Source organism: Heptranchias perlo, chromosome 4 (genome assembly GCF_035084215.1).
Source record: "Heptranchias perlo isolate sHepPer1 chromosome 4, sHepPer1.hap1, whole genome shotgun sequence".
Lineage (NCBI taxonomy): Eukaryota > Metazoa > Chordata > Chondrichthyes > Hexanchiformes > Hexanchidae > Heptranchias > Heptranchias perlo.
The window spans coordinates 73,390,183-73,534,361 of NC_090328.1; the positions used below are offsets into that span (position 1 = coordinate 73,390,183).

The 144,179-nt window shown below is 41.4% G+C and overlaps 1 protein-coding gene across 5 annotated transcripts; it reads right to left on the bottom strand.

The window, feature by feature from the left end:
* Positions 1-15,817: 15,817 nt before the first annotated feature.
* On the bottom strand, positions 15,818-117,981 carry LOC137321021 (transducin-like enhancer protein 1). 5 transcript variants are annotated; one of them, XM_067983131.1, is made up of 20 exons: positions 117,508-117,981; positions 116,927-117,027; positions 116,293-116,356; positions 116,074-116,118; positions 80,787-80,849; positions 79,605-79,679; positions 67,935-68,139; positions 64,294-64,310; positions 44,813-44,932; positions 43,862-43,915; positions 41,653-41,805; positions 39,622-39,754; positions 39,097-39,281; positions 28,165-28,241; positions 27,168-27,417; positions 25,241-25,488; positions 24,195-24,342; positions 22,105-22,255; positions 17,868-17,944; positions 15,818-16,417 (listed from the first exon to the last, which is right to left on the bottom strand). In XM_067983131.1, the coding sequence occupies exons 1-20, from the start codon at positions 117,529-117,531 to the stop codon at positions 16,310-16,312; spliced, it is 2,298 nt and encodes a 765-aa protein (XP_067839232.1). In that variant the 5' UTR covers positions 117,532-117,981; the 3' UTR covers positions 15,818-16,309. The 5 variants fall into 5 exon arrangements, with proteins under 5 accessions (XP_067839232.1, XP_067839231.1, XP_067839234.1 ...); XM_067983130.1 differs by having other exon boundaries at positions 79,575-79,679; XM_067983133.1 differs by lacking the exon at positions 79,605-79,679.
* Between the last annotated feature and the right edge of the window lie 26,198 nt (positions 117,982-144,179).

The window sequence follows — 144,179 nt, forward strand, 5'->3', positions numbered from 1 at the left end:
CTGCACTAGCAGCAGATTGGTCCTGCCAGTTCAGCACTGGAAATGGGAAAGCTATCCTTGTTTCTCTATGAACTATGAATAATGAAGGGACGATTTCAGCACCTGAGACCATTAAAGATCAGTTATGCAATAGTGAATGCTTTAACTTATCTCCCAAGATAGAATACTGCAAATACCTGTGTACAGCATCTTAAATTACCATTGGCAGAAGGTTAAGACATCCTTGTAAAGATAGTATAAAACATTCAAATCTGTCATCTCAGTGAGTGAGAATGGGACATGCGTTTGCTAATGTTTTTTTAATGAATGTGACATCAAACACTAATAATGCTAAGGATCATAAACTAACGACTGTACAGAAGTAAAACTATTGACTTCAGCTAAAAGAATGCATGAAATCCAAAGATGCTGGGATTAAAAATCCACAGCTTATCCTGCACACTCTTGCCATAATTCTGTAGAGAGTCTAGTGGAGGGGCTGCAAATTAGGTCAGGACTTGGATACACTAGGTCCCGGCCTTCCCCGGAAGTTTCTCGTAGGCCTCGTTTGGGGTGGAACCTCTGTCCTCCTCTTAAAAGGATCAAAAGGATATTGGGGTAGATTTTTAACTTGCTGCCCGGGCGTAAAACTGACATTGCGGCTCAAGCTTCTGTAACAAAAATAGCCCAGAATCAATGAAAATAGAAATCGGGCCATTTTATAATGGCAGCCGATCGACAACGCCAATTTTACGCCCAGGTAACAAGTTGAAAATCTAGCCCATTGTGTCCAGTTTTGGGTTTCCTACTTTAGGAAGGATGTCACGGAGATGGAGAGCGCACAGTAGCGATTCACTAGGATGATTCTAGGTCTGAGAGACCTTGGTTATGAGGAGAGACTAGAGAAACTGGGGCTCTTTTCATTAGCACAAAGAAGGTTAAGAAGAAATCTGACAGAGGGCTTTGAAATTATGAGGGATTTTGATTGGGTAAATAGGGGAAAATCTATTTCCAATAATCAGTGAGTCAATAACTAAAGAACGGGGAGAGAAATTCAACCCCTGCCGGTTTCCAGCACAAAATGGGTGGCACGATCCAAATGCATCAGCTTAGTGCATCTCTTCTGCACCCTCTCCATTGATATTGTCCCCAAATAGGATGCCCGAAACAATATTTAACTGTGTAGAAACCAGTCATTTGCATAGGTTTAGCATTATCTCTCTGCTTTTTTTACTCTATATCCCTCTATGAAACCTAGGATCCCGTAAGTTTTTTTTAACAGCCATATCACTTGCCTTTATCAACCCATCCTCCCAATTTCAACAATTTGTGTATCTGAACCCCTGTCACTTTGTTTTTCAACACCAATTTTTTTTCTCCTTATTCTTCCTTCCGGAAAGTCCTTGGCACCGCTCCGCCAACAGAAGCGGATGCCAGTGACCTTCGTTCCTGACCCCGATGGAGTATCTGGCATCAGGGAGGGGTCACCTAATTAGCATGGAAGTGGTGGGCACCTGTGTCATTATTTGTGTATCTTGGACGCCTGCCAGCAGAGGATGGTGGGAAAAATGGCACCGACAAGCCACTCACTGATCTGTCAACACCACCAGTAACCAGGAGCAAGGAACTGCATAAGTGTGGCTGAGAAATGACTTTCTCTCCAATTTTACCTACTCACTAAGGTGATGGGCGAGTTTGTATCTCAAGTGATGGTAAACGTGAAAATGAGAAGGAAAAACTACAGCAGTGGCTTCTTCCAGCAGCAGCTTGTCCTTCCTTATATTAGCTAATAAGAAAATCAGCCTATATTTAGTTGCCATATTCTGTGTGTCCTGACTAAAATATTGTGTTTCCATCAAATAAATAGAAATAACCACACCTGCTGCTCCAAGTGAGATTCCAATGACAGTGTGAGGTGATTAAATGAATCATACCAATTTCACAAGAATCGGGGACTGTCAATCAGCTTTGTTGGTTTTACTTAAACGAATAGTACTTGTCACTCAGACCTCATAAGTTGCCCAGGGGTATGCAGCCTGCAATCCCTCAATGTACCTTCAATTGTAATAATAGGAAAGACAGACAACATAAGGATTAATAAAGGGAATACCACTGAATTTAAAATGGGGCTCCTATTTTTAACATAATTAATACTGAATAGTAGGCACTGAAGATGTGAAGGTGCTTTCAGGCCTCAAATCCTTTAGGGCTATAACCATGTAATGGGCCAAGAAGAACCTTCAGGAATGACTATTGTGTAATCTGTGCCTCAGAGACACTGTTCTGTTATTTGTGTTAGACATTCTGTGACTTTTACTTGTCAAAACATTTGATAATGGTTTTATTGAAACTTTGAGCTTGATTACACAACTCTCTGTTCATTGATTTTTTTTTCAGGTTTTTATTTATTCAAACTTGCTAAATGGTCCTGTTTGACAAGACGTGTGCATAGACCCAATTTTTCTTCCCTTTTCTCCTGGAAGTAGTTATTCAAGTTGGGATTTGTCGTGCGGACTAAGGCGGCCTACTGGACCCTTCCCCGGGTAGTTTCTCTTCATGTGTAAGCCGCAATAGTGAGCATCAGGAGGTTGTTCCATCACAGGGGCAGTATCACCATCAAACCCAATCCTGGCAGGTAATTGAGACTCGAAGGGAGTCAAAAGAGACACAAACAAGTCCATCAATTGTTTAAATGAGGCCAATGTGTAATTTACCCTGCTGTTTCATTCTTATAACCAGAAATTCACTCAATGAGGAAATGTTCATTTTTTTGATTGTTGATGGATCACTAAGGAAACTGGCAGAAACTCCAGTTCTCATAGATTTTTGACTGTTTGCTCTCATTGAAAACATCTCAAACCTTTACAAATTTGTAAATTATTCATCTTTTGTACTTTAGAGTGCGATTTTGTGTTAGAGCTTGGTGCTTTCTTTTTCTCTAATTACTTCCTTTCAATTCTCATTTCCTCCTCTCCTGAAGGAGTTGGCTAATGGTCAGCTGTATGGGCACCAGCTACCCTCAAGATACTTACTCAAGTGCGAAATTTGACAATGAGTGTCAGCAGAGGTGTGTCACAACCAGGTCCCTACCCAACATCCATAATGCATATATATCCAGCTGGGGTGACTGGATAGCAATCAGAAGGAGATTCTCTCCTCCTTAAATGGAGGTACTGAGGCCATTTGTAGCGCACCTACTGATCAGCTAACTAAAGCTAGATTGGGCATCAGCTTCTCTCTCAATAAATTAACTGAGTCATCATGGTAGCCGTTTTCCTATTTCCTACATTAAATTTTTTTAAGCAATTTGTTTTCCTTCTCTGTCTCAATTTTCTAACCTCCTCCTTCCCTGAAGGCATTGGCTCTTTACTGGAATACTGTTCTACAGTGCCCTCTAGTTCTTCACTCAGGGGACCATACATCATTTGTGAGACATTACAGTAAGTGTTGGCAGCCTATTCTTATACTCATCTGACATCCTCACATATAAATTTTACAGAAGTCACTCTGTCCAGCCCATGGATATGGGCATAGGCAGACAAGTGCCATGGTGTGCAGTTTAATTCTACAGGGGCTACATAAGGGATGCCCCTCGCGTGTTACACACTTCAACGTAATGCAGCTGCCTCCCCTACTCAAGTTCCAACTTCGGGCTGCTTCTTCCATCCTAAGTCCAGATGTTGTGCTTCTCCTTGTCTGCCCATGTCCTATTGTGGTGCTGCCTATTCTCCTGCCCTGGGTCACAATGTCACAATAGGTCATCTCCTGTTCTGATGTTCCTCACTGGTCTCTGGTCCCCAGTCCCCATATTGTGATGTTTCTCACTGGTCTCTGGTCCCCATATTGTGATGTTTCTCACTGGTCCCTGGTCCCCATATTGTGATGTTCCTCACTGGTCTCTGGTCCCCATATTGTGATGTTTCTCACTGGTCTCTGGTCCCCATATTGTGATGTTTCTCACTGGTCTCTGGTCCCCATATTGTGATGTTTCTCATTGGTCTCTGGTCCCCATATTGTGATGTTTCTCACTGGTCTCTGGTCCCCATATTGTGATGTTTCTCACTGGTCTCTGGTCCCCATATTGTGATGTTCCTCACTGGTCTCTGGTCCCCATATTGTGATGTTCCTTTCCCATCCTAATCAAAATAAACTATTTGGATTAATTAAAAAAAAGCAATTACAGAAATGGATGGAATGCATGATAAATTGAAGAAGAGTCAAACGGGTAGACAGAGAAGTCAAGAGAAAGCTTAAGTCAAGAAATTAGATTAGAAAAATTGAAACAAAACTCAACAACTTTTTACTCTCAACTTACTTTTAACTTTAAATTAAGTTTTTCACCCTGAAGGTGATAGAATTGAGTGCTCATTTTTCTGTTACTTTTGCTTGGTCTTTCTCCTTGTCTTTTAAAAAACACCATGATAAAGTCTATGGAATAAATTCTGCCTATGTAAAAAAAAGTTCCTGCAGTGCTAAACTTTGCTCAACAAATGTTAGGGTCAAAATCGCACAACTTGGCAGTTCTAAAGGTTGGCATAGCCCAGCAGGACACTGACTTTACCACAGTTTACAAGCATGCTAACGGGTTATGCAAGGTGAGTGATGGGAGAATAACAGCCCATCTGTGTACAACATTTATTTTTCTACTTATACCCCTGCCCAGGGATACTGGGATCATCAGTGGCCCTCCTACTGCCACCCTATTTGATGTCAGCTAGCTTAAAGTGCTTCTACACAATTGATTTTAATGGCTAGAAAACCAGGAGTGTTACGTATACGGTGTGCTGACCTATACACCCACTTCTCTGATCTGTGCTCCCGTTGAGGGACGCTTTGCCAGGAGTTGAGTCTTGCAATTTTGGGGCTTTCTGAAATTGACTGCACTCCATAATATAAAGAAGCCAAGCTCCCTAATCCCAAACATGTGGGTATGGGATTCTGCTGTCGGGATAAGTGAGCTGGTTTTAATTATATGAATGCAGGGAGCTGGTCCTGGGTCTTAACTCGTTATGGGGTTCCATATAATAGCAGAGTTCAGCACCCCCATGAAAATAGCTCCTTAATTTGAATTTGCAAGCAGGAGATCATACTGTCCTAAAACTGAACGTGGTGACAAGCACAAATAAATCACCTTGAGAACAAACCAGGAATTAAATCTGCAACCTTCTCATTTGCTTGACTCAGCTGCATACCGATTTTACCAGTTGAGCCATCGGGGCAGCTTTATTTCTAAAGTGATTCCCACAAAATGTTAAGAGACAATTTAAACATCTAACATTAATGAGAGAAAACAATTTGTGGAGATTGGCACACTAGATCGGTTCACTGTGCTGAGTTAATTCAATGCAATTCATTTTGTCTTGAATAGGCATCTCTGGAATATGGCTTGAAGGATTATAGGGGCTGACAGTAAGAGGAAACTGAATTAACATCGGTTGACACAGTCATGAACCCAGGGTGCAGGCACTGTGTAATTTCTAATTGTGTGTGTTAATTCAGCTCCTTTACACTGTCTGACTTATTAACTCCAAGTCATTATCCCAGAGGTCATACATTTCTCCATCCTCTGTTTTTATTATAACTGTTAATCAACTTGAGCTCATCCAAAACTCTGCTGCCCGTTTCCTAACCCGCACCAAGTCCCGTTCTCCCATCACCCCTGTGCTCGCTGACCTACATTCGCTGCCAATCTGGGAACGCTTCGATTTTAAAATTCTTATCCTTGTTTTCAAATCCCTCCATGGCCTCGCCCCTCCCTATCTCTGTAACTTCCTCCAGCCCTACAACCCTTGGAGACCTCTGCACTCCTTCAATTCTTGCCACTTGTGTATCCCTGATTTTGATCGCTCCACCATTGGCGGCGACGCCTTCTGCTGCCTAGGTCTTAAGCTCTGGAATTCCCTCCCTAAATCGTTCCGCCTCTCTACCTCTCTCTCCTCCTTTAAGGCACTCCTTAAAACTTACCTCTTCACCTGTCCTAATATCCACTTATGGGGCTCAGTGTCAAATTTTATTTGATAATGCTCCTGTAAAGCGCCTTGGGATGTTTTACTACATTAAAGGTGCTATATAAATGCAAGTTGTTGTTGTTGTTTATCAGCTCGGGTGCATTATCAGACATTTTGGGGGTGATTTTAAACCCCAAGAACGGGTGGGTTGGGGGCAGGTGGGAGTTGAAAATAATTGTTTTTTGGGTCGCGACCGTAACCCAACTTTATTTCCGGGTTTAACATCGGCAGGTAAAAGTACAGGCTTCCCACTGGGAATGCAAAGTCCGAAAATTCTGCAGTTGCGACCCAAAAAAACAACTATTTTCAACTCCCACTCACCCCCAGCCCCCTTTGTGTCTAATATGGTGTGCAGCATATATGGATTGCCCTGGAGTCTCTGTGAATGGAAGATTAATCTCCTTGACACTGCTGCAAGTAATCCAGGAGAAAAAACATACGGGCATTCAAAAATTTATGTTTTTTTTCATTTTCTTTGAAGACATATGTTTATTAGTTATAAAAATATTGGAGCTGGGACAAAAGACTGTTCGACTGGGCGGTGATGATAGTTCCATGAACACGTCCAACCAGAATTGGCAAACCTAATCAACTAGCTGTCATAGCCTCAGTGTATCATTATAATTGTCTTTCATTGCCCACAGTGTTACAGTGTTGATGTCTGGGCTTGTTTTGGCTTATCTTTGTGTATCTTTTCAGTTGAGTAATTTGATGGTGTGTATGGTGATTGGGGCTGTGTGCTGTGGCGGTAATGGTTTTCGGGGGTAGGGGGGGCAGCGGGAGGGAAGAGTTTGTTGATGCGTCAGCCATTCTGGCAGTACATCCAAAAGTGAAGATCAGATTTTGGAGATATCTTTTTCTGAATTGAGTCTTAATCAGCATGTGATATTTCCCCAGATAGGGGTATCTTCCATAGTAATTCTACCCATATTGGTTGGGTGGGTGGGGTGGAAGGTGTGCCTGCCACAAACGCTCAAAACAAGTGGACCACAAGTACACAAAAAGGAGAAAAAAAAACATTATAAGGGTAACTATACCATAACTCAGTTGGCAGCACTCTCACTTAAGTCAGAAGGTTGTGGGTTCTAGTCCCACTATAGAGACATAATCCAGGCTGACACTCCAGTTCAGTACTGAAGGACACTGCACTGTCGGAGGTGCCATCTTTCAGATGAGACGTTAAATAGAGGCCCTGTCTGCCCTCTCAGAGATCCCACAACACTATTTGAAGAAGAGCAGGGAAGTTCTCCTGGCCAAAATTTATCCCTCAGCCAACACCTAAAAAAGATTATCTGGTCATTTATTTCATTGCTGTTTGTGGGACCTTACTGCCGCGTTTCCTAATTTACAATAGTGACTACACTTCAAAAGTACTTCATTGGCTGTAAAGGCTTGGGGACGTCCTGAGGCTGTGAAAGGCGCTATATAAATGCAGGTCTTTCTTATATGAGGAGACTCAGTTGATGAAACCTTGCACATATTATCTATTTTCTCTGTTCTGTAGTTACTCGGTTAAAAAGTTACTTATTTGTTGTACTCCTATCTGTCATGTAATGAGGTTCACTAAAAGCTATTTGTTTTCACATTATGCTTCATGAATAGAAAACAAAAGCAGTTCAAGAATCAGCTTCACATATGCCAAACGGGTTCAAATTGCCAGTGGCTTAAAGAAAAGTACAGACTGTAAATAAAGTTCTCACTTGCCAAACATAAAACCTTCATAAATAGCAACATAAACTAAACAGTATAAGGCCAAGAATGAGCTGCCCATACATGTACTTACACTGCAATTATAGCAACCATCATCAGTACAAACAGGTTCCCGCAGCAATCAAATCTAATTACTCGCCCAATCTTAGTTTTTCAAGTGCATTACAGGAAATATATTTGCATGTGAAAGAAGCTTGGTACCAGCAGATAAATTCCACAGTGTACTTAAAATGTGTAAGGATAGAGAAGAGCATTAGTCACGGTACACTGGAGTACTATTTACTATCTGGCTATAAGCCATAGAGAATATTTATAAAGAGTTACACTGAGCCTGTTATACAAATCTCTAAATTGCCATCAGATCATGCATCTTTCACTTTCAACAGATGTCTATTGTCTGAAGGCGGTCCAAAAAAAAAAGACAGCTTTCACCTGCCATGGAGGGCATAGCCACACAAAAGAGTGCACACACTTTGGACTAAATCCACAATATCTATATGAGCCAAGGACATTCCTTTTAATAGCCCAATAGAGGCTCATAACTCACAACCCAACCAAATGCTCAGTCATTCTCATAACCTTCATCAGCACAACCTATTTTTAATAAAGACTAATGATGATTAAAGGAATTGAGGGAAAAAACAAATTTCTTCAATTATATTAAAGGGATTGAAGGCAAGAATCAGATTTCTCTAATTGTACCTGTGAAATTAAAATGCCTTAACTCTCTTCTAACACTACATGTAATTTTTGGATGGTTTTGGTTCTGTGAGAACTGTTTGTGCAATAAAGGGCTAGGTTTTCTCTTTCAAGGCACTTTTATATTGATAGTCTACCATTGGCAACATGCTCTTATGATGTCCAAGACCTGACATCATTCAGGGTCCCAGGAGGTTCAAATAGCATGGACTACATCCTATTGACACTCTAATAGGCCCAAACAGGAACTAGCAACACAATATTAAATGTTAAAAAAGTGTTTGGGGATCATCACCTAGAAATTCAATGTCGCCGCCCACCATCTTGGTGTAAGCAAAAAAAAAGGTGAACAGGCCTTAGACCTAAAACATGCGTTGGGCTCTTTGCATATGCAAATAATGGGCCTAATGTCTGTTTGAGTCCCCCTGAGCAAAATTGGGTTTCCCTGAACACAGCCTGCGCCGGACCGGCCATTCAGGAAAACCAGGTCTAAATGCAGCCTTAGCAGCGATCCATAAAGGGACCGTTGCAGACCACCACCAAAAAGGTAAGTCCCAACAGTCATCTGAACCCCCCCCGTCCCTATTCGCACCCTTCCCAATCACCCGATCGACACTCTCCTGGTTTAGGCCCCCTGCCCCGATTGCCCTCCCTTCCCATTTAACGACCTACATGAGCGACACCGCTGGCCCAAAATTCAAAGCCTCTTCATCTACGAACTGCCGGTGGATAGCCAGCAGACACCCTCATTTAAATAAGGCCCAATATCGGGTACGTCTTGGGCCTACCCGTTCAGGTGCAGGGATTGTTCAGGCGAACAAATTTCTAGACCCATAAAGTCTTCACCTGAGCACCATTACCCCAGCATCAGTATAAAATTGCCTTAAACACCTTGGGATCAATTTTGACTGTCATCGTCTGGCATAAAGGGACGGTAACAGTCTCAAAATGGGATCGGTAGCCTCACTTCCCCGTTAACACCGGCAATGGGGTCAGCTCCATTTTAAAAGCCATGTACTTGTTAGGTGTCCAACGCACCTGCCTGTTTCAAGCAAAAGGGGTCCGTTTTTAATATAGAAATCAGGGTCGTATAACGTAAATTGGACCCCGATTGCTATTTTAGGTTGGAACTGGTTGGAGCCTGCACAATCCGACCAGTTCCATGGAGCAATGGGACCGAAGAGACCCACCAAAAGTAAGTGTTAAATTATTTTTGTGACTGTGGAGAAGCAGTGCTCTTCCGGGGTCCACAAAAATAATCTGGGCCGTTGCTGCCCCGGGATCCTTGGACTCCCCGATCGCACCACTAACCCCACAACTTACCTTGCTGAGGCATCAGTCCGATGACCTGCACTGAGGCGCCTATTTGGTGCCGCACAGCTCGTCTGCCAGATTTAAATGAGGCCTGGGCCTCAAAATCGCACTTCGCCGGTTGGTCGCCCAAAATTCAAATAGACCTCTTTGTATACAGCTCCTCAGACAACTGTTTTGTAGCAAATATTACCTTTTCTAACCAGACACTAATTGACTAAATGGTTTGCACTGGACTCATTTCTTTTGAGTCAAGTCTTCTATATTTTTTAAATGAAGAAATTCGCAGAAATTCTAGTTCGGCAGGTGCAGCAAGGCAGAACTTTCGCCCAACTGTCCTGTGGCAATGACCTCATGCCACATCCCGGGGAAAGGGTCATTTGCATAATAGGGGCAGGCGTCCACTCCATGGGGGCACCTCAATTCCAGAGCAGACAGGTCTGGCCTAAGTTGATAAAATGAAAAACTGCCCTCATCCAAATTACATCAATTCTCCACCAGAAACGGCTGGAATTTTAAAAACTGCAGTTTTCGATACTGACCAGCAGCAGCTATTATGTTTAAATGAGTATCACAGCACATGAGCTTCTTCACTTAAAGGAAACCAGCTGGACCAAAACCTTCACCAGCACTGTTTTTATAACCAATGCTGCCCTACCTCCAAAACAATCTCACAATCAAGATTAAATGACACTATTAGTTTAAGTCATCCATTCCTTCCCCACCACTACATAGAGCAACGTTTTAAATAAGTGGTCTTAAGGTAGTTAAATTCCAGATAGTTTGCAACAAAAATATACTTCCCTATATCTAACGAATGTGACAAGACCATTTTTACAAATATTTCACTGTTTCACATTTAATCTTTCATGCAGATGACACTAATTTTGCACTTAAATGTTGAGTAAAGTCTCCTATGATATTAAGAGTCAAACACCCTAGAATTAAGAAAAATACAGAGGATAAATTGATTTACTGAAATTGCACTTGACTTTCAATTAACTACTGAGATGTGAAACTTTTCAGGAACAATTTATTGAGGTAGTAAGTTTGCAGATTGTAGACTTGTGAACACAATCAGAAGTATTTGAGATATAATTAAAAAATTAAGTGTGGAAGTTCAGCTTGATTGTGCTTTGTTCTCAGCATCCACTGGAGACTTCTTTTCCATGGAAATATAATGTTATTACTCTTTCATGTTCCTCCATTGGCTTAGGACCAACAGTATTGTTTGGTCTGCTTCTGAGCCACATAGACTGAAAGTTCCCAAGTTCAATCCGTGGGTCTGTGCTGAGTTAGTTGATCTCAGACAGAGCGGCAGCTAGGGATGCCACGGTTGATGTCGGCACTCCTGGTTCAGCAGTTAAAATAGAGATCAGCCAAGGGTCCCACTCCTCATCATTGCCCAGCACCTCTTGCTGCGAGGTCCACATGAGTGCAAAGGATTGGGTTTTGGCTGTAATGCTCTCTACCTCCTTTTACCCACAAAAAAACACAACCTGCAGCTGTCTGTACATCAACTAAGGAATCAAGATCCTGTGGGATGCTCCTTCCCTCATCTTCAAGCCTCCCCTCTCTGTATTTTAAGGTCCTTCAGCGATACTTGTAGCTGCTATTTTCTGTTTAGATCTAGAGATTGGCTTGGTTAGTTCCGCACATTTGCTTCTTTGGGATGGACTTCACAAATATATTTATTTCCATACTATAATGTGTACTGCCTTAAAAACCTGGTTTAAAATAAGATCACATTTTTTTTATTCGTTCATGGAATGTGGGCGTCACTGGCAAAGCCAGCATTTATTGCCCATCCCTAATTGCCCTTGAGAAGGTGGTGATGAGCCACCTTCTGGAACCGCTGCAGTCCGTGTGATGAAGGTTCTCCCACAGTGCTGTTAGAAAGCGAGTTCCAGGATTTTAACCCAGCGACGATGAAGGAACGGCGATATATTTCCAAGTTGGGGTGGTGTGTGACTTGGAGGGGAACGTGCAGGAGTTGTTGTTCCCATGTGCTTGCTGCCCTTGTCCTTCTAGGTGGTAGAGTTCATGGGTTTGGGAGGTGCTGTCGAAGAAGCCTTGGCGAGTTGCTGCAGTGCATCCCGTAGATAGTACATACTGCAGCCACGGTGCGCCGGTGGTGAAGGGAGTGAATGTTTAGGGTGGTGGATGGGGTGCCAATCAAGCGGGCTGTTTGGTTCTAGGGGACATGTCAGGCATTTATCCATTACAATAAGGCGCCTTCGGCCTGGAAGATAGACTTGCTCCAAAGACTACAACATTCACTGCTTGGTACCTGCCACCTAAAGAAATGGCCATTAGCAATCAGCAGCTTCTTAAATACAAAACATCCAACCACGGGAAAACTAGAAATCGATAGACTCCTGTACATATTTTTCTTGCAAGTTTCTCCTTGCAGTTTCTGGGACTGACATCTCTTTGTGGAGCGCACATCTCAATTCTGAAAGCACAGTCCCAGAATTCTTTACAACTTATTGTTGCGTGCCTGATCACACAATGCATCATTCAATCAATGATCACAAAAATCTTCTGAGCCACCCGATTGACAGAGAAGTGGAGTCGCATCATCTTTCTGTTGCTGGATATTACACTCAAAAGTCTCCAAACTTGAAAAAAAAAATCTATTTTATGTGCAGAGTCTGTTCTTGATTGAGAATTACCATGACACAGGGTTATGCTAAACCTGGTTAGAATCATAGAATGGTTACAGTACAGAAGGTGGCCATTCGGCCCATTGAGTCCATGCCGGTTCTTTGTAAGAGCAATCCAGTTAGTCCCAGTCCCCTGCTCTTTCCCTGTAGCCCTGCAAATTTTTTCCCTTCAAGTAATTATCCAATTCCTTTTCGAAAGCCAAGATTTCCTGTCACTTAGCCAATTTTGTACCCATGCTGCCACTGCCCCTGCCCCTTTTATTCCATGGGCTTCAATTTTGCTGACAAGCCTATTATGTGGCACTTTATCAAACGCCTTTTGAATGTCCATATACACATCAACAACCGCATTGCCCTTACCAATCCTCTCTTACCTCCTCGAAAATCTCAATCAAGTTAATTAAACACGATTTGCCTTTAACAAATCTGTGCTGGCTTTCCTTTATTAATCCACATTTGTTCAAGTAACTATTAATTTTGTCCTGGATTATCGTTTCCAGAAGCTTCCCCACCACTGAGGTTAAACTGACTGGCCTGTAGTTAGCGGATTTATCCTTACACCCTTCTTTGAACAAGGGTGTAACATTTGCAATTCTCCAGTCCTCTGGCACCACCCCCATATCTAAGGAGGATTGGAAGATTATGGCCAGTACCTCTGTAATTTCCACCCTTACTTCTCTCAGCAACCTAGGATGCATCCCATCCGGACCAGGTGACTTATCTACTTTAAGTACAGCCAGCCATTCTAGTACTTCATCTATCAATTTTTAGCCCATCCAGTATTTCAACTACTCTCTCTTTTACTGGGACTTTGGGAGCATCTTTTTCCTCGGTAAAGACAGATGCAAAGTACTTATTTAGTACCTGGTTGATTTCTTTAGACTTCAGGTTGAAGTAATGCTGAAGCAGGCTTTGAAGGCATTTATTCAGTATAAATCCAAAACAAACGAGTTGAGGTTACTCCAAACTGGTTATCTGTACACAGGAACATGGGAACAGGAGTAGGCCATTTAGTCCCTCGAGCCTGTTCCACTATTCAATGAGATTGTGGCTGATCTGTGACCTAACTCCATATATCCAACTTAGTCCCATATCCCTTAAGACCTTTGCTTAACAAAAATCTATCAATCTCAGATTTAAAATTAACAATTGAGCTAGCATCAACTGTCCTTTGTAATGAACAAAAAGAAAAACACAAATGCTGGAAACCTGAAACAAAAGCAGAAAATATTGTAAATATATGGTAGGTCCTCAGCAGTATAAAAAACAGATTAACATTTTGAGTATAACTGCCTGACAGAAGTAAAAAATAAGTGCGAGCATGTTAGTAGGGCTGGGGAAAAAAGGGGAGGGGGAAGAAACAACAGATGCTCCAATCATAGAGGATGTTAAAAGTATTGAATGCTTTGTAAACTTGGTTCAGTGGTAGCACTCTTGCCTCCAAGTCAGAAGGTTGTCGGGCAAGTCCCACTCCAGAGACTTAAGCACATAATCTAGCCTGACACTTCAGTGCAGTTCTGAGGGAGTGCTGCACTGTCGGAGGAGCTGTCTTTTGGATGAGACGTTAAACCGAGGCTCTGCTTACCCTCTCAGGTGGACGTAAAGATCTCTTGGTATGCTTCGAAGAAGAGCAGGGGAATTCTTCCTCGCATCTTGACCAATATTTATCCCTCGACCAACATCACTAAAACAGATTATCTGGTCGTTATTTCATTGCTGTTTGTGGAACCTTGCTGGGACGCAAATTGGCTGCCTCGTACAACAGTGACTGCACTTCAAAAGTACTTCATTGGCTGTAAAGTGCTTTGGGACATCCTGAGGCCATGAAAGGTGCTGTATAACTGCAGGTTGTTTTTCTTTCTTTATCAGAAAGTAACAACCTGTTAGATGTAGAAAAGATTATCTCAGTGAGGCAATAAAAGACATTTGAAGAGCAAACGTGTAAATAGCTAAGATGGTGAAAAGGCTTGGGAATGATCTACACAAGGAACAGGCAAAAAAAAGGGGGAAATTAGAAAAAACCCTACAGGTGCAGTTGGTCTGGAAATAAACAAATCATCGCCCACCTGCCCTCCTCCGTGCCAGGTGACCAAAGATCAGGAGCTCACGGCTAAAATGTAACCAAAAATTGAGCAGCCCCTTCAAATAATTAAATAGGGGCTGCAGTCTCTCACACTCCACATAAATATGAGACACAGTTTCATTGATGCTGCAAAAGTTGCAAGCGGTATCTGTGAGGTAACTTTAAAAAAAATGCTGATGGATTTGCTGTGTATTTAAAACATTTTCTCTTTTTGGTTATCCAGAATATTAGCAAGACCTATTCAGAAAGCCCAGAATATCAATCCCGCCACTACACCACCCATCAGAATATTTCTCCTTATATTTAAGCAGAGCAACAGTATTAAAAAGCTAATAAAAAAAGGTTTCTGGAGGACAACATTATATTTTACACAAAACTGGTCGATCATAATTTGCCATTGATCTTTATTTTTAAAAGATTGTTCCTGTGTCACTGGCTAAATACCCCAAACTCATTGTACAGTTCTCAGTATGCTAATGTTTCAAAACAATTGGGAATCTTAAGGAAGGAAGTCATTTATGATTTTAGTTAAACTCCCAACAAAGTATGTTAAGATACAAAAGGGTCAAGTTAGTTTTGAAGGCTACTAGGATACATGGGCACAGCTTCGAGCACAGATGGTTCCCAGCATACCCATTTTCAAAAGGAGCTCAGAAGCGGATGTCAAGAACCACTCAGCGATTTTGGTAAAAATCCAAGAAAGCATTATAAAAGTTACAAAATGGTGACTAATCAGTGTTGAAGGAAGCAGAGTTTATGGGCACACCATCAAGCGCAGATGGTTCTCAGCACGCCTACTTTCAAAGGGAGCCCACAGGCAAAGGATAGGAAATCAATTCTAAAATTTGGTGAAAATCCAGAAACTATTTTAAACCATTGATGTGCAAAGTTACATTAGTGCTGTAATGGCTGGACAAAAGAAAACAAACTGTATAGCAAGAATAACTATAATAATTAACTATATAGAAGTTGTTCTGCTTAAATATAAGGAGAAATATTCTGATGGGTGGTGTAGTGGCAGGATTGATATTCTGGGCTGTCTGAATAGCCTTGTTAATGTTCTGGATAACCAAAAAGAGAAAATGTTTTAAATAACTATATAGAAAAAAAATGTAGTAGGTGTTGCCCCACATTTAGGGACACAGGGATTACATATTAAGTTTTGCAAATGTAAAGCCATAAAATATATTCATTTTTGCTTGTGCCTGTTTGTAGACTAATTTCATTCCTCTTATTTCAAGCTCTGATACATAATTGAATAATTGGCGGCTGTTCTTATTTGCTTGAATCCATTCTTAGTTTGCAGCTAAAGCAACACTAATTATAAATGCTCCGTAATTTAAAAAAAGTTACAAAATCAATTTGTTTCAATACTGTCTTTACTGTATTAAACGGAATATTTACAATTTGTACAAATGTCTGAGCTCCAACAAGATACAAAAAACATTTCACAAGATGCAGTAACCAGGATCCAGTTTCACCTGGAACACCATTGCGCTACAAAGGACAGAATGTCTTTCAAAGAACAAGTGAACATCTGGTTAGGCAACTCCACAAATGCAGCAATTCAGGCAATAACAAAAATACAACGTGAGGTCAGAGAGGATTCAAATGCTCTTCTAATAATCCAGGGTTCTACAAAGCAGGGTCCTGGAATTTTCTTGGGACTACCAAAAACAGCTAATCGCGCCCAGTTCAGTGGAGTTTTCTTTTAATCCAGTCAATCATTGGTGCGATGATCAGTCTTTATGTGTAGGCATTCAGAAACACCTTTAAGACCTGAAGGCCAGGAGGATGCTGTCTTTGTTGTTTCTAAAAAACAGTTCTAAATATAACTTTCTCAGTTAAAGATTTTAGTAAATAACTTCATAGACTGATGCTTTCTTATCTCCAGAGCCAGTGACTATATATTTATCGTCCACTGAGATATCGCAGCTCAGCACTGATGATGACTCTTTAGACTGTAGAAAGAAAGAGGGGAAAAAGAACAGTTAATCTAAAATAACCAGAATTCATTTACAACTATAGCTTTCAATTTATACATCATAATTGTTTCAAAGACTAGAGGTCACTTTTCATTACATGAAGTCTGTATCTTCAGCCCATACATGCTTTCATTCCCTTCTATTTAATCTCTCCTCCACATTCCCCTTCATTCCAGGGGCAAGCAAGTGAACATGAATGACAAAAATGTAGCCTAGGCTCAAATCCACCCTCATTCTGAAGGGAGGACAGCACTGTGCATCAATACTGAGCCACTAGTTTCTGCTTGTTCTGTAAATCTAATTTTTAAATAGCTTAAAATAGTGCCATTAAATGGTCAAAAGCCAAAACATGCCTAGTTCCATCCTACATTGATAGAGCACAGAAGGAGATCAATGATGCTTTCAGTTCACCGTGCCTGTGCCAGCTCTTTGAAAGAGATATCCAATTAGTCCCACTTCCCAGCTATTTCCCCATAACTCTGCAATTTTTTTCTTTTCAATTATATATCCAATTCCCTTTTGAAAGTTACTATCGAATCTGCTTCCACTACCCTTTCAGGCAGTGCATTCCAGATTGTCCTCATCTCCCCTCTGGTTCTTTTGCTAATTATCTTAAATCTTTGTCCTTTGGTTACCGACCATCCTGCCAGTGAAAACAGTTTCTCCTTATTTACTCTGATCAAAACCCTTCATAATTTTGAACACCTCTATTAAATCTCCCTTTAACCTGCTCCATTCTAAGAAGAACAATCCCAGCTTCTGTAGTCTCTCCGCATAACTGAAGCCCCTCATCCCTGGTGCATCTCCTCTACACCTTCTCCATGGCCTTGGCATCTTTCATTCACAAATGCCAAACACCATATTGAAATGTCTTGATAAGAGTTGCAAAGTCACTTAAGTCACGTAAACGTTAAGACAATCTTTCTCTGGTGTATTGACTTCTCAAAAGGCTTTTAAGCTTCTTCATTGCTCTATAATTTTTTATTCATTCTCAGGATGTGGTGTCACTGGCAAGGCCAGCATTTATTGCCTGTCCCTAGTTATTCTTCAGAAGGTGGTGGGCCTTCATGAAATGCTGCAGTCCATTTTTTGTAGCAGTTTCGTACTTCTGAGTGGTTTGCTACGCACTTCAGAGGATAGTTAAGAGTCATCCACATTGATGTGGGATTGAAGTCATAAATAGGCCAGATTAGGTAAGGATTGCAGTTTTCCATCCCTAAAGGACATTAGTGAACCAGTTGGGCCTTTATGAAAACCTGACAGTTTCATGATCACTTATACTGGTACCAGTATAAAGTTGTCAAAGTTATCACAATTACAATTAGCAACTGCCCACCCTACTCTGGGATCTGTGCTATTTTGCTTATTTTTTTTTTGGAAATTTCAAGAAATTTAGGTTTGACTCAAAGTTTTACCATAAAATTACCTGGAATATGCTGGCTCCATAAGGCGTTCTCCATGCATTTAGAAGATTATCTTTTCCAGTGCTTACAAACCATTTACCTGAAATATATACCAAAAATCATTAAATTAACCATCCACCGTCTGGCCCATTTTTTGTGTTAATCAATAGCCTATAGTCTCTCTCCTGTATCCAACTCTTCCTCTTCTAGTCAATAAAATCAAAAGAGCTTGAAATCCCTGCATACCCATATTATGAAATGATGCCCTCAATCACATCAATGGGTTCATACAGAATCTCTTGCCATGGTATTAACAATCTGTTATGACATGTTTGTGAGCAGAGCGATGTTGCCATTTTTGCAAAACTGCTCCCTGAAGTCCAATATAGTCTTCAACACCATCCTAAACATGAGGAAGTGAGGCCACCTCCATGACACAATCTTGAAGCAATACACAGATGTCAGCTGCAGGACAGCAGCTACATTACAGGTATCTTCAAACCACTTCCATGCCACACTATTTACTATATATTGTACTCTTCTGGTAATGGAGCATTAAAACTAAAGTATAAACATGGCAAATTTTATTCACTAAATTTTGACATTTCTTCAAATTTGGAACTGTAAATTATATTGTGCTCCAAAAAGTTTAGTTTCTATGATTTGAAATACATAACGAATAAATAAGCACTTAAATACATCACAAAAATGCTGTCAGCCGAGGAGGACTGATGCTTGGTCATGTATGTCATACCACTTAAGCATGCATGGCGCTCTCTGGGTGCATTTTATACCGGTTCAGTCTCTCAGCAGTGCTTACATGGAATTTCAACCTGGAACCAGCATTAAATCAGCACCAGCGTAACTAAGGTGTGTGTGACACATTCAATGTTAGTTTTATAAGTTAATTTCGAATTCCTGCCCCTGGCCACCATCTCTTTTCTCTCTCTATTATCTCTTCCACTCCTGAAAGCAGTGACCTACAGTAGGATACAGTTCCAAAGCACTGTATCTTATCAGTGAGGAAATCAAGGAATATGGGGATAGGGCGGGAAAGTGGAGTTGAGGTAGAAGATCAGCTATGACCTTTTTGAATGGCGGAGCAGGCTCGAGGGGCCGTATGGCCTGCTCCTGCTCCTATTTCTTATGTTCTTACGTTCTATCACCAGCAGCTCTCTGGTATTCCACCCAAACGGCCATTCTTCATACATAAGCCTGGAGAGCGAGCATCAGTTGGCTTTTTAAACCATGAGTCGGGATGTGGGAAGGGAAAGAGAATCACAGCCGAACCTGATCCTATTTTCACCAAACCACACAGCTACACATTTCAAGTGGATGTCACTAAATAGCAACAAAGAACAAAGAACAGTCACACTGTCAGATTTTTCTTCTTCCTGGTCCAGGAGCATAGAGGCCAACTATAACACTTCCAATGCCAGCCTTGGTGTGATCAGCTAACAACAACTTGCATTTATATAGCGGCCTTTCACCTAGTAAAATGTCCCAAGGCACTTCAACAGAGCGATTATCAAACAAAATTTGACACCAATCCAAATAAGGAGATATTAGAATTAGCTTAGTCAAAGTGGTACATTTTAAGGAGTGTCTTAAGCGAGAAGAGAGAGATAGAGAGGTGGAGAGGTTTAGGGAGAGAATTCCAGAGGTTAGAGCCTGGGCACCTGAAGGCACGGCTGCCAATGGTGGAGTGATTCATATCAGGGACGCTCAAGAGGCCAGAATTGGAGGAGTCCAGGGATCTCGGAGGGTTATAGGGCTGGATGAGGTTACAGAGATAAGGAGGGGCGAGGCCATGGAGGGATTTGAAAACGAATAAGAATTTTAAAAATGAGGCGTTGCCGCACCGAGAACCAATGTAGGTCGGCGAGCACAAGGGTGATGGGAGAATGGGACTTGGTGTGAGTTAGGATACGGCCAGCAGAGCATTGGAATAGTCGAGAGTCTAGAGGTAACAAAGGCATGGATGAGGGTTTCAGCAGCAGATGAGCTCAGGTAGGGGCAGAGATGGGTGAGGTTATGGAGGTGGAAGTAGTTGGTCTTGGAGTTGGAGCGGATATGTCGTCGGAAGCTCAGCTCAGGGTCAAATAGGACACCAAGGTTGCGAAAGATCTGGTTCAGCCTCAGCCGGTGGCCAGGGAGAGGGATGGAGTCAGTGGCTAGCAAACAGAGTTTGTGGCGGGGACCGAAGGCAATGGTTTCGGCCTTCCCAATATTTAGTTAGAGGAAATTTCTGCTCATTAAATATTGAATGTCAGACGAGGAGTCGAGAGAGGTGGTGATGAGGTTGCGCTGGGTGTCGTTAGTGTACATTTGGAAACTGACATTGTGTTTTCGGATGTCGCCGAGGGGCAGCATGCAGATGAGAAATAGGAGAGGGCCAAGGATAGATCAGTGGGGGACTTCAGAGGTAATGATGCGGGAGCGGGAAGAGAAGCCATTGCAGGTGATTCTCTGGCTATGACTGGATAGACAGGAATGGAACCAGGCGAGGGCAGTCCCACACAGCTGGATAACGGAGGGGAGGCGTTGGAGGAGGATGGTGCGGTCAGCCGTATCAATGACTGCAGATAGAGCGAGAAGGATGAGGAGGGATAGTTTACCAGGGTCACAGTCACAGAGGATGTCACTGTGACTTTGATAAGGGCCATTTCAGTACTGTGGCAGGGGCAGAAACCTGATTGGAGGCGTTCAAACATGGAGTTGCGGGAAAGAAGGGCACGGATTTGGGAGGCGGCAATACGTTCAAGGGCTTTGGAGAAGAAAGGGAGGTTGGAGATGGGGCGATAGTTTGCAAGGACAGAGAGGTCAAGGATGGTTTTTTTTTGAGGTGGGTGAGGCTAGCAGATTTGAAGGGGTAGGGGACAGTACCTGAGGAGAGGCAACTGTTAACAATATCATCTAACATGGGGGCCAGGAAGGGAAGTTGGGTAGTCAGCAGTTTGGTGGGAATAGGGTCGAGGGAGCAGAAAGTGGGTCTCATGGTCAAGATGAGCTCAGAGAGGACATGAGGGGAGATAGGAGAGAAACTAGAGAAAGATGCAAGTTCAGGGCTAAGGCAGGAGGGAACTGTACGGGAAGTTTGGCTTGGTGGGCCAGGGGAAGGGAGGGAAGCAGTAGAGGCAGTTGAACGGATGGTCTCAATCTTAGTGTCAAAAAAGTCCATAAGCTCCTCGCACTTGTTGGAAGTGAGGGTGGAAGGGGCAGGGGAGAGGGGTTTAAGAAGATAGTTTGTTGTGGGGAAGAGAAGCCGGGGGTTATCTTTGGATTCTAGGATGATCCTGGAATAGTGAGCAGTTTTGGCAGAGGAGAGCAGGACCCCATAAGTGCTTTCTGTGGCCCAACCGGATCTGGCAATGAATGGCTAAACCAGATGTCCACCATAAACATTCAAGTCTGCGTCCCTTGGACTTGAGAGAGTGGAGATGGGGGCCGTACCAGAGGGAATGACCATGGTGAGAGAGAGTAATGGATATAATGGGGACAAAGGCATCGAAGGTGGAGGTGAGGGTGTGACCAATCAGGAATTGAGTCTGAAACCTTTCTTATCTGAATGAGTCAATACCACATCACAATATTATCTACTGAGTTTTAATATTTAAGAGAATTTTATTTTCACCAAGCATTTCAAGCACAAAATATATGCACTGTTTTGAAATTTCTTCATTAAAGGCAAACCAGCAGATCAAGTTTGGAAAAAAAAAATTCTATGTAATATTGGCCATTTATTTGAATGCAGAAGAGGGAGTACACTTAGGCTGCTTTGTATATGAAACACATATTGAGGAACTGGCCATGCTGGGATCAGGATTTTGGATTTATAAGGATATGCATGGATCAGAAATTCTTTACTTTAACTGAAAGGGATGTGACTTCTTACACGTTTATCTATAGTTAACTGTATAACATTTCAAACAGCAACTGTGGCTTAGCACATAGCTACAATTGGCCTCAAATCTGCTGGGCTAGGAGGTGGCAGGAAGAGGGGAAAATAAGATCAGCCAGGGTTCCTACTCCTAATCGACATCCAGCTGGAAGTACACATCAAAGGGAGGACAGGTGAATATGTAGTCAAATAACCTGCTGACTGTAAAGACTCATGCAAAAAAATGGCTATGTGGGTAAAGTACCAGAGGACAAACGATGCCCAAAGAACTGTATCCCAGCATGGAGTCAATGACTTTGGGAATAGGAAGAGAAGAAAATTGTGAATGAGTTAATTTAACCACAGCTGATGATTCTTACCACAGTAAGCAAATTTAAGGGACAGCACACAGCTTTCGTGGAGGTGCAGTTGATATTTGTCTGGTTTGGTTACGTGCAGCACTTCTACATTGCTGCTCTCCATCCCCACAGCCAGCCATTCCCCAGTAGGACAGTATCCAAGAGAGAAGATCTTTTAAAAAAAACATTTTAAAATGAATGTTTAATTGTGGATTGTGCTCTAAAATATTATGAAACAAATATTACAAAAGTACTAAACAGTGATAGGTACACAGTAATGGTTATAGTGCTACTACTATATTAAACCAAAGCTTTATTTGATCCTTTTAAGCAATCTATTCAATAGTTTTAGTTCAGCTTTATACACTCAGAATTAACTTGTAATCTCTGTGGTAATTTACATTTATTGGGAAACAAGGTCATCAATAGCTAGATTACCGCAATAAAATTATATTTGAAATGGAGGTTGTGATTCAGCAGTTACAGAAGAACGCATTTTATTGCTGGTTTGGAAAAAGGAATGGCTCCAAATGGACCGACAGTCTTCCAGCACCTTGCACGGGTGGTCATTCTTCATATGTGAGCCAGGACAAGGTAGGGAAATTATTTTATCATGTGCAGGTACCATAGCTGAGCACATCTTGTGCTCACCCACTATTAACACACATGCAGAAGTCGCTGAATAGTAATCAGGAATAGGAACTCTGGTTGATTTCCTCCCCCTCAATAGCCAGAAGAAACTGAGGCCACACGTAACATCTCCCTTGTGCGGCACGCCCCATTATTGCCTGAGATCTACCAATGCAGAGCATGGGACCTTCCTGCATGGCTTTGTACCACACTGCATGGTGCATTTACCACCAAAGCAGCCTCGTCATCTCTATTTATTGTTTGCCCAATTCTTCACTGTCATTCACCCCATGGAAAGCTCCTAGAATGTTTGCAGTTCTGAACAACTGCAACATTTATGTATAGAAAAAAAAACATTGTGATCGTTCATTTAAAATTGCTCTCACCCTCCTTCCCCCCACCCCACCCAGCTATGCAAGACCTGCGACTGAGGAAGAGTGGGGGGGGGGGGGGTAAGAGAGATTGCAGATCTGCTTCCAGATCTGCACTGATACCCTAAATCAGCCAAAATGAGGTATGTGCAACAGCAGCCTGGGGAGAACTTTCCAACTGACTTTTCCCCTCTCCGTTGGGGTGGCACACAACCTCTGCTTGGTGTCTCCCTGCACTAGAGACTGGGAATTTGGTGTTGGTGGGTGCAAAAGAGAGAGAAAAGAAAAAATGAGCCACCTGCTGCAAATAGATCACTCGCTGTCTAACTGTTTCGTTATAGTTATTATTTTAATCACTTTCTTCTTTCCACATTCTCTCACCATCCCCACGTTTCAGGATAGAAGTGAGATTACAGCATATAATTTTGAACCCCCACCAGCTATAGCTACAATCTAAAGAGTTAGGTTAAGAGTCTGTTCTTTTAGATTCAAGTCAATCTGCTGATGGATTGTTCAAAGACAACTACTCCCACCATATTAATATTTAGATTGCTGCAGAATTTGGTACATCAGGCAGACCTTTACATGATTTTTTTAAAATCACAAATGAACTCCAAATTTGTACTGGTAAGCTTAAAGATCATAAAAACCAAAGAGACGGTCCAACCAATGCATTTGTAATATTTTTTTCTCTCTACATATTTCATACACAAACACACACAAATGCTGATTGCAGCTCAGGTCTGTAGGAGTAAACCATTAGCCAAAGGGTTATAGAAATGATCAAGAACATCAGCTGTGTGCTTTACTTAAGAGACATGAGTTTATTTTATAGACGGAAAACTGCAGTCAATCTGTACATTAAGCGCTTGAACCTAATTTTATTTTAAGATTGAAAACATTAACTTATTTTGTGCATGTTTTATGAAGTCAGTGAAGTTTATTCTCTGGTGTAATCACCTGCTGTCACATGCTGATGACTATTAGCTGCTGATAGTAATTGGTGAGAAATTGCAGCTACTTTCTTGCAAGTGATTACTTTTAAATTATAGCCATGATTTAGTTCAAGACTTACAAAGAAATTAGTGTTAGCATTAGATCTCCAAATACCTGGGACGTGAAGTCATGCTGTTGTAGTTGCCTTCCTTCTCTGAGGTCCCAGGATCTTACAGTGTTGTCTAAACCTCCTGTCCAAAGCTTGGTGCCATCATTTGAAATGTCAATACAGCTGGCTCCATCTGTGTGACCCTGGAATTGCCTGATTAAACAAACAAAATAGAATAAAGATTTCCTGCACATGCCTTAGATAAACACAATTATATTGTTAGTTTTGGACTCCAGATCAACATGTTTCTTCAGTGTCTGGTACTGCATTTGGTTAAACAAACCACACAGGACATAACATTAGTTCATGATCTATGGATGTGCAAATATTACCCAGGTGCAACAAGCACAAAGCAAAATAGCTCTTCTCTGTAAAATGAAGCTGTAACAAGCACGTTGTTTTCCCCCTAATCAAAGTTAGTGTCACACATATTTATTGCTAAACTCTTTGCTTTGCTTACTCAAGGCTTCTCACAGAATTACATACAAGGACTAGCTCCTACTAATTGAATTCTGAGGATGACTAGTGTCTAGTGGCACTTTTAGATTATAAAAGTGGCCCCCAGGGAGCAGTGCTCAAACAAAGACATGTGCCCTCTGTGTACTGTTCTGCATTATTGCCGTTCCAAATCAAGACCAGGTACCTTTGATTCTCACAGTTAAAAGGACAGGGATTCACTCTGTGATTTTAGTGTTAACTAGAGATCTAATAGGAGTTCATGGCCCACAAAAATGTTGGTTTCTGATGCCATTAGGTCATTTATAATAAAAAAAAAGCATCTTTGAAAGTGAAAGTGTTGCATGTCTGATATTCATTTGAATAACAATATAAAACTGCCATAACACAGGCAAATCATATCCCCCAGTATTCAGCTATTTAAATTATTACTTTAAAAAATCAACTTGGATACAATCAATATATGAAAGAGGACCAAGTTTATTTTAAAATATTACTTTCTAAATGCATGTCTTTCATCACATTTTCAACAACCTTCCAATGTAACCTCCTGTACAAAACAACAGGAATCCAGTTTTCATGATTAAACTCTTACCTGACTAATGTCTGATTGTGCAGATCCCAGACAGCGATATTACCATCACTACAGCAGGAGAAACAGACCTTGGAGTCGGGGCTGATAGCCAAAGCATAGCAGGCAGGGGCAGAGGATGTCAACTCTGCCTTTATACGTGGAGTTGGGGCTGCCAGGTCCCAAATAGATAACGTGCTGGCTTCACCACCAACAATCAGGGTACATCCATCAGGTAACAGCTTGCATGATCGGATGTAATTGTCTCTGTTCTGTGGAAAAAAGTAAAGTTAGATTCTGTCCATTGTCTCTTATTTACTAAATGCTTTTTTTTGGGAAAATGTAACATAAACTCAGCAACCTAGACAAACTGCCTCTAATCAGTCTCAAGATTGAACGATCACACAGACATCAACTTTCAAAAGTGAGCATGCACCAAGTAGACCCGCTTGGCTTATAACATTCCATCATTTGGCAGATTAAATGCAGGATATACAAAAGGAGCCAGCAAATAAAAAACAATTCAGACACCAATCCCAACTGCACCAGTGTATTTTCCACACCACCCATATTTGTGGTTTGAACGAGACTGATAATTTAGTGCTGAGTTATGGCCACCATGTGGATTTGCACTGTCTCCACATGGTGACCAAGAAACAAAGACGTCATCTGAATAATGATTTTATAATGCTCCTTCAACCATATCTGCTTTATCCAATAATTCATCCACAAGTTTACCTTGGATTCCAATACATCCATAAAAAATGTCTGAATACTAGTCCAGCTCTCTATTTACAAACAGAAAAAATAATCAAGTTGTAAAAGTTAATTGGTCCCTTCAAGGAAAAGAGGGGGGTGGGGGGGTCAGGTCAGATCCCGTTAGATTTTCTTGTGATACGTTGTGGTCAGCCATGCACAGTTAAAATATATTCCTCATCTGTACAAATGGTTCCAATGACCACCGTTGAAATCTGGGCTGAAAAAACAGACTTCTGGAAATGCTAATACATGAAGCAAGTAGTCCTTGTTTGTTTTATCTTTATACCACTACCATCCGTGCCACATTACTGAGCACTGCTTTCCAACAAAGCAGATACTGAAATTCATTGATGAGTTACACAAGATTTTTAGTTGATTTTTCCCAAATAATTCTGAAGCTAAATGCAAAGGTTCAGATTTGTTGACTGTCAGCTACTCTATGAGCACAGAAAAAAAGCCACTCTTCCTTTTTAGATTAAAACTTCTAAACAATTCTTTCCCTTCATCATGGTTTCAAGTGTCACAGAGGATGCCTGAAATTTGGACTAACCCACCATTTTACAATAAATTGTCTATCCCCTAGCTTCCAACAAGACAGCATATCAAGAGTGCAAATGCAAAAAGGATTGAACAGCTTTCATTAAGTAATAAAACAGTAAAGTGACACTTTGCCACTTTGTTTTGTGTCTTATAACGTGGTGACACGTTGAAGTGCCACCATGTCAGGTTAAAGTTTTCACTGAATTTTCACCTGCAGCAAACATGAGAATCAAAGCCAAGATCCCACCCCCTGGCCTACCCTTAAGCTGAATTTGAGAAAACGTTGAAACTGTATGGAAACACCACTTGAAAAATTCTCACCAAGGCCTGCCTCTTCAATGGCTCTGTACACACAAAGATCCTTTATTATTAGGTCCCATTTCTTAAGGAATTTCAGATGCAGATATATACTGGTGTTCAACGAAACCTTTCATAAATATTCAGTTTCACTCTCCCAGCTGAATCTAGTTCACACAGCTTTGATGGGGGAAATGGGAATATTCCAAAGTTGGTGTTAAAAATCAGGAAACAGAACTCACTGCTATTTCCTTATTTGCGAATTGATGAACAGCCACCTAGAATTGTTTCATAGTTTCCTGATAAAATTCATTTCCCTCTTTTGAGATTTAAACAGTAGTTTACATTCACTTACCAAGCAGTCCAGCTGGGAGACCGGGCTCTTGCTGCCAGGCTGGCTGATATCCCAGACCTTCACACAACCCTTCCCACCAGTGTACACATGTCTAGTTGGGTTGCTGATGGTAACTGCACACACAACTTCACCATGGCTCAGTGTGTTGATCTGCCGAGCATGTCTTGGGATCCCTGGTCCAATTAGGGCATCAGGAGGAAAAGGCACAGGCTGCATTTGTCCATCCACAGTAACATGGAATGAATAGGCTCTATTTAGAAAAAGTTGAAAGAAAACAAAACTGAAGGATTTGGGGCTAACATCTGCTGAATGCTAACCACATTTCTCAATATTTTTGCTTACTATTACAAGTGACCACCTCCAATTTGCAAACCATAAATCAACAGTTCACAACACTGTTACTATTTTTTTTAATATCTAGCAATACTGTTGCCATGTTTCCATTTCTCATGTTGAAGTGACCTTCATGAAAGGGTTGAAATTTTCTGGACTCGAAAGTCCACATATCCTAAAACGCAGGAGTCAGTGCAAATCACAGAAAAGTCAGAATTCAAAACCTGATCAAATTTTTGTACAGATCTTTCCAGATAACTCCGCATCATTTTTGCACTAAAAACCTTAAACTATCCGATAATTTGAATTAAGCAATGCTCATAACACTGCAACATGGGAATTTAATGCTAAAAAATGTATTTTCAAATAATTTTGAATTAAGAGTAGACTGTATCTCATTTATGTCTAGACAATGAAAATATTGCATCAAGAGTTTTTAAATACGCATTTTTACCTTTAACCGGTTCAATTAAAATGGTTATAAATGTTCACGAAAATGAACATTAGTGATTTTGCTGTCACAAAGAAGAAAGTAAACAACTAACTTTCAATGTTAACATTCAGAAAGGAAAATCAGGCACATTTAGTAGTGTTAATACAAATTATACAGACATTACATATGTTTCTATTTGGAAGAAAAGAAGAAATTTCATTAGTTACTTACGGTTTTCCACCAGGGATGCCAGTCAAATTTGGAGGCATTCCAGGTACGCGCATGTGAGGATGAGGGTCGAACCCAACCTGTAATTAAAAACCAGTAGATAAACCAAATATAGTATGTTTGGAGCGTGGCAAAGAACCAAAAGTTCTATAAAGTGTACAAAAATTGTAATCCATTCTTGGGGCCACAGTAATTGCTGGGTTGTCTCTGGACACTTACATATTGGCATTCATTTAGTTGGATGGTGGGAGAGTAGCCACAAAAATGTGGGTCTACGATTCTGCCACTGGAATAAAGGAGTTAGTTTTAGCAATGTAAATGTGGGGAGTCACGTATCAACACTGCTCTCCCACAATCTAAAGCAAATAAATGCCAATAGGAAAAAGCTACATTACTGCAAGTTCTTTCTTTTAAGAGTATCCAAGTACCACAAAAAGGTAACATTACAACAATCATAGTATCATAAGGTTTAGAATAGCTATGGAAAAGGACATCGACCATCCTAAAATAAAAATACTCAATTGGAGGAGGGCCAATTTCAGTGGGATGAGAACAAATCTGGCCCCGGGTAAATTGGAATCAAAGATTGGCAGGCAAAACTGTAATTGAACAATGGGAGGACTTTAAGGAAGGGATGGTTCGGGTACAGTCTAGGTACATTCCCACGAGGGAGAAAGGTAGGGCAACTAAAGCCAGAGCTCCCTGGATGACAAAAGAGATAGAGAGTAAGATGAAGCAGAAAAAAGGGGCGTACAACAGATATCAGGTTGATAACACAAGTGAGAATCAGGCTGAATATATAAAGTTCAGAGGGAAAGTGAAAAAGGAAATAAGATGGGCAAAGAGAGAGTATGAAAAAAGACTGGTGGGCAACATAATAAGGAATTCAAAAGTCTTCTACAGGCATGTAAACATTAAATGGTAGTAACGATGGGGCCGATTAGGAACCAAAAAGGGAGATCCACTCATGGAGGCAGAGGGCCTGGCCGAGGTACTAAATGAGTACTTTGCATCTATCTTTACCAAGGAAGAAGATGCTGCCAAAGTCTCAGTAAAGGAAGATACAGTTGAGATACTGGATGGGTTAAAAATGGATAAAGGAGGTACTAGAAAGACTAGCTGTACTTAAAGTAGATAAGTCACCCCCACCGAATGGGATGCATCCTACATTGCTGAGGGAAGTAAGGGTGGGAACTGCAGAGGTACTGGCCATAATCTTCCCATCATCCTTAGATACGGGGATGGAACCAGAAGACTGGAGAATTGCGAATGTTACACCCTTGTGCAAAAAAGGGTGTAAGGATAAACCCAGCAACTACAGGTCAGTGAGTTAACCTCGGTGGTGGGTAAACTTTTAGAAACGATAATCCGGGACAAAATTAGCAGTCACTTGGACAAGTGTGGATTGATTAGGGAAAGCCAACACGGATTTGTTAAAGGCAAATCGTGTTTAACTAACTTGATAGAGTTTTTTGATGAGGTAACAGAGAGGGTAGACGAGGACAATGTGGTTGATGTGGTGTATATGGACTTTCAAAAGGCGTTTGATGAAGTGCCGCATAATAGGCTTGTCATCAAGATTGAAGCCAATGGAATAAAAGAGGCAGTAGCAGCATGGATACAGAATTGGCTAAGTAACAGGAAAGAGAGAGTAGTGGTGAATGGTTGTTTTTCGGACTGGAGGGAAGTGTACAATGGTGTTCCCCAGGGGTCGGTACTAGGACCACTGCTTTTCTTGATATACATTAATGACTTGGACTTGGGTGTACTGAACACAATTTCCAAATTTGCAGATGACACAAAACTTGGAAGTGGAGTGAACAGTGAGGAGGATAGTGATAGACTTCAAGAGGATATAGACAGGCTGGTGGCATGGGCGGACACGTGGCAAATGAAATTTAATGCAGAAAAATGCAAGGTGTTACATTTCGGTAAGTAGAATGAGGAGAGGCAATAAAACTAAAGCTCACAATTCTAAAAGCGTTACAGAAGCAGGGATTTCTGGGGTATATGTATACAAATCGTTGATGGTGGTAGGGCAGGTTGAGAGAGCGGTTAAAAAAGCATACAGGATCCTGGGCTTTATAAATAGAGGCATAGAGTACAAAAGCAAGGAAGTCATGATGAACCTTTATAAAGCCTTGGTTCGGCCATAGCTGGAGTATTGTGTCCAGTTCTGAGCATCGCATTTTAGGAAAGGTGTGAAGGCCTTAGAGAGAGTGCAGAAGAGATTTACTAGAATGATTCCAGGGATGAGGGACTTTAGTTACGTGGATAGACTGCAGCAGCAGGGGTTGTTCTCCTTGGAACAGAGAAGGGGTTGAGAGGAGATTTGATAGAGGTATTCAAAATCATGAAGGGTCTTGACAGAGTAGATAGAGAGAAACTGTTCCCATTGGCAGAACGGTCGAGAACCAGAGGACATAGATTTAAGGTGAATGGCAAAAGAACCAAAGGTGATATGAGGAAAAACTTTTTTATACAGTGAGTGGTTAGGATCCGGAATGCACTGTCAGAGGGGGTGGTGGAAGCAGATACAATCATGGCTTTCAAAAGGAAACTGGATAAGTACTTGAAAGGAAAAAAATTGCAGCGCTACAGGGATAGCGGGGGAGTGGGACTAGCTGGATTGCTCTTGCATAGAGCCAGCACGGACTCAATGGGCTGAATGGCCTCCTTCCATGCTGTAACCTTTCTATGATTCCTACATTACAACAGTGACTACACTTCAAAAGTACTTAATTGGCTATAAAGCATTTTGGGACGTCCTGAGGCCATGAAAGACTATATAAGTGCAAGTTCTTACTTCCTTTAGCATCAATAGCATACATTTATATAATACCTTTAACATAGAAAAACATCCCAAAGCGCGCCACAGAGGAAAACACATGCACAGCCAAAGGAGAGACTAGGAGGGGTGATCAAAAGTTTGGTCGAAGAGATGGGTTTTTAAGGAGGTTCTTAAAGGAGAAGAAGGAGGTAGGGGGGGTTTAGGGATTGAATTCCAGAGAGTGGGACCTAGACAGTTGAAGGCATAGCTGCCAATGGTGGAGTGGATGTATAAGTGGCAGAGTAAGACTGGAGGCAGTTACAGAGATAGGGAAAGGCTAGGCCATTAAAAGTATTTAAAGATGACAAGAATTTTAAATTTGAGGCCAATGTAGGCCAGCAGGGATGGGGATAATGGGTGAGTGCGACTTGGTGTGGGATAGGATATGACCAGCAGAGTTTTCGATGAGCTGATGTTTATGGTGGGGAGGATGGAAGAAGAGCATTGGAGTAATCAAGTCTAGCATTGATGAAGGCACGTATGAGGGTTTCAGTGACAGATGGGTAGCGGTAAGAGTGGAGGCAGAGCATGAGAGTTCCAGCAGCAGAGCAGTTGAGGTAGGGATGGAGGTGGGTGAGGAGATAAAGGTATTAGTAAAACTAAAGTTCATCAATTAAGGGACAATAATTTCATGGCATCTTACATTACCCCCCAAAGAATCCCTTTTGAGTACTAAATCGGCGTGTCCAATTAATAGCATTTTATCTCCTAATTTCTGGATAGCTTTGTACATTTTGCTTATTATAATTTGGCTGCATTAATAGGTCCAATGCATCAATTTCCATTTTTCCCTTTCAATGTTTCCTAAATTGGCAGTTTATACTGGGGTATGGTTTCATGGGCCAGCAGTCTTCTGGTATCTCCTCAAAGTGGCTATGTTTCATGTATGATCCCAGTGAGTTCTTGCAGGATATTTCATGAAGCCCATTCCTACTCATGTTCAGCATCCACGAACATAGGTACTTTCCTTCAACTGTCAGGAGGATATACACTGGGTAATTTCTCTCTACCTAGTGTAGGGGTAGTAAGGTCAATTGAAGCACCCTCACAGCCATCCTGGCAAAGCAACAATGCAAATGGCTTCTAGTGGGCACAAGTTGGTCTCAATGTCCCCAAGTTTGGAGGTAGGGGAGATCAAGATTGCTACTCTTAATTATGGTCCAGTGCATCCTGTTAAAAAGTGTGGGCACACAAAAATTAGGTAGAGTTAGGATCAAGCTCAGCTGTAATGCCTGCCATGTCAAATAGCTTGCCAATACACGTTACACAGGCCCCCAAAGAATGGCCATTTGGGCAAGGGGCTGAGGTGTTGCTAGCACCTGTGGAACTCTACTGCAGCATGTGCCACCATTGTCAAGAGGAGAGAAAACTGGCAGTCGGGAGAGTGACAAGAAATGTAAATACATCTCAACCAACATTCATGATTATTACCAAAAAAATGAAGTCACTGGTTTGACATCATAGCAATAGATTAAGACCTAAGTTCATTTAAGACCATATCATCCATTGTTTTAATTTAATGTTATACAGCAAGTTATCCCTTGTGAAAAAAAAGCAGCAATTAAGGACCATGGAACCAATGATCATCTCAGGAAAAAAGGATTAAATTACAAGTATGTGCATTATCTCCAGTTTTACATTTAAATAAATAACCACTCAATGAAATCCTAAGGAGCATGTTTAAATCTAGCTCATTAAAAAATAGCAGTTATAAAAGTCTTGTTGAAAGATGTCCAAAATGGAATGTAGAGGAAGGACAATGTTAGTTCGTTGTGGTCCTTGCAAGTTTCACATAATGGACCAAGAACACAAGTTGAGAATAGTACCAAAACAAAATAATGCGGATGCTAGAAATGTTAATTAAAAACATAAAATGCTGTAAACGCTCAGCAGGTCAGCAGCATCTGTGGAGACAGAAACAAAGATGACATTTCAGGTCGATGACCTTTCATCTTCCAGTTCTGATGAAAGGCCATCACCCTGAAACGTCAACTCTGTTTCTCCCTCCACAGATGCTAACTGACCTGCTGAGCGTTTCCAGTATTTACTGTTTTCATTTGAGAATATTATTATTCTCTAGCTGAATAGCCCATTTTTGTAGCAGTGCTGAAAATGTCAGTAGTCCCGACTTTGACAACAACATCCCAAGGTGAAGGAGGCACTGAGAACTATCTGAAGAGGCAACTCTCTCAATGCCTTTGGAGGCAGAAGTGTCACTGCAGCAATATAAAAAGCATATCTCTTGACTGATGAACATGACGTGGTGGGGAGGGGGGGGGGGGGGGGTGGGGGATGTTGCAAAATGTTTGAGGACCTAGGTTTGGAATTTCTCCTGAATGATGGGAGAGAATAGATTAAATTTGGTATGTTCGTATAGGAAAGGGTGACCTTTATTCAAAGTATTCCCCTAACACAGTACTATTTCCCTTTGGATCATATCTATAGAAAGAAAATAATTGGGCACTACAGCTTCAACCTGAACCATTTAGTATCAGAGTTCAGTCCAACCCAAGTCCTTATATATCAGATAGTCCACAACCTCAATCATGGCAGCATCGGAGAAGGGAAGTACTGGGGAACGGGCAGAGCTGGGGAAAGGTTGTGTGTGGGTAGAGTGGGGGTAAAGAAGAAAAGGAGTTCTCAAATTCTTTCCCCATAGCTTAAAGGATTTACATTTTAATGTTCATTTTAACATTGAGAAGATGCTCACTCTAGCACAACAATAGCTCAATAGCTACACTCCTTTGGGGTGAATATCCTCAAAGCTCCTCTCGATCCACCACCGCAACTTCAAAGGAAATCCATTATGCACATAAACAAGGTGGAGCGGGAGAAGCCTCCAGGTAATTCACTCCCCACGTTTTGAGTGCAAATTTAATCTTTGCAAGTAATATTTAATTTGCATTGAGTTTTTGTCATTTTGAAGAGGACGCATTCATGAGAAGCATTTTATTACTTTTAAATTGCTGTGTAATTCATTTCATGATCATTGTTACAATAAAAGTGCTAAAGATTTTTAATACATTTCTGTACTATCGCCAAGAAGTTTTATTTCTTTTCCTTGTAACTTTTGCGTCTGGAACTTCTTTACTAGAACTGGCAAGTGTTCCTGTTTATTACTATTAAAATGTCTAGCCAAGAAAGCCTTAGGATTAGAACATTAAATCTGCCAGATATTCATTGGGGATTTGAGGGTTTCATTTTATAGATTTTTTAAAATGGCAAAAACAATACAATTAAATCTTGAACAACATTAAGTAATTATGCAGTTTTATAAAGGAATCTGCACTTCACTTTTCCTCCTCCAATCTTTCTCATTCATCTCAAACCTTTTAATTTATATTGCAATACAGCTTTCAGCCTGTTTACACTGCCTGGCTGGAACTCCAATTTTCCTGCTCAGGATTGCGCTTGACATATACATGTAACCATACAGGCACAAAGCTCCTCTTCCCACAGTTTAAATTTAAATATTGAGAGTGTGGGCAGCAATGTCCAACATTTAAATCAACTGTAAATAGGTTTACAAAAGTGTCTAAGTGACACCCTGGTACTTTCTAAACCCAATGTGGCACCATACTGGAGTTGAACTCCAAACACTATTGAAACATTCCAAGACTCCCGCACTCTTTTACTTTCTGTAGTGAGGTTGGGACTCAATCTGAATTTATACTGCAACTTTAGCATGATACCTCTTCATAGTGATGCTAAAATTGTAGTGTAAATGCATCTTTGCATATCTAACAGCTAAGTCCATTGAAGGCCAAGGATTTCATGGCCCAGCTTTACAAATTATCGATTTTTTAAAAAATTGTTTGAATGATAGATACAAACTCAATTTTAAACTATACTGTCATTAGAAATGAGTTGTGTCTAAAGATAAATGTCAGGAAGCAAAAACAACATGCACAAATACATTAATTCCACGCTGAAAGTACACAGCAGACTAAGTAAACCAGCCTCAAGCTTTTCATGGGGGTGGATTTCATGGGTACGTGGGGCAGACCATTTTAGCAATGACATCGTGACTGGACTAAATGTCATTTTATCATTTCTAGCATTCTCATTTTACAACCACAAATTCGGCGTATATTGAAAAAGAAATAAATAATTTGGGGTCAGTCAGGGTAACAAAACAATTTCTTTCTTGGCCTAGTAAGAACTTTACAATTCCAAGAGGAGTTATTACCATGACGAATCATCTGTTATTCAGACTGTAACTATTCTGTTTTTTTGTACTAATGCAGGTCTTAAATTGAATTGACGAGAACTGGTGCTCTTTTTTTAAAAAAAAAGCCTGTGTGTTTGCTTTTATTCTCTTCTCATTCGTGTTTGTTTGTGTTTCCTTTTTCTTATTATTCTGAATTTTCTTTTGTTCTGTTAAGTCTCATTTTTCTTTCACTTCTTTATTCTTGAACATTTTCCCCATGCAATTCCAGTCCTAAAGGTTTCAATTGGACTCTATTAGCAAGAACAGCACTATAGCAGTGATACTATAGTGACAGTAATGGGTGCAGATCTATCTTAGGTGGAAATTTTTTATTGCTGGGGGAGGGCAGGAACGAGGACTGGGGAAGAAAGAACATTTGTTTCTTCCTAGCTAATTTTCTTCTCTTCCCTCCTCTCCTGAAGACATTGACCTACGCTAGAATATTGTCCCACAGGCATCAGACACCCTCATGAACTTTGTAAAGTGGCTATTATTCATCTGTGAGCTTTGACAATTAGTGCAGGCAAGTAGGCATTTCAACTGATGTAGAAGGCATCGCAGTTCAACTCAATCCTGTTCTCACCCAACACCCAAAAAATCGCATAGACCTCCTCAGGAGACTAACACGGGACGCAACCAACAGAGTACCCTTTGTCGTCCAGTACTTCCCCGGAGCGGAGAAACTACGCCATGTTCTCCGCAGCCTTCAACATGTCATCAATGAGGACAAACACCTCGCTATGGCCATCCCCACACCTCCACTACTCGCCTTTAAACAGCCACCCAACCTCAAACAGACCATCGTTCGCAGCAAACTACCTAGCTTTCAAGAGAACAGCGTCCACGACGCCACACAACCCTGCCACGGTAACCTCTGCAAGACATGCCAGATCATCGACACAGATACCACCATCACACGAGAGGACACCACCCACCAGGTGCATGGTTCATACTCCTGTGACTCGGCCAACGTTGTCTACCTCATACGTTGCAGGAAAGGATGCCCCAGAGCATGGTACATTGGCGAGACCATGCAGACGCTGCGACAACGGATGAACGGACACCGCGCAACAATCGCCAAACAGGAGGGTTCCCTCCCAGTCGGGGAACACTTCAGCAGTCATGGACATTCATCCACCGACCTTCGGGTAAGCGTACTCCAAGGCGGCCTTCGAGACACACGACAACGCAAAATCGTCGAGCAGAAATTGATAGCCAAGTTCCGCACCCATGAGGACGGCCTCAACCGGGATCTTGGGTTCATGTCACGCTACACGTTACCCCACCATCGAACAAATGTTATCTGTTTTTAATATAATGGGTCATTTGCTGGCTCTCTCTGCCTTCCGGATGTTTCTGCCTCTCTCTGTGTTTTTTTTTTCTCTGTTTTTTTTCCCTGTTTGTTTTTTTGTTGAATGTGTATTCGGGGGTTCTGCAGGTGACACCTCTCTGTCTGAACACGGTGATTGCCTTGGCAACGGGCAGTTGCAGGGGCAGTCTGTAAACACCATGTATTGTTCTATATGTATAAATGCGTAGGCTTCAAGGAGCTCTTGAAACATTTGCCTGAGGAAGGAGAAAATCTCCGAAAGCTTGTGAATTTAAAATAAAATTGCTGGACTATAACTTGGTGTTGTAAAATTGTTTACAAACATCCATATATGCAAGCTGCTAGCAGGCACTGTTAAATAGGAATCAGAAACTGGAACCCTGACCAATTTACTCCACACCCCACTTAACCCAGGGCATTGAGGCCAATTGTAGCACCATATCACTGACCTAGTGGACATCAGATGGCTCAGCAAAGACCTGTGCTAGAACAGGGATTGCTTTTGCGCCTTAGAAAAATGTTGAGATTTGGCAGGTTGTGGTACAACCTTCTGAAGATCTGAGCATCTTATTTTTACACATAAAGTTGCATTAACAATACTACTCAATACTTATTTTAATTGGTAATTCTATAAGCATTTTGGCTGCTATTTAGTCTGATCTTCAATCATATTTCAGGTACCTGATCATGGTAACATCAATAACTTTACAAATAGGGAAACAAGTTGTTCAGAATCTTAAAAACAGCACTGTGAAACAAGATAAATATGTTCATAACCACAGTACATATAGGTGCCCTACTTTCTCCTCCACCTTTCACCCTGCGTCCCAAAAAAAGCACATACACCAAATCTCCAAATTCTAGTAAGGTTTTCACTTCAAATCTGCATTTAGCAAGAATGCATGAACCAAACAGCAATTGGAAGTTTACATAGGAATAGGAATACTGCAGTGTTCAAGATAAACCCAACCTAACCACTTTCTCACCATATTCCCCAATCCCTTCTCTACACAGAAATTCATCTGATTGTCTCATAAACCATTATACAACTGACTCTCCATTAGCCTTCCCTAGTAACTTATTGCACAGATTGATTTCCCTTTGGGTGAAATAGTCCCTCTTAACATTTTTCAATTTCTGTCAGCTGACATTTGAACATATCCAAAGCCAAAGCATCTCCAGCAATGGCTTCTCTTCTGACCCGCACACGGTTACCTCTGGAGTCCCCCAGGGATTTATGCTTAGCACTCTCCACTTCTTCGTCTACATGCTGCCTCTTGGTGACATCATCCGAAGACATGGGGTCAGCATCCACATGGCCGTCGACAACATCCAGCTCTACCACTCCACCTCTGCCCCAGTGCTGTCAGACAGCTTGTCCAACATCCAGTCTCAGATGAGCTGCAGTTATCCCAGACTGAAGCTATCATCTTTGACCCTGTCACAGACTTCGTATCCCTGCCACTGATTCCAACCCCCCCATCTCTGGTTCAACCAAACTGTTCACAGCCACAGAATGCTATTCAACACTGAGCTGAGCTCCTGACCCCATGTCCCCAACATCACAAAGATTGTCTACTTCAACCTCCACATCAACATCCACCTCAGTCTATCGGTTGTTGAAACTCTCATCCATTCTTTTGTCACCTCCAGATCCAACTATTCCAATGTTCCCCACACTCTGAACTTTAGTTCACCTAAAATTATGTTGCATATATCCCATCCTGCATCATGTCAGTCTCACTCATGACTCCTGCTCTTGCTGACCTTTACTGGTTCCCAGTCCCTCAATGCCTCCAATTTAAAATTCCCATTCTCATGCTTAAATCTCTTGGTGGCCTCACCTCTCCCTATTTCTGTAACCTCCTCCAGTCCTAAACCCCCACCACTCCCCCAAGAACTCTTTGTTTCTCTGACTTTGGCCTCCTGTGCTTCTTCGCTCCTTTTGCCCACCATTGACGGTTGGGCCTTCAGCTGCCTAGGCCCTACACTCAAATTCTCTCCCTAAATCCCTCCACCTCTTAATCGATCTCTCATTCCTAAAGGCCCTCCTTAAAACCCACCTCTTTCATGAAGCTTTCGGTCATCCCTCCCCCTAATATCACCTTCTTTGACTCTGCATCCATTTTTGTCTCCTTATGCCTCTGTGAAGTGCCTTTGGATTTTTTTTTATGTTAAAGGTGAAATATAAATGCAAATTGTTATTGTTGTTTATTAATATTCATCATAATCTTAAAAACTTCACTTAGCCCACCTTGAAGTCTTCATTTTTCCAAAGAAAACATTGCCAATATCCTCAACATTTCCTCATAACTAAAGTTCACGCTACCCAGAATCATTTTTGGTGCTCACCTCTAAAACTTTTCAATGGCAAAAGTCTTCCTGCAATTTGGTGACCCAAATTGCACACAGTATTCCAAGTGGGATCTAACAACATCTTACACAGCAAGAATACAATCTATTGATTTGTAGTCTGTTCCTCTGCTATTGCGACCTAGTACCTTACTTGCCTTTTTTATTAGTGAAGAGAACTAACTTTATGGATGTGTGTAGCACGTAGCTTACCATAGGGGGTCGTGCATAGGCAACTACTGCTGCTGCTGCTGCAGCACTCATCTGAGGTGAGATATTATGCAAGCCTGGATAACCTCCTGGGCTGTTCAGATCTCCATTTATGCCAGAATGAGGTACTATCCCAAAAGGTGATGGATACGGTCCTGGTACCGCCAAGGGTGCCCTTAATCCTGAGGCTGTAAAGCAATTGTGAGAAAAGGGTACTTCATTTTAGTATTTTCATATGAATTATGCTTCAGGGACAGATCTACACTACACAGTTATTAAAATATTTATCTTTGCAGTACAGTTTGCAACTAATCACAGAAGTACAATTGCTTTTGAGAAATATAGAGCTACCAGATATGCTTAAAGTGATGACAATTTAAATTAACATAATAAATGTGTAGATTTGCAGTTTTCCCTTCTCAAATTGGTCTTTGAATACCAACATGACTACTCTAAAAATGGAAATAGTCATTCTTTCAGATGTTTTACCATTTATAAACAACGACTGATAGATTACAGATTGGTTACCTAATGGGTCCATCCCTGGAGGTTTGCAGAGGCCTGGACGCAGTCCTGAAGTAGCACTCGTGCCTGGAGTTGGCATATCGCCTCGTGGAGTTGGGGTACTGGATTTCATCACAGGAGTGCTAGCCTTTTCATGCTGCATCAAGGTTATAATTAAATCAGATATTAACATTTATTACAATAACAACTATAATATATTATTTCAATTGCCTGGCCAACATTGAACACGTATCAAAAAACACAAACTTTTTTTTTTAAAAGGCAAGAGTCCTCTTCCAGGATATCAGTAACACATTATTGCTCTCAGCATTCCTGGGCTAGAGAGGAAAACATCAGCCAGGGTTCCCAAAAGCTTTGAGCTGTAGAAGCACAATTATTCTCAGAGAGGGCAAACCAACTATAACTAGTCATTCCCACTGCAACATTCCAGCCATAAATCCACAAAAATTGTTACCTGAAGCTGCTGGTGTTCTAAGGATGGAAACACTGCTGCACTGTGGGTGAGAATTCCTGATCTCACAAAACTGCTCTCATTGTGCAGCAGCTTTCAATCTCCTATGGCAGCAATAGTAAGAAGCAAGAACAACATAGAAGGGTGGCTGGCATGGCTCTCTGAATAGGGTCACAGAAGGGAGAGAACAATGCCAAGGTGGACCGAGAAAGGGAGAGGGGTGGGGGAAATAGTGACCCCATGAACTGAGAGGGGAGGGGAAAATTAACCAACAACATTTTTAAACAACGTAAATCAGATTTGACAACAGGGTATGCCTGCACATATCCACACTAGCCTGTATGGAATAAGGGAAGGTCTCTGCGGATCCAGCCTATTACTACATGGGTGTACGTAACTGAATGGGTACTTTCCAGCTAATTTGAGATTTCAGATTAGATTGTGAATAGAATCTAGCAGGCTAGTTTATTTTGAAAACTTGAAATTGGACAAAACTTCTGGCTGTAAAATAAAACAAAACAAAATAAAATCTTGTGTAGTTGGCTCACTGCTGCAGGTTGCACTTGTGTTTTTTTTAGGCCAGGCAAACGACGATCACCTCAGCACACAGCTGCCTTCGCTCAATCAAGTTTATAGGTCGTAAAACCCTGCATTTGTGTGCAAATTATGAACCACATTTTACAATACATGTTGTCACTGTAAAACCAAAGAAGGCAACTTATGCACAGGCATCTCGGATAACAATGTTAGTGCATTCTACGGACAGCAAAATCATTTCAGAAATAAGCTCAAATACTTGAACTAATGAATAATATCAGGAGTCTTACAACACCAGGTTATAGTCCAGCAGCTTTATTTAAAATCACAAGCTTTCGGAGGCTTCCTCCTTCGTCAGGTGACTCACCTGACGAAGGAGGAAGCCTCCGAAAGCTTGTGATTTTAAATAAAGCTGCTGGACTATAACCTGGTGTTGTAAGACTCCTTACATTTGTCCACCCCAGTCCATCACCGGCATCTCCACATCATGAATAATATCAGCAGCAGAGTTAGATCTGGACTTGATGCTATGTGAAACAATTGAACTTATCTAAGCTGCTAAAAGTTTGTATTACAATTGCCAGTATATAATAAATGACTCTCTAGTTTAATTCAGAATTAACACTTCTTAAAGTATAAACAGTTATTCAACCAAATGTAGACAATTTTAATTGGGCATTAATTCATGTTGTTATTTAAAATTCTCTCCAGGGCTTGACAAAACCTAAATGTTTCATCTCAATGGGATTTACTTCAACTATTTCTAGACTCAAATATCAAGACAACAGTTTATATAATGTTTTATTCCTTGTTCTAAACAGAATAAGGTTATGTTGCCAACGTATGCAAAATCATTGAAAAATCACAACAACGAATGTGTTGCTTGGATGCCCAATCTTGTTACATGTAAGAAAAGTCGTAAAAATACTTCTGAGAGAAAAGACTTATAAGACAACATATAAGTTTGCAAAATTTCTGGAGTAAAATAACATTTGTTTTGTGCGACTTCTGGTATGATTTAGAAAGATTACACTTCTGATACTCACATGGCCTAGCTCTTTGGATTTGAGAGACGAGGAACTGCTAGAAGATGCAGTAGAAGCTGGGCTACTGGAAGCGTCCTTCTTGAGTAGGCGAGATTTATCCAAGCCATTCTCACGCGGTGAATGGGCAGGACTGCCTCGTGGAGACGATGGGTCCTGCACACACATGCAACACATTCTTTTTATTTATGCATTCATTATCATGAGGAACTGGAACGCTGTAGTCAAAATCGGTAAGCTCCTCATTTTCAGGGGGAATGAGGTCTTGGAGAGCAGCTTTAGCAACAAGCTCCCAAGCTCCTGAAACAATCTGCATCAAAAAGCTGTATGATTTTCACTGGAGATAATCTGCATTACTGCATCCGTTAACATGAAATAGGGGAGAGATGCTCACACATTGGGGTAGATTTTGACTTTGTGTTATAGTGTAAAATGGGTGATAGTAAATCTACAGCCCATTTTGCACCTTTCCCAATTTTTATTTCCATTGAAGTCAGCAGCCTGCCGATTCGCTATCACCTGTTTTACACTATGGCACAAAGTCAAACTCTACCCCGATGTCCTTTAATGTCTGGAACCTGGGCTGAAAATTAACCTGTCCAAAAGGAATTAAAGTCTCCTCTCTGCAATGGACATAAAGGGACCTTAAAGGTTTTGAGTGAAATTCATTTGAGTCTGGACAGTGGGCACCAGCAAGTTAATTTAATAGTCCTGGCATCAGAGCTGGGTATTATTCTGCCTTCACAAGCTTGCATTTTCCCCCCCCCCCAGTAGTGACAAGACATGGCTATTTTTCCCCCTATCCATGTGAGAACACTAAAGTCAACTGTAATCTCCTTCTCCACTCTCCCGCCCCCAACCAGACCCTACTGGCTAAGATCAACTAACTCGACAGAGACTATGGAGCCGATTCCTATTGGATGAAGAATCACAACGATAAACTACTTGCAATACGGCACAAATTAGGAACCCAATTCAGTGGTCTTAACGATAGCTGACAGGGGAAAGGTGAAGTGGATAAATTCACACTATTGCAGTTTAAGGAGGGAAAGGAAGAGGTGTCCTCTGTGTTGGGGTCAAAGCAGATGAGGGAAAGGATTGGATTTTGACACCAACACCTAAAATGGAAAATATTCCAATTGTTAGTACAGACCTCTTCCACACCATAGAGAGCAAAAATCACCAAACAAGATTTCAAAATAAATCGAATTGCAGTATGTCCTTGTCTCTTACTAGCTTTCAGTAAAATAAACTTGTAAAAAAATCCAATATGCAAAGAAAGGTACAGATGAGGGAGGCTGTGGAGACTGTTTAGCCCCTCTAGCTCATTCTTCCATAGAAGGCTATGGTCTCTTTCCCCCACCCACAGCATAAGGTGAAATGAGACATCGTACAATGGTTTACAGAGGACAGCTGCCTTTTAAGACGAGACAATGGGGGCTAATCATGAAGCACATTTTATAAACTGGCACAAGTTTTCACCCATGTTTTACTGTGATACATACAACAATAGAAAGGGAAGTCACTGAACAGCACAGTTTCCAGCTAAAATCAAAGCCTTTACACCAGCATGGAAAAACAAAACCAGAAAAAGATAACACACAAAAGCTAATAAAGACATCATCAGAGCTCTACCACTGGCCTGGTAGGTAAAACAAATGGTTATATAGACCAGAAGTTCCAAGGTTTGACCCCTGGTCTGTGCTGAATAATTTGCTGATCTCAGCAAGGGCACAATTGGCTTCAGTGCCTGGAGCTGAAGTGGGGGGAGGGTGGGAAATCTCAGTCAGGGTTCCTGCGCGTGTTGCTATCAAGTGCCGGAAAGTGTTTGTGTGTGGACATCAACGGAGAACAGGATCAAGCTCAGCTGCAATGCCCTCTATAGTCAAATAGCCTTCCAACATTCAAAAAGCCTGGGTACTTGGTCTGCCAGTACCCATGGAACCATAGCTCAGTATAAATCAGAAGAGGTGCCGGGGAAGAGAGAAAAAAAATGGACTTTGAAATTACACTGTGTGAAGATAAGATACAATGCTTAACACATCAGTTTTAAATTCCTTTGCCCGTTATTTTAAGGGAGATGTTAAATAACTTTTGAATTTTATATCTAGTCTCTTTTCAACACAAAAAATATTTAAACATTGCAGCAAGGTCATTAATTTTAGTAAAGTATCAAACAGCATGCAACACAAAATGGAAAAAAAGCACAAACCTCATTAGAAACATCCACCACTAAATTGTCGTCACTTTTATCCCCATCACTGTCCTTTAAAACAAGATAAATATTTTCAGATAAACTTAAAACAAAAGTGGGCCAATTGCCATCTACGTTGTTAGGAGTAATGGCTTGATCAGCCTCGCTGCTACATTATGGCATGGTGGGAATTCTTCGTTATACAAAGAGAACTGTTCACTCAAGACCATAGGCGCAGTCACTGGGCAGGAGGGAGGTTAGGTAAATAGCGTGTCACCCTCCCTCAATTTTTTGGCACCCTTCTCCTCTTCTCTCCTTCTCCCCCCTAGCCCAGTCCAAATTACAGAATTGTATCAGAGGTTCTCCCTCAAAGGTTTGTAAACATAATTGCGCCTTGTGATCTACCATGTACATGTCCAACACACACACAAAATACCAGAGTTTCAACAGAAAAACATAAATTAACAGATGAAAATTTATTTAACTCAATAAATTTCTCACTACATTTTAGCACTTATATTCCAATCCTGACCTCTTGTGCATCCCTGATTTTCTTCACTCCACCGTTGGCGGCCATACGTTCAGCTGCCAAGGCCGTAAGCTGTGGAATTCCCTCCCTAAATCTCTCTGTCTCTCTATCCTCTTTTAAGACGCTCCTTAAAACCTCTCTCTTTGACCAAGCCTTTTGTTACCTGTCCTAATATCTCACTACGTGGCTCAGTGTCAAATTTTGTTTGATAATGCTCCTGTCTTGAGACATTTTATTACGTTAAATGCGCTATATAAATGCATGTTGTTGTTGTTATTGTTGTTTTATTTAATTTTTGTTTCATTAATGCACTTTATGTAAACCATTAGCAACTATCTACCCTTGTAGATATACTCTTTTAAATAAAAAGGCTAGTTTCTGAATTACTTCACTTGAAGGCAAGCCTGCATGTTTCTGCAGCCTGCATCGCATGCACTTACATAGTGGCTCATGGAGTCCTTATCGTCAACCTTCCTCTTCTTCACATCATTAGAATAATCAGGCCCATTCCTGCGCTTATCTGTGCCTCGCAGACCATCGGGTACCAACAGGGAATTACTCTGTGAAGACACAACAGCTGCTTTCAAAAGGGAATTCTTTTCAATTTCCCTATGCAACCCCATGAAAGCTTATGATAGTGAACACAAATATATTATAAATACAGTATTTACAGAGTATTCGGTGCCCTTAGCAATCCAATGATTTGTTAAAGGTATTAAAGAAGGATTTGTTTAAAAAAATAAATGGACCTATTACCCCACCCCCACTGAATCTTCAAGACTACATTTTAAAAGTGTAACCTGCAGAGTACACTGCTGACAAAATACTCATGGGTAACAAACATTTAACATTACTCAGTAATTAAAAGATTTTACTACCTAGACTATAAAGTCTGACAGCTTGTTTACAGTAGCTTCTCGCCAAACACCAACTATTCAGGAGATATGAGCCAACATTTCTCATTTAAGGCTGCAGTTATATTGCCACTTTTCCCTTCATAATAATGCAAAAGTGGCAGTACAAGTCTGGAGTCAGATGACTAATTAAAGTGAGTGATAGACCCAGCAGTGGGGATTTCAAACCAGTCTTCCAATTCACAGGTATAAAGCACGACACTGGATTAACATACTACACCAAGACACTGGATTAACATACTACACCAAAACACTGGATTAACATGCACCACCAAGACACTGGATTAACATACTACGCCAAGACACTGGATTAACATACTACACCAAGATGTAATGATATCAGGAGTGGAAGAACCAAGTCTAAGTGGCAATATAACGCGAGTCTGTGTGACTGGTGTGCATGCAAAAACTAAGCTGATCTCAGATTGCTCTGTGCAATAACAACTGTAGCCTGAGTTTATTCCCTACAATAATAAAAACAACCTAATAGCTGCTTTTTTAATGGCCTGGTATTAATTCAAAGTCCCGCAGCCTCACATCCGTGAGCTGACTCCCTGAGTTTACATTACTAAATCCAGCTCCTTTACCCTGGCAGCAAACTCTCAGAACCATAAAGAACTAGGTTTATTATTCTGCACCAGAATAAGAGAGCCGAGTTTAGCTATATAAACATCAAGAGCAGGCTCACAGATGCCGCTGTCCTGGATCCTGAATTAAAATAAGGTTTATAACTGCATTGCCACAAGTACAGAAAAATGGTTAAGAGGATTGTTTACAGCAAGACTGACACCCAGTTTTAATCTTCATTTGTATGTATACATTTTTTGAATTAAAAAGCGCATATTCAAAGTCATTTCACACCTAAACTGCTGACCTATACGTTAAGCAATTTCAATGTTTTGGGGTCACATGGTACAACTTAACACACCCACAGTTCTCATCTACTCTCCAGTTTAAGAACATGCAACAATGAGCCATTTAAAGAACTAGATTAGCATATCTAAGGGACAATTTGTTCAGCGATGTGTTAAAGGATGTGAACAATGTAGAATAAGTTGTGTGAAAAAAACCCTAAATGCTTAGATAACTCTTGTTTTGAGAAGTTAAAACAAAAGGAGGATAATGCAGAGCCAGGTGACATTCACACGCTGTTTTCACTGCACTTACTTCCCCATTTTACAGAGGCAGTAAATAGAATAGAAATATTTCACTCTTCAGTTGAAAGGACAGGGTTCTCACCCACATGTACAATAAAGCTACTCAAGCTCTAGACTCACGAAAGGAAATAAAAGCTTTCCTTTAAAAAATAAAACTACCAAGGCAGTTTTCCAGCACAGCTAAAGATGATATAGAGTTTCAAGCACAAGAAGCAACAAGAGTGCAGAACACTTCAAGTCCCATTCTGTCAACTTCTAAAACCTTCTGCCTACTTCAGCAAATGCTCCTCCTAGGCTAATACTAAGCTGTCTTTTATTCACGGTCAGTCAAGCTAAAGAACAGCCAGAGGTTTCACGTAAATTGTACAAGACTCCAGTGAAATTTAATCCAATGTAACCTCCCGTGTAACCTTTACTACTGGTTTGCAGCCAAAAGGCACAGCCTTCTGGAATCCTGACAACACTTCATTTTATTTCCAGTGGCAGTCTTCCTTATTGTACATTTAAAACTGAACTGTGCAGCCGGTACAATATTGTTTGTGAACTTCAGCTCACCACCACCCCCACAACCCAAAACAAAAGTGCAGCTCATTTGAAGTTATAAAATGCAAATGAAAGTCCTTATATATTTTGTGGAGTATACGGAGGATAATTGACGCCTGGGAGCAATTAATCTAATTGAGAGGTTTAGACGATGTCCTGAACCGCAAGATTGAAGCTTCAGTGGTTTAGAACTGTCATCTAAATCCAATGATTAGATTTCTGCTTTGAAATCATTCCACGGCTTTTATTTTTAAAAAAAATTTCTATAGGGCGGTTTTGTTCAGTTTTTGTGTTGACAGCACCTGAATTGGTGGGCAGATGTTGACTGCCAATACGTTCACCATCACTGAAGCTTGATGACGTTTACTGAAAGATTAACAATTGTGACATTATTGCAAGTACAGTGCAGAATAATTTGCTGTTGATAACTAGCGAGTTCTAGGGCCAGTATTTATAATACTGGAGCTGAACAACAACTACTTGCATTTATATAGCACCTTTAACGTAGTAAAATGTCCCAAGGCACTTCACAGGAGAGTTATCAAACAAAATTTCACACCGAGCCACATAAGGAGGTATTAGGACAAAATGACCAAAAGCTTGGTCAAAGAGGCAGGTTTTAAGGAGCGTTTTAAAGGAGGAGAGTGGTAAAGAGGTGGAGAGATTAGGGAGGGAATTCCAGAGCTTAGGGCCACCAATGGTGGCACAATTAAAATCGGGAATGCGCAAGAGCCAAGAACTGGAGGAGCGCAGAGATCTCGGAGGGTTGTAGGGCTAGAGGAAGTTACAGAGATAGGGAAGGGAGAGGCCATGGAGGGATTTGAAAACAAGGATGAGAATTTTAAAAATCGAGGTGTTCCCGGACTGGGAGCCAATGTAGGTCAGCGAGCACAGGGGTAATGGGTGAACAGGACTTGGTGCGAGTTAGGATACGGGCAGCAGAGTTTTGGATGAGCTCAAGTTTATGGAGGGTGGAAGATGGGAGGTCAGCCAGGAGACCATTGGAATAGTCAAGTCTGGAGGTAACAAAGGCATGGACGAGGGTTTCAGCAGCAGATAAGCTGAGGCAGGGGCGGAGACGGGCGATGTTACGGAGGTAAAAGTAGGCGGTCTTGGCGATGGAGTGGATATGTGGTCGGAAGCTCATCTCAGGGTCAAATAGGATGTCAAGATTGCTAACGGTCTGGTTCAGCCTCAGACAGTGGCCAGGGGGAGGGATAGAATCAGTGGCTAGGGAATGGAGTTTGCAGCGGGGACCAAAGACAATGGCTGTGGTCTTCCCAACATTTAGCTGGAGGAAATTTTTGCTCATCCAGTACTGGATATCGGACAAGCAATGTGACAAATGAGAGACAATGGAGGGATTGAGGGAGGTGGTTGTGAGGTAGAGCCTGGTGTTGTCAGCGTACAGGTGGAATCTGACGTCGTGTTTGTGGATGATGTCGCCGAAGGGCAGCATGTAGATGAGAAATAGGAGGGGGCCAAGGATAGATCCTTGGGAGACTCCAGAGGTAACAGTGCGGGAGCAGTTAGAAGCCATTGCAGGTGATTCACTGGCTATGAGGAAACACCCCTTTGGTAAAAAACCAATAGTCTTCAATGACAGAAATCCTATAGACCATCTCAAGGGGTAATTCAGGAGGAAGTGCATGTTACAATTATCTTTACCCTACCAAATGTTTTACCCCTCCATTCCCAAGGTGTTAGTTTTTGAACCTCAAATAGTAGCAAAATAATTAGTCTGGCACAAAAATTAGAGTGAGCTTTTGATGCAGCTCACAAATTCACCTTTGAACCATTTTTGGTTATAAAAGTTTATTAAGTGCTCTGGCATTTTATAGCACATTACAGCTTAGTACTTTATGAAGGCTGGTTTAGGCCTATTTTGTTAATGTAACAACTTTGACCTTAGGATTAACAAGATTTAGAGCCCAGCTTATAAAATTCCCTGCAGTCTATCAAAATCATGCAGCTGTGGCAGGCTTTGGCTGCAACATACACTTAATCTTCAAGACCAGACATCTTCTCATTTCATGCTAGGTCAGAGTATTTTGGGGTAGGCCAGGCAATGATCCGATGGCATTAATTCCATTCGCAATGTCAAATAGGCATAACTTCAAAATCATCACAAAGCTCAGAGTCATTGAGCAAAGCACTTGATAAAAACCAGGCTGCTATATTATACTGTTAATAACCTGACCAAAGTACTCAACTTGTTTTGTGATTAAAATCCTGCAGAGGTTGTTCTAAAAGACAATGAAATTGGTGAGATTTATCTTTGAGTGTGTTAAGTGTGCGCTGACAACACCCAACTCTACCTCACCACCACCACTCTTGACCACTCCATTGCCTCTTATTTGTCAAGCTGCTTGTCCGAGGAGCAGAAATGTCCTCCAATTAAATATTGGGAATACCAAAGCCATTGTCTTCGGTCCCCACCACAAACGCCGTTCCTACACACCGACTCCAACCTAGCCATTGCCTTGAGGCTGAACCAGACTGTTTGCAACCTCAGCCTCCTATTTGACCTTGAGCTGAGCTTCGGTCCCCATATCCACTCCATCACCAAGACTGCCTACTTCCACCTCCGTAATATCGCCCATCTCCGCTCCTGCCTCAGCTCATCTGCTGCTGAAACCCTCAGCCACACCTTTGTTACCTCCAGACTCGACTGTTCCAACGCTCTCCAGGCCAGCCTCCCACCTTCCACCCTCCGTAAACTTGAGCTTATCCAAAACTATGCTGCCCGTATCCTAACTCACACCAAGTCTCGTTCACCCATCACCCCTGTGCTCATTGACCTACGTTGACTCCTGGTCCGGCAACACCTCGATTTTAATATTCTCATCTCAGCCGGCATAGGCACGATGGCCTCCAGTGCTGTATCATTCTATGATTGTGTTCAAATATCTCCATGGCCTTGCCCCTCCCTATCTCTGTAACCTCCTCCAGACCTACAAGATCTCTTTACTCCTCCAATTCTGGCCTCTTGCGCATCCTCGATTTTCATCGCTCCACCATCAACGGCCTTGCCTTAAGCTGCGAGAGCCTCGGCTCTGGAATTCCCTCCCTAAACCTCTCCGCCTCTCCTTCCTACTTTAAGTCGCTCCTTAAAACCTACTACTTTGACCAAGGTTTTGGATACCTATCCTAATATCTCCTTATGTAGTTTGGTGTCAAATGTTCTTTGTTAACGGTCCTGGGAAGTGACTTGAGACATTTTTATTACGTTAATGGTGTTCTATAAATGCAAGTTCTTGCTAACCTGCACATCTAACTTACTCTTCAAACTGCAAGCTACATTTCTGTCCCTCAGGAGTCCAAAGTGATTTTTTCATACCTGTCCAACAAGTTAAGTGTGTCAACAATTGCAAAATAACAGCTTGGAAAGATTTCGCCAAAACAAACACATAGGACATCAAAACTAATTAGTCTTGTCACAATATCTGACGCCAACCAAATTCAAAATTCTACTGAAAAGCTATCCTGCCTCACTGAATCACCTATCCTGCAGTTCAAGGCCCAAAATACAAACAGGATGTTTTATTGCTTCTCACGGCTCCAACATAAAAATTCTTTCCCCACCATCCCCGATGTTCTCCCATTCTTTCCTGAAGGCGCAGATTCATGCTCGGATACGGTTCTACAGGCACCAGCTGTCATCCAGGACTTGCCCATGTGGCATTCTTCGTATATGAGACAGAGACGTGCAACAGGCTTTACTACCATGGAGAGCATCACAACTGGACCTGATGCTTCCCTCACCTGACAAGCCACAAATGTCCACTGTCGAATACAAGTCTTATAAATTTAGCGCTTCTGTAGTTTGGGTCGCAGGAAACCAAAGTCTACATTCCAGCTTCCAGTGTTTACGCTGTTAAAACAGGTTCCCTAATCCCAATGGCAGAACTGAAGACCCGGGAAAATGTGGCGAGTCAGTGCACGGACGGCGGTCCCGACAATCCCAACTACAGAAACTGTAAATGCAAGAATGCCTTAATTGATCTGGAGTGGGAATTCTGTCTTATCTTTCTGTTCCCCTTGTCCAATGGCACCAAGGCCAACTGCAATGCCTCTATAGTTCCCCCAGCTGAGATAAACTAACTCAAAACTGACGCGGGATCGAACTGTCAACCCATTTTATATGCCCACTCACGCAATTCATATCGGTCAGCTTGTCTCAATTGGCAGCACTATTCCCTCCACCCCAAATCAGAAAGTTGTGGGTTGAAGGCCTATTTGAAACTTCAGTACATAATCTAGTCAGACACTTCAGTGCAGTAGTGAGGGTGTGGTACATTGTAAGAGTTGCTGTTCAATTGAAGCTCCATCTAATGAATCCATGACATTATTCCAAGAAAAGCAGGGAGTTCTCCTGGTGCCCTGACCAACATTCTGCTCTTAACCAACACCACTGCTACTGCAGTCCTAACTGCTCCCATTCTCTCAAGGGTTCTCCTCTTTCTCTCCTTCTCCCAAACCTATGTTACATATTACATGGGGACTGGCTGACTAAATCCCCCACGGAAAACAAAGGGAGAAATAAAATCTTGAGCATGCGCAGCTTTCCCTCTTCTCAGTTACATTAAGAAAAAACTTTGTTGCACAAGATCTCCATGCAGCAGCAACCAGCTGAAAATCACACTTTATGGTCAAACCAATATACTGTTCTCTCAAATTAATGGAGGTTTCAAACCAAGAGCTGAGATTTGCCTCCACTAACTGTGACATTTGCATTAGTTAGTTTAGAAGAGACAAATGCAGACAGAGGTGTATAAATTCAATGCCTTTTTGTAAATAAAGTGAGCTACTACAAGATTGATACAATACTTTATCAATAGGCCATACATGTGTTTATGATTTCATTATAAATAATGAACAGCAGAAATCATCCCTCTTTGTGGCATGAGTAAGATTACCAACTCTATGCTAAATGGTATAAATTAGTTCCATTTTTGTGCTGTGGGCCTATGCCCACTGGGCATTCTCAACCAACTTCCAAACTAATTTCACATAGGAACCTTAAAGCCAGCAGATAAGGAAGATTTTCATCCCATCGGTTTGGCCTCAAATGAAAGTAGTGAGTAATACCCTCTATGCCAGACAGCCCCAAGGATGAAGGATTTACTTTAAACTAAAGTGAAGTAAATTATTAAGTTACAGCTAAACTAAAACATGGAGTAAAAACCTTGCATCCTTCATCACTCAAAGCAGTGAATTTTAAAAATAATGTATCTGCTGGAGACTAGATCAATGCATAGATAATAAATAGCATCGTCAATGCTGGTCTTGATAAATAGGCTAGTTTGCTATCTATTCCAACATACAACAATCATTGCATCAGACACAACCTAACTGAATACCAAATACTAACCAAGGTATGGTTGAATGGAACATCGCCTATGTAAACCGTAACTAGATAAGAATTCCACTTTACTGTAAATTAGACAGAATGCAGAACAGATTAGAACTGGCCCACATATATTCCTCTGGTTTCCCATATTTCACGTGGCTTCAAGCAGCAATTGATTCTAGACAACGGGGGTTAAATTGGTTAACCCACGAAAACGGCTGCTGGGATGCAGGCAGCACGTAACGTTCGTGTTACGTTCTGCCTGGCGATTTCAGTGATTGCTGCGTGTAGCCAGTACTACTTGCGCTGTTGAGCTGCTGCACCCACCAGCAGGGAGCCCAGATATCGGGAGTGGCTAGTGCCACTTAAAAGCAGCCTGCATCTCTTAAAGTGGGGGGGGGCGGGTGGGTACTATGGCAGCAGGAAGTGGTGGAAGTCAATTATGAAGTGAATCTGTGTTGCAATATAGTGAGGCATGGTGATGATGGGACCTCTGGAATTTTTAATGAGTAACAACTTGGCTGCTCAAAGTTTGCGGGACTCTTATATTTTCAAAATATAAGATACGGGTCAGAACGGAGATCAAAAATCGCACACATAAAACACAGGTGCAGGTCCTGTCCTTATGTTTAAAAACTGTTGATTTATTTGAAAACATTGAATAAAGGTTGCTCACAACTATATCCCACATCCTCCAATCTGCATGCCAGACCCCACCAATCTACCGATCTGAGTTTGTACCAGGCCTGCGAGAATGCATGCACCAAAGTTCTCTGATGATGCACTATAGGCCTTGGTGCAAGAGGTGGACAGAAGGAGGGGCATCCTATATCCCCAGTGGGGGGGGGGCAAGAAGCCCTCCAGATATTTGCTCCCAAGGCAGTGGGAGGCAGTAGCGGACAAGGTCAATGCCAGCAGTATAACACCACGAGCATGGATGCAGTGCAAGAAGTTGTTCAATGCTTTGACACGAGTGGTCAGGGTGCGCGACTTCAACTGTCAAGTGGCATATCTTACCAACTGCACCACACATTACACCTACCCCCACGACACCCACCTACCAACTAACTCTTCCAATCATTTCTCAACTCTTCCAATTAGATGCTTCATCTCACCCTCACACATTACCACTGTTGCAAGCACACGCACAACTCACAGGTCACACACACTGGCAGTGATTCAACCATAGCATCCACATCACCCAAACATCTTGCAGGACACTCACCAACATGTTTCCTGCTTTCTTGCAGGAGAAGGTGGTGCATAACAGGAGGCAGCAAGTGGCAGTGGCTCCAGGGAACAAGAACCTGCTGTCCTCTCTCATGATGACATCATTCCTGTCCCACCCCTGTCACTCTGCCAGTGCCCTTGCTGTTGCCTGTCAGCCAGCCAGCCCACTCCCTGTAGAGTATTGAAACTTTATTATCGGAACATAGGGAGATAGGAACAGAAGTAGGATATTTAGCCCCTCGAGCCTGTTCCGCCATCCTATGAGATCTTGGTTGATCTGTGACCTAACTCCATAGACCTGCCATAGCCCCATATCCCTTAATACATTTAGCTGACAAAAATCTATCAATCTCAGACTTAAAGTTAACAATTGAGCTAGCATCAACTGCCGTTTGTGGATGACAATTCCAAACTTCTACCATCCTTTACGTGTAGAAGTGTTTCCTAACTTCACTCCTGCAAGTCCTGGCTCTAATTTTTAGGCAATGTCCCCTGGTCCTAGTATTCAAGTATAGGAGACCTCCAAAAACAGGTACAAATGCATCAGCAGCCAGAAGTAATAATCCAACAACTAACCTGTAATTCCTGCACGATCTCTTTAAATAGCGCTGGTGTGGGGTCTTCCGTGCCGTTTAAGACCTGTTCAGCTGTGCGAGGTTAAGACCGTGCGTTGGCTGGAGCATGGCATTCCAATGTAGCAGTGGTCCCTTTAAATCACTGTTGCACACTGTGACTTAGATCATAATATCCCTACTTTACATGCTGCCGGCGTTCGTTAGGTGCACGGGCGCAAATGCCTTTACCAACATGGCGTCCGGCGCACGTCACCCCGGAAGTGTGCTGCATGCATCTCAGGATGCCATTTTCGGGGCTTAGGAGTCTGCGTAGCGCCTGCACAATGGGCATTACGCGGCCCCAGCAACTCTACGATTCTTATTCTACTCCTCCTGTACTGTCTTGCGGCAGTGTTATCATTTAGATCCAGCATTCTCAACTGATGGCCCTTTGTTTGAAGTAAATAAATCAAATTTAGAATTGATTTAGCTTTCCACCTCTTAGCTATTCATGGCTCACAATAAAAATATAAAGTTAGCAAGATAAAAATATCAAAAATTATTCCAAGAATTCATTCTCTTGTTGAGGTGTTCCAGCTAAAGGAGTCAAAATAAATTTAATATATCACTTTTAACTTGCAATACTTTAATTTTTCCCCGCTTTGGATAATATTACTTTCTTGAAGGATAAATGATTACGGCCTCAAAATCCCTCCTCTTCAAAGCCATACTGTACTACAAAATACATTATCCCTATCCACATGTGAACCCACAACTTGAATGGCAAGGCATTACACTCCAAACCAGGCAGGTTGACTCAATATTTAATATTCCATTTACTTGAAAAGATTGCCTCAGAGATACGGAAACTGTCTGAGGAAGGGATTATGCGCGATGACTGCGACAAATGACATTGAGTCTACCATTTTGGCTCTGGCTATAGGCAGCTTCAATCCTAGCTAGATGCATACATTTACTTTAAAAATCACACTGCTGAGGAAATGCACAAATGTACAGTTGTTTTGTTCTTGCCGAAACTTATCCACAGCACAAATAGGGAAGATTAAGCAGCAATGGAACAAGGTTAGATCATGGAATTACTTCTGTAACATAAATGGGGTGTAAAATACACTGGCCTTTTTAGACTATTGTGGTCAAATATACCGAGCACTTTTTGCAGAGCATTTCACCTTGAGCTTCGGGGTAAAAGAAGAAAACAAAATCCGGGTGGGACTTAGCTGCTGGTGAAGCACCACTGACAAGAGAATTTGAAAAAAATCTATAACCTAGACCATCCCATCTGACTGTTAAATGGAGGCAAAAGGGAAAAAAATAATTAAGCCTTTCATCCACCTCTGCAATGTTGAAAAAAAAACAATCTAGGGAACAAGTGACATTGAGCTACTATGAATCACTAAGTTCATTTACCCACAAGAGCTGGTGCAGATTACTTTTATTATTCCATTATTTAGCAATGTGTCAAGATGATTTGCTGTGTAATGCAGACAGGAGACTTTTCCCCAAGCACCGATACATGCTGCATTAACAGATTCAAAACAAAACCTGAAGTTTATACACTGCAGTGCTTTAAAATAGCTCAATGTTTCCACTACTAAATTAGCCAAGCAGACCAAACACATAATTTCTCCAACTATTACTTAAAAAGCATTTTAATGCTTAACATAGCATTACTTCCTGTCATTGTGAACTATGTGGTTTGGAGCCTACATAATGGCTAATCTGGGCCTGCAAGCTGACTCTCTTGCCAACAGAATTCAAAAGAAAAACCTCAAGTGGCAAACACAAATCATCTTTTGAAAGGAATACCCAATCGTGCATCACAAGCAAGATGGCAGGCTCCCTAATGTGAATATAATGCCTATTATTCAGATATGTTTCCTCAGCTGCCACACCAATCCCCATGGGACCAATACTTTCCAGGCTGTAAGAAATAAAGGAAGCATGTCTGAAAAACAGACCTGAAGCCCATGACAACTCATTTATCCTCACTAGCCTAACCCAAGCATAATGTGGTTAATGCACGAATAAGCTCATAGTGTTGATAAATAACTTGGTGTGCTGCACATTTAAACAATTAGATAGTCATTAAGCTCCAAATAATATTATGTGATAATTCTATGCTGCACCTGGTGCAAATTATGACATTTTAATTCACCTACATACTCATTATGATACGCTTTATGCACGTGTGGCTAACTGCATCTTAATGAAAAACATAATATGGGAAAGAACAAAATATGTTCAAGCGTTAAAAGGATGTAATTTTCAAAGATGATCTTTATACACATGAGAAGAGCAATTAGGACAGTACAAAACAAGCTAAGGATTTTCACTGGTGCATCATGGCCACATCATAGCATGAAGCTGTGAACATTTGTCAGAATTTTTAGAGTAGCGTCTGTAAAATGTATTGGGCAGTTTGTTATACAGGGACAAAACTATAGAGCTCACAAACCATTGAAAACTAAAATTCCTTCACATACGCATAAAACCTAAGCTAATTTCCATTATTTTCTAAAATGGCAATGGTCTATCCACCTTGGGCAGGAAAACGATTCATGCCATCTAGAGGCACTTGGGAAAAAATTGGCTTAGGCCCATTTTCAGACGCAGAATGGTCGGCATGCTCGGAGAGTACACTTCATCACATGGGCGCAAGTAAGGCCCCAAATTGGTCCCCGTGCCTCATTTGAATGGAATAGGTGAGGTGCCAGCACTACTTGCGCTGTTGAGTGGCAGCTAACCTAATTTTGGGTGGGGGGGAAATCAGGCATACCTATCACCATTTAACGGCAGCCTTTAAAAGAGATACATTTTGGCTGCAGGCATCTAGAATTCAAAATTTCTGAAAACAGCATGCAGAAAATCTTCCCCCCAGCTTTTTAGATGCTGCCTTGGAGCTTTTAGTGGAGGAGGTTGGCAGGAAGAGGGAAGACCTGTTTCCACCCAGCAGGAGGAAGATCTCTAGGCAAGCTCTTCAGGGCAGTGTCCTAGGCCCAACTATCTTCAGCTGTTTCATCAATGACCTTCCGTCCAAGATCAGAAGTGGGGCTGTTCACTGATGATTAGTGTTCAGCTCCATTTCCAATTCCTCAGATAATGAAACAGTCCACGCACGCATGCAGCAAGACCTGGACAACATCCAGGTTTGGGTTCATAAGTGGAAAGTAACATTCGTGCCACGCAAGTGCCAGGCAATGACCATCTCCAACGAGACAGAGCTTAGCCACCTCCCTTTGACATTCAATGGCATTAACATCACCGAATCCCCTACCATCAACATCTTGGGGATCACCGTTGACCAGAAACTCAACTGGACCAGCCGTGGCTAGTAGAGGCTGAGTACTATGCAGCAAGTGGTTCACCTCCCAACGCCCGAAAGTCTCTCCACCACCTACAAGGCTCAAGTCAGGAGTGTGATGGAATACTCTCCACTTACCTGGACGGGTGCAGATGTAACACCACCCAAGAAGCTTGACATCATTCAGGACAAAGCAGTCCACTTGATTAGCACCCCATCCACTCCCTCCACCATCAATGTACCGTAGCTGCAGTGTGCACAATCTACAGGATGCACTACAGCAAGTCGACAAGGCTTCTTCGGCAGCACCTTCCAAGCCCACGACTTCCACCACCTAGAAGGACAAGGGTAGCAGGTGCATGGGAACACCATCACCTCCAAGTTCCCCTACAAGTTACACAAGATTCTGACTCAGGCACCTATCGATTTTCCTTCATTATCGCTGGGTGAGAAACCTAAAACTCCCTACCTAACAGCATTGTGGGAGTACAGTCACCACAAAAACTGCAGCTGTTCAAGAATAAAGCCCATTATCACCTTCTCAAGGTAAATTAGAGATGGGCAATAAATGCCTGCCTTGCCATCAACACCTTTATCCAGAGAATAAAACAAAACTGCCCGACATCAGTGGGCAGAGTGGATGAGCGCCAGAAGCATCACAACGAGGGCCTGGCAGCAATGCAGAAAAAAAAAGTTTTAATGACCTGACAATGCTTGCTAAGGTCACATTCCTAACACCTCTCATTATACTCAGCTTAGCCCTGCACCAGCAATCATAACCCTTCTCTCCCCCAATTCCCATCACTCTCCTCCAAATCACTGCAGTACTCCTTCTGCTGCTACAACCATCTTCACTATTACTTCCCTTACCCCCTTACACCTGTGCCATGTTTCATAGCGGTTCAAGAAGGTGGGCTCACTACCATCTTCTCAAGGGCAATTAGGGATGGGCAATAAATGTTGGCCTCGCCAGCGACACCCACATCCCATTAATGAATTAAAAAAAATACACCAGCAGCACTATTTTACTCTAACATGCACATCCCCAAAACATCTCACTAGCCTAACACTAACACAATCCCTTGTTTCTTGCAGGACAAGCCTGCATGCGATAAGAGGGAGCAGGCAAGCACAGGAGGAGGGCAAGTGTCCATCCACATCCTGTCCTCACTCGAAGGGGCACATCAGGAGCATTGCAACTGGCGAGGCTGGAAGATACATCCCGCTTTCCCATTTCGCTGAAATTGTACCCTCGCACACTATGCGTAACAAAATGCTGCTGCGTTCAGCAGCTACTCGTCTGTCTCTGCATACTCTTGCCACTAAAGGCTAACCCTTTTGCCTCTCTTTCCTTTCAGGTCCACCAGCTGAAAAGGTTCCAGGGGTAGCAGAGGACTGCCCTCTTGAAGGTGAAGCGGCACTCGACTGTAACTTTGCAAGCTCCAGCTCAGAGACCGGTACCCCGGGTACTTTAGAGGGTCAGCACTGGGAGATTCACCAAGCACAAGTGCACAGCAACTAGGGTGAGGATGACCCAGGAAACAGCTCACCAGAGGGAGAGCCCACATCATAGCCCTGCTGCAGAAGGCACAGCTGAAGACTTCCAGGGCCCAGCCTACATAAAAAGACTGATCGCTATGCACCAGGACCTTTTAAGTGCACTTGCCTGCCTTCTAGCGAGCTTGCACAGTGTCAGTGTTAGATAGCACGTAGGAGTCCAGCTCCAACTTGTGTAGTGTGGCATCAGTACCATGGAGTCAACCATGGAATGAGTGGTCTGCTCTGTGAACACTGTAGCGGAGCCCCTGGTGACAGCTCAGACAGCTTTACTAGCAGCTCAGACTGCTGCCACCTTAGCTCTGGGGTCCAGCATCTCTTCAAACTTTCAGAGCATGAAGGAGAGCATGGATAAGGGCTTCCAAACCATCACACACACCTGCACTCTTATTTTCACAGAGCAGTGGGAGTGCTGAGGCGCAGCTCCATGAGCGTGGCATTGGCTCCATCGAAAAGGAACATGCTGTCCTCTCCAGTGCTTTTGTTGGTGCCAGACATCCAACTGAGTCACACTGCCCCAGCTAACGCCAACGCACTGCAATCTGCAGCCAGACCCTCAACGGCCAGGACTCCTTGTAATGGCTAACCTCAAGTGGCCCCAGTGGAGGTACAGCAGCCTTCCACAAGGTTCATTTTTAATTCTCTATAATTGGTACAAGCATTTGTAAAATCAAGAGTGAAGTATGCTGGAGTAGTAAATTTTTTTTGGGATTGCTGTGTCTTAAGTGTTAGCAAAGTAACAGCAACACGCAGGAAGTTGTACTGTTTGAGGGCATTCAGATGGTGGTGGGTGTAAGCATTGGATGAGATGGGAAAAGGGACCACTGTTGCATTGGGGAGGAGAGAGATGCTTTAGGAGAACCTCTGTTCAATAAGTTGCTGCCTTACAGCTCAGTAGCTAGCAGCACTGCTGGGCCATGCTCTTCCTCTACATCCTCCACTTCCTTATGCCTTTCGTGATGTTCCTTCGCCAAGGGTGGCTCCAATGCTTGTGTAGTTGTGCAGCATGCATCAACCAATCACAAATCTCAAGACGCACTCTGGGCTGTATTGAAGGATGCCACAAGAGCCGTCCAGACAGCAGACACTGCTTTAAAATGACAATCTGCTCCACTAAAGCTCTGGCTCTCATTTGGCTCTCCCTGTATCACTGCTCCACGTCTGTGCCTGGGTTCCTGACAGGAGTCATGAGCCAGGAAGTAAAGGAATGCTAGCCTGGCACCTGCTGGACTGGGTGGTAGAGAAGGGGTATTGAGGTTGGCACAGGGTAAAAGTGTCATGACTGCTACTAGGAAGCCAGGCTCAGAGCTGCATGAGTCACTGCCTGTGGTCACAAATGAGCTGGACATTTAAAGCAATAGAACTTCCTGCTGTAGAACATTACTGGTTCTTTATAGGGAGCGCACAGGGCTACATAAGCACAGTCTATGTTGCCCTGGAGCTACAGCAATCCTGCAATTTGAGCAAATACCACAGCCTTTTTCTCCTGCTTGGTAACCTCGATGAGAAGGTGATGAATTCTTGGTGCTTCGCAAAGTGTGCATCGATCACCTGCCTGATTCAAGTGTCCACAGCAAAGAGTGATATTACTTATGTTCCCTGTCGCAGGCTAGAATAACCCAGAGGCATAAAAGTTTAGAGCAACTGTGACCTCAACAGCCACAGCTAGTGCTGTTGATGCCTTGGGCTGGGCTCCTATTCTCTGTGCAACAGGTGTCCAAGCTCACAACAGACTTTGTGATCACCTCCGTTCCCCACCTAGGCCTACATTTTTTTCCCTTTGCAAATCAACACATCTTCCCAACACTCAGCTCCACCACTTACACACTCCAAACCTCAGCCCCACACCTGCAGAGTTTAAAATCGGTGACTGCTACCAAAACCCACTTCCGCCAGACACACAGCTGACCTCCTCCCCCATAAGCATCAATGTGATTGATCAAGCCAATAGCAGTAGAATATAAAGCTAATTTGATTGTATGGCCTTCAGAAGACAAATGCTATCTATGATCTAAAATATTAAAAAAAGAGGGAAGGATAAGCAGCTGTAGCAGATTAATAGTACTTTTTTCAGAATCATCATCCATGGAAATTTGACAATAAATGAAGCTAGAAAATGAAAGAATGGAGTTTCAAGTCCAGTAAGCATTATTCATTTGAAGGAATGAGGCTTTGAAACAATGCACATACATTTCCATTGCTCTAATCAAGAGTAGGGGAAAATCTGGGAGTTAGAAATAAAAGAATAATCTTGCATAAAAATATAAAATCCTTGAAAGAAAAAAGGCTAATTGGTCTAACAAACCCATTCCTTTTAAACAGGTCAACTAAATGTTTCTCACCAAACCCCTGAGTTAGGTCTTTCCCCAGAAAAGCATCTAATGATTTCTTGAACCCACCTATACAGTCTGCTTCAATGACTTTTGTTGGCAATTTATACTACAATTTAAGATAATCACAAAAGAATTAAAAGGGGAGGTTACAAAAATATTGTTACACAGATGATCACAATGTGGAATTCTCTGCCACAAACTCTGGTTGAAGTGGTATCCATAAATGGTTTTAAAAGGGAACTAGACAGCAGCCCAAAAAGGAAAATGTTAAAAGGTGTGTGAAGTGAGCAGCAAAGTGGGATTAGACTGGGTCACTCGTGTGGAAGAGACAGAGATTTGGGGCATATTGTGCATTTCTGTGCTATTACATTCTATGATTCTAAATCTATTACCATTTGAGCAAAGAAGTTTTGCCCGACGACATTTCTTAACCTCAAATTGTATAAACTGCTGTCATCATATTTAAGCCCTTCAAAAAAAAACTGCTTTGTAAATTCCCTTCGTAATTTTGGAAGTTTCACTTAAGTCACTTCTAGATCTCCCTTGCGTTCAGATATGTAGCTCATCTCAACCTAGATTACAGCCTTGTAACCTGACACTATAATTTGGTTTAGTGGTGATGCTTGGGTTATTTTCTTCAGGTTTTCTATATGCCAACAGCATCAGCATAATTGCATATCCTTTGCAAAAATGTATTATACCGTATGATGTTGGCAAAGGATACAAAATCTATTGTAGAATAAACACAAGCACACTCGGTAAGCATTACCTCAAAAATAAACCAAGCAAACAATGTACCAACCCTTGATGGGCAGTATTCCCACAAGTTCTGCAGAGTACAATGTTGTTGAACTTTCTCCTGCCCACAACTTGCTGCTGTGTCAGGCACTGCAGACACATTTGCATTTCTTTGCTTTCACAGCATGATCTCTAAACAGTGGGAGAGCAAATGATAAATGAATACCTGAGATAAGTATGACAGATGTACCATTACATTCATTAAGCTCTCTAGAGGTAAACATGGACATCAAGCGCTTTGTTAAGTGTAGCCACCTAAACCTTTGTCAGGTCCAAACAGCTTGAGCTTGATGGATTGTTTTGGATTTAATTAAATTCACTAGGTAATTCTGCCCATAATAAAAAGACAGCAAATCAAATTTCAAGCTCAAGGGAGATTTGGTCACAAAAGGAAATCAAATGGTCATGGGTTTTTGTGAAAATTTGTGAATTCTTTACCAGGTTTCATGCACGACACTAAGCAGTCAATATTTCCCACATTAGGAAACAAATAAGAAAACACAGGACTGGAACAGTAGCTAGAAAGTTTAGGTCATCAGTGTGCAACAATTCCCATTTAAATGCAAGAGGTACCAAAGGTAGTGGCGTAAATGTGAATCCAGTACAAGTCACTACAATAACGAGCTTTAACTTCAATATAATGTAATGGTATGGTACGTAAAAAGATAGCAAATGTCTGTCTGGTGTGATCGTTGCATAGTTAAAACTCTTGTCATTTTTGACTCAACCAATCTCTTAACTATTTTAATCAGTAACCATAAAATGTACAACCTCGCCTGAATAGCACAAGAACATACGTGTTATGGCTCCTCTACAGCATTGCCTTTGGCAGCAGGTAAATGAGGCTGTGCTGCCACCTCCGGACCATGTTAAGGGATCAGTTTTACCAACACTTCCAGAGACCATCGTTTTTTTTGGACTGCAGGCAGACAGTCGTCAGTCTACACATACAGACAGACAATGCAGTTTTCCCATCAACAGCCTGTACAGATCTTCCCTAGTCTCAGGGGAAAAGCACTGTGGCCAGGAAGAAAGCCCAGCAAATTGTGACTTTCAAACAATTGTATGTGTCCTACATTGCAGTTGTTAGTTGTTCTGGGTTGTGGAATCTTAGCAGCCTCAAGTATTGCCGTTTCTTCTTGAAGTAGTTATGTAATATCAAAAGGGTGCTAGTAAGTTACTCAGCAAAAATAAATAGGACATACAAGCAGCATCACAAAGTTCTTTTTTATGTGACAATGGAATGGCTCTCAAATTTTGTCCTCAATTCTAAGTTTGTTGATAAAATCCCCAAGATCCAAAAATGTATATTCATGTAGATTCAATTTGATTAACCAAGTCCTGAAAGGCCAACTATAAACAAACTGACTAGAAAACAGAAGTGCATTTGAATTTGCAACTATACACAAATGTTGGAAAATGAGATTTGGTATCTTACTTTTGCCAGCAAGATAAAACTTCAGGAACTGGCACTTTAAGAAATAAAATGCTCTTGAGCACTATTTATGTGCAGACTCAACTAAAATGCAGTAGCAATTCCAGTTGGTGAAATCACACTGTTTATACAGCACCTTCACAAACTGATGGAAAAGAGACAGCCATTGCAAACAGGAGCTGAATCACCAATTTGGCCCTCATGTAACTCTAAACAACGTAGTTACTTGCAAAATTTGAATGGTTTGTAGTTGAGCTGCCAATGCATATTAAAGTTTGTTAAAAGTGGTTGAATTTATACATCTCAAAGTGTACAAACTCGACAGTACAGATATGGGAAGCATACCCAAGTTTGTATGAGGCATCACCAAGTGAATTCGCCCTCCCCTAAATGTTTTACCATAAGAAGAACTGATGGTATGTATCGGTCAGGTAACTTATTTGATGCACTGCAATAATCCAGTATAATTAAGGAAGGGAGATATAAAATGGAAAGGAAGGGAGAGCAAATATCCATACAGTTTATGTCATTTGAGATCCAGAGTAAATGGGATCCCAGTAATTTAAAAGTTATATAGAGATAGTATTAGTTATTTTATGGACAGGGAGAAATTGGCAGATGTTAATGAAATAATTTACCTGCTTTGATTTGATACACATTTTGCCTTACTACCTGCTCGTTTATAAAAAGAACATAGTGGAAGTGGGATAGTCAGAAGTACTTACTGTGCCTGGGTCCCTCTCTGTTTCCACAGTAACCACAAAATGTATAGATATGGTGGTTCAGATACAAGGGCAAAAAAAGAAACAAAGAAAAAAGAAATTAGAACGCAAGCCGACAGATGCTTTCACAACAGCTTTTATTCATTCAATTCATTGCACATTCCTAATACATTTTCTTTTAAAAGTTCCACTTGTACTTTAACATTATAGGTACAACAGTTCTTTGCATACAACCCCTGGCCTTGGAACCAATGACAGAATAAATTACTGCTGGGTTATTAAATTAAAATGGCAACAAGAGAATTATTCGGCAAGTGCAATTCTTATTCATTAAATTAAATGGATTCACAGCACATCGATTCTCAATACAAGATTTTTTTTATATAAAAAAAGAGAAAACTGTTCAATTTAACAGAGCAAAATTATTTGACATGATTACAGCTGAAAACCTAGCAACATCAAGTTTTTTTTCTCCCTATACACATTTCAAAAAGATAAACAGTATGGATGGTTTTCTGGTGATGTCATTGTCCATCAAAATCTTTCTGGTTATCAGTAGTAGTAAAAAATGCTGTGAGTATTTAAAAGATGAATATAACTGTGGTAAGAACTTGAGCAGCTCCCTTTTGCTTCTTGTTCGTGGAACAAACCATTATACATGGTTAGATGAAGAGAAGAAAATTGCACCGTGTGGCCCATTTAAGTTCAGGCCAAGTCTGTTTAAGCTCAAACCAGTTTTTCTTTTACAAAAAAAAAGTCTACAGTGTAATAAGGATTGATATACATATCCCATAACTAATGTGGACATTTAAAATCACTATGTGTATAATGTTTTACAATTAGACATTTTTTTAAAAAAGGAAAGGGAATAAACAGAGAGATAGAATCAAAGTTTGTCTTTTTGTTTGTTTTAGTTTAGATTAGCGGAGGGAAGTAATATTATATTTGGCCCAGTGCACAAATTGTGTTTTCCTACACCTTTCCAGCATATCTTCAATACATAATACATAAATGACATTCTCATGACACAAAAAAGCACCATTAGCATCACACCAACAATTCTCAATGCTGTTAACTGACTGTCTGAAGAAACAAAGAATTCAGGTAGGCAACATTTCTGATTTCTTATTGGGGGCAGGGAGAAAAAAGGATGGTGTTAGTAGTTGGCTGTGCTGAATATTCGTTACAAAAAGGACCAAATATGCTGCAAAGAATGATATGTGGTCAACAGTGACAAAATTGTTAAGAAATCCTCCTATTAGACATTTTGCACGATGCAAGTGTCTCTTTGCAATAACAATCTTGATTATCTTAAGCTAAACTACAAGTGACCTATTTAGTTCGTTCTCTTGACTACTTTGGATCTAGTCAGAATAAGAAAAATGTGACTTGATTTACACATAGCTGAGGTTTGATGAAGAAATCTAGATTTTTGTTTACAATTTCCATATATCTGGCATCGTACAGATAACAGAAAACCAAACAACTTGTGCCTGCTTGTCATTACATGTATTAAAATCATGGGATCTATCTTGTAAATCAAGTTTTGATGGGAATCATTTTCTATTAAATTTCAACTATTAAGACTATTCCCAATTAATGAATAAACCATCTGTTAATAAACACAGCAAACATAAAATTGATTACTATTGACAAAGCCATTGTGCATTATTTGAGATAGTTACTTCATCTAGATTTTTAAAAATCCCATTGATTAAATAACTGAAGTCACTGTTTGCTAAAGCTTTCTTTTTTAAAAAAAAAGACAAAATCATATTGCACTTCAAATTGCAAAGTTTACTTTTTAAAATATAGTTTTTATTGGTTCTGGAACATTTGCATAGTTATGTGGTGAAAAAAATGTACTGCGATTTACCATACTCACAGGAGCATACGTTTATGCATCATATTGAGTAAGTTGTAGACGTTTGGACACTACACATCGAGAGGAGCAAGGCAGTCTGGTAGCAGAAGGCTTTTTCGGGAAAGGAAGCCAATGGGCAAGGGACTTAATCCTGTATTAGCTTTGATGAATAGTTGTTCTTGAAGAGGTTTGGAATGTCGTCACCATTCTGTCCCTCCACTTTCCCAATAGTTTTGTTTAGGCAGGGGTGGGGGGGGGGGGGGTGGAGGAGGGGCACGTAGAAGGTGAGGGAGAGTAGCGGACCCAGACTAGTATCCCTCCACCTGCAGTAAGAATGTGCACATAACTTAGACTTTCATGCATCCTACACGGATGTTTTCTTTGCATTATGTCACATTGTTTTGCTGCTGGTAGCAAGAACTATGCTTGCCTACATGTTGCATGGGTTGCATACCTTCCATGCAACAGGCTTAGCAGTGAGTTGGGTCTGAAAGATCACAAGATTATTCTTGGTCCTTGCCATCTCCAGGACCTGTGGCCATGGGATTGGGGCAAAAGCAGGAAACTGATCAGATTGCAATGCACAGCTCCAATCAAAAACTGTAAGCATATCACTTAAGGCAAATGTTCTAAACATTACCTAACAAGACATTTGGATTAAGACACCTGAAATTACATCAAAATTTATGTTTAAGACAACAGTGTCACTGTCTCACCCGTTTTGAATTTGCAAATTTACTAGTTAGGATAGTGAGCTGGACACAGGGAGGGGGAGAAAGAGGAGTGGTTGCTAACGCCGACAAGTACGCATCAGTGCAATTGACTCCTTACCCCAATCATCCAAGCCAATACAATTAAAAATGAACCTGGTGCAACAATTAGTCATCATCAGAACAATACATTTACTGAACAAATAGTAACTGTTGCAGAAAGTGGATGATGAGTTAAAATCAATTGTCTTAAGATCTACTTATTCCTCTGGTAAATATCAATTGGACTAAAAGAGGATAGTGAGTAATTGGGCATGGGAGTAAGGAATGTTGTGTTATTCCCATCTAAATTCTCAAAAGTTGTAAACGAAAGACTTCCCCCTCCCCTTCCCAATTGAATCCATTTTAAATGTAGCAGCTCTGTTGTAATGTGATAAGGGTGATTGGTCTCCAAGTACTCCCACTCTACATCACTTCATTTGCTATGGTATCTTATTTACATGTGGACTTGGGCCTTTGTCCAGCCTTTGAGCACTTGCTACACATTAACAAATACTCAGGAGCAACTGGCAACAAAGAAATTTGAGGTCCGTCTACAGACAGTAAACATTACAAATTAATTGCCACTAACGCTGTGGAATGCAATCCCCTTGCCCCATGTATTTACATTTGCTGCATTAAAGTGGGATGGCACACATTACATTAGGATCCAAGTTCAGAGTGGGGCCCAACACATCATACTTGCCCCTCAAGCTCACTCTTAAGGAAGGATTTTACTTTACTTTAAATGCTGCAATACTGCCCACTGTAATGTAGACAGCTAGCAAAATAGTAGCACTTGTAATGTGGGTCATAATACATCACAGAAAACTATAAACAAATTCTTCAGAACATGACAGGTTCATAATTTACATCTTGAGCTAAAAGAATAAACTGATTGTTTGGGCAATTGGTTAATGATTTTTTTTGTATCTTATATTGGATTTTGAAAACTGTACAAAAAAAAAACCTAGCTGTGACAGGACCGAAATTCACAAAAAGTTTCTAATCAGGCCTGCCATGCTTCTCACCTCTGTGGTGGTCCGATTCATGGTGCTTCTTATCATCTTTCATAGAAAGGTGGGACTGTCCACCCAATGCACTTGATAGAGCCAAAAGGCCTGCACTGCTACCAAGTGAGGGGATTGATGGAGGCTGGAGTCCTGAAGGGTGAGGGGTGAGAGGCACTGGAGGTCCGTGGCCATGAGAGAGATGTTGAGCCTGAAGTTGCTGTTGCTGTCCATATTAAGACCATCAGAAGTTTGCCAGCAAAATAACAATGAGGAGAGAAGAAAACAAAAATGTAGTTATTTCAGTGAGAAGTTCCCTGTGCATAGATCAGCAACAAATGTAAAGTAAAATTGGCACTTAAAGAAAAAAAAAATTGACATAGCAATTACAAAACACTCCTGCTCTATCTCCTCGGCTATCACGGATTAACATTTCCACACAATAATGATTGTGGCAGACGTTGACCGACTTGGAGTATCTGTTAGATCCAATCACATTCTGCCAGTAGTACACAGCCACACAGATTAGATGCAATGTCTGCATGTCAAATCTTTGCCCAGAACATGCCACGTAGGGACTCAGTCTATTTTGAAATGGTATATGCTTTATTTGAATGGTTGACAATTCTGAAATTCAAAACTTCCCATTTGTTTTAAAAGCCCCTAGAGCAAGAAACAAAAAAACCTGGTCTCGGTGATTTTATTCTGATTGCAGACTTCAGTTAAAAACTCTGGATCAGAAGTGCATGTTGGTCATTTTGGTACCATTTCAATTTGGTTTCTGGGAGATCTATAAATTGGCCTCAGGCGTTTATGCTGCTAAACCAAGGCAGCATAATCAAAGTTAGTTTTATTTCCAATTTAGTAACATAAATGCTTAGAGCCAGGTTGCTGATGTTGGTCTGCAAAATAACACAGTGTCAATACAAGACTAGTTTTGGGGTGCAAATTCAGTCTGAAATTAGTTAAATTTGGGGATTCACATTTTTTTTTAAAAGAGAATAAAAGTGACTGGTTAGCTAATATGTAAACTATGAAATTGTAAGCTGCTTGTGTAGCAGTGAGCAAGGCAATATGGTCTTTTGATATGCACATTTGATCTATCAGATCAATTTTTGACTGTTTTAAACCAAAATTTGTGCTTAAAAATACTCTGTTAGGAGGGTAGTGATATTTTGACAACATCCAGCTTAGTTCTGAAGTTGATGGAATGAAAGTTAATAGGCAAGTTTAAATCAGATGATAAAAGTTTAGCAAAGAAGCCATAATTAACTAAGTTCCTTCTATGTACTGTGGGTGAAAGTGCTTTACCTGGATTTTACATCCATCATTTCACATAGTGAAGTCATAATGGCTTTAGTCATTAAGTATACAGGTAAAGAATCACAAGTTATCAAAACTCTCACTTCCAGTTTCTCTTCACTTCAATTTTTTCACATTACCTTCTTGTAAGGTGCCAGTGGCTTTCCAGTACCCTGCATCCGTCATGATCATTGGGGGAGGGAGATGGGAGGAAAGGGCATCACAACCAAACAACCCCCATCCAACATTCAGCAGGCCTAACTGGATAGCAAATTAATAATAGAAAGCCAAGCATTAGTTGCCATGACCCCAGGTTCTACCCCAGCTGACACTAGATAACTCAGCATTGATCAGGGATTGATCTTTGCTTCTGTATAACAATCACCACTTGACTATACTACCAGACAATTAATCTGCTTTTATACTATGCAAGGCCCATATTTGCACTGCCGGTTCCCAAGCACAGGTGTCACGCAGCCAACTGCAACCCAAATGAAAACCTGCCAGATTTGCCAAGACTAGTAGCCAGGAAAACCCAATTTTAAAAAAAATCTTCCTGACTGCTGGCCAGTGAATTCCAGCAGAGTTTACCTTCAGGTTGCAACTGGCTGCACAAGACCTGTGCTTTAGGAGCCAAATGACCAAAGTACAGTTCATGCTTTGTACAAAGGCAGTTTTAGATGTTGACAGCAGCAACTGGGAAGAAAGGACATTTTCATGAGAGGAAACTGAGTCAGGTATAACAAGAACAAGCAACATTTTTTTCCAAGGAAACAAGGTGGAAGTTCAATATTCAGGAATGGCTTTACTGTATCAAGCATAAGAAGCACCTTAGATAAATGAAGTTTTTTCTGGTTTGCGAAATTTAAAAATTGATTTTTAATGTTCAAGATCAAGTTAATAGACCATGCTGCCTCTATTACTGATGGAGACATTACAATTCAAAATAAATGTACTACCTTCTATATCTCCAGCTGCATAAAACAAGCTAGCTCTTCATATAAACCATAGGGGAAGGAGGGGTAGAGAAATGAAAGAGAAAAGGATAAAAAAAAAATCAAGATGACAGCAAGCAGTTCAGATCATCACAACTGGAATAAGTACATTATGTGTAGCACACAGTACAAGTATAGGATGGAACACATCACAAATGTATCGAGTTGAGATTTTCTCACATTTAAACAATGCAGCTACACAAAATACCACATATAATGCACGATAGTAATACAGCCCATTAATCTAAAGGTATTGATACAGACCACAGAACATGCTGCTAATTATTTTCCACAAGTTTTGTTATAGAAACTATATATATTGCAATAAAATTCAAAGTTGAACATATGACAATATCTAAATGATTTTAAAAACTCAGAAATGGAACTTCAAACATTACTGCACAGTGCAGATTTTCTAAAAGCTGTGATTGGCTACAAGCCAGAAAAGAAAAAACTACGCCTGTCTTGATGTCTGCACTATGGTACACCAGGCATGCTTATTAGCACTTAATTAAAAGCTGGACACCTGCCATTAGAACCATGTTCAATGCAACCGAAGTAACAAGTTTGTCCTATTACCAATTACCACTACTGTTCACTCTTCAAGTGTTGTGTCCAATTTCTTTGAAACAAGTGGTGATGCATGTACAGGCAGCTGAACAGACAGCAATTAACAACAGACTTTATAAAAATAGCTAGAATGTGGACATATAACCCCTCAGCACTAGAACTCAAGAAGCAGAACAGAACTTTACATCTCTAACGGTAAGTGTGTTAGGCTAATTTGTCTCCCCAATTGAATGGTAGATTATAACAGGATTAATTCTGTGCAACCAGCATTCAGGTTTCTGGAGGTGTGGAATTAAATAATGGTTCACACTACTCAGATTTCAAATATTCAAGATAGCTGGCAAGTTTCTATTTGAACTACCAAGCAAACAGTACAAAAATAAGGCCACTTGAACTTGCTTTCAGCAGACTGTGGTAGTAACTGATTGAATAGCCATTTTTTTCCTCCAAGCATTTGTCATGTTTATAATGTGGAAACACTTTATGAAGTGGTTTTGCAATATTAACTGAGACCATGGGTAGAAATAGCAATTCATAGCTACTTTTATATTGCACTCCATGAGGTGCTAGGGTCATCATTTCCCAATATGATGTGGAGATGCCGGTGATGGACTAGGGTTGACAATTGTGAACAATTTTACAACACCAGGTTATAGTCCAACAATTTTATTTGAAAATCACAAGCTTTCGGAGGCTTCCTCCTTCCTCAGGTGAATGCGAAAGGTTCGAGGATTTCTTGACATTCACCTGAGGAAGGAGGAAGCCTCCGAAAGCTTGTGATTTTCAAATAAAATTGTTGGACTATAACTTGGTGTTGTAAAATTGTTTACAATTTCCCAACATGTGGATCTTGCACAGCTGATGGCAACCCAAGAGTAAGTTTGATGGAATTTTTCTTAAAGTCAGCCATTGGGAAGAACAGTTTTTTAAAAAAAAGAAACTTAACATACCTAACTATCATAACATTATACACTATAGGTTTTCTGCATTGTGAATGTATTATTTTAAAATATCTATATTCCCAATGGATACAGTACAGGTATGGTAGCCTAGTGGCTATGCTACCGGACTAGCAACCCAGAGTTCGTAAATTTAAATCCCACCTTGCAAATTGTGAAATTGAATTCAATATCTCAGGTAAATTGTGGGCTAGTACAAGAAAATGACCATGAAAGCTGCTGAATTATTGTAAAAGCCAAAAAAGAGGCTCACCAATGAATGTCCTTCAGGAAAGGGAATCGGCCATGCCTATCTGGTCTAGCCTCCAATCCCACACAATGTGGTTAATTCAATGCTTTCAGGGCAACCAGGATGGGTCTTGCCCGTGTCACCCATGACCCAAGAACAAATAAAGAAAAACCAGTCAAAGCACTAACCCCACCACACAGAATGCATTATGCAAGCACCTAAGTTTCTGTTTTAGTTCTAATTATTTTGAAGCAAGAATCTGAGTGAAAACTCGCAGAGGTCATGGAGATTTTGATTGCAGGAGTCAGATGAGCAGAGATGAGCCAATTGAATCTGGCCGTCAGATTTGATCAAAGTCTCTCTTTTTGTTTTCAATTATCATGTGATTGAGCCTGCATCACTGAGCCAGCAGTAAACACACAGATTGGAAAGAAGGCAGGGAAGGGAAAAATGAGAGAAACTGGAAGCAACCTGGCACCAGCTGATGGTGGCCAGCAGGATCAGGGGACCGATGGACACATTAGGGATGCAGAGCTGAGCAGTCTGAATATAGAATATTTTTTGAACATGAAAAGTATGGATAGGTTGTTTTCCTATCATTGTAGAGAAGAGACGCAAATAACTATTTGTTATTTTGCATTTGTGTGTGTGAGCCAAGAACCATAACAGATACAAGCAAAGTTCGGCAGAAGCACATTGTGTGACTGGCCAAAAAAAACCTGCTGAGTTTGTTTTAAACTGCAAGATTTTCAAACTTTGCAAGGTCTACTGCCATCATAATGGTAGATAAGCAATGAAGAACATTTAAAGAAATAATTCATAATTCACAACAAATATACATTCCCTTGAGAAATAAAAACTCCACAGGAAAAGTGATCCAACCATCGATAACTAGAGAAGTTCAGGATAGTATTAGATTAAAAGAGGCTTACAATGTTGCCAAAAATAGTAAGCCTGAGGATTGGGAGGGTTTTAGAAATCAGCACATGATTGACAGAGAGAAAATTGAACGAGAGTAAACTAGCAAGAAATATAAAACAGATTATAAGAGCTTCTACAAGTGTGTAAAAAGGAAGAGATTAGCAAAAGTACTTGTGGGTCCCCTAAAGGCAAAGACAGGAGAAATTATAATGGGGAGTAAGGAAATGGCAGAGACCTTAAACAAATATTTTGTATCTGTCTTCACAGTAGAAGACACAAAAAACATACCAGAAATAGTGGGGAACCAAAGGTCTAATGAGTGTGAGGAACCGAAAGTAATTAAGATTAGTAAAGAAAAATTACTGGAGAAATTAATGGGACTAAAAGCCAACAAATCCCCTGGACCTGATGGCCTTCATCCTAGGGTTTTAAAAGAGGTGGCTACAGAGATAGTGGATGCATTGGTTTTGATCTTCCAGAATTTCCTGGATTCTAGAACGGTCCCAATGGATTGGGAGGTAGCAAATGTAACCCCGCTATTCAAGAAAGGAGGGAGAGAAAACAGGGAAGTTAGCCGACATCAATAGGAGGGAAAATGCTAGAATCTATTATTAAAGAGTTAGTAATAGGGCACTTAGAAAATCATAAAATGATTAGGCAGAGTCAACATGGTTATATGAAAGGGAAGTCGTGTTTGACAAACCTATTAAGAGTTTTTTTTGAAGGTGTAACAAGCAGGGTAGATAAGAAAGACCAGTGAATGTAGTATATTTGGATTTTCAAAAGGCATTCGATAAGGTGCCACACAAGAAGCTGTTACACAAGATTAGGGATCATGGGATTGGGGGTAATATACTAGCATGGATTGAGGATTGGTTAACAGACAGAAAATAGAGAGAGTAGGAATAAAAGAACCATCTTCGGGTTGGCAGGCTGTAACTAGTGGGGTGCCGCAAGGATCAGTGCTTGGGTCTCAGCTATTTACAATATATATCAATGACTTAGATGAAGGAAGAGTGTAATGTATCCAAGTTTGCTGACGATACAAAACTAGGTGGGAAAGTAAGCTGTGAGGAGGATGCAAAGAGGCTGCAAAGGGATATAGACAGATTAAGTGAGTGGGTGAGAAGGTAGCAGATGGAGTATAATGTGAGGAAATGTGAAATTATCCACTTTGGTAGGAAGAATAGAAAAACAGAATATTTTTTAAAAAAAGGTGAGCAACTAAGAAATATTGGTGGTCAGAGGGATTTGGGTGTACTTGTACACGAATCACAAAGTTAACATGCAGGTACAGCAAGCAATTAAGAAGGCAAATGGTATGTTATACTCCAACCCCCTTGCAATAAAGGCTAAGAGTAAGATCTTGCTGCAATTATATAGGGCTCTAGTGAAACCTCACCTGGTGTACAGTTTTGGTCTCCTTACCTAAGGAGGGATATACGTGCCTTAGAGGGGATGCAACAAAGGTTCACTAGATTGATTCCCGAGATAAGAGTGAGGGTTGACCTATGAGGAGAGATTGAGTAGAATGGGTCTATATTCTCTCGAATTTAGAAGAATGATAGGTGATCTCATTGAAAATTCTTAGAGGGCTTAGCAGGGTAGATGCTGAGAGGCTGTTTCCCCAGGCTGGAGAATCTAGAACGAGGGGATGCATACTCAGGATAAGGGGTCAGCCACTGAGGACCGAGATGAGAAGAAATGTCTTCAATCAGAGGGTTGTGAATCTTTGGAATTCTCTACCCCGGAGGACTGTGGTTGCTCAATCGTTAAGTATATTCAAGACGGAGATCAATAGATTTTTGGACACTAAGGGAATTAAGCGATATGGGGATAGGGCAGGAAAGTGGAATTGAGGTTGAAGATCAGCCATGATCTTATTGAACGGCTGAGCAGGCTCGAGGGGCCGTAAGGCCTATGCCTGCTCTTAGTTCTTATGAATGGCCTTTTAGAAAAAAAAAGGACTTTCTTGTGAGACTCACATTGGCAGCCTATTAGTTGGCAATAAAGTACGACAAATCCTTCATATAACTAGTATAACACCCACTCATAGGAAAAAGTTCTAAAGTTGGGAATGGGAAAAACTACATTTGAAACATAATTAAAACGGAACATGCTAAATCTCTACTTCTGAGGCTGACCATTCAATATTTCACTGCTTCACACATCTGTAATTATAGGAACTTACCACTGGACATCTTCTATTCTCTTAAACACACTGCAAGTAGTCTAGTTGGTACCTAATTAAGAGTTCACAAGCTCGTTCTACTACCATTCATCCTGCATTGAGCAGTCCAGATAAACAAACTAAAGCAAATCCACAATCTATGAAACTTTGGCTTTCCTTTCTCTTTCCTCTTTGCTTCACTCTAAAGTAGAAGTATTATGCATTGCTGAGTGGGCACTTACAAAGCCACAAGTCCTTTTTTAAAATATAATCTTTCAAGCAGAACTGCAGTTCTTACCACAACCATTTGGCTTTGTCTGTCTTATCATATGTCCTCAGTCTAGTTATTTATAGGGCATCATAGGATTGACCGGTCACTCTGAAGAATAAACCCTCAAGAGGTTAATGCCATCCTCTGAAGCCTATCACAATACAGATAGCTAGCTGCTACTACTCCAACTGAGGTTGGGCGGGGGGATAAAAACAGGGGAAAATATAACATCTATTAATCCTTTGTCAAATCCAATCATGAGATTGTGAAAAAACGACAATATTCTGAAAACCAACTGGCTTAGTATTTCAAAGTATAGTACTACCATGCCTGTGCACAATTCCGTTATTGTGGATTTCAGTTCTGAGAGGGTTAACTCTACATCACTGAGCTACATTTCCATTTCTCATCTATCTACTTTCATGAAGAACAAGATACCTAATTTTGCATTACAATATTACACATTGTTAATTAAATTCTATTAATTAAACTTTTTATGGATTTGTATGCACATTGTTAAAAAAAATTAACACATCGTAAAGGTTGCTAATCAAGCTGATATATCATTAGCAGCAGTCCACAAATGAACATTTAGTCTGACAGGAGAGACAAATAGAACCAGTCTAAAAGGAAGCACAATTTAGGAACTTGGATTCTCTGCTAATCTGGAAAGAATTTTGGTCTTTAAAAAAAAACTTTACCAGGACTATTGCTTCATCTATTCTTAGTCTAATTGTCAGTGTTTTTAGTGCATGACCCCCATTGTCCTTTACACTAGGTCATGTCCCTTCACTATGCAGGCAGCTGCCATAAAATGGGTCAGCATTTATTCGCACTGCAGCTGCTGTTAGTACGAATAGATAGACTTCTGTTGTCTGCTTTCCCTTGGGAGACAGGTTGACACATTGCATGTTCAACGATGGAGCAAAGGTTCAGAGATTTGTCAGCCCAATTTTATGCTGTTCCGGTGTGTGAGGATGCACCAGTCTCTTTCAAGCAAAATCAGGCATGTGTCAGAGCATGAAACCAATTGTACTACACAGGATAATTATGAAAATGGTCACTTGATGTGTGAAAGGAGAAAAAGCAAAAGAGAGAAGCAGAGACTTAGGATTACTATTTAAAAACTAGATGTCTGGAACAATAAAAAGAGTGGAACAGGATTTATAAAGCTGCAGAATCTAGTTAGGGGACAGTTTGGTGTATTTTTTGGAAGTCATATTGATAATTGAGTTTAAAAGATATTTTACAGTTTTCTGAATTAAGACCAATTCCCCTCAAACATACTCACCTGTAGAGAATTGGAGAGTGGATGTTTGAGGTGTTTGGACAGAGTTGCATTTTCCAAATTAGGCATGACACTAAAATAGTTAAATTACTAAGTAAATTTATGGCTGGTCAGAAGCACTAGATTTTTTTTTAAATAAAAAAATTGCCAATTTATCCAATTTTGATGTTGCCAGTCCTTTCATGGGTGTTAATTATTAATATTTGAACCCGAGAGGTATACAGATTTACAGAATATTTTTCTTTTAAATTAGGGGTTTACATCTCATCACTTGTAGAATTTTCAAAGCATTGGGATAGAAATATAGTGGGAGATTTTTCCAGTCCTGTGCACAGCGACAGTAAAATCGGGCAGGACGGAGCACACGCTGCTATTAGATTGCTTGCCAGACATTCAGTTTTAGATGAGCAGTAACTTCCTGCAGCTAACCATTGGGAAGACCAAAACCAACATCTCTGGCCACCATTACAAATTTCATACACCGGTTACCAACTACTTCCCCTCCCTGGTCACTGTCTCAGGCTTAACCACACCGTTTGTAATCTTGGCATCTTGTTAGACTCTGCGCTAAGTTTCTAACCCCATAATCTCTCCATTATAAAAAATGCCTACTTCTACAACATAGCCCAGCTCTGCCAACTTCAGCTCATCCAAAACGTTTATCTTATCCTGCACCAAGTCCCACTTAGCCAATACCCATGTACCCATAAAGCCCTCCTTAAAACCCACCACTTTGACCAAGCTTTCCTCATCTTTCCAATCTATCTTTGTCTGGCTCGGTGTCAGTTTTTCTTTTATGCCCGGATATGGCATTTTTACATTAAATGCCAAATAAATGCAAATTGTTTGTGCAAAAACTAGGAATGACTAAAGAAAAAGGCTTGCTTTTTTTTTTAAGCAGCAGTGGCACTAAAACCAGGGGAGGGTGCAAAGGTGTATGTGTGCAAGTACATGTGGACTTCAGGTCGCAAGTCAGCTGCAATGTCTGTCATAGTTAAATGACTTGCTGATGCTTGCTCACTTTCTACACTCAAACAAAGAAGTGACTAATTGGTACAACCACTAGAGGCTACCTGCAGAACTACCTCAAAGAACAAATGTGTCCAGAAGAGGAGGAAGGGTTGAGAGAAGGAGAGCAATTGCCAGAAAGAGAAAAGATTGCCACTGATGATATAGCCTGCCTTCTCAGTTCGGGACTATCTAATACGGGGGATTAAAATACGTAGGTAGTTATGCCCTTTTGTTCCCGAAGCTCACCACTGAGCACCCAATGATCTAATTAACGGACAAAGGCACAATCTGGTGTAGTGCTAATCCATAACGGCCAAGTTTTGATCCCCTTTGTCATGAGTTAGCAGATTTCAGCCAGAGCTGCCGCTGGATCTTACAACTGTGATCTGTACCTTAGGGTGGAAGGAGAAGCAGAGACCTTGCTCTTGATCACTCTCTATACTGAAGAGCATGCAATGTTGATGTCTGATAAAAAAAATAGAATCAAGATGAGCCGAAATGCCCTCCATGCTCAAACAGAACATCCAAGTCATACAAGAAGAACTGTCATTTGGGCAATATTCCAAAGGGCTGCCGGTGCATACAGAACCATAATACTGCAAAACAGTGATTACGCTTTAAAAGCGAGTCATTGGCTATCCCAAATAATTCATAACCAAAAGGATGTGAAAAGTGTTATATAAATGTAAGTTGTTTCTTATTACAGAGTCTGTCTTCAGAAGAGGGGATAAAACCCATTTGGAGCAATTGTGGGATAACATAAGCATGAGGACTCGCAGCTCTAATAAAATGAGACTAAATTAGATGGAAAGGAGGAGAAGGTGATGAGAATAGGGAGAGAAGGGAGAAAGAGAGAGCACAGGAGAGAGGTTAGAAGGTAGGAGGAGAAAGAAGGGAAATGAATGATAACGGGTGTGGAGGTTGTGTGTTTATGCAAGGCTGAATAATTATGTACACATAAAACAGCATGAAAAATGTATTCTTGAAGTCACTGATGCTGTTTTGGGACAAAATCATTAGAAGGAAAATGAAGGTCACCCTACCAGTTTATTTCACCTAATTGACTGCCAATAGCTTACCAGAAGCAAATTGACTGTAGATCTGCAATTGAGAAACTGATGAAAGCAAAGTTTTCAAACTGTGTCCAATTCTTTTATCAGCACTAATCCAGTTCTTATTTTTCAATCTCCAGTTGGGATGTAATTTTGAGCACAGATGGATTAACTGGTCTCTTTGTCTAAAGACGTCATTGGTCTTTGCCAGTGTTAATCCTTACAGCGGCATGTCTAATTATCATTACAAAGTGTCTCAGAGAACTATAAAAATCAGCAGGGCATCTTCACACGAGCAATTAACATAAATTGATAAATGAGTAATTTGAATTTGCCAAATCCTCTCATGTATGAATAAAATTAAGAGAGGACAACCTCTATGACAGTGGATTGTTTCAGCAAGACAGAAAACATCAAGATTTTGAACATTTATTTCTGATTGCTCATGTACTGTTAAGGAGAGAAGGAAGGAAGAAGAAAGCAGAAGCACCAGCACTCACTTGGCTCAGAATTATATACGTGGCTCATTTAACAAAAACTGGGTGCAGTTGACAATCTGGAGACAATGCTGGGGTTATAAGAATACAGTAAAGTCCCCAAAAAACTGGCCTGAACAACGAGTATATTGTCTGGATAAATTTGACAGGGCATTAGGAAATACGTATGCTAAAGTTCAGTCACAGATTTCCATGCACCCTTGTAAATGTTCTGTACTTAGATAGCATCTAGGAGAACATTATCTTAGTTATCAATTGTAGAGTATGTATGGAGTCTGAACACTTTAAGGATTGAAGATTTAAAACTGTTCTTAAGTACATAAAGCATATTACCCTAAAGCACCAACACACAAAAATATACAAATAAAAGTAAGTGAATAAGATGGGTATACACACTGTAAGAGGCAGACTGGGAAGCCCACGTACCCCGATGATGCCGTTCAGCTCTGCCATGGTCACTTGTTTTGCACGTTCCACAGCCTGTGCCACCTGTTGTTGATGCTCATTCACAAAAAGAAGATTCGTGTTAAATCACTAATCTTCATAACTAAATCCTGCTGCATTTCAAAAACTGAAATATATATGAAGCTTGCTTCATTTATCATTATATTGCAGGTGGACCAAAGTCAAAATGTGTAGATCAAAACATTTACAAGAAATCGAATTCAAAGTTATGCAGTGCCACACATTAAAGCACCAGCATGCAGCACCATGGCAGTGGCAAGAAAAAGAACCTCACCAAAATGCCCATTCTATATGTGTGAGCCTCAACAATAAGTGTTAGCAGGCATCATAACTGAACCAGATCATGCTCTCATTTAATGACCACACATACACACGTTTCCAGCAGGAGTCACTGGATAGTGACCAGCAGCAAGAATTCTGGCTGTCTCTTATTCACCACTCCCCCACCCAACATCCATCCCCAAGAGAGTTGAGGCATATTGTAGCCCTGTACTACTACTCCGGTTCACAAGAGATAATTCAACAGAGATCCGGAATCAAAGCTGGGATCTTCCTGGTCCATATACTCAGTACCACAACAGGAGAATGCACCGATAAACGTAGTCACCCACATGTGGGGGAGGGGGTGGGGGTGGGGAGAAGAGTAAATAAAGAGAAAGGAGGTGGGAAAGCCAGCCAGTTTTGAATATATGTTGCAGTCTGGCAAATTTGTTCTTGGGGAAACAAATAGTTCTTGACAACAATTCTTTTTGGGGCATGGGTGAGAATCAGAGAAGTGAAGAACTATAATCACGTTTTCTTGCAAAAGTGTTTATAAACCAAAAAAAAACATGTGCAATGTAATGTTTGGACAGCTAAGGGGAAAACAGAATTAAAAGCAAGAAAGCTATGGGGAACACACAATTAAAAGCGAGGCAAGCACTCATAATACTAAAATCTGCGGTAGGGCACCTCAGTTTTCCCACTGTAGTTTAAGGTGTGCACTATAGTAGCTGCCTCTCATATTAGAACTTAGTTTAAACCCCCCTCCTCCAAAACAGTAACAGATGTTCATAACATTCATCAGTGCTGATAACCATCTAATTTACAAACATAGAACATAATTGCACTTTAACAGCTGAACAGTCCAATGAGTTCACTTACTTCCTGAGACAGAAAGGGAATCACTTGTGCACAAATCGTATTCAGCCTTTTCGCTATTTCTGTCTGGATAAGAAGATGACGACAATTGATTAGTGGCAAAAAAATCTCAGCATTCAGTGGTCAAATATCCAGTGAATATGGAATTATACATTACAATGTAGTGAATTAAGCAACAAAAGCTTTTCACTGTTGTGGCGTGAAATATTCCTTGAGAAAAATTCAAACTTTCTGGTCAAGGTCAACACAATTAAACCAAACTGGACTGAAGTTTTCTTTTCCAATTTTGAACCAAAAACAGTCATACAGGACACTTTGAAAATGTATAATTACACCACCATCACATGGTGCCAGGTTCTGTACTTTCAAAATGTAATATTTTCTAGAAATGCTGCATTAGTTGTTTAGTTCATCAATCTTAAAATGGAACATTAACATTTTCCCACACAATGAAGAAGTACTTCCCATTATCAATCCTAAATTTACCATCCTTATGCTGTCAATTTAACTTGAAGTAATATTCTGAATTCACCTTTTCCATTCCGTTACCTCTCAAACACCTCTAAGATCACTTCTGAGACCCCTCCTTTCTAGGCTGAAAGGCCTAAGACTTTCCAAATAACTCAATCCTAATACTAGGGGGGGGTGATTTTAAACCCCAAAAACGAGTGGGGTTGGGGGCGGGTGGAAGTTGAAAACAGTTGTTTTTTTGGGTTGCAACCGCAAAATTTTCGGACTTTGCACTCCCAGTGGGAAGCCTGTACTTTTACCCGCCGGCGTTAAACCTGGAAATAAAGCTGGGTTGCGATCGCGACCCAAAAAATAACTATTTTCAACTCCCACCTGTCCCCAACCCACCCGTTCTTGGGGTTTAAAATCACCCCCTATGAGTCCGTTTTATGGCTCTTCTCTTGCATTCCCTCCAGCTGATGAATGTCTCCTTTGTTATTCAGCAACCGGAACTGGACAGTGCTCAAGGAGTAGACTGACCAGAATGCTATACAGTTTGATAATGACTTCCTTTGACTAAATTTCTACCGTTTTGGCTATGTAGGTCAACATTCTATTGGCTCTGTTGATTGCTACACGTGTCCAATCAATGCAGAACAGCATCGAGTTTACCAAGACTCCTAGGTTTTTTTCAACTTCTTCCTTAGCTATTTCAACACCATTCATGGGGTATGCATGTTACCCATTTTTCTTTCTATGTGCAGTACTTTACAATTGTCTGCATTAAATTTCATTTGCCATTGTTTGGTCCACATACATATTTTGTCCAACTCATTCTTATGATTCCACTGTCTCTCCTAGTTTGATATCATCTGCAAATTTGATTAATTTGCACTGAATTTCTGAATCCAAGTCATTAATGTAAATCCAAACAACAATAATACCAACACTGAGCCCTGGGGCACCCCACTCAGAACTTCACCCCCCCCTCCCTTTAGCTCCTCTAATCCCACAGCACTGACCTTAAATGTGCATTATTGTAGCTGTCTAGTAAGCTTTCAAATTGGACAGAAAGAAAAAATACAGCGCCTTTCATGACCTTTTAAGTCCTCCCAAGAGGGCAGACAGGGCCGTAGTTTAACGTCTCACCCGAAAAACAGTACCCCCAACAGTGCAGCATTCTCTCCATTTTGCACTGAAGCATCAGTCAAGTCTCTGGAGCGGGCCTTGAATCCATGACCTCAGAAGGAGAGTGCTACTAACTGAGCCACTACTGTTTTTAATTAAAACGCAATGCAAGGCCCGATTCAACAACTTTTTGAATTTGAATGTTATCCTGCAAGAAAACACTGTAAATGTTGGGAATCAAACAAAACCTGAAAATACACAGAGAACCAATGGGTTAATGTTTTGGGTAAAATCCCTTGTCAGACAAAGTGTTATACCTGAAATGTTAACCCTTCTCTCTTTACAGATACTGACTAACCTAATGTATATTTCTAGCATTATCAATTTTTATTTAATTATCCTATAATGCTCACTGAAAATAAATGTCACACTGAAAATGAATTTCACCCCTAACCCACATTAACAGATAATTTAAAGCAGAAATAAAAATTGGTCATACATAACTGCAAGTGGTAGTATCACAGCCCTACTCATGCCTCTAATGTAGGCGGAGAACAGTTTTAGTTTTTAATTTAAACCGCAATGTCACTTGACTTTGGCCCATAATGTCAGTCACCAGCATTCATTATTGAAACACAAGTGGTTTATAAAAAAAAAGTTAGTTACTGACTTGACATCAGTAATCTATATAAAATCCTAACTTCTGATTTGGCATAAGTAGGATACATGGCCAAAGCTTGATTATTAATCAGTACCCAGTTGGATTATCTTAGTTGTGGAAGTGGTAGGGGTAGTACAATTGACTTTAGTGCCTCTGGATTGGGTGGGGGAAGAAAACAGAAGGCAGAGTTCCTACTCCTGATCACTATCCAGTGATGCCTAATGAAAAGTGTAAGTGTGCAGGTGTCAGGTGAGGACAGAAATCAGGCTTAGCCAAGCTGCCACCCCTACGGTCAAATAGCCTACCACTCACTATCTGAGCTCTCGTAAAAGTACTTTGTTCATGTGGCCAGTATTAGTACCAAAAAACTACATCCCAAGGAGTTGCCACGTTCAGAAATGGGAAGAAAATAGAGGAAAAAAATGTTTTGTTGAGTGTCCCTGAATGAGCCAATTTTAAAAAAAAATTTGCACTTGCATTTATACAGCAACTTTCACATCTTGAAGACATCCCAAAGTGCTTGCAGCCAATGAATTACTTTTAAAGTGCAGTCACTGTTATGTAGGGAAACACAACAGCCAATTTGTGCACAAGGTCCCACAAATCAGATAAATGATTAGTTTATCTGTTTTTGGTGGTGTTGGTAGAGGGGTAAATGCTGGCCAGGACACTAGGAGAACACCAAATTAACCACAATGCTTGCTTTATATTTTATATTATTCACGTGTTAAGTCATGCTTACTCATCCTTACATGTATATTTAAAAAGGGAGACAACTTTGTGATGAATACAATGACTAAGTTTGGCAAATAGAAAATAATGTAACCAGAATTCAAATTATGATGATAATCACTTGTGACATGTGAACAGATTATCTGTAACCACAAATCTGTTACAGAACCATGCAAACGTGCTGCTAAAATCGTATGAAGTTTCATAATGCTCTTTAATGTCAAACTATTTAGAAACAGATAGAAAAAAAAAAGATTTTTATAGCAACTTCTATTTGTGTAGTAAAGTACATGCTTCTCAAAAATGATTATCCCTTTAGCCTCAATGTCCTGGTCATAAGGCCTCAACAAAACATCACATTAGATCTACAGAATTAGCCATGTAGCCTCATTTAAACCCAGTAGTGGTGCCTACAGAGATTTATCGGCTTTAGGCAATACAATGGAGCGACAGAGGGTGTGCGAAAGAGGCGAGATATAACTCATGCACATCAAAGGAAAACAGAAGTTGGTCAGAATAGACTATGATATCCTAAATTCAGTGCTGTACAAAAGGGCAACTGTCAAATTACCAGAGATGACATTTCTCAGGAGGCAGAAAACAAAAAAAAGTTTGCCAATTTTCTGGTTGCCCAGTACCTTTAGATCTATTAAAGCTATTTTTGATTCTTACTGCTCCTATGTGAAAAGGAAGAAAAAAATAAAGTGCCTTTCATATTGCCAAGACACGTCAAAGTGTTTTACAGCCAATTAATTAGTTTTGAAGCACAGTCATTGATGTTACGTAGGCAAACTCAGCTAATTTGCAAACAGCAAGATCCCACAGACCACAAAATGAAAAATGACCAACTAATCTGTTTGGGGTATTGTTTGAAGGATAAAGGTTGGTGAAGACACCAGGAAAATTCCTGCTTTCCTTCAAATAGTGCCATGGGACCTTTTTACATCCTTCCAACACAACATATTGTTTAATGCCGGCACTTCTGACAATGCAGTACCCTCAGTACTGCACTCAAGTGTCAGCTTAGATTATGTGCTCAAGTCCTGGAGTGGAGCTTGAACCCGCAACCTTTTGACTCAAACAAGAGTGCTATCACTGAGCAAAACTGATAATGATAGGAATGAATAGTCTGTTTCGCTGTCAATACAGCTACTAGTTCACACAGTGACTGTAGTGATGCCATTGAGGTTCTTGCCTACTCCCACCTGCTCCTCCCTCCACCTACAAACTCTCACTTTCAACTCAAGAGTTCAATGGACAGGGCAAGATAAACCATTCACACAACGCATGACCCAAATCCAAGGCTAACCTTTAAAATAGAAGATAGATTTGTACTATACACTATAAACAAAGAGCTAAAATCACAAATCCTCATCTTCCCCAACAAATGCTTCATACTTCAATATTTTGCATAAGAAACATTTGCATTCTATGTAAACCATTGACCCTCAGACTTACAACTTTTGTAGCTGCTGTAATCTAGGCATAAAAACAATTTATTGAATGCGCTCCTTGTCATCGATGATAAATGTTCTAAAATCAATAGCAGGTACACAAGATTTTCAGAAACAGTTAAAACATAAAATTACCCCAAAAATTGGATTGGATTGACAATCAGTACAAAGGAATATGATAGCTATGCCCTACTGAGCAATAAAGCAGAAGGCAAGTTTCCAACGATCCTCCAGTTCCCCCCCATTCAATTTGCAATCAACTTTGAGAGGGATCAAGAGCAAACTCTACCCAGAGTTCAAAAGTGAGAGAGAGAGAGAGAGAGAGAGAGAGAGAGAGAGAGAGAGAGAGATTTTGAACTTTTAGCATTGATCTTTACCGCTAATATTGTTACTGTGGTCAATACTGCTAATATTTTTAATTGTACTTGAGCAACATCCCCCCCCGCACCCCCCCACCCCACTTCTTGAGCTGGCCAATACTGTTAAAACTTCTGCTTCTGCCATTATCTGCAGACTAGATTCTGTTTTAAAGCACACAGACTGGATCTGATTGAACACTCAGTCTATAGATTTCTTTTTTCCCCAAAAGGATTTCCAAAATGCATTGCTCAGTGTGGACTCTCAACCAGAGTGCTCCTTAATATTCATGCCAATAAGGAGTATTCCACATTGTTGCTACACGCAGACAATCTTAACAGGAGAGAAAAAAAAAGGCAGTTGTTTTACTACAAATTATACCTGGTAAAAGTGCTGTTCTGAAAATAACTATAATGGGCAGGCTTGGAAAATGACTAGTACAGTTGATTTCTTGTGATCACTACAAGTGGTTTGAAAAGTATATTGCAATCCAAATATGGCATTTAAAAATTCAACACTACATCTATGTGATTACTACAAACTGATTCTACTCTACTGGAAACAGACCACAGGATTAAAAGCTGATTTACCAACAGGAAATTTAGTAATCTTCTACAATTTGTTTGTGGTAGATCTCAAGCCCCATGACCTTTCCCCCCCCCCCCATTTGTTCATGGGACGTGGGCAGGACAGTGGAGTTGAGGTAGATGATCAGCCATGATCTTAATGAATGACAGAGCAGGCTCGAGGGGCTGTATGGCCAACTCCTGCTCCTATTTCTTATGTTCTTACACTGGCAAGGCTGCATTTATTGATCATCCCTAGCTGCTCTAAGCACATCAAGAGTCAACCATGTAGTGAGGTATTGGAGTCACATGTAGGCCAAACAGGGGTATCTTTTCCCTGTAGGACAACAGGTGAATCAGCAATCCAGCAGTTTTCATGGTCATTTTTTTTGTGCCAGCCCACAAATATGGATAGACTGGCATCTACCCGATAATGTGGAAAATTGCCCAGGTATGTTCTGTCCACAAATATCAGGATGATTCCAACCCAGCCAATTACTGGCCCATCAGCCAATCTCAATCATCGCTAAAGTGAGGGAAGTGTCGTCGACAGTGCTATCAAGCAGCACTTACTCACCAATAACGTGCCTCACTGATGTTCAGTTTAGGTTCTGCCAGGACCACTCGGCTCCAGACCTCATTACAGCCTTGGTCCAAACATGAACAAAAGTACTGAATTCCAATGGCGAGGTGACAAGTGACTGCCCTCGACATCAAGGTAGCATTCGAACGAGTGTGGTACACGGAGTCCTAATAAAACTGAACGCAATGGGGATCGCCAGTGGCTGGAGTCATACCGAGCACAAAGGAAGATGGTAGTGGTTGTTGGAGGCCAATCATTTCAGCCCCAGGACATTGCTGCAGGAGTTCCTCAGCGCAGTGTCCTAGGCCCAACCATCTTCAGCTGCTTCATCAATGACCTTTCCTCCATCATAAAAGGTCAGAGTTGCGGCTATTCACAAATGATTGCAGAGTGTTTAGTTCCATTTGCAATTCCTCAGATAATGAAGCAGTCCATGCCTGCCTGCAGAAAGACCTGGACAACATTTGGGCTGTCCAGTGGCAAGTAACATTGTGCCACAAGTGCCAGGCAATGACTAACTCCAACAAATGAGATTCTAACCACCTCCTATTAACATTCAATGGCATTACCATCACCAAATCTCCTACCATCAACATCTTGAGGGTCACCACTGATCAGAAACTCAACTGGACCAGCCACATAAATGTCATGGTTACTAGAACAGCTGAGGCTGGGTATTCTGTGGCAAGTGGCTCATCTCCTGACTCCCCAAAGCTTCTTCACCACCTGCAAGGCACAAGTCAGGAGTGTGATGGAATACTCTCCACTTGCCTGGATGGATACAGCTACAACACAAGAAGCTCAACACCATCCACCACAAAGCAGCCTGCTTGATCGGCTGCAGTGTGTATTATCTACAGGATGCACTGCAGCAACATGCTACAGCTTCTTCGACAGCACCTCCCAAACCCACAACCTCTACCATCTAGAACGACAAGGGCAGCGGGCGCATGGGAACACCACCAAGTTTCCCTCCAAGTCACACCATCTCGACTTGGACATGTATCTTGGTTCCTTTATAGTCACTGGTTCAAAATCCTAGAATTCTCTACCTAATAGCACTGTGGGGGCACCTTCTCCACAAAGACCGCAGCAGTTCAAGGCGGCGGTCCACCACCACCTTCTCAAGCGCAACTAGAATCATAGAAAATAGGAGCAAGAGTAGGCCATTCGGCCCTTGGGGCCTGCTCCGCCATTCAAAACGATCATGGCTGATAGTCTAACTCAGTATCCTGTTCCTGCTTTTTCCCCATATCCCTTGATCCCTTTAGCATTAAGAAATATATCTATCGCCTTCTTGAATATATTTAATGACTTGGCCTCCACTGCATTCTGTGGTAGAGAATTCCACAGGTTCACCACCCTCTGAGTGAAGAAATTTCTCCTCATCTCGGTTCTAAATGGCATACCCCGTATCCTGAGACTGTGACCCCTGGTTATGGACTCCCCCAGCCATCGGGAACATCCTCCCTGCATCTAGTCTGTCTAGTCCTGTTAGAATTTTATATGCTTCGATGAGATCACCGCTCATTCTTGCAAACTCTAGTGAATATAGGCCTAGTCGACCCAATATCTCCTCATACGTCAGTCCTGCCATCCCAGGAATCAGTCTGGTAAACCTTCGTTGCACTCCCTCCATGGCAAGGACATCCTTCCTCAGATAAGGAGACCAAAACTGCACACAATACTCCAGATGTGGTCTCAGAGGCCTTGTACAACTGGAGTAAGACATCCCTGTTCCTGTACTCAAATCCTCTTGCTACAAAGGCCAACATACCATTCTCCTTCCTAACTGCTTGCTGCACCTGAATGCTCGCTTCCAGCGACTGGTGTACAAAGACACCCAGGTCACGTTGCACCTCCCCTTTTCCCAAATCTATCACCATTCAGATAATATCTGTCTTTCTATTTTTACAACCAAAGTGGATAACCTCACATTTATCCACGTTATACTGGATCTGCCATGTTCTTGCCCACTCACCCAACATGTCTAAATCACATTGGAGCCTCTTTGCATCCTCCTCACAGCTCACATTCCACACCAGCTTTGTGTCGTCTGCAAACTTGGAAATGTCACATTCAGTTCCCTCATCTAAATCATTGATATATATTGTGAATAGCTGGGGCCCAAGCACTGATCCCTGCAGTACCCCACTAGTCACTGCCTGCCACCCGGAAAAAGACACGTTTATTCCTACTCTGTTTCCGGTCTGTCAACCAATTCCCAATCCCAGCCAGTATATTCCCAATCCCATGTGCTTTAATTTTGCACACTAACCTCGTGGGGGACCTTACCAAAAGCCTTCTGAAAATCCAAGTACACCACATCCACTGGTTCTCCCCTATCTATTCTACTAGTTACATCCTCAAAAAACTCCAGTAGATTTGTTAAGCATGATTTCCCTTTCATAAACCCATGCTAACTTTATCCAATCCCTTTAATGCCTTCCAAGTGTTGTGTTATCACATCCTTTATAATAGACTCTAGCATTTTCCCCACTATTGATGTTAGGCTAACTGGTCTGTAATTCCCTGTTTTTTCTCTCCCTCCTTTTTTAAATAGTGGGGTTACATTTGCCACCCTCCAATCTGTAGGAACTGATCCAAAGTCTATAGGATTTTGGAAGATGATCACCAATGCATCCACTATTTTCAGGGCCACTTCCTTTAGTACTCTGGGATGTAGATTATCAGGCCCTGGGGATTTGTCAGCCTTTAGCCCCATTAATTTCTCCAGCACTTTTTTTTTTACTAATACTGATTTCCTTCAGTTCCTCCCTCTCACTAGACCCTTGGTTCCCTAACATTTCTGGGAGGTTATTTTTGTCCTCCTTTGTGAAGACAGAACCAAAGTATGTGTTTAATTGTTCTGCCATTTCTTTGTTCCCCATTATAATTTCCCCCATTTTTGACTGTAAGGGACCTACATTTGTCGTCACTAATCTTTTTCTCTTGACATATTTATAGAAGCTTTTACAGTCAGTTTTTATGTTCCCTGCTAGTTTACTCTCACTCTATTTTTCCCCTCTTAATCAATCTCTTTGTCCTCCTTTGCTGAATTCTAAACTGCTCCCAATCCTCAGGCTTGCCGCTTTTTCTGGCAATTTTATAGGTCTCCTCTTTGGATCTAATACTATCCCTAATTTCTTTTGTAAGCCACGTTTCCGGTTTTATTTTTGCGCCAGACCGGAATGAATAATTGTTGTAATTCCTGCACACGTTCTTTAAATATTAGCCATTGCCTATCCACCGTCATCCCTTTTAGTAAAGTTCCCCAATCTATCCTAGCCAACTTACACCTCATACTTTCGTAATTTCCTTTATTTAGATTCAGGACCCTAGTTTCGGAGTCAACTACTTCACTCTCCATCTTAATGAGGAATTCTATCATGTTATGGTCTCTCTTCCTTAAGGGACCCCGCACAAGATTGTTAATTAATCCTTTCTCATTGCACAATACCCAGTCTAAGATCGCCTGTTCTCTCGTTGGTTCCTCAACGTATTGGTCTAGAAATCCATCATGTACATACTCCAGGAATTCCTCCCCCACAGTATTATTGCTAATTTGGTTTGACCAATCTATATGTAAATTAAAGTCACCCATGATTATAGTTGTACCCTTCTTGCATGCATCTCTAATTTCCTGTTTAATGCCCTCCCCTACTGTTTGGGAGCCTATAGACAACCCCCACCAACATTTTCTGCCCCTTGGTGTTTCTTAGCTCCACCCAGATTCCACATTGTGATTTTCCGAGCCAATATCCTTCCTCACTATTGCACTGATTTCCTCCTTTACTAAACACGCTACCCCACCTCCTTTCTCTTTTTGCCTGTCCTTCCTAAATATTGAATACCCCTGGATGTTCAGTTCCCATCCTTGGTCACCCTGCAGCCAAGTCTCCGTAATCGCAACTCTATCATAACCGTTAATATCTATCTGCGCTGTTAATTCATCTACCTTATTGTGAATGCTCCGCGCATTAAGACACAATGCCTTTAGACTTGTCTTTTTAAGATTGCTAGTCATCTTAGTATTATTTTGCACTATGGCCCTATTTGTTTTTTGCCCTTGTTTTCTCTGCCTTCCATTATTGCTTCTTCCCTTTCTGTCTTTTGTTTCTATCCTTGTTTCCCACTCCTCTGTCTCTCTGCTCAGGTTCCCATCCCCCTGCCATTCTAGGAATGGGCAATACATGCTGGCTTTGCTCGCGATGTCTATATCCCAAGAAAGAATTAAAACTCAGCCCACCTGCAACCAGAAAGGATGGGAGACTGCACTGGTGGTAGTCATGCTGAACTGCTGCCTCAAAAGCTAGACGAAACCACTGATATTATAGCGTTATCACTACAATAAGGGGCTGCCAGAAGCTGCAACGTACAGGAACCAATGGTGAAGAAAATGTGTTAGTCAAGTCTCTGCTACGATACTCTTAACTATTCCTTTTGATTCATATTACACATTGGCTCGTGCAAAATGTAAATTTTTTTTAAAGTTAGAAGGGGCGGAATTTTCATTGGGAGCGCAATTGGGAAGTTATGCCCAAAATTTGCCGATGTCAGTAGACACCCAAGTTTCCAGCCAATCTCAAAAGCAAAAATAGGCATATAGAAGCGTAAATTAGCATAATCAAAATCTGGGCCCAAGGAATCCACAGAACTCATGCCATATAATTTTCATACTCAGAGGGAATAAAGTTTCAAGCCGTCTAACCATTATTCATGCATATTAGGTACAACATGATTAAGAATATGCAATCATGGAAGCTTTTCAATTTTTAATATGACTCAGAGACCATAAACATGCATCCAAAGAAACAAAAAACAGAGTGTGGGTCTCAGTGAGGATTTAATTTTTAAAAACCCACGCTAAAACTTCACAATTTTGTTTCCTTCTGCACCTAAAATTCTGGGTGTAATTTTACACCCATTTCAGAGTAGCGTAGTTGCAGGAAATTCGCATGTACGGCTTTTTAGCATGGGGTTGGAGCCATTACGACGAGCCAAAATGCATTCGGGTTTTGCCATACAAGAGCTGAAACAAGGTTACAAAGTGCAGCATGTTAAGCTTGAAGTACTTGAGCATCTTCGAAATATTCATATCACTTGTGTTCTGAAAATCAAGCACTCTAATTTCCAGAGAGTGTTCTTAAAAAGGCAAAGAATACAAGTTACCCTAGATTAGTTAGGATTAAAAAGGGAACAGCAGCAATCTTTTAACAAAATAATGCAACAGCTGTTCTACCTGCTCTGTAATGTAAATGTAATCTGTACTGATTGTAAGTGCAATGAGGCACCCTAGAGTGTGTCATGGACTGTGTATGCTCTCTAATTGTATTGTTTGAATTGTGATAGTTGGATTGTACTGTATGTACCTCATAAATTGTATGACCTGTATTATATTATTTGAAGTGTGATATTTGGATTGTACTGTATGTACCATGCAGCTTTTATGAATAAAGTATACTTTTGAAATTTCAAAAATAACCAGTTCTTATTAGTTTAACTGAGGGGCTAGATCCCGAGAAAACCCCCCTCGGGCTGAATGCAGAAGAAAAATATTTAATGTAACGTAATGTAAATGTAATATGTACTGATTGTAAGTGCCATGAGGCACCCTAGAATGTCATGGAATGTATTAATTGATCATGATCTGTAATTGTATTGTTTGAATTGAGATATTTGGATTATATTGTATGTACCTCGCAGATTGTGTGATCTGTACTGTATTGAGATATTTGGATTGTACAATATGTACAGTGCAGATCAGATTTTATGAATAAAGTATATTTTTGAAATTTTTTAAAAAGCTGGTCTACCTGCTCGAGATTTTTATAACAAAAACCATTGGGAGTGTGCCCTCTCCATCCTGTTGAATGACAGGAGGACAACAAATTCTTGTAAACTCTTCCTTCAGGGGTTAGGAGGAGTTGTGGTTGTGTTCTGCATGGCTTTGGGAAAAGGTGAATTCTGGGTACTTGCACCAGGAAATCCCTTATATCCTTTGTAGAATGTGTAAGAGGGCAAACATATACAAGACAAATCATCATCATTTTAACAAATTGGCTACAATAAGTAATCCTCGGTTTTTTGTTGCAACTTTTTTTTTTAAAAAAAGGAAAACCATCACAATCAGCACAAATTTCAGGAAGTCACTGCATATATTTATCGTGAGGTAATTGACCCCATTCCTACATAATTGCTGACTATCCAATTTCCCTTCCTGGCCCCCAATGTAAATGGATCCATGCCCTCAGGTACTGACTGCCTCCATCACCCCCGTTGCAGGTCTGACAACAGTTCCTGCAGGTGATATTTGGCAGCAAAACTGGAAGAGTTTATGTAATGTATGGTACATACAGTGGACAATTTTAAAGTTGAAGCCACGTTATGTTCCAAGACCCTCTTTAAATTTGGGTGCTGCTCGCTATGCAAATTCCATGGGTCACAAGGTGGAAGTTGAATCTGCAGTTTTCAGGGTACACAGAGCTCTGGGGAACGTAGTCAGTTCACAGAACGTTGTGGCGGTAATACCCAATGTGCAGACAGCAGTATAGGTCATGGGACTCATACTGAGTGAGACGCAATCTGCCTGCAAATTGTTGGAAAAGCATGATCCAGCCCTTGTGAAGGAGTTGGCTAACCTGGTGAGTTTGTATAATTCTAATTCAAGTGCAGCTTCCTTTATCATTTTTCCCTGAAGAAAAAGATGTAATTTTTTTCAAAAAAGATACGAGGGCTACAGAAATTCGAACCAACAAAGACTTTAAATTCTAACCTTGTTAAATAAAAAGAGAGTTTATTACAATGTTAACACAAGGATTTCAATGATGCTGGGAATGCAAAATCTTTGTACTACAGTCCAGTGTTGTCATGAGGCATTTAAAAGCATAACTCTAACCGATACACAACTGGTAAAGAGGAACAGTGCACAAGTGAACCAATTAAAGCTAAAATTTCATTTGAAAACTGCATACTGAAAGTTACCAAGCTGCTGCTTACAAGAGTATTTTTTTGTCTTAATATAAACAGATGTTAAGATCTACACAGAGAGGGGAGTAGGATAAAGAGATTTTTTTTTAAATTGCCCCTTTTTTCCCCAAACAGCCTTGCATGCAACATAAGGCATGACATGCAAAAGGATACATGCACTGTTGCACTTTATTCAGGTATAGTGATAGCTCCTTATTGCCCAATTTGAGAACCAAGCTGAACATAGGAACAGGAGTAGGCCATTCAGCCCCTCGAGCCCGCTCCGCCATTTGATAAGATCATGGCTGATCTGTGATCTAACTCCATATACCTGCTTTTGGCCCATATCCTTTAATACCTTTGGTTGGCAAAAAGCTATCTATCTCAGATTTAAATTTAGCAATTGAGCTAGTATCAATTGTCATTCTTTTTGCGGAAGAGTGTTCTAAACTTCTACCACCCTTTGTGTGTAGAAGTGTGTTCTAATCTCGCTCCTGAAAGGTCTGGCTCTAAATTTTAGACTGTGCCCCCTACTCCTAAAATCCTCAACCAGCGGAAATAGTTTCTCTCTATCCACCCTATCCGTTCCCCTTAATATATCTTATAAACTTCAATCAGATCACCCCTTAACCTTCGAAACTCCAGAGAATACAATCCCAATTTGTGTAATCTCTCCTCGTAACTTAACCCTTGAAGTCCGGGTATCATTCTAGCAAACCTACGCTGCACTCCCTCCAAGGCCAATATGTCCTTCCAAAGGTGCGGTGCCCAGAACTGCTCACGGTACTCCAGGTGCGGTCTAACCAGGGTTTTGTATAGCTGCAGCATAACTTCTACCCCCTTGTACTCTAGTCCTCTGCATATAAAGGCCAGCATTCCATTAGCCTTATTGATTATTTTCTGCACCTATTCATGGCACTTCAATGATCTATGTACCTGAACCCCTAAGTCCCTTTGGACATCCACTGTTTTTAACTTTTTACCATTTAGAAAGTACCCTGTTCTATCCTTTTTTGGTCCAAAGTGGATGACCTCACATTTGCCTACATTGAAATCCATTTGCCATAGTTTTGCCCATTCACCTAATCTATCAATATTGCTTTGTAATTTTATGATTTCATCTCCACTGCTTACAATGCCACCAATCTTTGTGTCATCAGCAAACTTAGATATGAGACTTTCTGTGCCTTCATCTAAGTCGTTAATAAATATTGTGAATAATTGAGGCCCCAAGACAGATCCCTGCGGGACTCCACTCGTCACATCCTGCCAATGTGAGTACCTACCCATTATCCCTACTCTCTGTCGCCTTTCGCTCAGCCAACTTCCTAACCAAGTCCGTACTTTTCCCTCGATTCCATGGGCTTCTATCTTAGCTAACAGTCTCTTATGTGGGACCTTATCAAATGCCTTCTGGAAGTCCATATAAATGGCATCCATTGACATTCCCCTGTCCACTACTTTAGTCACCTCTTCAAAAAATGCAATCAGGTTTGTCAGGCATGACCTACCTTTCACAAATCCATGCTGGCTCTCTCTGATCATCTCAAATTTTCAGTTATTCAGTCACCCTATCCTTAATTATAGACTCCAGCATTTTCCCCACAACAGATGTTAGGCTAACTGGTCTATAATTCCCTGGTTTCCCTCTCTCTCCCTTCTTAAAAAGCAGAGTGACATGTGCAATTTTCCAATCTAGAGGGACAGTTCCTGAATCTAGGAGAACTTTGAAAGATTATAGTTAGGGCATCTGCAATGTGCTCACCTACTTCCTTTAAAACCCTGGGATGGAAACTATCTGGTTCTGGGGATTTGTCACTCTTTAGTGCTATTATTTTCTTCATTACTGTTGTTCTACTTATGTTAATTTTAATCGAGTCCCTGTCCCCGATTCAATATTAGTTTTCTTGGGATTTCCGGCATGCTATCCCCTTGTTCTACTGTAAATACTGATGCAAAGTAATTTTTCAACATGTCCACCATTTCCCCATTGTCAATGACAATATCCCCACTTTCAGTTTTCAAGGGACCAACACTGCTCCTGACCATCCTCTTTTTCCTAACATAACTATAAAAGTTCTTCGTATTGGTTTTGATATCCCACAAGTTTCTTTTCATACTCTCTTTTTGTAGCTCTTACTATCTGTTTTGTGACCCTTTGTTGATCTTTGTATCTTTCCCATTCGCCAGGATCTGTGCCATTTTGTGCCTTTTTGTATGCCCTTTCCTTATGTCTTACATTGTCCCTTACCTCTTTAGTTGTCCATGGCTTTTGTTTTGGCAAGTAGAGTTCTTGTCCCTCAGGGGTATAAACCGATTCTGTATCGCGTTAAATGTTTCTTTAAACATTTCCCACTGATTATCAGTCGTTTTACCAATTAACAGATTTTCCCAGTTTACTGTGGACAGTCTCGGTCTCATCCCATCCCATTGAAGTCGGCCTTATCCAAGTCTAGAATCTTAGCAGCTGACTCACTTTTTTTCCCTTTAAAACACTACCTTGAACTCGACCGTGTTATGATCGCTATTGGATAGATGTTCATTCACAGTTAAGCTGTTAACTAAATCTGGTTCATTACTAAATCTAGTATGACTTGCCCCCATGTTGCCTCTAGGACATACTGCTGTAGAAAACTATCCCGGACACACTCAAAAAATTCACTACCTTTCTGACAGTTGCTCGTCTGCTTTTCCCCAATCTGTGTGAAGGTTAAAGTCCCCCATTAAGACCACTATGCCTTTCTTACACGCTTGTCTAATCTCCGCATTTATACAATCTAGCACTTCAGAGCTGCTGCCAGGGATCCTATATACAATTCCCACTATTGTCTTAGATCCTTTCCTATTCCTCAATTCAACCCATAAGGTCTCTGTTGGCTGCTTACTTCTCGTTATATCCTCCTTTATCATTGAAGTGATTTCATCTCTAATCACTAAGGCTACTCCTCCCCCTCTTCCATTTTCCCTATCTCTCTTGTAGACCTTATAACCTGGTATATTTAGTTCCCAATCCTGGCCATCCTGCAGCCATGTCTCAGTAATAGCTATCGTGTCATACCCTCCAATTTGAGTTTGTGCCTGTAGTGCATTTAATTTGTTCCTTATACTCAGTGCGTTTGTACATAGAACTCTTAGTTGGGCCACACACTCTAGCCTATCCTTCAGCTTTGATGCTGAGTTAATCGCTTTACACCTTCTAGTTTTCACTTTATCTGTAGTGCCTAAAGTACACACTCTTTCTGCTGCTCTACGCTTTTCCCTTTCATTGTTCTTGAACAACTATTTGTATTGTACATTTCCCCTGGGTCCTCCCCTCTCTTGCTACTTTCAACTTTACTCTCTTCTGACTCCCCACTTAGGTTCCCATCCCCCTGCCACTCTAGTTTAAACCCTCCCCAACAGCAGTAGCAAACCCCACTGAGAGGATATTAGTCCCGAATCTATTGAGGTGGAACCCATCCGGCTTGTACAGGTCCCACCTTCCTCAGAATTGGTCCCAATTCCTCAAGAATCTAAATCCCTCCCTCCTGCACCAACCCTCCAGCCACGCATTCATCTGGTCTATTCTCCTATTCCTATACTCACTAGCACGTGGCACTGGGAGTAATAATGCAGAATACAGAAAGTAGAGGAGATCTAAAAAAAGAGTATGGGAATAGGATAGCAGCTAACATAAAAGGGAACCCTAAAGTCTTTCATAAACATATAAATAGTAAAAGGGTAGTTATCAGAAGGATGGGACCAATTAGGGACAAAAAAGGAGATCTTCTTGTGGAGGCAGAGAGCATGGCTGAGGTACTAAATGAATACTTTGCATCGGTCTTAACTAGTGAAGAGGTGGCTGCCATTGTAACAGTAAAGGAAGAGGTAGTAGCGATACTGGATAGGATAAAAGTAGAATAGGAGATATTTAAAAGATTGGCAGTACTCAAAGTAGAAAAAATGTCACCCAGTCCAGATGGGATGCATCCTAAGTTAATGAGAGAAGGGTGGAAATTGCGGAGGCTCTGGCCACAGTCTTCCAATCCTCATTAGATACGGAGACGGTGCCAGGGAAATGGAAAATTGCAAATGTTACACCCCGGTTCAAAAAAGGGGAGAGGGAGAAACCCGGCAATTTCAGGCCAGTCAGCCAGTGGTGGGGAAACTTTTAGAGACAGTAATTCGGGACAAAATTAATCAGCACTTGGAAAAGTATGGACTAATAAATGAAAGTCAGCACGGATTTGCTAAAGGAAAATTGTGTTTGACTAACTTGATTGAGTTCTTTGATGAAGTAACGGAAAAGGTTGATGAGGGTAGTGTGGCTGACTTTCTAAAGTCATTTGAGAAAGTACCACATAATAGACTTGTTAGCAAAATTAAAGCTCATGGGATCAAAGGGGCAATGGTAGCGTGGATACAAAATTGGCTAAGCGACAGAAAGTAGAGAGTAGTGGTGAACGGCTGTTTTTCAGACTGGAGGGAACTATATAGTAGTGTTCCCCAGAGGTCAGTATTAGGACCACTGCTCTTTTTTATATATATTAATGGCCTGGACTTGGGTATACAGGGTATAATTTCAAAGTTTGCAGATGACACAAAACTCAAATGTAGTAAACAATGTGGAGGATAGTAACAGACTTCAGGAGGACATAGACAGACTGTTGAAATAGGCAGACATATGGCAGATGAAATTTAACGCAGAGACGTGTGAAGTGATGCATTTTGGTAGGAAGAATGAGGCGGCAATATAAACTAAATGGTACAATTTTCAAGGGAGTGCAGGATCAGAGATCTGTGGGTGTATGTACACAAATCTTTGAAGGTGACAGGACAAGTTGAGAAGGCTGTTAAAAAAGCATATGGAATCCTGGGCTTTATTAATAGAGGGATCAAGTACAAAAGCAAGGGAGCTATGCTAAATCTTTATGAAACACTGGTTACGCTGCAGCTGGAGTATTGTGTTCAATTCTGGGCACCACACTTTAGGAAGGATCTCAAGGCCTTAGAGAGGGTGCAAAGGAGATTTACTAGAATGGTGCCAGAGATGAGGTACTTCAGTTATGTGGAGAGACTGGAGAAGCTGGGGTTGTTCTCCTTAGAACAGAGAAGGTTAAGAGGAGATTTGAAACAGGTGTTCAAAATCATGAACGGTTTTGATAGGGTAAATAAGGATAAACTGTTTCCAGAGGCAGAAGGGTCGGTAACCAGAGGACACAGATTTAAGGTGATCAACAAAAGAGCCAGGGGCGACATGAGAAACACTTTTTTTTAAAAAACGCAGCAAGTTATAATGATCTGGAATGAACTGCCTGAAAAGGAGCTGCAAGTAGATTCAATAATAATTTTCAAAAGGGAATTAGGTAAATACGTGAAAGGAGAAAATTATTAGGGGAATGGGGGAAAAAGAACAGGGACTAATTGGATAGCTCTTTCAAAGCGCCGGCACAGACACGATGGGCCGAATGGCCTCCTCCTGTGCTGTACCTACTATGATACATAAAAACAGGGCAGAGTATAGGTGAATGAAGGTCCATCTCTGGTAGGGGTAGCAATTTGAATTGATGAATTAAGACTAACAACATTAGTGCATATTCACTGTAATACCATTATTATGCTAAATCATTATGGTTATCCTTCATGTCAAAAGGTGACTTGTATATTGGGTGATGGAGGAGTCTGTTGTACAGATCTCTGTGCACAGGTTGTAGCCAGAGACAGTCTGGCTGGGTCACTCGCAATGTGATTTTTGCAATTTTCCTCACTCTCTGCTCGACTCTATATAGACATTCATTTTTGAAAGGAGACACACAACGGTCGGCAAGGTGACATGCCATTGTGGGCTATCCACCATCACATGGTAGTCATCAAGGAAGTGTTGCAAACTTTTGAGGTGGTTTTGCGTGCCCTCTTTGTATCACAAGACTATTTCCAGTTATTCAGCAAACATTGAATCATATTTTTGCTCAATTTGCCAATACTGGAATAATTTACCTAAACGATTTCATTGAAGCAACAGAAGAACATAAGAAATAGGAGCAGGAGTAGGCCATACTGCCCCTCGGGCCTGCTCTGCCATTCAATAAGATTATGGCTGATCTTCCACCTCAACTCCACTTTCCTGTCTTATCCCCATATCTCCTGATTCCCTTAGTGTCCAAATATCGATCAATCTCAATCTTGAATATACTCAACGACTGGGCATCCACAGCCCTCTGGGGTAGAGAATTCCAAAGATCCACAGCCCTCTGAGTGAAGAAATTCCTCCTCATTTCAGCCCTAAACAGTCGCCCCCTTAACTTGAAACTATGCCCCCTAGTTCTAGACTCACGAGCCAGGGGAAACAACCTCTCAGCATCTACCCTGCCAAGCCCCCTCAGAATCTTCTGTTTTGATGAGATCACCTCTCATTCTTCTAAACTCGAGAGTATAAGCCCATTCTACTCAAGCTCTCCTCATAGATTCCTAGGATGAGAGGGTTGTCCCATCTAGTGAACCTTAGTTGCACCGCCTCCAAGGCGAGTATATCCTTCCTTAGGTAAGGAAACCAATACTGTACACAGTATTCCAGGTGCGGTTCACCAGAGCCCTATACAACTGCAGCAAGACCTCCTTATTCTTGTACTCCAAACTCCTTGCAACATCACAATGTAAGCATTATAGTTTTTTGAAAACAAAGGAATTTTCAAATATTCAAAAATGCATACAAATTAATGGTCACTCTTCCTCCAAAAATCAAATCATATAATGGTGTCAGCCGTGGCTTGGTGGTAGCACTCTCGTCACTGAGTCAGAAGGCTGTAGGTTTAAGTCCCACTCCAGAGACTTGAGCACATAATCTAGGCTGACATTTCAGTGCGGTACTGAGGGAGTACTGCACTGTTGAAGGTGCCATCCTTCAGATTAGACGTTGGGGCCTCAGTTTCTTACGAGGGCATAACAAAATCCATGGCACTATTTCAAAGAAAAGGAGGGCAGTTCTCTGTATCCTGGCCAATATTTACCCCTCAACCAACATCACTTTAAAAAAAAATGATCTGGTCATTTTCTTATTGCTGTTGTGAGACCTTGACGTGCACAAATTGGCTGCCGTATTTCCTACATTACAACAGTGACTACACTTCATAAGTACTTCATTGGTTGTAAAGCGCTTTGGGACATAGTGAGGTCATGAAAAGCACTATATAAATGCAAGTTCTTTCTTTCTTAGTGCTTCTTAAACTTTAATAGAATGCATGATGATAACATGCAGGATAGGATCTAGATCCGATTGTGGCACTAACCATATTTCACTTGTGACTTAATTTGATCAATCCACTCCCGAGGTGCAAATCATGTTTCAAGGGTTTTCATAATATATTGTCTCTTTCTTCCTACATCCCCCATTAAAAAATAAATCAGCTTTTATATCCCAACAAAGTGATTAATTATACATTGTTTAAGATAGTCGTTTCCCAAAATGTGGAGGAAGCTTCTAGTTGCAAAGCTGACCAACATAAAGATTCATTACCCACTTCATAGCCATTTTACAGGCACAAAATCGGACCAGTGCTAAAGTGGTTGAAGGACCTGCCTGCACTATTAAAAAGGAGATATACACGTAAAGTCACCCATTGGGAGAGAAGGAATCAGAATATTAAAAGTCATCTTAAAAAAACATTTGGACACGGTAGTTCAAGATTCCGACCACTTTGTAGCGATGCATGCTTTAGGAATACACAATGTTTAAAAATCATTTATTTATCCTTTCCTTTATAGATATAAACTTTCTTTTGAAAGCAGCATGGCCAGGCTTGGCAGCACTAACTGCATTGTCCTCCTTCACTCTCAAGGCATATTGTGAGCCCATCGACAAGAGGAAGCTCTTGGCCCAGCATTTCAAGTGGCCTTCATTGTTTATGTTCCTAATGCAGAGCTCTTGAAACATGTTTGCATTCATTTTTAATAGCAAGCTTAAGAGCAGGGCCTATCAAAAGAATGACAAAGCAATTCCATTCATCAGTTCCTGCTACAGTGATGATGGCCTTTTGATTTATTCGCAAATGACAAGCTTGGCAAGCCCTTTACTGAAGTACTTTCCTCCTTTTGAGAATCATTAGAATTAACATGAAGGAATTCTGCTGCATTTTTACATGATGAACGAGTATATGACATTTTGTATTCCTGCTTCAATTTTCACTAATTAACAGCTTAGAGCATTGACCCAGAGTTTTTCAGCCAAGCTTAAATTATTTGCCATGTTTATACTCAACATGCAACTGCAAGACTAAAAAGAACAACTAAAAACAGTAACACAGCTTTCAGTCTGACATTTTAACAGTAATTATGAATACCTCAAGCATGACTGTGTTTATGTCACATTACAAAAACCCAATAATTAATAATACTGTCAAAAGAAAAGGCAATTTCACTATTAACTGCTGTAACATGCACATCAGCTACATAAATTTACACTGGACTTACAACACTGACAAATACCAACGGACTGCACAATATCTTCCAGAATATTTTACCACACAAGAATTGTATTGTAATTTACATAATAGACTTATTACTTCCAACTCTTAGAACAGTCTAACACCAGACATTTTTCAATGAAGTTTCTTCTTTGTAAATTAACAAAACTCCTAAGCATTCAAAACAAATGTCTTCTTTTTCTTCTTCCCTCAAAAGCGGGGGTGGGGGGACGGGGAAGGAATCTACCTGTCGCAAATGCATCTGTCCATGACAGTATTGGTAGGAGTGACCACCGCACAGTCCTCGTGGAGATGAAGTCCCGTCTTCGCACTGAGGACACCATCCAACGTGTTGTGTGGCACTACCACCGTGCTAAATGGGATAGATTCAGAACAGATCTAGCAGCTCAAAAATGGGCATCCATGAGGCGCTGTGGGCCATCAGCAGCAGCAGAATTGTATTCCACCACAATCTGTAACCTCATGGCCCGGCATATTCCTCACTCTACCATTACCAACAAGCCAGGGGATCAACCCTGGTTCAATGAGGAGTGTAGAAGAGCATGCCAGGAGCAGCACCAGGCGTACCTAAAAATGAGGTGCCAACCTGGTGAAGCTACAGCTCAGGACTACATGCATGCTAAACAGCGGAAGCAACATGCTATAGACAGAGCTAAGCGATTCCACAACCAACGGATCAGATCAAAGCTCTGCAGTCCTGTCACATCCAGTCGTGAATGGTGGTGGACAATTAAACAACTAACGGGAGGAGGAGGCTCTGCAAACATCCCCATCCTCAATGATGGCGGAGTCCAGCACGTGAGTGCAAAAGACAAGGCTGAAGCGTTTGCAACCATCTTCAGCCAGAAGTGCAGAGTGGATGATCCATCTCGGCCTCCTCCCGATATCCCCACCATCACAGAAGCCAGTCTTCGGCCAATTCGATTCACTCCACGTGATATCAAGAAACGGCTGAGTGCACTGGATACAGCAAAGGCTATGGGGCCCGACAACATCCCAGCTGCAGTGCTGAAGACTTGTGCTCCAGAACTAGCTGCGCCTCTAGCCAAGCTGTTCCAGTATAGCTACAACACTGGCATCTACCCGACAATGTGGAAAATTGCCCAGGTATATTCTGTCCACAAAAAGCAGGACAAATCCAATCCGGCCAATTACCGCCCCATCAGTCTACTCTCAATCATCAGCAAAGTGATGGAAGGTGTCATCGACAATGCTATCAAGCAGCACTTACTCACCAATAACCTGCTCACCGATGCTCAGTTTGGGTTCCGCCAGGACCACTCGGCTCCAGACCTCATTACAGAGGTGAGAGTGACTGCCCTTGACATCAAGGCAGCATTTGACCGAGTGTGGCACCAAGGAGCCCTAGTAAAATTGAAGTCAATGGGAATCAGGGGGAAAACTCTCCAGTGGCTGGAGTCATACCTAGCACAAAGGAAGATGGTAGTGGTTGTTGGAGGCCAATCGTCTCAGCCCCAGGGCATTGCTGCAGGAGTTCCTCAGGGCTGTGTCCTTGGCCCAACCATCTTCAGCTGCTTCATCAATGACCTTCCCTCCATCATAAGGTCAGAAATGGGGATGTTCGCTGATGACTGCACAGTGTTCAGTTACATTCGCAACCCCTCAAATAATGAAGCAGTCCGAGCCCGCATGCAGCAAGACCTGGACAACATCCAGGCTTGGGCTCATAAGTGGCAAGTAACATTCGCGCCAGATAAGTGCCAGGCAATGACCATCTCCAACAAGAGACAGTCTAACCACCTCCCCCTGACATTCAACGGCATTACCATCACCGAATCCCCCACCATCAACATCCTGGGCGTCACCATTGACCAGAAACTTAACTGGACCAGCCATATAAATACTGTGGCTACGAGAGCAGGTCAGAGGCTGGGTATTCTGCGGCAAGTGACTCACCTTCTGACTCCCCAAAGCCTTTCCACCATCTACAAGGCACAAGTCAGGAGTGTAATGGAATACTCTCCACTTGCTTGGATGAGTGCAGCTCCAACAACACTCAAGAAGCTCGACACCATCCAAGATAAAGCAGCCCGCTTGATTGGCACCCCATCCACCACACTAAACATTCACTCCCTTCACCACCGGCGCACTGTGGCTGCAGTGTGCACCATCCACAGGATGCACTGCAGCAACTCGCCAAGGCTTCTTCGACAGCACCTCCCAAACCCGCGACCTCTACCAACTGGAAGGACAAGAGCAGCAGGCACATGGGAACAACACCACCTGCACGTTCCCCTCCAAGTCACACACCATCCCGACTTGGAAATATATCGCCGTTCCTTCATTGTCGCTGGGTCAAAATCCTGGAACTCCCTTCCCAACAGCACTGTGGGAGAACCGTCACCACACGGACTGCAGCGGTTCAAGAAGGCGGCTCACCACCACCTTCTCAAGGGCAATTAGGGATGGGCAATAAATGCTGGCCTCGCCAGCGACGCCCACATCCCGTGAACGAATAAAAAAAAATATTATCAAAAATTGTCACAGAACCATAAAAACATTGCTTTTTCCATGCCCCTGTTCCTTACAAAGTGGTCAGCTGATCTCCATGCATTCATTCACACACCTTATATATCAAGTCAATTTGAGCACCAGGCTGTACTGATGTCATATTCTCCAGCTTTCTCTTGTTCTGAAGGTACTGACTAGAGATATGGGGCATGATTTTGACCCACAGCTGGGAAGGGGGCGAGGGTCGAATTGCGGACAGGAAATCCGGAAGTACGGGTTTCCTGGGGATCCTTACATTACTGACGTAAGGATGCCTTTTATTTTTTGCTGTCCGACTGGCCGGCCTGATTGACAGGCTGGTCTCAGTCGGACCGGCGAGCAGCCAGGGAGTGAAAAGGGAAATCTTTCATTGTACGGATGGGGGCGAGCACGGAGGGCATGGATGGGCACCAATGGTCATGTGGGGTGGGGGGATGGGGAGTCAGTCACGGATTTGGGGGGGTGGGGGGGCTAGTGTTAGGATCGCGGGGATCCGCAACTGTTTGGGGTGGGGGGGGGGGGGGGGGGGGGGGGGGGAAGGTGTCGCTGCAGGTAGGCTTGTTGGGCCTGGGGAAGCACTCCTGCTCCTCCAGCCCACAAGCTGTGCCAGAAGGGCACTTACCTGCCTTCTTGCCTTCTTTCGCGTGGCGTGAAGGAGAAAGCCCATGAATCCCAGCCCCCAGGGGTTGAAATTGCAAAATCTGTAAAAAAAAAAAGACGCCCGCAGGTTCCTTGAAAGGTTCTAGTCACCAACCCCCCTCCTGGGAGCGGGTTGGTTGCCCGCCCCCTCGTCCCAACCCAGTGAAAACCAGAAATGGGCAGGTTGGAGGCGGGTCTGAAATAGTTGTGATTTTCAATGCCCCCTGCCCCCAACCCACCCGTTTTTCAAAGTTAAAATTCTGCCCATGGTTCCACTGGCAACAGCAGTCTTCCGGCAACTTGTTCAAATGACCGTGCTCCATTCAAGAGCCAGGATGCTGTGTCAAAAGGATATTTTTTTTTTTATTCGTTCACGGGATGTGGGCGTCGCTGGCGAGACCGGCATTTATTGCCCATCCCTAATTGCCCTTGAGAAGGTGGTGGTGAGCCGCCTTCTTGAACCGCAAGGGACATCACATCAACTCAGTTCCGTCCTCACCACAGATATTCTCGTGTTCACTGGACATGCGCACATATGAAGATACTTTGGCCTACTTCCCCCTCCTTAACTGGGATGCTGAGGTCAACTGTCGTACTCCTAATGCTGCCCCAGCTGAGATCAGTAACTCAACACAGACTGGGGAACTAAAGATGGGATCTTCATGGCGTATATAGCTCAACTACTCACCACCTTAAACCAACTAGCCATTTGAGGAAGCCTTACACTGTGGCTTTGGATATTTTCTGGTCAAAGTTTTTGTGATGTCAGCAACAGGTCAACAAAAGCCACAAATGGACTGGAGGGGAGGGAAGGCAGGAGAAGCAGCAGGAAAGATATAAGGAGATAATTCCCAAGGTGGCAATGTATTAACACCAAAGGCAGTATTTCCAAATTTTGTGTCAGCCAGCTGGATGTTTAACAGGCACAGAACCCATCACTATGTTTAAGAGGCTCCAAACCAACTGTGAAGTTTCTGTTTGCCTAATACAGAGAGTGTGTTCTCTCCCCATTATGACACGCCCCTAACAATTTACCTAACTCTAGACAGTTTTTAGGCACAGGTTGACAAGTGCCAAAGCTTAGCAATCCCAATCAAAGTGAACACAGGGGTACTGCTGAAGTGTGCACAAGGGTGTTGCTGAAGTTTAACTAAAAAGTACATAAAGCACTGGCGAGCTTTTCATTGGCTCTAGCTGGAGAAACATCAGACATGTTAGAAAACTGCCTTATAAGGCGATTTGGAGTAGATATGATCCCAATTGCCAGTGAGACCCACCCCACATACTTCAGTAATGAGCCAAGCCGGCTGATCAATCAGTAGTGCCCCGAGGTACCTGCAGATCTGCTTGATTCAGATATTGGATTACGGAGTCTGCCAATAGAGCACTGACTTGGTACAATTTTTCATTAGCAGGCATTTCAACTTTTGAAAAGACCCTGCCTACCTCCCTTCCCCCTGTGAGGGTAATCATTACTGCATATATATTATAGCATTACTGCAGCAGCCAAGGATATCTCCAGTGGCAGGTATAAACATTGCATTAAATTAACTGCACTGTGTGAATCATCCATTGGTACTTCCAACATTGAACTCATTTTTCATAAAGCCACTCTCAATGGCAAAGTTATCTGCAAGAAATATGAAAACAATTTCATAGAGATAAATCATGGCTGGTACAGCAGTAATCTTGAACTATTTGTTTCAATGAATGATATAACATATTATTAAATGAAGCATTACAGGTCAGTAAATACCATGCTAAGTTTACTTTCCTATCTACACTGCACTTTCAGCAATATAATCGCATTAGTGATTTATATAATTGGAGTGAAATTTTAAAAGTGACCAGATGGATTCCTTCCCAAAATGTATATGCATCCAAGTCCAGCTACAAATCTCAACTGTATGCTATAGGCAACTTTTGAAATTGACCATGGTAGGAAACATCTACTTATATTTCTGATTACCAATGACCACAATTAGGACATTTTAAATACGCTGTCAGATAGCAGAGACAGACAGGAGTTTTGTTGTGTGTCAATACATTAACAAAGAGGTATGAGGCTGCAGTGCAAATATACAAATCATTAATGCCATTTATTGCTGAAAGAATGTGTGTAGATAGAAAAGTAAACTTAACGTGACGCTGACTACAAAGCTCCAATTAACAGTGTAACCTTACTGCATCTTTCATGAAAAAAATGTGGAAGCTTGGTTCTCAGAGGGGAGAAAGGAAGACTTCTAGCTTATGCACATAGCACAATTCATTGTTCACAAAATTATGTTGAACAGATAAGGCCAAATATTGATTGACTTTGAACACAGAGCACAAAAATTAATTATATAAACAGGAAATATACAACTTGGTTACACTTCCACAATTTTAAGATCTTGCCTATTAAAATATTACCAACATAAGTTAAATGTCATTAAGTTACTTCTTACAGCAAAACATTAACATGTTGACTTTGAACTGATAACTTGTCCTGTTTTAGTTATTATGAAATATATAGCAGTTAATCCAGTTATTGGTACATATTTGTTGTCCTTACAGTTTGCTGTTGGATGCCAGCATGAAATCTGGGAAAATTGTTAGCGGACACCATACACAACAGCCTCCACACTTGTGATCCTAAACAGAAATCTGAACAGCCACCTGAAAACTCTGTACCTTCTCACATATTCACTACTAATGTGGTTCATCTCAAGGCCAGATATTAAATGTTACATCTCTGCGCAAGAAACTTTTGAAAACTCGAGCAGAGGAGGAAAGTACATTTATACCACAATATGATAATTAAGTTCAGAAATATTTTTTAAACCTCTTCCATGAACCATCTTTACATGGAAGAATTTTCACAAATTGTTTCATGGCCTCTCCAAATCTTATGAACATATTAGAAATATGGATTTAAAAACATACAAATGAATTTCCAAGGATGGTCACGACAGATATCCTTCCATTTGTAAACTGTAATACAATAATACACAAGGGGAACGCTAAATGTTGCACTTTTGCTCATTATTGAATCATTTGAGATGATCTGTGCCAAACACAAGGAAAAAAAAAATCGAATGTTGTCAGGCTACCACAAATGGCTTATTGACCTCAAGCCAATTTTCATCTCCATTTATTTTTTAAGCAGACACATGACTGAAAAGCATTCCTTCAGGGGCTTTACTTTAAAAAAAATGTCACTCAATTAAAATACTAATGTATTCTAGTGTTCCATTAATTGATTGGTTAATAAATGAGAAGCCTGAACAAAATTGTTCTGAATATAGCACGTCAAATACATCAGCACCCAGTATGGCTTGAGAAAGCAAATTTCACACAATAGGGCCACAAAATTGTAAGTCTTCGCATATGAGACTTTAAAAGTGCTTTCGAGATTTGATTTTAAAAAAGACATACTATGGCTTATGTCAGTTCTAGATATAAAGATGATCTTTGGGACACAAATGTCATACAATGGCTCGTCAACCCAAATTTAATCCGTGTAAGTGCCACTGCCAAAATTCGTGCTCCCAGAAGCACTTGAAGATTACTTCATTTCTTAAAATGTAATTTGTTCCAGCTACGGTCTCCATAGCAACACAGGCTCAATCCCCAAATCATTGAGTAATTGGAGATCTTGTCTTTCTATCACTCTCAAATTCAATGATTTGTTTCAACAGCGCTGGCACAATCAAATTTACAAGTCTCTGATGTAATACTCCTTTAAGTATCCATATTCGTCCCCACTTTGCAGAACCATTAACAAGGACAGAATCACAATTTGGTATTTAAAGCTATATTAGACAATAGCCTCATCCAAGCTTTTGTTACGTCCAGACTCGATTATTCTAATGCTGTCCTGGCCGACCTCCTTTCCTCCACCCTCCATAAACTTAAGCTCATCCAAAACTCTGCTGCCAGTGTACTGACTTGCACCAAATCCCATTCACCCATCACCCCTGTGCTCGCTGACGTACATTGGCTCCCGTTCCAGCAACACCTCGATTTTAAAATTCTCAGCCACCTGTTCAAATCCCTCCATAGTCTCGCTCCTCCCTATCTCTGCAACCTTCACCAGCCCTACAACCCTGAAATCTCTGGCCTCTTCTGCACCCCCACTTTCTTCGCCCCACCATTGGCAGCTATGCCTTCAGCCGTCTAGAATTCCCTCCCTCCCTCCCCCCCTTTAAGATAGCCGTTAAAACCTACTTGTTTGACCAAGCTTTTGGTGTCCTGTCCTAATGTCTCCTTCTTTGGCTCAATGTCAATTTCTCGTCCGATTACACTCCTGTGAAGCGCCTTGGGACGTATTACTACATTAAAAGTTGCTATATAAATGCAAGTTGTTGTAGCCTGACAAAGCAAATGGTACAGTATTTCAGATATGTCTGTAAGCAACCATCTCAAACTATGCCACAGACATCAGACACCATTAGTATCAGGGAAGTCTATTAGTTAATAGATTATAAAAAGGACTTAACACAGATAAAGCAAACACATCAGCCTAAACATTTTACATTCTACCATTGGAATATGCAAGATTTAGGGAAAATTTCTCACTATCAAAATTGTTCATTTTTTAAAATGGAACATTTTGAAAATTTGAAACTGCCACAATTTGACCATGAAAGGTTGCAAATACACATACACGGGAGCAAAATGTGCTGAAAAGTTAGTTACTCAGTGTTCCATTTATAAACAGTTCCAATTTTGGGAAAAAGAAACTGAAGAAAACATTGATTTTATTTTACAATTTAAAACACTCGTCCCCCTCCCACTCCTCTTACTGGATGGAAACTAGTCTTGAGTAGCTACTCACTCCCCTAATGTAAATAATCTTATTGCACAGCTGCAGCTGTGCATATCATTGAACCATAGCCAACTAACAGAAACTAAGCTGTCGTCGAGAAGCTGGGAGTTTCTTTCTCACATCTTTAGTATGTCATGACTCTCTTTGGCATAAATGCATCATGCTGTTATCAGTAGTTCTAGCCCTATTTCAGCACATCCCAATACATTCTAATCTATTCAGCTTCACCACAACAAAGTAGAATCAAAGTGAATACTGCAACCTAGGATCACATGAAAGCAACTAACTGGACATTCCAGCCAAATTAAGTTCATGTTGAGATTCCTCACACTTGATATTGGTCAGCAGACCCTCTGGGTACTAGTTTGTGAGAAATAGGAATAGGTTTGCTTGCAAAAACTACAGTTGTTAAAGCTATTCAGATTTTGTCTAACGTATTTCAAGAGGGAGAAAAGCCAATCCAAGTTACCTATTCTGCTCAGACAGTAGTAGCCATCGGTAGGTGGGCCCATGCAATTAATGTACAAGTCTATTTTAAAATATAAATTAAAATTTGACAGGAGAAGCCCTGCTTTTATTGGTTTGGCGCGTGTAGAGGCTGATTATACAGCCAAGCTACAACAAAACAGTATCTAATGAGCTAAGCCCCATCCACTTTTCTGTCCTCCCACCCCCAACAACCAGCCCTTCTACAATTCACAAGAGCTTTTCATGATTCACCCAAAGACAGCAATTGGATCTTGAAGTCAATTTCTCCACAGCCATCACCAATGCTTTCCAACAGTCTTTCCCTTCTAATGCAAAAATCCATACTGCCATTGCCCTTGCAAAATGCTAAACAAGCAGTATTGGCAATTCACTTGAGTGCTGTAATATATTTACTGCAAATCCCTACGGCAGGACTCCTAATACAGTTTTTATTGTGTCTACACTTGTCAATAGAGTGACTGGTCACTGTCTGGATAATCTGCCAAGTGCAACTGTTTACCCAAGACAGCGATAGGATACACAAGCGGTGTAAGCTTTAACTGTCAAGAATCCCTGGCTCTTGTCAATGGCCTTTAATTAACACTTCACTTTATAAACTTTAGGCTTTATCAGTAGTGTCTTACAAAAAAGATGCAGGGAGAGAAGTGCTTGGCATTCCGGTCAGTTATCAAGGTTTGATTTAAAATAAAATATCAATTTGTTGTTTAGATTAACCAATTTCAAGCCAACACCTAGTCTTAACTTATTAGCTGAACTGTTTCATGAAATTCTTCCATATATAAAACTTTGGATTTTAAATCCCCTTAAAGCAGTTTTCAAAACACTTAGCTACATTAGTTCACTTTGATACAACAAAAAACAGATCATGAGCGCACGTAACCTTCAATTCCCCAAAGACACCGCTAACAGGGTTTAATTTTTTTTAAAGACCACACACACTTAACCCATACATCCACAGTGGCCACTCATCTGCAAAATAGGCATGAGTGGCTAAATGAAGGCAGCTGGTAAATATGTATTTAGAAAGCGCTTCAAAAAAAACCCTTCAATGTCAAGCTCCCCATTTTGTTCTAGTCTTATGTATGCAAACAAACGCAAAGCTTGTGAGTAACAATTCTAAAAACGAAAACACTACGTTGACCTCCGTGATTAAAGCTTGTCCCAATCTAGCTAACAATCAGTCTTAAACAAACATTCAAATCCCTATTCTGCTGTCAGTACAGACAACCTCTTTAGACTTAAAGTTGGCCAAAGAATGCAACCAGATGAAAACTGCTCATGGAGGTAACATTACAGTAACATGTATTTGTTCACCTACGAAAGAGTGGTTATTTTTAAAAATGCAAAACCCCATATTCAACAAAAATATATGCAGTCAATTTAAAAGTGACTCAGCTACTGTTGCTACAGCAATGAAATAAAAACCTAAAAAGAGCTGTAGTAATTAATGGTTCACCAAATGCAAGATTCAGCTGGTGCACTATGTCAGAAAAATTAAATACACAAGTCACCTACAGCACCCTCAAGCAATTCCATTGAACCTAATGAGAAAAGGGAGATTAAAATATCCAGTATCAGCGCTAGCAATTATTTGGCCGCTTTGGAGAACCCAAGGGAACCCTACCAAGGGCCACAGAGATGAAAATCTAATAAAGTGAACAGACCCAAAGATACAAGAGATATGACCTACTCTGTAATTAAATGGGCCTTACAGATACCTGCACACAAATTGAGAGATCAGCATGAGACTATCAGACAAATTAAAGAAGTGACAAGACTTTATTACGTCAACAAATGCAATGGGTCTCAACAGTTTTTGTCAGAAGCACCTTGTATTTTGTAAAAAAAACTGATGCATCTTTAAGTATATAGGTAAAGGATGTAAGAGGACTCTCCCATTCAACTATTATTTGATTAACCAAGGCTGTAAATATATGAAGTACTAAAGATTCAAATCTAAGGTTGTTTGCACGATCAGATGGTTCAGTTCAGTGAAGTGATTAAAAATTATTCCTCGGACACAAGTGGCCTCATACGCTTGGCAATATTAGGTCATAATCCCAATGCATGTGTTGCATTGAGGTAAGAAAAAAATGATCTAGACACAGCTTCTCCCATTCCCAGGAGAATTCCCTCATTTGCAGCTGAATTGAAACATCACATATCCAGCATTTGTGCATTTCACTCTTCAATCATGCGCTACAGCTAAACTCAGCATTATGTGAAGCGATATGACTGCCCCTTACATAAACCCCTGGTGTTATTATCTAGCAGAGGCCGAAACGAACCTCAAACTATATTAGATGGAGAGGCTAAGAACATTCTCAGATTAGCAAGGATGGAAAAAACACAGATCTGCTGAGTGGTCAAATTACCCAGAGGAAAAGACATCTGTGACTGGGAGTGGGGGGGGGCCAGGGGAAAGAAGAGGGAAGGTGGGAATGGAAGGGAAATAATAAATTAAAACACTGTTCATGGCAAATGGCCAAAGCTATAAAGTCTAATCTTACACCTAAATAATGTCTGCTTCAGACATAGGAAGCTGTATCTGCTGAATTATCCTGGAAAAGACCAGTCAGCCAACAAGCACAGCTGATAGCAGCGAACATTATGGTTAATGAAAACTATCCTACAACAGTATCAAAGTAATGCAACTGACAGATATTGTCAATGACTCCATGGTTTGGGGATAGCTACTGCCCTCCTCCAACTTACAATTAATTTATCAAATTTTAGATCTGTTACAGAACTGCCAGAACAGAATACAATACTATTTTGTAATATACAGTATTCTGTATATTTTCTTAAACTTCCAAAGGACACAAAAATACCCCATGTGTCAACTAAACATTTTAAATGAACAGTTGTAAGCCTCATTAATAAGGCCAAATCAGGATAAATGTTAAAACATTAAAAACAATATAATATAATCTCAATGTGAAAAGTTATAGATCAATGATCCCACCTTGACCTGAACCATAATCACTAGTGAAAAAGAAGTGTAACCCATGACTTACTGGAAGTGCCTATTTACTGAACAGTATCTGAACGTCTCTCATTGGGACCAAAAAAAATTGAATTTTGTAAACGTTATTCTTCCTGCATCAATCTGCAAAATAAATTTGGTACCACTGCCAGTTAAACTGTGTGATCACAAGCACTCCACCTTTAATTATCTGCCTGCACATTATAGTAGGAAATCATTAAACTCGAACATTATACAGGTCGATGTTAAGAGCCGAAACAACATTAACAACTGTAGTTTCAAGCTGTTCTCAATTTATCAGTATGCTGCTCTCCAGTAACAAACCATGCCTTCTCCTATGTATACATCACCACCATTATAGCAAAAAAGGAAAACTTACATAAAAACATGGGAGGTTACAGCCATAATTATGCATTTAAAGCGACATTACATGAAAACACTTTAAGCAAAGAACATCCAACACTCTCCACGAGTGAAAATATAGGAGTTTCTCAAGCCGAGGAGAAAAACATGAAAAACACCCACTTTATCAATTTAAAAAAATAAACTGCCAACTATAATCAATATCCATCCATTTCCTTCCAACAGCTGCTTCTACATATGCTAAAAAAGCTCTAATTTAAAAAAAACGATGGGAAAGCAAACTTTTCTTTTCTCATGACTTGGGTATTACACCATGAATGAAAAGCACTGAAGCCTGAATAAAAAGCATTTGCTAGCAACTCTACAACCCTGCAGGTGGTATTCACAAAGAGCAAGCAGAGTGCCTACTCAGGAGACAAACCATGAGAAGCATGACGCTGTGTCCTGGAGATATTTCAACAGTTATGCATTTCCGACGAACAAAGGCATGATAAAAATGACAATTTTCCTCCCATTTTTTATATAATGTTCACTTGCCATCTCAAGTATAAGCCATAAAAGGGAGAATAATTTGAGCCTGTAGGAGCCTAGCTAATGCCCAGTTTTCCCCCCAGAGAGAATTCTTGTCAAACGTAATGAGACTGCATAGGCCCTCTCTACACCATAATGAGCACTTAGGCCGCACTGGTGATCAGTCAGCAAAATGCATCAGTTTCAGCCAAGTTACACCCTTGGGCCCAGACGTCATCAGTTTTTAAGAATTATGATCAGATACCGCTGTCTGTCTATACAGTAACAACGGTGTCTGAAATTTGCAGCTATAAAAATTCAGCATGCATTGAAAACACGTCTTTAAAAAAAATGTAACTTAATGTAACCTACAAATCCAATTCTCTAGAGGGAAGCAATTCAGCACTTAAAAACAGAATCCATCTGCATTCTAAAGAAAGTGTTGTACTTAGAAAGCTACATTTATGCACATAAATATCACTGCAGCATTTGACAGCCAAAAGGAGGTTATGCAGGCAACTCGAACTTTCTTTTTAAAAATGCAAGATTACCAAAGCAAAGAGCACACTAGACTGCTAGGGCAATTGCTGCATTTACAGCAAAACATTAAGCCATCATTTCTCAGTTTTGATGAAATTTTAAGAGCATAAACTAACAAAGCAGCACCCATTTTAAAACCAGTTTATATTATTTTAGGCTGAGGTGTGTTAACTGAGAATTCATTTAACAATAATCTTTTTAAAAAAGGAGTAAATCAATGTCTTAAAGACTTATTGTCAATAGTATCTTAAGGATTAGAATCCCCAAAGTCAGCACTTCTCTTGAATTACTTATGTCCTGCAATTAATGCTTTCTTTAGCAAACAACCAGAGTCAAAAGCAACATTTGATTTATCAAATTGCTGAGCTTTGCATCCCATGCATAGTCCTGGCTAGCCCACCTTTACTCTGCTTTGTTTCATTGTTATTTTAATTGTTACAGAAGTTGTTTAGTCCCACCTCAGTATCACCAATTGAGTACATACAATGTCTCATATACAAGAACTGCTTCAAGTATTACCTGAAAGTACACATATACAGTACCAGGCTGCCACTATCATCTTAAACCACAAAAAGCTACTTTTTCCACAATCTCCATATGCATTGAGAGAAGCAGAATCATCTTAAATCAGATCTTTTGACTTTATAGGAGCATTAGTTACACTACACAGTGTTCTCTGTACATTACATAAAATCTCCTACAATATTAATCATGCTTATCAAGGCATGAGTATCATACCATATGCCTAGCTCCACAACAAAATTTGGAGTTTAATACAATTATATAGGATTGGCAAATCTATTCTTTATCCAGATCCATTTTACCATCATATTTAAAACAATGAATGCTGGAAATGAAATATTTGCTGGTGGGGGGGGGGGGGGTGGAAAAGAGAGCAGCTCTAGTCAGCATCTAAAAGAGACAGGCTATATTCTATGTAAAGATCTTTCAGGTCAGAGTTCTGATAGAGACTTAACCCAAAATGTTAACAGGTCTTTTCTCCTTTCAGATGCTTATAGGAAATGTTACTTCAATTTTACCACATGAAAACTTTGAAAGAAATCTCTATCAAAACAATCTTACCTGTTTGTGCATTTCAATATTCAATCCATAAGACATTTCATAATACTGTGAAAGAGAGAAGAATATTACATTTACAAACAACAAAATTTCATTATGTTGACAAAATAACCAAGAGTAAACTCTCTGAACTACAGTAGTATATTTTCCAGTTCAGATTCACTAGCTAATGGCACATTGTGCTTTTAATTTTACAAGGTCCCAGCACTTGTTTAAACTCACCATGACATAGTGTCTCTGCATTTCTGTCTTTTCACTTGCCAGTTTCTCACATTCCAACTTGAGGCTGCAAAATACAAAAAATAACATTACTCTCATCTTAAGAGGGCAGAATAAATAAATAGTAATGCATCCATATAGAAGCAGTGCACTTCTTAAGGCAACCTGAAGAAATCTTCAAGAGTGCAATGACAAAAATAAAAGTACTAAATAACCGAAGCAGAACACAACTCCTCATTATGCACCAGATAGTAAATGCAACTGCAAAGATCAGTGTGCAAAAAGCATCAAATGTAAATGCTATTTGTCCAAAGTGCTTAGTTTTTAAACTTGAACTGAGTTTTATATAATTGAAACGAATTGCTGCAATTTATGAATTACATTTAAAAACTGTACATGTCAAAAGTAAAATTCAGAGGGTCCAGCCAGAAAAGCTGCTGTTTTCCTCAATGACTGTGGTTTGTTTGGAGCCTTTTGAAAGGAATCCAAATATACCCGCAGCGAGAGCGCCGCTCTGTGGCGAGGGTAAGTAACCATTGGCTACCTACCGCAGACAAACCAATAACACTGACGACTGGACTGACCGGTAGAAAATAAACATACTTTCCCCAGGCAGAGAATGGGAGACTTATTTCACCTGTGATACTGAGCCTGTAAAAACTGGAACTCTTCTTTAATACGGTCCAGCGATTCGGGGATGGTGAATTTGAAAGGTTGGGCTGCAGCCTGGTGCGGCGTCTGAGGAAACAGTGGGTAAAGAAAAACAAAATTACAAGCACACAAAAACAACAGACCACGAACGATGCAATTCGCATCCTAGACATATTTATACTAGAAACTTTCCAACAGACTTTTTGAAGCAAACAACGAACAAACAACACATGGTACTGAAAGAGAGCAAGGTCATTTCACGGAACTAAACACTGGACCTTTTGTTGGTCCACGTAAGCTTAACAGAAACTGTGAGCCTTCTCCCAACTTTCAGGACGCTCATTTAAAAGATGACATTTTAAAACTGAATTGATCAAAATGTATTAGGAAGCAATTTGGGCTGGCTTTCCGCTGAGTTATAGGTGTCTTTTAAAGATACCACACGACTTTGTTGGTAGTGCAGGAATATATCATTTCACTAAACGTGTTTTACTTCCTTTGAATAAAGATCATATAAAAAAACCCAACAAAAGGGCCGGGCCGGGAGCGCTGCCTCCTTTTACTTACGGGATGCCTGCTCTGAGGAAACATCGCTCGATCTGGGACCGCTCGGCTCCGCTGCTCAACAGTCGCTCGATTTCCTTTAAGAAACGCTCATTAAGTAAGAACCCCTTCCAAAAGAAAAAAAATGTTTACTGGAAGCGCATCCTGGATTCTGGTCCCAAAAAGGTGGTGTTTTTGGTATATATTTTAAAAACCCACAGGGAGAGACTGCGAGCTTCCGCTGTCCCGGCTCAACTCCTCTCGGCCTTTAAGACAACAAAACCTTTTTTTAAAAGAAGCAGTTGCCACTTTTGCAGCAAGGAGACAAAATTCCTACGGCGCCCCAGGAAATCTTCTTGGGTTCTTTTTTTTTTGATTGCAGAATATCCACCAGAATAGATGTACAGGATATACCGTGCGAAGTTTAAACGGATACAATAGAAAACAATGTACCAGTTTTCCCCACACACTGGTTACATTAACACGCGGTTTCTATCCCCTCCTCAGACTGATAACTAACCAAATTTAGACACGCGCAGTCCGACTCTTCCTCCGTCCCATTTTCCGCCAATCAGAATCCTGCGAGCTTCATTTCGCACACGTGGGATTGTGTCGTCAACGAAAATCCCTGTCCAATCGAAGGCAGCGGACGGAAAGGACCAGCTGTCAATCAGGCGGAGCGATGACAGAACGGAGCAATCGCGAGCCGGTCTGTTGTTTTTGTCTTTTCTCCAACGTTCCCAGTGGCAACTAGGGGACGTCAATCATGTTGATGGATAAAGGATCGGACCAATAGGACACAGGCTCTCAGACTATGTCTGTCTCTCTCTGGCTGGTCTAATTTCTTCTCCTCTTCCCCCCCCCCCCCTCCCCGTTCCTATCGGACTGAGCTGAAACGGTTCGAATGAAAAGAGTGGAACGTCAGTCAGACAGAGAGTGACAATGGAACGGCGGTCCCAGCTGTCACTCAAAGTAACGTGGGTTCAAAACTCCGACAGAGAGAAAAAAAACAGACAGACAAGCCTTTGTCCCACCCACAACTAAAAGAGCCAGACTGGGAATGTTAACTAATTATAACTGTGTGGCAAAGCTTCACATATAGGTTTTGCTGAAGGAGTTGCATCTTGTTGGGCTGTTACAATAGAGGACGATTTATGATTGTGAAAAGGAATTTACAACATTGAAAAGACAACAATAAAATAATTTATTCATAATCAAATATTTTTTATGCTGGAAGGTAATACAATATATATACGAAGTGTGAAATTAAATAAATTGGGGATTTATTTTGTCTGTCTTCCCCCCCACCGCATTTTACCAAAATCAACTTCACTTTTGGGACCTGGGGTTCCTGAAAGCGACCCGAACTGGCGCGAACACATCAACAATGTCTGCGCTAAAACGCATATCGAAGCGGCCCGCGTATGTTTTCATTTCGCTTCACTAGAAAATTGCATCCAGATGTTTAACAGGTATTATGTCGGGTTTTCCAACCTTGATTAGATCTGTTTATTCTGTTTGCTTACAGCTCTCGTGGCTCGTTAGCTAACACAAAAGAAATATTCACGTCGAACTTCTAATTAATTATTTCAAAATGACTCGCGTCGAGGAAAAGATTGTATCCATTTCCCCCCAAATGGATACAATCTGCTCTGGGTCCTGGCTATATTTTGGTTGTAGGGGGGAAACCCTCGGGGTGATATTCTCCAGACTTCTTTACAAGCGGGACCCCAGTGAGCTGAAATTCTGGGATATGAAAGGACTCCAGACCACACACGCCTTTATTTGTTTCAACTGTTTAATTGAAAGAATTTTAGTACAGTACAATATTATAATTTTCCACTCCTCAGTAATGCATGGTACCTCTCATGTAAAGGCATCATATGATCACAGCGTGATAAGGATCAAAATGAAAGAAAGTTAATGCTCATTTATCGATTTGGCATGTTTGTAAATAAGCCCCCCCCCATAATATTAAGTTAGCTTTTAATATATATTCCTAATATTTTATAGAATTCTTACACGAGAAATAAGTACTGGAAACAGTTAAGGAATAACAAAAAATGTGACTCAGTTTGTGTGTATATATATATATATATATTAGTTGCTCTCCTATGGCATTGCACATGGGAATGAAGACTAAATGTAACCTTCAGATGAAACCGGATTAGAGGGCAGATGATAATTAAATCAGGACATGCAGATGTAATTTGGTCCCCATTTAAAATCATATATTCTGTCTTTATTTTCATATAATTACATCAGGGTACACTTTCTGTATATAATTCCCTAGTTTATATTTCATGTTTTTATCACACTTCTGTGTCAATATTTTTCATTAGAAATTCCTATGCCCATAATTATAATGATGTGGAGATGCCGGTGATGGACTGGGGTTGACAATTGTAAACAATTTTACAACACCAAGTTATAGTCCAGCAATTTTATTTTAAATTCACAAGCTTTCGGAGATTTTCTCCTTCCTCAGGCAAATGTGCCTGAGGAAGGAGAAAATCTCCGAAAGCTTGTGAATTTAAAATAAAATTGCTGGACTATAACTTGGTGTTGTAAAATTGTTCATAATTATAATGGGAACTACCTATGTAAACTTATCATGCTGTAATTAGACCCTCTTGCCCACCCGTGGAAGTGCCGTACCACTTCAGTTTTGCATTTTCAAGCTCCTCAGCCTGTACTGCTGAGAGAAAATCCTATGCTCCAAACAACTCTACTTTTCTGCTTCCCAGATTGCTGTAAGTTTTAAAATTTATCTCCTAAATAATAATATAAAATCAAAGTATTATAAAAATAAGGACAGAATGTATGATTTTAAAGTGGGAACCAAATTACATTTGAATGCCCTGGTCCAAATACTCCCTGCCCTCTAACCCTGTTTCATTTTAAGACAACACTTGAACTTGACTCTCTGGGGAAGATGTTCACCTGCCAGTCACATGAAAAGCAGACAGCCAGCAATTGAAAATCGAGGGCAGGGGCATCTCAGCCTCCCCATTGACACCCAAAGTTAGCCTGATATAATTTTTAGGTCTGCCTGTAAATGGGCGACCAGCCTATCTGCCTGCAATAGACGTATGGCTGCTTAAATATGCAAATCAGGATCTTATGCCAGTTGTAGGACACTGATTGCAATTTTCAGATACAAATGATGGGAGTGTGCGCCATACTTGCTCCGCCTATTTGTACCAGGCATTGACCGACCTAACCAGCAGTTCTTAAAGTGATTACTGATGGCTGCTCACAAAATTTTAAAGCACAGGAAACTTTAAAACAAATTTTGTGTTGAGCCCAGAAGGAGCAGGAGTGCTCCTCCTGGTCCCCAAAAAACCTCTGTCCTACTGTCGGCCTGTTTGAGCCCCCCACCCCCAGGTTCATTTCCACCATCCTGACCTGCCGGCTGGATCAGTGTGAGAGCTGGACGATTTCACGCCCTCCCAGAACCAGCAAGCTGCAGCGGGGTGCCTGCTTGGCTGCCACAGCTCACAGGCGTGCTAATGAGACCTGGGCCTCAAAATGATGGGTCTCACACTGGCACGAATAGGGGAGGGGGGTGCGGTGGCTGCTCATTTTTGGTGCTTTGTGACCCCCTCCACCATATGCAATGCCACGAGATCCTGGGCATGTTGCAGGGCTTTAGCATACTCTAGAGTTTTGGACAGTGTCAAATTCTGATGATTAACCTCAGTCTGTTTATAATAACATCATACACACACACATATATATATATATATATAGCTCTGTTTGCCTTTTTAGAATTTTTCAAAGTTCAACGTTCATTGTCTTCAGTTATTACTGCTAACTATTCCTATGCAATGAGTTTTTCCAATGCTTCTCTACATTACCAGCAAGAAGAGGGGATATTTTACAACATAGTGATGCTAAAATAGGGTTACAATAGGGTCAGCTAACAAGGAGGGTTTTACTGAGACTGTTTTACAGGGTTCTAACTCAATTATTGTAAACCCCTTCTAAAATACTTTTTTGTTGAACCTAGCTAAAGCTCCATTATACCCAGTTAGTATGATCGAACCTGGATCATATGAACCCCCTAGTACATTTTCAGGCCGCAATAACAAGGTTTGACTATAAGATAGGTTAATTGATTTTATCCAGTAAAAAGCCAGAAACCTCATTAACACTTGAATGTTATACAAGGTCACATGTGATCTATAACTATAAACAGGTACACAGCTAAACCAGTCACTTTCTCTTTAAATGGTCACGTCGGTCACTTATATCATGCTTGTGTACAAAGACGTGTGCAATGATTTGTAAGTTGCTGCACTTCTTAATTTAAAAAATGCGTAACTCTCACTGCAGCAGATAGTGTCTGCTCTAACACAAAATTTTCCTGATCATCAACAAGCCATATGTGGCATTGAGTTGAGTTTTTTTAAACTACACCTTGTTCTAGAAATTTAGTTTACCCAAAACTCCACACCATATGAGAACATTTCTTTAAATAATCAAATTTCTAAGTAAGGTACCTTGCAAAATACTTCAAAAATATTGTGGAGGTGGTGATTTTGAGACATTTACAATATTGGTGTGAAAACTGCTAAGGAAAAGATTAAACTACAAAACAATACAGTACATAATTTCCTTCAAGCAGTCAACACAGTCCTTACTGCTATACTCTAAGTCCATTCCATTGCATATGGTGGAGGGGGTCACATAGCACCAAGACTACTTTTTTAATTACTTATCATTTATGGGCAATGATGACAAAACGGCATCATTATTGCCCATCCCTAGTTGTCCTTAGAAGGTGGTGCAGTCCTTGTGGTGATGGTGCTGCAATGGTATTTGGTTGGAAATTCCATGATTTTGACCCAGCAACAATGAAGGAATGGCAGTATTTGTCCAAGTCAGCAAGGTGTGTGAATTGGAGGTGAACTTGAACATAATGGTGTTCTTCTAATCTTGCTGCTGTTATCCTTCTTAGTCATGATGTGGAGATGCCGGTGATGGACTGGGGTGGATAAATGTAAGGAGTTGCACAACACCAGGTTATAGTCCAACAGCTTTATTTAAAATCACAAGCTTTCGGAGCTTTGCTCCTTCGACGACCTGATGAAGGAACAAAGCTCCGAAAGCTTGTGATTTCAAATAAAGCTGTTGGACTATAACCTGGTGTTGTGCAACTCCTTACATTTATCCTTCATAGTGGTAGAGGTTACTGGGCTGGGAGGTGCTGTTGAAATAAACTTGGTGAGTTGGTGCAGTGCATCCTGTAGGTAATACATATTGTAGCCACAGTGCACTGGTAGTGGAAGGGTGGATATTAAGTCCAGTAGCAGGTCTGCTAATCAAATGAACTGCCTTGTCCTGTGGGGTGTCCAGCTTCTTGAGTGTTGTTGCGGATTGTCCCACCTAGGTAAGTGGTGACTATTCCATCACACTTCTAACCTGACCCTTGTAGCTGGTGAGGAGGCTTTGAGGGCTCAGGAGGTGAGTCACTTATCACTGAGCACCCAGCCTTTGCCCTGCTTGTTAATATGGCTGCATCAGTTAATCTTCTGATCAATGATGACCCGAGGTTGTTGATGGTGGGCAACTCAGTGATGGTGGTGCCATTGAAGGTCAGAGGGAGGTGGCTGGGACTTTTCTTGTTGGAAATGGTCATAATCTGGCACTTATATAGCACAAATGTTACCAGCCTAGGCCTGGATGTTGTCCAGTTTCTGTTGGTTTTTTTTATTCGTTCATGGGATGTGGGCGTCGCTGGCAAGGCCAGCATTTATTGCCCATCCCTAATTACCCTTGAGAAGGTGATGGTGAGCCGCCTTCTTGAACCACTGCAGTCCGTGTGGTGAAGGTTCTCCCACAGTGCTGTTAGGTAGGGAGTTCCAGGATTTTGATCCAGCGACGATGAAGGAACGGCGATATATTTCCAAGTCGGGATGGTGTGTGACTTGTAGGGAAACATGCCAGTGGTGATGTTACCATGTGTCTGCTGCCCTTGTCCTTCCAGGTGGTAGAGGTCGCATGTTTGGGAGGTGCTGTCGAAGAAGCCTTGGCAAGTTGCTGCAGTGCATCCTGTAGATGGTACACGCTGCAGCCACGATGCGCCGGTGGTGAAGGGAGTGAATGTTTAGGGTGGTGGATGGGGTGCCAATCAAGCAGGCTGCTTTGTTCTGGATGGTGTCGAGCTTCTTGAGTGTTGTTGGAGCTGCACTCATCCAGGCAAGTGGAGAGTATTCCATCACACTCCTGACTTGTGCCTTGTAGATGGTGGAATGGCTTTGGGAGTCAGGAGGTGAGTCACTCGCTGCAGAATACCCAGCTTCCGACCTGCTCTTGTAACCACAGTATTTATGTGGCTCGTCCAGTTAAGTTTCTGGATATTGATGGTGGGGGATTCGGCGATGGTAATGCCATTGAATGTCAAGGGGAGGTGGTTAGACTCTCTCTTGTTGGAGATGGCCATTGCCTGGCACTTGTCTGGTGTGAATGTTACTTGCCACTTATCAGCCCAAGCCTGGATGTTGTCCAGGTCTTGCTGCATGCGGGCACGGACTGCTTCATTATCTGAGGGGTTGCGAATGGAACCGAACACTGTGCAATCATCAGCAAACATTCCAATTTCGGACCTTATGATGGAGGGAAGGTCATTGATGAAGCAGCTGAAGATGGTTGGGCCTAGAACACTGCCCTGAGGAACTCCTGCAGAAATCTCCTAGGGCAGAGATGATTAACCTCCAACAACCACTACCATCTTCCTTTGTGCTAGGTATGACTCCAGCTGGCATAGGCTGCTTCATTATCAGATGAATTGTGATTGGAGCAGAATAGTGTGGAATCAACAAAACTGGAAATTCCTGACCTTAAGATAGAGAAGAAGGTCATTGCTGAAGCAGCTGAAGATGATTGGGCTGAGGACTCTTTCCTGTGGAGCTCCTGCAAAAATATCCTGGGGTTCAGATGACTGGCCTCCAAAAACCATGGTCATCTTCCTTTGTGTAAGGTATGACTCCAGCCATTGGAGGGTTTGCCCCTTGACCCTCTTTGTTCTCAGTTTTGCTAGGGCTGCCCAGTACCTTGCTTGGTTGAATGTTGCCTTGATATCAAGGACAGCTACTCTCACCTTTTCTCTGACGTTCAGCTCATGTGTCCATGACTTGATCAAGGCTGTGATGAGTTCTGGAGCCAAGTAGTTCTGGCAAAACCTGAACTGTGCATCAATGAGCAGGTTATTGGTGAGTAGGTGTTTCTTGATGGCACTGTTGATAACTCATGGAGCAGTAATTGGAAGGGTTACATTTGTCCTGCTCTTTGTGGATAGGACATTCCTTGGCAATTTTGCACATTGTTGAGTAGGTGCCAGTGTCATGGTTGTACTGGAATAGCTTGGTTAAGAGACCAACTACTTCTGGTACACAGGTACACAAGTCTTCAACCAAGGTGCTGTCAGGCCCATAGCCTTTGCTGTGTCTAATGCACTGAGCCACTTCATGTGGAGTGAGCCAAATTGGTTGGACACTAGCATCTTTGCTGGTGGGGATCTTGAGAGGGGGCCAAGTGGGATCATCCACTTGGCACTTTGGCTGAAGACATTTGCAAATATTTCAGCCTTGTCTCTTGCGCTTACCTGCTGGGCTCCACCACTGTTCATGGAGCCTCCTCTTCCTGTTAGTTGCCTGATTGTCCATCATCATCCTTGATCGGATGTGGTAGGGATACAGAGCTTTGCTCTGGCGTATTGGTTGTGGAACATTTAGCTTTGTCTACAGCCTGCTGCTTTATATGTTTAGCATGTATATAGCCCTGTGTTGTAGCTTCACTAGGTTAGTGCTTCATTCTAAGGTGTACCTAGTGCTGCTCTTGGTACACCCTTCTACACTCGCCACTGAAGCCAGGTTGGTCTCTTAGTTTGATGATAATCAAAGAGTGAGGGGTATGTTGGGCCATGAGGTGTACAATCCTGCTACTGGTGATGGCCCACAGAGCCTCATGGATGCCTAGTTTTTGGCAGTAGATCTGTACTTAGTCCATTCCATTAGGCACATTGGTAGTGCCACATTACATGATGGAGGATGTTCTTATGGTGAAGATGAAATTTTGTTTTCACAGACACTGTACAGAGGTCACTTCTGCCAATGCTATCATGGACAGACGTGTCTGCGGCAAGTGGAAGACGAAGTCAAGTAGGTTGATCCTTCATGATGTTTCCTTCACCACCTAATACCTGCTCAGTCTGACAGCTATGTCTTTCAGGACTCAGCCAGCTCAGTCAGTGGTGGTACTACCAAGCCACATATAGTGGTGGATAGCGAAGTCCCCCACCTAGAGTAAATTCTGTGCCTTTGCTTCCCTCAATGCTTCCTCCAAGTGGCGTACAACATGGAAGTACTGATTTATCAGTTGAAAGGGATGCAGCAATATGAAACAACAATATTCTGCTAAGTAGAATAAGCACCCAAGTTAAAGAAAAAATCCACGGTCAAAAATAGCTTCTTAAGCCATCAGCAATTAATCATTTCTATATATGTTGTAATTTCATGTTTGAAGGAACTGAAATGATCTCTTCATAATTATTTCATCTGAAGGAGAGATAACTAAGACTGGCTCTTCATTACATTCTAGTGCTCTTATTACACAGCAGAGTCAAGATTAAGACCCTGCTCTTCAATTTCAAGTAGATTTCATGGACTGGGGAAAGCAGGAAAATGTATAGATGGATTGAGGAAGGGGAAATGTGTCAACCAGTTTCCATAATTCACTGTGCTAAGTGGTGGCACATTCGAGTAAATTACACATCCATCTGGGATTTTAACATTAATATTTTCAGATACTTTCCAAAAGCTTGTCCTAAATTTTCATTTACATCAACTGAGAAAATAGTTTTAATCTGATAAGCATGCAATCGGAGGCATTTCAGGGATGGGATGTACTATTTACATGACCCTGTAACTATGTTATTTATCTATCATGCAGTCAATATAAACACTTCAATTGTATAATGAAGGAAGCTTCTGTTCCAACCCTTCAGTGACATTGCATGCAACGCAGCAATGCAGAGTAAGTTTACATGTTTACTATGTAATCAGAGAAGGCATTCAAGGTGAAATCTGGTCATTACTAATGCAGGTCTCTTTAGTGGTTAGAAAGAAGCTGCCAGAAAGTCTGCTGATCGCTGCATCTTTTCACTGTCGCAGGTGTGAGGCTCTGAATATTTATATGTGTTATATAGCACAATTAAATCTCATCTGGGAAGCATGAGGTAACTGTTGTACTTCACAGTGAATATAAAATCAGTTTTAAATCGGGATTTTGAATTAAAAGCAATTATGCTTGGTTTGTGATGAACTCCAGATTTATAAATTTGGTCTGTAATTAGAACCAATTTGCTTTGCACAGTAGTGCAATAAACTGCTTTACTGTAGACATAATGAGCAGTGATGTCGGGGCCCTTCTTAAAACAAATTAGATATCACCTCTTGTGACAGTGCAGTGTTTGACATTTCACTACAAATCGGCTTTCAATAAACATTGCTTAACTTTAGGTCTTTTGTAAACAATTTTACAACACCAAGTTATAGTCCAGCAATTTTATTTTAAATTCACAAGCTTTCGGAGGCTACCTCCTTCCTCAGGTGAACGATGTTTTTTTTCCACATCGTTCACCTGAGGAAGGAGGTAGCCTCCGAAAGCTTGTGAATTTAAAATAAAATTGCTGGACTATAACTTGGTGTTGTAAAATTGTTTACAATTGTCAACCCCAGTCCATCACCGGCATCTCCACATCATAACTTTAGGTCTGCTCTTAAAGAAAATCTAAACATCAACAGATGGGCAGAAACAGAGGTACAGGACAAATCAAATCTGCACATACACAGTTAACATGACAAGATCAAATCAAAATAAATTTATTTTACCAACTAATATTATGAAGACCACAAAGATTTTCTTTTTAATCCTCTTGTACCTGATATGGGATCATTAAATCTGGTTATCATTAGTAGATTTTGAAAGAGTGTGAAGAATTTGCATGTGAGCCTCTGGAATCAATTCATTTCCAACAATATCCTATATAAAGAAAATAATCTATTTACAAAACCCATGTAAAACTTTTTTTCTCCTTTGTTTTTTTTGTCTACCTGCACCGTAAAGCTACCAATTTACCTGTATGGTGCAGGTAGACCATGCAGGAAATTTTCATTGAGCCATTTAGCATAAATATTGCATACTTCATACACAGCTGGATTAACAGATCTTTGAAATGTATTCCTGTTAGTTGTCTCATTAGCTGCTTGAGAAGTGTTAAAGAATCACTGTTACAGGTGAAAGGTGATTGTCTATTTCTTTTTTGTTCTTATGAGCAAAATTGCATTCTCAGGAATTGGACATTTCAAAAGCCACTGTTCCTGTAGGCTTAGTAGGTCAAAAATGACAAAGTAAAACAAATATTTTTCTCACTGTTTTTCCACACAGAGGAAATTATAGTTCTATGTGGTTTGCCTTTTTGTTTCTTAATTTATTTGTTAATATCCATGGAAACAAAAACATAGCAACATAATCTAAAAGGTATCACTCCTAAAGGCATTAGGCTTAAATGATCAACACTTCTTTAACATTCATGTGTTTTGTAACACTTTTGAATGCCATTGGTAATCTGTCATTTTTCTGCAAAGCAGTAGGTGTATTCGGGTGACACATTACAGAACATAAATATTTTCCCTAAGGGGTTGTCTGTCATTAAAGCATTTATTTCTCTTTTTAGTGTGCAGTTTACATAATTATTAGCCATTTGAAGAATGGTGGGAAATTGTGGGTAGATAATTCAAGGTTGATTTGTTGTTATGTTTTGTGCTGGTTAAACATTTAATTAAGAAGACTTCAGGCTGTGCATATAGATTGCTCTTCTAAATACACTGCTCCATTGATTCTGTTGTTTGTACAAATTTGAAACTTTTAAAAAATGTATAAAATTATATCCCATCTACTCTTAAATAGGCAAATTCCTAACAAATTTGAGACTGGGAGCACTTGGAAAGGTGCTGCCTTAAGTGATATCCTAAAATGAATCTATATTTATAAAGTCTTGCTTCTAACAGCATCTATAGTGTGAAGGAAAATGTATTTCATATCTGAAAATGTCACACGTCATACATGCAAATTGTTTGCCCAAGCACCTGAAATATTTTTAACATAAAAAAGAACAAATCACACCAAATCACTTTTAATTGAATGATGCTGACTGCCTCAAATGATACTGAACAGCTGGAACACCTACCAATGAACAAGCAGATAGCGGGTCGGAAAACAGCAATCAGCTAGCAGCAACAACCCCAAAAATATATCAATCATCACTTTCATTTACTAAATAGTTACCAATCAATAATCAAACAAACACCAGAGGGGAAAAAAACCACAATCAAACTAACCAGAGTTGGCAATCCTACTTTTACTGTATCTCACATGGTAGGGAAGCGGGGCTTGCAAACATACAGTTGTGGCACGCTCTGTCATTGGTTAGTCTTGCTGGCAATCAAAAAAGCTCTGGTGCTTTAATGACATGCCCCAACTTTCTCATTGGACAAACAATTGTCCCCAGCTATGACCTTCTGATTAGGAATCGGATCCAGGGAACAATAAAATTCTCTCAGAATAGCTACAATTTCAAACAGCCTCTACTTCTCCTGAGGTCCAGCAATTTTAATTTGAAAATTCTGTACCCCTCTCCCTGGCTCTGCTGTGCTTCACTCCCTGCTCCTCTACTGTTTGGATACCTCTACCATTATACTCAACTTCCTGGTTCCTCCAGCCCTGTTACACTCAGATTGCTAGCCTCTACCCAGTTGTGTTCCATTTACTGGATTGAACTGCGAGCACATTGATCATTACAACTGCGTTCTAAACTGTTCATGAGTATCACCAGGAGAGATAAGCTATCATCTATTAAAAAAAACCCTCAGAAATTAATTTACTTAATCTAGAGAATGCAAGATTTAATGAGATAACGAACGGATCTTCCATGTGTTATTCATGGTGACTTGGAGGATACGTTATTTCATACGATGTATTGTAAAATATTGTATCTGGTTTAATATGTCAATTTTTATTACAGAGTATTGTAGGAGTGTTAGGAATAATTTTGGGTTCAAATTCTATGATTTTTGTACATATTTGCTTGGAAACTAAATTAGTGGCCTTGATTAATATTAAAATATTATTTTGTGTTTTTGTAAAGCCCAGTATACTGGGGACGATGGTAGGGCAGATGTTCCAGGTTGGAGATCAATTGTAAGAATTGCGTATAGTACTGTTGGGGAGTGGTGTGGTCAGTAGCAATGGAACGGCAGTCCTGGAGATTGAAAACAGGAATTATGGGGGTTTGTGAGCATTGGGGGATGCATCACCAGAAGGGTGGTTGTGGGGGTGATGGAGCATTACAAGGGGCCATTGCAGTGATTGGGAATATTGGGAAAGGGGTACCAGAGAGTGGTAGGAGTTGAAAAGGGTTTTGGAGATGTGGGGGGTCTCAGTGAGGGGAGTCAGCGGGGGTGGGGGGCAGTGCTGTTTGTAGTTGGAGGAGGCAGCAGTGGGAAGCAAGGAGGCAGCAGTATCTCCAAGACAGGTAGCAAGAGACTGAAAAATAGTGCGCACTCAGCCTATGATTTTCCATCCATTAATTCCCCGATCTGCACTCCCTGTGAGCACCACTCCTTACTGGAATCAGGCTTTATGTCCGTGTAGAAGTTCCAATGTGATGCTTACCATCATATGCAGAACCAGACCTGCAGGTGCAGGCATTTGGCTAAGGGGAAGTTCTGGGATTACCCATTAGCAATCTAGCATAATTTTTTGTAGCTTTTAATGCTGTCAGAAACCCGCAGGATCAGTTTTGTGAGACACCTTATTTATACTGTCTCTATCTACACCCTGTTTTTTTTTCATTCGTTCATGGGATGTGGGCGTCACTGGCGAGGCCGGCATTTATTGCCCATCCCTAATTGCCCTTGAGAAGGTGGTGGTGAGCCGCCTTCTTGAACCGCTGCAGTCCGTGTGGTGAAGGTTCTCCCACAGTGCTGTTAGGAAGGGAGTTCCAGGATTTTGACCCAGCGACGATGAAGGAACGGCGATATATTTCCAAGTCAGGATGGTGCGTGACTTGAAGGGGAACGTGCAGGTGGTGTTGTTCCCATGTACCTGCTGCTCTGGTCCTTCTAGGTGGTAGAGGTTGCGGGTTTGGGAGGTGCTGTCGAAGAAGCCTTGACGAGTTGCTGCAGTGCATCCTGTGGATGGTACACACTGCAGCCACTGTGCGCCAGTGGTGAAGGGAGTGAATGTTTAGGGTGGTGGATGGGGTGCCAATCAAGCAGGCTGCTTTGTCCTGGATTGTGTTGAGCTTCTTGAGTGTTGTTGGAGCTGCACTCATCCAGGCAAGTGGAGAGTATTCCATCACACTTCTGATTTGTGCCTTGTAGATGGTGGAAAGGCTTTGGGGAGTCAGGAGGTGAGTCACTCGCCGCAGAATACTCAGCCTCTGACCTGCGCTTGTAGCCACAGTATTTATATGGCTGGTCCTGTTAAGTTTCTGGTCAATGGTGACCCCCATTGTTGATGTTGATGGTGGGGGATTCAGCGATGATAATGCCGTTGAATGTCAAGGGTAGGTGGTTAGACTCTCTCTTGTTGGAGATGGTCATTGCCTGGCACTTGTCTGGCGCGAATGTTACTTGCCACTTATAAGCCCAAGCCTGGATGTTGTCCAGGTCTTGCTGCATGCGGGCTCGGACTGCTTCATTATTTGAGGGGTTGCGAATGGAACTGAACACTGTGCAATCATCAGCGAACATCCCCATTTCTGACCTTATGATGGAGGGAAGGTCATTGATGAAGCAGTTGAAGATGGTTGGGCCTAGGACACTGCCTTGAGGAACTCCTGCAGCAATGCCCTGGAGCTGAGATGATTGACCTCCAACAACCACTACCATCTTCCTTTGTGCTAGGTATGACTCCAGCCACTGGAGAGTTTTCCCCCTGATTCCCATTGACTTCAATTTTACTAAAGCTCCTTGGTGCCACACTCGGTCAAATGCTGCCTTGATGTCAAGGGCAGTAAATCTCACCTCACCTCTGGAATTCAGCTCTTTTGTCCATGTTTGGACCAAGGCTGTAATGAGGTCTGGAGCCGAGTGGCCCTGGCGGAACCCAAACTGAGCATCGGTGAACAGGTTATTGGTGAGTAAGTGCCGCTTGATAGCACTGTCGATGACACCTTCCATCACTTTGCTGATGATTGAGAGTAGACTGATGGGGCGGTAATTGGCCGGATTGAATTTGTCCTGCTTTTTGTGGACAGGACATACCTGGGCAATTTTCCACATTGTCAGGTAGATGCCAGTGTTGTAGCTGTACTGGAACAGCTTGGCTAGAGGCGCAGCTAGTTCTGGAGCACAAGTCTTCAGCACTACAGCTGGGATGTTGTCGGGGCCCATAGCCTTTGCTGTATCCAGTGCACTCAATCGTTTCTTGATATCACGTGGAGTGAATCGAATTTGCTGAAGACTGGCTTCCGTGATGGTGGGGATATCGGGAGGAGGTCGAGATGGATCATCCTCTCGGCACTTCTGGCTGAAGATGGTTGAAAACGCTTCAGCCTTGTCTTGTGCACTCACGTGCTGGACTCCGCCATCATTGAGGATGGGGATGTTTGCAGAGCCTCCTCCTCCTGTTAGTTGTTTAATTGTCCACCACTATTCACGACTGGATGTGGCAGGACTGCAGAGCTTTGATCTAATCCGTTGGTTGTGGAATCGCTTAGCTCTATCTATAGCATGTTGCTTCTGCTGTTTAGCATGCATGTAGTCCTGAGTTGTAGCTTCACCAGGTTGGCACCTCATTTCTAGGTACGCCTGGTGCTGCTCCTGGCATGCTCTTCTACACTCCTCATTGAACTAGGGTTGATCCCCTGGCTTGTTGGTAATGGTAGAGTGATGAATATGCTGGGCCATGAGGTTACAGATTGTGCTGGAAAACAATTCTGCTGCTGCTGATGGCCCACAGCGCCTGATGGATGCCCAGTTTATGATATTTAATATAGGAAAACCCAAAAGCAAAATAATATCAAAAGAGTACTTGGCACTCCCCAATAGCTCAGTGAGTTTGTCTAGTGAATAGCTGAGCCATGAGGATCACAAAGGTTCCAGGTTTGGTCCTGGGTCTGTGCTAAGTTGGTTGATCTCTGGTGGGGCTGCTGCAATTGACCCCAATACACATGGGTTAGAGGGAGAAAACTCAGCCAGGATGCCCAATCCTAATCACTGTTCAACCCAGTTGGAGTTGCACTCGGGTAGATATCAGTTGAGGGGAGAATTGGCCTAGCCTATAATGGCCTCCATGCATGTTGATACTGTCAAGGCTCAATATGAATATTATGCACTTGGGCGAACCATACCCAAGTAAGGAGTCAACACCTTCAGAAGATGAGAGAAGGGGAGAAATGTTACTGAAGAAAATTGACAAAGAAGGAAAAATAGTTGACAAGTTATTAACAGTTTACATATTTGCGCCAATGGCACTCCAGATCCTTCATCCTGGAGTAAATTAGTTGAGTATGTTCTATATGTAATGTACAGGAACTGTTGCCGTCCATCTGTTTTTCTCCCTCCTCTCCCTGTCAAAAGAGGGTTTCTCCATCCAGATGCACTGTTACTCTGATAGGTTCAGGTATCTCCTTTTTGGACTTTAGATGTGGTTACAGAAATATGGACAAATACAGAATGCCCTTTTCTGCTGCTGTCTTACAGCACTGGCATCCAACATCGTTTCCTATTCACCTTCCTCCTCTTCCTGCAGGTAGCATAGAAAAAAAGAAATTCTAAAAGACAGGGTCATTGACCTAGAAATTGGATCACACTACACCTGTTTCACTGGTGTAACATGGGCGCCTGAGGCTCCAATGTGGTGGGCGGCTTGCGCACGCTCATTCTGTGGCGTAAGTGTGCCACATGCCATATTAGTTAGGGCTGCTCTGTAGGTGTCCAGGGCATGCCTCTGAAACAGGTGTTAAGCCCATTGCATATGCATATCATTGGTCTAACGCCTGTTTCAGGCCATGTTTGCAAAATTCGATTGCAAATTATCACAGCATGTGCTGTGCATACTTCAGCCAGTTTCTTCCAGCGCTTTGCAGACAAGACAGCAGTCCTTAAAGATATAATGTAAAACAATGGTGCCCAGTTGCAGAGCTCACTGGAAGATCAAGTTCCTCATACACCTGTCTCCGTATTTGCAATGGCTGTTGTTTCTTGCTGATGTATATACAGTCAAGTTTGTGGTAACTCCTTATTGGGGCAGTATTGGAAAACATGGCTGACTTCTCAGACGTATCATGTGGCTGCTTGGAATCTCCATGTGGCTTAAAAGCTGTGGGCAGCAATCGCCTTCATTGCCACTGATATTCTAGTGAAGGTGGTTGCTTACCTCTGCAAGTCTTTATGAACCACTTCAGTCATAGCTTCTCTTGTCAGTCTAAGCCTCATTATGCACTGCTTCTCTGCCATGACTGGTAGGTGACACCCAATGCCTGGGGCAGTATCTGCTACAGGCCATGCATCTCCTGTAATCTTTGTACTCTCCTCCTCCCACTCCTGTTTCCATTGCGATGTAACTCTGATCAATAACTGCCACACCCATGCTCTCGGGAAGGAAACTCCACTGCATTATTCACTTTTCTTAGTGCTGGGTTGATACTTTGGAATCTTCCCTTTCAAGTTGACCTGGAATAAAATAATCACTTTGCGATGTGACTCTGCAGAGGTGGAATGTGGCACAAGTTCATTATTTATTATTTGGCCTTTTGCTCACTTATTGCAAGCTTTTTTTTAAAACTAGGAAGGTTGGAGCAGCGCCCTGAAAATCCACAACCATTCTAGTGTACTCCCACCGCAACTTCAGCAGGAGTACACTGGAACAGCCAGAGATTAGGCCAGGATCCCAGATAATGCTGGGCCTCAACCTTGCAGTGAACTTTCTGGGATGGCCTTGTGGGAGCAATACTTCTGACTGCCCCTTAAAAGGCCATTGTTGTGAGGAGAGGCTGGGTTGGATGCAGGGACGCCCTATGTTGGATTTACAGGGACTGACGAATCATCCATTGGCAGTTTCTTCTAACATTCCACTATGCTTTACTCATGTGTTTTTTTTCTACCATTACCACAGAATGTTGGCCTATGTAATAGTTTAGGGATGCCTCACTGATGATGGCAACTTAGTGGTGTTCATTCATGATTACGAAAGATGCAGGTGCAGCCTACAAACTGATCAAAGGCAAAAGTGAGTTATGAGTGAAGGAACGAGTGGATCATTAAGGGATATATGGTAATGGTTTTGGTGAGCTGTATTCGTTTTTGAGACTGGCTAGATGGATTGCAGAGTCTTTTCCAGTCTTGTACTTTCTTAGGTTCCAATGTTGTCGCCTAGGAGCTATATACTTATTCTGTGATTTTCCATTTTGTTGATGGAAGTGCAGCATTTTGTTGTTAATTTCAGGATGCTGCATATGGCTGGTGACCATTCAGTGATAATCTACTAACATCGATTATGGTCTTCTAATGGCAGGTAAGGTGCCAACCTGCAGATATACAAGTGAGAAATACTAGAGTTAGTACTTGGAAGATGGTCAGCTAGTTCACTCATGTCACCGTTCTAGGTTTTGGTATATGCTGGTTTCTGGGAAATAATTAGTGAAAGAAAGCATTAAGGTGCCAACATTCTGCTCCATAAGTGACTCTATCTTTCACTCACAGAGTAGAATGTAGGGACTCTAATGCACTCTTTCTCTTTCTTTCTAAATGATTAGTGGAAGTGGTCGATCATTTTTCAGACTCCTATTACTAATCGTTTTATCTATATTGCAGAACATGTTGAAAGCCACTACATTATTGTTTCACTGGATAATCAATTCTCAAATAGAAGTTATTTTTGATGTAAATTGCTGACTGTATTACATGTATAAGCAATAAAATAATCGTTGTAAAATAAATTGCAATTCTTTTAATGCAGCCATAATATTTTGAGGTACTCTATCCTCATTCCAAGCCTTGTTAATCCAGAACATCCTGTTCTCCTATACCCCACTCTTTAAACAGATTACTTGGCAAGCCATTAGCTTCTGGTTGTTTCTTATTTGTGTGTGTTTTTTTCTGTTGTCCCTCCCTTTTTTTTCTCCCAATCCTGCAGCAATGTGGTTCCACAGGTGGCAGAGACCATTTTGTGTCTCCCCAAGTGGCCATTATTCGTGTGTTAGCTTAGGCAGGATATTCAATCAGCAAGAGCATCCCAGCTAAGCCCTATCCTGTCCTCACCATGTGCCCTTACCTGAGATATATGCACTTCCTGCAAGGATTACTGGATAGTGATCAGTAGAAGAACCAGTTTGATTTTCCTACGCTATACCAGGGGTGCCGCGGCAAATTGTACCACCCCTCCTACTGCCCTGGATGAGATCACTTAACTCAGCATGGGCTGGAATTTTTTTTTTATTATTCATTCATGGGATGTGGGTGTCGCTGGCAAGGCCAGTATTTATTGCCCATCCCTAATTACCCTTAAGAAGGTGGTGGTGAGCCGCCTTTTTGAACCGCTGCAGTCCATGTGCTGAAGGTTCTCCCACAGTGCTGTTAGGGAGTTCCAGGATTTTGACCCAGCGACGACGAAGCAACGACGATATATTTCCAAGTTGGGATCGTGTGTGACTTGGAGGGAACGTGCAGGTGGTGTTGTTCCCATGTGCCTGTTGCCCTTGTCCTTCTAGGTGGTAGAGATCGTGGGTTTGGGAGGTGCTGTCGAAGAAGCCTTGGCGAGTAGCTGCAGTGCATCCTGTAGATGGTACACACTGCAGCCACGGTGCGCCGGTGGTGAAGGGAGTGAATGTTTAGGGTGGTGGATGGGGTACCAATCAAGCGGGCTGCTTTGTCCTGGATGGTGTTGAGCTTCTTGAGTGTTGTTGGAGCTGCACTCATCCAGGCAAGTGGAGAGTATTCCATCACACTCCTGACTTGTGCCTTGTAGATTGTGGAATCGCTTAGCTCTGTCTATAGAATGTTGCTTCCGTTGTTTAGCATGCACGTAGTCCTGTGTTGTAGCTTCACCAGGTTGGCACCTCATTTTTAGGTATGCCTGGTGCTGCTCCTGGCATGCTCTGCTACACTCCTCATTGAACCAGGGTTGATCCCCTGGCTTGTTGGTAATGGTAGAGTGAGGAATATGCCAGGCCATGAGATTACAGATTGTACTGGAATACAATTCTGCTGCTGCTGATGGCCCACAGCGCTTCATGGATGCCCAGTTTTGAGCTGCTAAATCTGTTCTGAATCTATCCCATTTAGCACGGTGGTAGTGCCACACAACACATTGGATGGTGTCCTCAGTGTGAAGACGGGACTTTGTCTCCACAAGGACTGTGCGGTGGTCACTCCTACCAATACTGTTCTCCTTGCTTGGACCTTACTGTAGCGTGCACCATCCCTGGTTGAGAAGAGATGTGAGATGCAACCAGGGCTCTACTACTGATACGGTATTATTCTATGAGGTGCTTAGAGGCCCAGAGATTCTTGTTCCTGCAATTTTTTTCCCATTACTTGCAGTGTGTCCATTACTATGTGATGCTTTGCCACGATCAAAAATGTAGCATGTGAAGGCTGATTGCTGTGAACCTGTATCTGTCATTCATGGAGCAGAATGTTGGGACTCTCATGGTCTTTGCCACCACAGCACATGATGCTGAACCCTAGCTTCTCCTTCACCTAATCAAATTCTCCAACTATCAGAGTTCATTGTTGCTAAGTCCTTCAGAAAGAAGGTCTTGAAACTACTCTACTTACCCAACTAAATTTTCTTCAAGTTCATACAGGTCTTTGCCTCAGACTCAAAGTTGCCCCCTCCCGATCCAGCTTCTGATTTCAACTACCCCTCCTTGGCCCAAAGGTTGTGGACATCGTCAACTGGTTCTTCTCCTCAGCCGTTGTTTGCTCCAACTTCAAGAACCACAATCAACTCCTCCCTTCCTCCCCAGGGTCTGGGAATGTGTTCTTATCATTCAACTACACTTTCATCTCACCCACCACTCCTTGTTTGAATCCTTCCAGACCAGCTTCTGTCCCAGTTACAGCACTGAGACAACTTAGTTCAAGGCACCAACATGTTGCTTCAGATACTAGTGCTTTTTGTGAGCTGCACTTTGCATGGTTATGTGCAAGTTATTTCTTTGCCCCAGTGGACTTGTATCCTATGGTAATTGAGCCCCATTGGAGCAAAACATGGAGTGGATCGATACAGATTCTCTCTTCGCTGAGCTAGTGACTCCTGGTTCACAGTGGAAGTTTTAGTGTTACAATTGTCACCATAATTAACACAATGGGCATGATTTTAACTTGGAGCCAGGAACCCAGCGTGTCCCTAGGTATTGGCATGGCGAACGCAGAAGCCAAATGAGTGCATCACAATCTGCGATCACAACTCAATTGAAGGTAAGTATTTGTGCTTCCGGGTTTCCCACGTGCCAGGCAGCCAGATTGACAGGCTGGCTCCTTGTCGGAAGGGAACAGTGCAGTGAATCAGAGAGGGGGGTGGGAGGGAGAGAGAGATCATGGGCCCTGGAACAAATCGGTGGGGGGACGTGGGCGACATTGGAGGGTCCAGCCAGCATCGGAATCGGGGGGGGTCCAACATTGGTGGGGGGGGTCCAGCATCAGGGGGTGGGGGTTGGCCGACCGTGGGGTCATGTCGCGCCAGGTGAGCTTGTTGGGCCTGGAAGAAGCACTCCTGCTCCTCAGGGCCCACATACAGTGCAATAAAGGCACTCACCTCATGGATCCAGCCCTTCCCGCCTGCTTTCACCTGGCATGAATCGGAACCGATGGGAAACCCGAACGGGTAAGGCTAAATTCATTTTACTTTTGTAATACACAAAAACTTAAATACCTCAGCCATTGTTTGCTCCAACTTCAAGATCCACAATTAACCCCTCCCTTCCTCTCCAAGGTCTGGGAATGTGTTATTATCATCCCATTCCAAAAAGCTATTATTTTAACTTCCCACCCTCCCCCAACCCACCCATTCTTGGGGGTTAAAATTACCCCATGGTGCCAGAGCTTGGGTCATGACTCTGGTCTTATTATAGCACACCCAGCAGTCTCCTTTACCATCTTTCCACAACATTGGAGCAAGAATAAACTGGGATAAAATGGTCTGGTGCACCATTTTTATCTCTCCCTCAGCCTCTTGAATTCATCAGCTTTTTTCATTGATCACTGGTGATTTCTTGAGCTTAGCAGGGGACTGGAACATGTCTTCTGAAGCATTCTCCAGCCTTTGCATGTCTGCTTCAACTCTGGATTCTTTGATAGTGGTGGCATGAAGGTTTTTCTGAGATTGGACGGGGCAGTAGAGCTATGAGTAATCAGTAGTGGGAGAAAGAGATGAGGTAGTGGGGCTATGTGGAGCCAGATGGGAAAGATTGGAGTTAGGAGCTGGTAAGAATGAAGAAGTTGGGGCTTAGCATCGGCATATGATGGGAAGGAGGAATGATGTTGATGTCCAGCTGGCTGAGGAATGAATGAGCCTTGTTCTTCGAAGGACTAGGTCAGAGTATATATTTTTGAAAAAATTGCATTGCAATTTGTGATATTTTTCAAAAAAAGAATAAGTTGTTCTTTGACCTTATTATGTAAGTATGACCAAGTACTTGTGAAATCTTAAAGATTTTAAGCAGCGGGGCCAGAAGTCATAGGCAGAGTTAAAGTTACAAGGGCCTAAGGTACTCAAGTAGGAGGAGTACCCCTCCTTAACAAATTCCACTTTAAACATTGCATCCAGGCAGATCCAAGATTAGAAAATTAAAGTAGCAAACAGCTTTTAAACAGCTGCAGAAGTGCGGACTTGCATATGCACAGCTGTTTTTGTATTGCTGCCAGCACCTTGAAATCTGCTCCATAATTTAAACAGGACAGACTCTAGAACACCGGGAATCAATACATTCAGAATACAGGCTATTGCTATTTTAAGCTGTTCTGTGCAATATATAAACAGGCCAGAGAGAATATACTTGTTACCTCAGTGTACCAGGGCCCATTAAAACCTTCGATTGACAATGAAGCATTGATAATTCTGGGGCAGATGAGCTTACTCGAGAGGATTAAGTTAAACACAGGCTTTCTATTAACAGTTGCTTCAGCCAATCCATTTAAATATGATTCTGCTGACTCTCGGTAAGTAGGTCAAATTAATTATATCTCAGTTACATTGAAAAGAGCTTAAGAAAAATACCCATATAAAGTCCACAAAAACACCTTGTTATGTGCATTTGAAGTCAGAATTTTGGTAAAATGTTATCATTCTTACACAAGATGCGTTGAATACATGGGCATCTTTTTTTGAAATTCAAAATAAATACAATATATTGTTTCTTTCCCCTCCCAAGATCATGCATCATTTCCCATCTGATATTCTGCACTATTTTATAACTGGGCTGTAGGAAATGCACACGGTCAGTGGGGTGATACTTCCTCTGAATTCCCTTCCTCCCTCCCAAATCTCACGTTCACAGATTACGAACGCAGTGTATGGGAAATCATGCACATTATACTATTCGGCCTTCCTAACAATAGGATTTCGTTTATGTTTAAAAATTTTTTTTATCCCTTTCTTGCCCTCCAATTTTTCTCTCCTCTTCTGAAGGCTCTGTGGGCACTAGCTGGTACTTTGTCTAAGAGGCCATTCTTTATGTACACAATGAGCAACAGCAGGCTATCAGTCTACTCTCAATCATCAGCAAAGTGATGAGAGGTGTGGTCGACAGTGCTATCAAGCGGCACTTACTCACCAATAATCTGCTCACCAATGCTCAGTTTGGGTTCCGCCAGGACAACTCGGCTCCAGAACTCATTACAGCCTTGGTCCAAACATGGACAGAAGAGCTGAATTCCAGAGGTGAGGTGAGAGTCACTGCCCTTGACATCAAGGCAGCATTTGACCGAGTGTGGCACCAAGGAGTCCTAGTAAAATTGAAGTCAATGGGAATCAGGGGGAAAACTCTCCAGTGGCTGGAGTCATACCTAGCACAAAGGAAGATGGTAGTGATTGTTGGAGGCCAATCATCTCAGCCCCAGGACATTGCTGCAGGAGTTCCTCAGGGCAGTGTCCGAGGCCCAACCATCTTCAGCTGCTTCATCAATGACCTTCCCTCCATCATAAGGTCAGAAATGGGGATGTTCGCTGATGATTGCACAGTGTTCAGTTCCATTCGCAACCCCTCAAATAATGAAGCAGTCCGTGCCTGCATGCAGCAAGACCTGGACAACATCCAGGCTTGGGCTTATAAGTGGCAAGTAACATTCGCGCCAGCCAAGTGCCAGGCAATGACCATCTCCAACAAGAAAGAGTCTAACCACCTCCCCATGACATTCAACGGCATTACCATCGCTGAATCCCCCACCATCAACATCCTGGGCGTCACCATTGACCAGAAACTTAACTGGACCAGCCATATAAATACTGTGGCTACAAGAGCAGGTCAGAGGCTGGGTATTCTGCGACGAGTGACTCACCTCCTGACTCCCCAAAGCCTCTCCACCATCTACAAGGCACAAGTCAGGAGTGTGATGGAATACTCTCCACTTGCCTGGATGAGTGCAGCTCCAACAACACTTAAGAAGCTCGACACCATCCAGGACAAAGCAGCCCACTTGATTGGCACCCCATCCACCACCCTAAACATTCACTCCCTTCACTACCGGCGCACAGTGGCTGCAGTGTGTACCATCCACAGGATGCACTGCAGCAACTCGCCAAGGTTTCTTTGACAGCACCTCCCAAATTCGCGACCTCTACCACCTAGAAGGACAAGAGCAGCAGGCACATGGGAACAACACCACCTGAACGTTCCCCTCCAAGTCACACACCATCCCGACTTGGAAATATATCACCGTTCTTTCATCGTCACCGGGTCAAAATCCTGGAACTCCCTTCCTAACAGCACTGTGGGAGAACCTTCACCACACGGACTGCAGCGGTTCAAGAAGACGGTTCACCACCACCTTCTCAAGGGCAATTAGGGATGGGCAATAAATGCCGGCCTTGCCAGTGACACCCACTCCATGAACAAATAATAAAGAAAGGCTATATATCTGCCGGGGGGGGGGGGGAGCACAATACAGTCCTCAACTGATATCCACAAATGTGCTTTTCAGCCCACAAGGAGCACCAAAAATGAAACTCATCACATATTTAGAATTTTAAAATAATTCAATAACAATTCACAAAACAAATCACAAACTTACCTTCCCCATTCCACATTTCAGTTGCTCCAATATCTCCATACTCTTGCAAAACCAGCAGCCTTCATTCCAGATGAACCCTCCATCTCTAACAGACAGTAATATACCCACTCACTCCTCTACAATAGTGCTTAGCCCAACTTAGGCCTAACATTCTTAGGCCCAATGTGAAAAACAGATGCTTAGCAAATCAAAGGCATGTGCATACATCCAACTCCATCGCTCCCTGTGATTATGGAGCTGCCTATGGTTCCGTTTTCTCCCGCCCACTGTCTCCCATATCTCTTCACTCAATGCTGGCTCCAGCCACTCTCCTGCTCATTCTGTTTTGTGTCTCCCCATAGAGCCACAGCTCGGGTCATGACTTTGGCTTTATTGTTTTAGATCGTTGCAGGAAAAAGCAGCAGTTATAGGTCATTGAAAGAAAAGGACACAGTTAGCAGAGATTGATAGTATAACAGAGAAAGTCCTAGGAGCAGTGAGCGAGTAACAGAGAAAGGATGACAATAACAGACACACAGGAAGGAGAGAAGCATAAAGAGAAAAGCACACGGCCTCATTTCAATGGACAGAAAATAGTGGGACCATGAATCAGGTGCACTCCTGAATTCCTGATATGCACTCCCAGCTAGTGAAACTCTGCTTGGAGTGCTAATAATGATAATATATCCCAGAGACAAAAAAGAAGGAAGAAAGAACTTCCATTTATAAAGTGCCATTCACAACCTCAGGACGTCCCAAAGCACTTTACAGCCAATGAAGTACTTTTGAAGTGTAGTTATTGTTGTAATGTAGATTAACAGAAAGAAACACAGATAATAAGAAGTAACTCGTATATAGGGGGGAACCATAGAGTATTCACCCAGAAGCCACCCAAATCTCTTGATGCAGCCATTGACTCCAGGTGACTCCAAGATGGATCTCTAAACCACAACAACGGTGAAGTCTTCCCCAAACCCAAAAAGTTCACCATCAAGAAAGAACAAAGCATCCACAAAAAGAACCAGCATAATCATCCAACCTCAGTCTTGCAGGCTTGAAGCCTGGCCCCCAGTCACCACATCACCTCACCTCAGTGGACAAACAAAACCCACAAGAGACAACTGCAAGACCTTGATGAGAAACAAAATGGCTCCGTCCAGGTAATATATATGGAGCACAGTGCTCCACACTCCAGATTAATCACAAGCAATGCACTGGGAAATCAACTAATTGTATAAAATATTCCCTTTATTGTACTATGAATGTTATCAGATTTAAGTGAAAATGACTGATTTTGGCATTTCAGAGATTGGATATTTAGAGCCAGAGGACTCATTACATATCTATTTGGAAGAATAATGAGAAAGATAAATCATCACTGCTTCTCTAGGCCAACAAAAATTTTTATGTTGAAATGAATGCGTGTAAAAATAAAATAACTCTGAAAACATGATTCATCATAACTTTATAAGATTTTAATCTTCTTTTCAGCACCAATTAAAGAAAATGCCAGTAGCAATGAAAGTGCCACAGTAATCATCAGTTCAGTTAGTGCCTTGTTATATAAAAAAAATAAGCCTTCTGAAAATAATTTGACCAATTTCATGTAAACTATACACAGGCGAAGACACACACATAGATGATAGTGTGCACACTACATTTGGCACTAAGAATACTTTAAAGGGGCATTATCTTCAAAAGAGTGTTTGGCAATCTTTTATTTGCAGTGAGTGAAAAGAACTAGGAGAGCTGCACCTCATTTTCAGTATGAGCAAGATGACCATGTATTTCTACACGATTTATGTCATTATGTTGTGTGTTTATAAACAAACAAAAGATTATCTGAAACCGTTTCAAGAAGACATGTCTTTTTAAGGCATTGCAAGTCTAACTGTGAATGATCCATCTGTAAAAAAAAGAGCTGAACTAACACTACAAATGTTGATATACACAAAAACGTTGATTAACCCTGTGTAAGTCCCTTTTATGTTCTGCATTTCCGTTTGCCGTCATTTCCTTTACGTAGTTTTGAATGGAAGCCAACAATGGAAGCCTTATCCAAACCATGTTGTTTTCATCGGATTGCCAAACAGGGTCAGTGTAGGTCTGGTGGGTTCATTAAGGTTGAGCCTGCTTAATTTATTTCATGCTTGTAGAAAGTTAAGTAGATGAGAGAATTCATAAATATGACAGAATTTAGATTATAATTTTCCAGGGTCTTTATCTCAGTAGATGAAAGTTTTTTTTCCCTCATTTGTTAGATGATAAAATCCGCTCAGTGTGATTTATGAAGGAACTTAAAGTGATTAGTTTCACAGCACATGAAATTCCTTGGGTTCAGAAGGATGTCCAATCTGTTACACCACGAACTGTTGACTGTATGAGAACATGAGCAGCTCAGCACTAAGGAGA

Excerpts from the sequence above, each read along its gene's own strand:
- LOC137321021 (XM_067983130.1), bottom strand. The coding sequence starts at position 117,531 with ATGTTTCCTCAGAGCAGGCATCCC. Across the intron at positions 28,242-39,096 it reads CCTATGCACGACCCCCTATG|GTTGGGTTCGACCCTCATCC; the intron begins GTAAGCTACGTG and ends TTTTAATTACAG. Across the intron at positions 16,418-17,867 it reads ATGGAGCCAGCATATTCCAG|TCTAAAGAGTCATCATCAGT; the intron begins GTAATTTTATGG and ends TTCTTTCTACAG.